We start from the raw sequence: 144,179 nt of genomic DNA, 5'->3' as shown, positions 1-144,179 counted from the left end.
GAGACCTTGTCCTTCGTTGACCTGTAGAGCAAGGATTACCTGTGCCAACGATACTGATCCGCGAGCATACATTAAGTACAATGCTGTATAAATACTGAATGTGAACACTTGTTGGACTACATTGTATAAAACATGTACTAAGGCTTAATGTTAAATATAAACATACACTGTTGCCATTGTAACCTATTTGTGAATATACTAGGAATAATCCGGTTAGGAAACGAAAAGCTTTACTAGAAATACCATCAGCACTCGAAATACTTACTTTGTCTCCGTGTGCCTGATTGGTTTAAGTGCCTTACAGCTTTACCTAGACTAATTTACTTTTTGTTACTTTGCTCATTTAAATTGTGTTCTTTCACATTGCGCATTGAAACTGCATTTACTGTGTTTTTGATACGTTGAGCAACGAGCAAGCACTCGTATTTTGATTGTTGTGTGCGAGTTGTGTGCAAGTCACCTAACGGGAACTACAGTTCCCAGAAGCATTTTCTGCATACTTCTTGTAACGTCAGGCGCTTCAGCGCCAGCGCTTCTGGGGCAAGCCGGTCTGCGCCGGTCCCGCCGAGCATCACATATCTACCTCTTCTCTTCCACCACTCGTGTTAGAGGTTAGTTACCCTGAAGTCCAGGTTAGGAAAGGAAAAGCTTTACTAGAAATACCATCAGCACTCGAAATACTTACTTTGTCTCTGTGTGCCTGATTGGTTTAAGTGCCTTACAGCTTTACCTAGACTAATTTACTTTTTGTTACTTTGCTCATTTAAATTGTGTTCTTTCACATTGCGCATTGAAACTGCATTTACTGTGTTTTTGGTACGTTGAGCAACGAGCAAGCACTCGTATTTTGATTGTTGTGTGCGAGTTGTGTGCAAGTCACCTACGGGAACTACAGTTCCCAGAAGCATTTTCTGCATACTTCTTGTAACGTCAGGCGCTTAAGCGCCGGCGCTTCTGGGGCAAGCCGGTCTGCGCTGGTCCCGCCGAGCATCACATATCTACCTCTTCTCTTCCACAACTCCTGTTAGAGGTTAGTTACCCTGAAGTCCGGGTTAGGAAAGGAAAAGCTTTACTAGAAATACCATCAGCACTCAAAATACTTACTTTGTCTCCGTGTGCTTGATTGGTTTAAGTGCCTTACAGCTTTACCTAGACTAATTTACTTTTTGTTACTTTGCTCATTTAAATTGTGTTCTTTCACATTGCGCATTGAAACTGCATTTACTGTGTTTTTGATACGTTGAGCAACGAGCAAGCACTCGTATTTTGATTGTTGTGTGCGAGTTGTGTGCAAGTCACCTAACGGGAACTACAGTTCCCAGAAGCATTTTCTGCATACTTCTTGTAACGTCAGGCGCTTCAGCGCCGGCGCTTCTGGGGCAAGCCGGTCTGCGCCGGTCCTCGCCGAGCCCGCCGCCCTCGGCCAGAAACCCTGCATCTCCTCGGCATCACGCCCTAATTTCCTGGTAAGAATGGGCTTTTCTAAAATAAATGCTCTCCTCGCTAAGCTACAAGAGCTACAAAAAACGGAAGCTATACATGCGCACATATTAGAGATCCTTGACAAACCTGAAATTAAATTGCAATGCACTAAGAAGGACCTTTCTAAAGACACCTACTCAACGTCCATTAGCGCACAGACCTCTCCTACCAAAGCACACACTACACACTCCGCCACAAAACAAAACAAGACGCACAACACACACAAACTAAATGAAGCAATTCTACCCACCTCCATTTTGAACGACCTAAAAGTATGTCTACTGAATACAGGATCTGTTAATAACCATGCTCAATGCATCCACGACTTGATACTGGCAGATAATATAGACATCATGTGCATTACTGAGACATGGCTACAGGACCCAATAGGTCCCACATGCTCTATAGCTGAACCTACAGGTTACAAAATCCACTACACCAACAGAGACAGTGGGAAAGGGGGTGGGGTCGCTATAATATCACGTGACTCCATACCTGTGTTCCCCACAACTACAACATGCTCAGGTTGTGAAACATTACACCTTAAATATTGTCCTACAAATAACAACTGTACTAACTTCCTACTTGTCTATAGACCACCATCACTCGACTCTGAGTTCAATGATGAACTCATACACCACGCTAACTCACTAACAGGACAGAACAAATCTACAATTATCCTTGGTGATTTGAACCGATGGCGCTGTGACCCCAAAGATAAAGAAGCAACTCATCTTGAAAAATATCTTTAAAAAATCCAGTTCAATGTATCTAACCACGTCCATACCATGGCCAATGGGCACCAATTAGACTGGGCTATTTCCAATAACATCGAAATAAACAATGTTATCACTACTCCATGTATATGGTCTGACCACTACAAAGTAGTTTTCAATTTACTGATCCCTCAATTAGCAAAAAAACCTGCAAACGACGCTAAGAAAGTCCACTCAAGAAACTTTAAAAATATTGAAAGCACTGATTTACAATCCTGCGTTAACAGAATCCTGGCCGATATTAAGGAAACAGACTCCTGTGACATTATCATTAGCAAATATGACCATCATATGCTAAGTTTGATAAACCAAAAAGCTCCCAACCGGGAAAAGACAGTCAGGCCCAACTCTAACCACCAAAAATGGTATACACCAGAACTGACCAATCTAAAAAAGGAAAAAACCTTAAAGAGGCACAATGGCAAAAAAAAAACACTGACGACAATAAGATCAGTTGGAAGTCACTAGAAAAATCATATAGGAACTGTATTATTGAAGCTAAAAGGAATTATTTCAACAGTCAAATCGAAACATCAGCGAATTCAACAAGTAAACTCTTCGATATACTGAAATCTATTGACAAACCCCAGGCCCTGATTCCAAATTTTAATCCCTCACAATCAGAATGTGATAACACTCAGACAGCTTTTGCTAACAAAATCACTAAAGCAAGAGAACGAATTACATCTGCCCTTCATACTATGCCACAACCTAACCCTTTAGTCGAATCTTCGATGGACACGGGGATTGAGAAATTTCAATTTCAACAAGTCTCTATTGACACCATGAAGAAAACACTGGTATCTATGAAACCGTCTTCCTGCGCGGAAAACAAGCTTCCACCCAAAATTATCCTTGAACACCCTGACATATTCGCCCCTTTATTTACAAACATTGTGAATTCATTCTTCCGAGACAAAACAGTGCCAGTCAATATTAAAAAAGTCACCATTACTCCACTGGTAAAGAAACCCAACTTAGACCTACACGATCCCAACAATTTGAGGCCCATTACCAACTGCAACTTCACCCTTAAGGTCATGGACAAATTCGCTACAGCTCAACTACAGGAATATGTAGATAAAAATGAGCTACTACATCCACAACAATCCGGTTTTAGAGCTGTGCTTAGCACAGAGACAGCAATGTTAGATCTACAAACAAAAATGCTGCAAATTATGGATAAGGGCAAAACAGGATTACTAGTACTTTTAGACCTAAGTGCGGCGTTTGATCTGTTAGACCACCAGCTCTTACAACAAGCACTAGCCAAAACTGCAAACTGTTCTAAAGAAGCAATAAGCTGGCTACCTCCTTCCTGGAGAATAGAATTTCACGAGTCCATTGGGGAGATAAATTCTCAATCGAACATAACATCTTGCGTGGAGTTCCCCAGGGAGCCAGCTTGTCACCTTTGCTCTTTAATATATACATACGCCTCCTGTGTGAATTACTAGAACAACTTCAAGTATTTTTCACTAACTATGCTGACGATACTCAGCTAGTCATGGAATTGAAAGGTGACTATGCTAAAGACAGTATTACATTGTACACCCTCTACAAGAATATCGAAGAGTGGATGAATAATAACTGGATGTGCCTCAATAGCAACAAGACCGAGTTAATGGTATTTGGATCTACTCAGGCTCGTGCTAAACTGACATCTGACTACAAGGCATTTCAAATCAAGGAATATTGCATTGAAGTAGTTGGTAAAGTGAAAACACTTGGCATGACGCTGGAAGCTACTCTCAATGCAGATGCACAAGCCATGTATGTTAGCAAAAACTGTAACTACTACATTCGTCTCCTCAAAGCAATGAGACCCCTTCTCAATGAAAAATATTGCGCCACCATTGCCAGAGCCACCATTCTATCACGATTGGACTATGGCAACGTTCTCCTTGCTGGTGCCAGCAAGCAAAGCTTACACAAGTACCAACTGATTCAAAATCAGGCGATAAGAGTCATCAAACTAAAATCGAGGAGAGATCACATCAGCGTAGCCAGACACGACCTACATTGGTTAAAAATGGAAGACCGTGTACAATTCAAGTCCTTGTGCCTAACCCATAAATGCCTTTATGGAAAAGCACCTGCCTATCTTAAGACCAACCTTACACCCTACAACCCTACCAGAACATTAAGATCTGAAGCCAAGGGACAGATAACAACTCCAAAATTAAAAAAAGAACTAGGTCTAGGAAGAGCTTTCCCAACTCGTGCGGCAGCATTCTGGAACAAACTTCCAACTAGCCTTAGACTGGAATCAAATCTATACTCCTTCCGTAAAAAACTTAAAACCTTGCTTTTTAAGTAATTCGACATAAGGCTTTACGACCTCTGATGGACAACCCCTATATGTAATGAATCGTCCTGTATACTGTTCGTCTTCACTATTTGTCTACGTCTTCATGTAAGCGCCCCGATGCTTGCGAGCAGTTCGGCGCTCTACAAATAAACAAATAAATAAAAAATAAAATAAATAAAATCCATATACCTATAGATGAATAAATTAGAAGTGAACTCGGCATAAACCCCTAGCCCGAGAAATAGTTAACCTGTAAATGGGCTGGACATCATGTTGCAGAATTGTATAAAAAGAGTGAACGTTCTGATGTACAGTCCCACTCACTTCTCACACTGAAAGGGCTGGTATTCGCTGTGATGTACTGAGGGCCTGATAGCTATCTGATACTTTGTTCCTTTGAAAACTGTTCAGTTATAAAATAAAGATCTGTGCATCTTTGTAAACCCGCATTTGGTGTATTTCCTTTTGGGGTACTCAGCCTCGATATTCTCTTTTTGCTTTTACAAGAAAACATGATGTGTGGGTTGACAAAAACCATGTAAATTATGTTTTACCTACCAAACCCTAGTAAATTTGAAGAGCCACTTTGTCTGCAGGATAACCTGTATCTGGCTTTGGTCAAAACTTCACAAAGGAAATCTCCCACTTCCAGCCTGGATGTCACATCTCCCATCTAATGACCGCGGTAATAAAATGTGCTGCTGGGGGTGTTGAAAGCCCAGTGTTCTCCAAACCTGCTGGCTCTGGAAGCAGGAATTTCAATGAAATTCACGCTTGGCTGAAGCACGACTAATATGTGTGAAAATGTGGGCAACCACTTCAAAGAGCAAACTACCAACTTCAAAGAGACTTATAAAAATCCTCTGGTCACAGGCTCACCCAAGGAGAAAGATGACTGTGCTGGATGAAGCAAACTTCCCATTTGCTGGACATTCACAAGTAATTTAAAATGACTATTTTCATTTAGGTCTTTTTTGCAGCAACCATACTGTGGATTGATTTCATTTTGGTACCATTTTTAATGTAATTTCCAAGCGACTTTGGGGATATTAAATTACCCTGTGACTCTGGGAATTATAATGGCCCGTTAGACTAGGTTTCTGGTTGATCTGAACATGTTCCAAATGTGAGAGTTGGTGAAAAGGTGGAAAATGAAATTAGGGATATGCTTAATAACTTCCGTCTTCATAACTGTTGTGCTTTTTATGGAAATGGCAGAAATGTGCCACATGGCTGGGCTACATCGTACGAACTTGGCGGTTGGCTTATCTAGTTCTCCATGATCAGCTAAAACAGATAATATGTTTAGTATGGCAGTTGCTAGTAAAATTATGAAGTTGCAACACATAACTAGTTATTTCCAAGACGTTGAAAGGAGAGCAAAGGCTGATGACAAATGGGAATAGACATATGTTGCTCCAACCCCCTAAACCAATCCTGACTTGGAAGGGGGTTGGGAGGACAGAGAGGAGTAATGGTCCAATCCTAGTGGCAGGGAGCATTTCAGAGTACTTCTCCAAGATTGTAAATTGGTGATGTCATTTCTGCTATATAAGGGGGATTACATTAGAACAGGGCACAGACACACAAAAACCGGGTGGCAGAAAAAGGAGAAAGACAGGAAGGCTACTGATACTTATCATCTGACAGCTGTAAGGAGACACTAGAGGAGATTGCCGAGAGTGCATCTGGGTGGAGCTGTCCATTTCTAGGAATAATTTAATTGGGTAATCCTTGTTGTCCAGCTGACCCTGACTTCTATAAGGTAGAGGGGTGTCTTTGTTCTTAAATCAGTCCAACCTACTTATCCAGCTTCCCCAATACAGGCCTTTCATTAAGAGGGGTCTGAAATACAAAGCATTCACATTTTTCTGTCTGACTTCCCAACGTAGACCAAAGCATTTGGGGGTCGGGGGTTGAAAAACCAAGTGATAAATCATGCTGTTTATTTTAAACCAAATGTTTGGGATTAAATTATATTATTGATCAGTGTAATTATTTTGTGAAGTGAGATTTACAGAAAGAGATGAATTGTGTCTGTATTCATTTTAACAAACTTCTGTGATTTATTTATGCTGAGCGACGTTGATGATGTTGTGACATGGATAAAATTGTGTTTTCAATATTTTCGTGCTAATTTCTATTACTGTTAATTTAAATAAAAACCAATATTTTTTCGTACACCGGCTTGGTTCTTGGCTCTTTGTTAGCTCATCGGAGAGGGACCCAAGGGGCATGATATGTGTCTGAGATAGGGCTAAAAAAAGAATCTGTTAAACATATGTTGAATAACCACTTGAGTGGGGACGGAAGGGACTCCCTATGTTGAGGGGGGGGGTTCTCAATAAACCGTTACATGTCCAACCAGCCAAGGCTGAGAAATCTTTCACTGACCAATCACTGTCCACCATACACCTTAACAGTGTTGCAGCCACCACTTACAACTCACCCTTATGTTCTCCATGCATCTCTTTGAAGGAGGTTGTATGCAGAGTTATCTGATATTACCGGACCAATTTGAATACAAACCCCATATAGTATCCATACTTTACCATGCTACTCACCAAATCATATCTCCCTAGGTTTGCACAATGAATCATTTGTTTTTGATGTCATATTGAAGTAAAACCTTGTGGCAAGCTAGCCCCAAGGCCAGAGAGAACTGGAAATCACCTGATGTCCATCACTGTCCCTGTTTTATTTGGATATTGTTAATAATACAGTACTTTTGTCATATTATTAGACTCTTCAATTTTTTGGGCGTGGGATGCTCCCTGCCTGTCCACTGCATACCTGAGAGGGGGTGTCTCCCCCACCTCGCCAGGAGACAGCGTATGCAAAAATGTTACAAACAGAAATTCCTTTTCCTTTTCCCATGTTTATGTTCATTGTCTAAATGAAGGGCATTCTCCTAGATGTTGCTGCCACAAAAGCGTCACTTGCTGCTGCGTGATCTATTTTTTCAAAAGTTTCGCTTTCAATTAAAAGTGTAGGTCGTATGTTAACATATCCTGGCTAAAACATTCAAATGATGGCAACTTGGAGACGCGATTGTAACACTAACTAAATTGTGAGTGTGCATGGGCATGTGGTCTCAATGCCTACAGAAGCAATCAAGAAAACATATTCACTATGCAGAAGCCAACGCTCTTGGCTTTCTCATGGCTTGTTTATTACCTTTGCACATACACGTTTCCCCAGCAAATAACACACACACGAGTGAAATGACTCCTGGACACATGCCACACCAAACAAAGGAAGTAATAACCTTATGCGTATTCCTTGCAACCTTCAGTTTCTCCAATTGCTGGCCTTTGCCGCTTCACTTCAATTTAGTCAGACTTTTTGTTTTTGCCTATCAGTAAACAGCACAGTTAGGCCAGGTGACGCCGTGTTCTCGGGACTGGGATTTCATGTAACAGATCAATGGATTCTGGCAGTTGTAATCTTTTTTGTTTCAGCTGATTAACATACCAGTAAGCAAAGATTTTCAAAAGAAACCCCACTGGTGTACAGATGCCACAGAGTCACTTATTTCAACACCCTAAAATATCCCACAAACAAACGTAGCCTAGTCACCTTCTACAAGACCATTCATGAATGCCAATTCCTCCTTTCTTCATATCTAAAGTGTTGAAAGGCCATGTTCTACAGTCCTCCACCCGGTATCCAGTGATAAAGTCGCCTGGGACGAGGTCTCCAGGGGGCGATATTTCACCAAATTTGCACTCCCAAGAAATTCAAGCACTTTCCCCAAACATTTTAGGAAGGGAGTATATAATATTAAATACTACCCGTCCTAGAATATGTGGGGCAAGGCTTGTAGGGGTGCAAGGAAATAAGTCACCTACCTGGCAACTTTTTCTCAGGCGACATTATCACATGAAACCCTCCACCCTTGCCCACACAACTTCCTACTCTTCCAGACAGTCTCTGGCAATTTTGATTGTTTGATTAAGCCAGCACAAATAGCCATTTTAGTCCACCATAAGCCCTCACCCTGCATTCTGGCATGCCAGTGCTATGGAACAATTATCACACTTTCAAGGTTGTGGGGCAGTTTAGGGATGCACATTTTCAGAAGGGGATGCTAATGTAGGTGGAGGGAATAAACAAAAAAATGGTGAACAACATATTAAGCCATTGGCTACATCATGGGAGTAGAGAAACATGGGCAGGACAGGCTAATGTCCTCTGTGTCTGTCCAGGCAGTGTTGCTGCCTGTAAATAAAATGCTCACTTCTCTCCTAGGTGGGAGATTTAACTGGCTGATCCTGATGCACCCCCCCCCCCATCACGGGCCATTGTCCACCCCTAGAAACGGCTTTGGCACCCTGGTTCACACATGAACCTTTAACTCGGCTAACTCAGTCTTTTTCCCTGGGTTTCTTTAATTGGTCTTGTTATTGCTTTTTTAGTTTGAGCTATTAGGTGGTGCTTGTGCTGCCCATAAGCTGAAACTATTGCAGTAGAATACAGATAGGGCGTAATGGCATATAGGGAGGGATGCATAGCTGGTAGATGTTTTTGGTTATTTGCCCACCCATTGGCTGCCCATGGCCATGTTAATCCCTATGGCCGTTCCCACTCAAAACACAAAACACCTCTTTATGGGATCTCTTTGAGCAAGCTTTAATCAAGACTTACCTTCAAACGTTGCCCACAAAGTGCCTGCAATTGTGTTTTCAAACCAGGTATCTGAGAGTGAATGACTTAACTGGAGCTGTAAACACGCTACTGGTGTAATATAAATGTCTGAAAAATGTCTGCCTTCGGCCACTCGATTTATATGCATTATGCGGGCCCTTCATTGAGGTCCTGTTAAAAACAAGCATTGGCAAAGCCAACAGTTTTGGCTTGTGTATTAGTATTAGGCATTTGCCAAGCACTTGTAAAGAGGGACTACTTACATACATAATCTGAAAAAAGGTCCAAAAAGTACTCTGCAGGAGAGTAACAAAGTGCAGGAAAGAAAAACACATTTACTAACTCCCCAACAGCTGGGAGAAATATTCAAACAGCCCTGCAAGCTGAACTGGTAGAAAAGTTATCAGCCCTGCACACTGCTAACATACATTTTAGACAACAAAACATTAATTACATTTTGGGGCAGGTCAAACAAGCTGATTGGTAGAGCATCCTCAGGCTCCTATAGTATTCTATAGATTGTGACACCTCTATTGGACAGACATTTCTTGATACAAAACCCTTTAACAACCATTTCCTGATGTCATGATGCTCAAATAGCCCTTCCCATGATTACATCACTTTTTGCCGACCAGTAGAAACCCCTTTGCTTATATTGGCTGTCCCAGTCCAACATACAAATAGATACTCAGCTACAAATTAATTGGACGGTGGGTTTTGTTTGAAGATAACGCAAGCTTGAGCATAATCGTGACAAAGTCAAAAACATTTGTCCAAGCTCTCTTATAGGTTCTCATCCTCTTTTCTGCTCCTACACTCACCTCCCTCTGCACGCCTGTGCCAGCTTGCTCATGCACCACAGTTGCTGGAAAGTAGTTCCTGCTATTTTATTCTCAATTGCTACTGTATTCACTGCCAGAGCTCCTGAAACTTATCGTGTGGAACTGCAGCTGGTGTGTCTGGCTGGGTCTAGTGCCACGAGAAACCTTTCCCTTGGCAATAAATAATTAGCTAGTATGTGTGCCTTGACCCTGGTGAGCTGATCTCCACTGTTCCATCGTATCAGCAGAAACCTCAATTTTACTGTGTGCTGTGGCCTCTTAACTGAAATATAATAATGATTTCTATCAAGTATGCCTCAGGCCTGCTCTAAAATGGCCACACTTTTATTTGTTTATGTATTTATTTTATTCATTTATATTGCGCCGAAGCCCGCAGGCATCAGGGCACATACATTTAACAAGGGCGATAAAATAATAGACGGGACAACTGGGTGCAGTTTGATTATCCTAAAGATCTGCTGCTAAAGCTATCTAAAGATAGCTGTCTCCATTGCTTTCCTAAAGATTAGATAGTTGCTCTTTAGTATGATTGCCTTTGGTAACCTGTTCCATATTTGCGCAGCTCTTACTGGAAATGATCTGCCTAGCCCGTTTGAGCGCTTGAAAGATGGCCAAACGATTTGGCTCAGAGATTCAGATCTCAACAAGCGGGCTGGTGTATCTGTTCCCTCAAGTAGACAGGGGATCGGCCATGGAGGCATTGGTGGACTATGGTCATGGCCTTGAATGTGAACCGTTCCTTGAGTGCCAGCGAGTGCAGAGCTTTTCCGTCTGAGGTAATATGGTCCCTTCTGGATTCCTTTTTGACAATTCTTACTGCACTGTTCTGAATAGTCTGGCATCTAGCAATACACCCCTTATAGGCTCCCAACATTAGGGCGTTTCTGTAATCCAACCTAGACAGGATCGTGGCTCTAGCTATAATGGCACTGTTCTTTTCATTCAAAAAAGGTCTAATGTGGTTTAACAGTCATAAGTAATATTGGCAGCTAACAATACACATAACACTGATCATGACTATTCTTCTATTTAGCTGCTACCACTACCTCTAACTAAAAGCCCTAATCATGCTCCACCTATACTTATAAAAATAAACAATATGCAAAACCCTATGTGCACATGTGCTTAAAATCCCTGCACACAAATGCTCTAAAAATGATAGCAAAACCCAATTCTTGCTACACAGGTGATTATTCTTTGGAATCACCGTGCTCTCACACCCCTATTTATCTATACCTTGGAACTGCATCTTCATTGTGTGTTTTTGTGTGTATATTTCTCTTCACAGCATGCTACCCCTGTCATGTGGCACACTAGGTGTAATGTGTGTGCGTCATGACACCACCCTACATGTGACTCTTATGTCACTTTGTAATTTTCATAGCTTGTATGTGCACCCCCCTCTTGTGGGCACTACATTTACCTCTCTTCACACTGATATTAGACGCCTGTGTAGTCAAACCATTTTGCATTTGCGACCATCCATGGCCAGTTAATACCGCTACGGCAGCGCATAGCAAATGCCTTTCCCATGTCTACACAAGAGAGCAAACTGTTGGCATTGCCAATGCTTGTCTTACCTTGTATCATGCTGATAGTGTGCTTCTTGTTCATCCTCTGTCACCGGGAATGAAGGTGACGGGATAAACAATAACATTAACTCAACTTTGATATAAGGCCAGCACTCAAAAGCGTCAATTTCCACAGCATTTGCCCTCTTGGATAGCGCAGCCCAGAAACTACAGAATGATGAGGAGAATGCGGTGTAGGCTGCCCTCCAGCAGTTACACTCATCACAGAAGAAGACTCTTCCAGAAAATAACAATCAACTAAATTAATAAGGGAACGGGAGGACTCTATTTCCTGCCCGCACTCAGCAGTTATAAGCTTCCAGATCTGATACGAGACGTTTTATAAATACGATGCAAACGACAGAACAGACCGCCTCACTCTCCTTTGAGAAAAACAACTACATTGGTTTACTCTTGAACATTTTCATAACTATGAGCAGCCAATGGCAGCCTATTATGAACATTCTGAGTTCTACAGTACGGCAAGTCCAATAAAATAAAACAGAAAGCATCTATTTACTGCCATCCATTGTAAACGTTCGGGTTAAGCACAGGCAATGGAAGAAGGCCCAGAGCCAGTGCTTCAAAGTATGGGGACACAGAAAACCTTAACTCACCACTGAATAGCTTTAGGATAATAGCTTTCATACAGCAGCCGGTTTCTTCACTGCTGAATTCATATCTTTTCAAAATGGAATACTGATGAGCCTACCTGCTGCTATTCCCCTTAAATATTCTCGTTCAAGAAAACAAGTCCCTATGCTTCCAAGCAGTCAAAAGCTGTCCCTCCTTTCTTTTATCGGCTCCTGTGCCCACGGTCTCCTGTATCACACCCAGAGGAAGGCGAGAGACCATTTCTTCCAGGTTTTGAGTGAGCTGGCCTGAAACACAGGCCTGGCACAACCTGAACGCCCAATTCTAGATTGGCACTGTTGGCACCGCTGAGGGACCTCACAGCAGAGGAGAAGCTGTGTGCTGGGACCTACTCTGCGACGCGTTTTCAAACTCGCTTTTTTATGCCTGTACATCGTGCATGCCAATAGTGCAGTTTCAAAAATCAGCCACAAATCAGCACGTGTGAAACCCTTTCATCATTTGCAACCAATTACAACCCCCAGTTTGTTTTTTTCTGGTATTGTCTAAAAATGAGCAACAGAAAAGGTTCCTAATCTTTGGTGCCTGACTAAAAACAAATGGAGGCTTGTCAGCTGGATACAAAAGGTGCCAATCTCTTTGCACACTTCTGTATAAGATACGTGCATCTCTGGAATATTGGGTCACAAGATTCACTTTCTGACTGAAATCTGAGTCTTGTTTCAAAGTGGATTGTAACATGTCTGTCCTGTTTAGATTAAGGATTTTTTTTACAAGAATCCTTGACACTGGTGTGTGACTACCCTCTTCCCGAAATCTCTCTGTTATTAGATCACATTCTTTAATAAACTGCGCTTCTTCACTGCAGTTTCTGTGGGCTCTGTGGAATTCACCCCAGGGTATATTCTTAATAGTGGTTCTCCAGTGACAACCATTAGCATGTAGTATCAAGTTACCTTCTGTAGGTTTGCGATATGTAGTGGTCTCTATTTTGTCATTTTTAATATAAATGTGCAAGTCAAGAAAAACTGGTTGGATCACAGTGCCAAGTAAGAGTGATACTTAAATCTTTGCTATTAAGATAGCTGGTATATTCTTCAAAGAGATCAGCTGATCCCTTCCATATGATTAGAATGCCATCAATGCATCCTCTCCACACAATTACATTCTGTTCAAAATCACTGTTAGATAAAGCATGAGTATCTTCATATTGGGTCATGAACAGATTAGCCAGTGATGGAGTGTATTTAGCCCCCATTCCAACCCCACTCGTCTGTAGGTAGTATGCAGCATTGAAAAGGAAGGCGTTATTGTGTAGCTTAAATCTGAGAAAAGTTTACAGCATATCAACATGTAAAGAATATGATGCCAAAAAACCTCGGTAGGTGTAGTCAATTGCCCTTATCTTCGGCAAAAGGTATAAGGTTGGCATGGTCGGTTTTGCGATAAACAAGAAAGACTTTTCCTCATCTAACTATAGTCCTAATAAATGCCATTTCATTATTAGTTTCTCTAATTCTTGTACTGTTGTTCTAGAGGGATTAGAGGCTATTTTCTTATAGCATCCTGGTGTCTCCAGGTGCATCAGACACATGTGAATGTCATCTTTTTTATTTATGATAATCAAATACCTCCCTTGCCCGCTTCCTTAATTACTATGTTAATGTCCCTGGCTAATGCATCAAGAGCCTTGTGTTAATTTCTGGTGAGATTAGATTGCACCAGATTATATTTTTTAGATTTGGAAGCAAGGTGGTGATGAATATCGGTTATGACTGCTTGAAGAAAAGTATCAATGGCATTTTCTGTGGACATCTGAGGGATAAACTTTGATTTGGGTTTGAGTTCTTTCAATTTTAGTTTTCTGGCTTGTAAACTAAGTCTGTATGGATTTCATCTCGACTTGCCAACGTTTCTGGTATTAGAGACATCAAAAGATGGGTATTCTCAATGTCCTCAATAGACAGATGACTCAAAGGTCTCTCTGTTTGTGCTGATTTAAATATCTTAGATTTATTAGTAAAGAACTTCTTTAGTTTACATTTTCTGACAAATTTAAAAATGTCAGTCTGAAAATTAGTGAAGCCAGTTCCTTGTGCTGGGGCAAAGGAAAGTCCCTTACTTAAAACAGACTCCTCTGTCTCAGTGAGTTGTCAGTTAGACAAATTGATAACTAATTTCTGATCGATCACTTCCCTACCTGTCTCCTTAAGCCCGATCTTGTCAGTCTGCCTGTTACCCCTGACTCTTTGTCTGAACTTCCTCCTGTCCCTGATATTGTACTTGTTGTTAATATATGTGTTTTGAGTGGATCCTGAAATCGTACCTGCTTGGAAAAGCCCCTTTGTGTGCCTTTTGTGTACCTTCGTATACCGTCAAAAAACCCTTTTTTTCTGAGCATTGGTGTTTGTAATTATACCCATGGGTTCCGTTAAAGTGGTATTAGAAGGTTCTCCTTTTGATTCAACATCTGAGCTGCCCTGAGAAGAATTGGGTGTGCTTGCTTTTGACCTGGTTCAGACAGTATCATCAAATTTAGGTTGGAACGTATAAACTCGATCTTCGTGATAATCGCGGTCATCCCTGAAATACTTTCTGAATTTACTTCTTTTGATTTCATCTTGATAAGATTTAAGAATATCATACATTTTATCGTAATTGTTTTGTTTAGTAATTTCTAGACTGTTCATCTCAGTAATCTCTTGCTTCAATTTGTCTATTATTTGTTGAATTCTTGCATGCTCCCTAGTAGCATGCTCAACCAATAACTCGATCATTACTTTAGAACTGGTGTTGAGGTTATGTTCCCACTTGTCTGTCAAGTCTTTATCCTGTGTATTATCAAAATTAGGAAAAATTAGCATCCTCAAACCTCTAGGAATTTTACCATTCTCCAAATAATTGGAAATAGAGGCCTGCTCCCAATATTTGTTTATTTCGTTGTTGGACAACCTTTCTAGTTAACCTTTTTTCGTAATGTTTCCATGATATTCTGTCTGTTACGAAAAGCATTGTCTGTGCTGCCTCTTGGGGCAAAAATGGCAGCCCTGTCATCATCCCTGGATAGTAAATACTGTGCCATGTCGTGAATATGAAAAGATATAGCAAGCACTGGATCAGTATAACCACAGACCTAACAAGTATTTGGGTAAACCGGATCCCCACCCTGCCAACGGTATGTATACATATATATTTTTTCTTGGTGATCGTATGTTTATTTGTAAGTGTTATGTTATCAAACTAACGGTTATACATTTTATGTTACCAATTTGATTCACTGTCAGCCTTGAAAAAGATGCTGTGTCAAAACACATGTTGCCGGAAAGTACTGCAATGTCAGGCTGAATGTTCTTCAACATCAGACCATACAATACATTTAAATTAATATTGAATTTGTATCTTTAATAACTACAATAGGAAATTGTGTCATAAAATATTTTGTTTGGCAAAGCGCATGTTGCAAGTACAATGCTGGAACCCTGGGTTCCCTGAGCATTCCAGGAATGTCAGTTGGACATTCAGGATTGGAGTCACAGCCTAGAAGGATGAGATTACCAGCCCTTCCTCCTTCCTTCTAACTTTATACACTGTAACTCCAATTGAGGTACTTACCGGCTCCCGCGTCCCTACTGCATCCTACCTGTTTATCCTGTGACCCCACACACTGTACGTGGAGATGGAGGGTCTCCACTCGATAGATTGGCAAACCTCTAGTAGAAGCCGGAGCAGCTTACCTTCCACCAATCTCAGTGTCCCAGTGGCACCCCGATCCTGGACCGACATCATACAACATGTGTGGCAAAACCTTGACTCCAAGTCCCTGAAATAATGGGGCTCATGTAGAACCACTGTAATGGCCACAGAATTATTTCAGTACTGCTCTGGGTCAGCTGTGCCCTGTAACAGGGAGCCACCAATAATCATTACCATGGAAACCTTTAGGACTGGTGTAATGCTTCATTATCTTGGATCCAATAATTGTGAAGTAATTGGAACGAGAATAACTATAGATAGTTTCCAAAGCGTGTCATAGTGATCAGGATTAGGATGCCTGTACCCCGCAGAAAGCGTGAGCAATAATATAGACATCTCTCAGTTTCGGCGGCCGGACATCAACCTTTGTCAGGGCCAAGGGTCTATCAGAAATAAACACATGAAAAGCAGGGGCTGGGGAATGTACACCTCTGCCTTACACCATTACCTTTCGGTGCAGCCTGTGCTGCCAGAGCAGATCTTACCCCAGCTTTCAGTGTATGCACGTTTGATCATTGGGAAGAGACACCCATCAACGCGCAATTTGGTCAATCAGCCCCATAAAAATAGACCAATCCACTGAAGTCAACAGTTTTTTAAAGTTCATAATATAGTAGCAATATTTCAAGTTGCCAGCCTGGAGTGCCAAACGCTCCAAAACCCTCGAATGCGTTGTAGTGCAACTATCCTACAGAATACGGTTTGTGTAAATGGAATTACCTGATTTCCCACAACCAAACACTCAAGGTGTTTTAAGATACATTTTGCAAAATCCTTTGCTGTTGCACAGAGAAGCAGCAAGCCCATACTTCAAAGGAAGAGGAGAATCGCTACCTTTAAAGGTTGGATACTACCCTTCCAATGTGCATTCAAATATGTCTGAGTAAAGGGTACACATTTGTGCTTAGGGTACATGATCTATTTAAAGAGCAACATTAGCCAGACCATCTGTCCTTGGAGACTTGGGTTTAATAGATCGAATCATACCAGCGATCGCTGACGGAGACCTGATGGGGTGGCGCAGGCCAGTCTTTCCTCACAAATAACAATATATATTGGCCAAACTCATTCTGTGGATCTTTTTCAAAGAAAACCTAGCAGGTCTCGCCAGGAATCAGATTTGATGGAACAGTATAAAACACACTACACCCAAACTTCTATCAGTTGCCCAAAGGATCAAATGTACCTTTTAGCTATCGTTTCCAGGTTTATTTCACAATTGCGCCTTTGCCCAAATTTTACACATATTTCAAAAGGTTGTTGGATAGTGGTTGAGCTTTATGAATAGCAAACGCCTTGGCAAATTAAATAGATATGGTTTATAGTAATCCTAGAGACTTTCAGTTCACTTGCTTTTGATTGTCCAATTTCTTGTCTTGACAAACAATGGTTTTCTGAGAACCTTTATAACTGAATAAAGGGCCTAAAATCACTGGTCATTAATTATTCTGATTATCAAAGTGACCTGAGCTCCGCATAGTACGGTGTATTTGATGGCCCACTAAAGAGTGATACACTGCGGGACATTCCCTACTCCACAGAGAGTGAACTACCAAAGAATAGGGGTGGGGGGAGTTGCTTCCTGACCACCAGACACGACTCCAGTGACCAGAATCTCTGGCAACAATGTAAGTGTTGCTAAATACATATGAACTGCCTTACTGATGATTACATGTGGCAACAAAACGTTTGGAGGAGAACATTACGGGGATATGAGGCGAATGGAGCTGGGAATCAGAGTGCATCCCTCACCCACCAAGACAAGAATACCCCAAGAGGATCCCCATGTGGGTCAGACCACAGATGAAATCTACTTGGCACTGCTATTTAATGGCTGTTGAGCTTTCTCAGCATTTTCCGATATGCATAGAATGGAAATCTAAAGGTCAGAATTCAGCTACCTCTGGCCAAAGAACAACATCATTAGAGGGAATCATTCCATTTTGTATTGTGAAGTGATCCAAAAAAGATGCACAGTGGTGAAAATCCTCAGCCCGTATAAAAGAATAATCCTTGGCCAATTTGGAATTTGTAGTCATGGTGGTGAAAGTCGCTGGCCGGCTGGCCGGTGATTTAGTATATGATCATTTAGGGAGGAGAGATGAACGTTTATAAAAGATTTTAATGACGTTTCAGCACAGGAATGAGCTTTTTGGTCTTGAAACACAGGTTGGGAATCCCTCCATGCCCACCACGTTAGGCTCACTTCCATGTCTCTCTTTAAGTTGTGGTGATGGAACCAGAATGTCAATGAAATCACCACTACTCAGAACCAAGGCTGAGGGTCTAGAAGAAATCCAATCCCCCTAACATCTTCAGTTTGGGAAAAGGCCCTGTTAGAAGGAAAATGGTTATCCTATAACATAACACACGGCCACCTCTGGGCTATAGCTATCCAAATTGCACTGATCAAATATTCATGAGCGCTAGATAGAAGCTCTTCTCTAGATACTGAACCAACTCCTCTCACAAAGCTTTCCAGGCCACCTTTCCAATGCCCTTTGGGGGACCGGTATTCCGGAAAACAATCATTTCAATTCATTCTACACTTTTACGTAATATAGGTTATCATTGCAGGCATGATGCCGACGTTCTTTACAGAGATTGTCACTTTAAGATGGCGTCAGGCACAGTGGTCAATCCATCACGCAATAGACGTCATATTCCTGAGGTCATCCATACACCCGACTTCTATGATTGAGGTCGCCATTTTAAGATGGCTCCTTGACACATCTGGAATGTGACCACTATTCACGGTAGTAAGCTGCGTGTCTGGTCCAAAGGTGAACACCTTTTATATATAATCCAATCTATGAGCAGATGTGGTTTCGATGGACACTGTACATTAATTTTTTGTATTATACATTTTCCCTTTCTTAACATAAAATAATTAATAAGAAAACATTTTCTAAATGGGTACTTTCATGTAACCAAACTTGGCCATGATGGTGGCGGGATGGCCCTGATCCTCGGTTATGAGATAAGCCAATAACCTGTGAAAATCAAGACGAGTGGGCACATTTAGATTTTATTTTTCACACCGAATGGACCACATGATGCTGTGCATGTGACCCTAGGTATGTGCTATGGTGACCTGACAGAATCACACGTACTCACAGGAATTATTTGCCTGACAAAGTGATGGACATCGAGAAGTTAGACACTTTATAAAAGTATTTGTTTTCTCTTAAGTAAATTGACAGTCCCCAAAATATGTATAACTATATGTTCCCTGTGATATTTACGTTTTCACAGTTAGGTGGACATAACATGGACATTACTGACTGAAGAGTTGATGAGGAAGCACAATCCTAAGAAGTTACTGATAACCTTTATTTACTGTTAACTAAAGTTAGATGACAAAGATTGCTAGTATCTAATCAGACAGTCATACATTATCATCTTAATTACAGATGTCCAAGGTATTACCTTAAACCAGAGGAACACACATCACCAATTGCCACGAGTCTCAAGAAATAGCTCCTGATGGAGGGTCCACATGCCTAAGAAAGCAACACAACATTCAATATTGTAAAATTATGCAAGTTGATGTATTAAATTGGGTGCACTATCGTTTTAGGACGCAGGGTTGGAATGAGACGAATTTGAAAAATCGTAAGTTTGTCTTTCCTGATGGGGATGATAAAAAACTAGAAAAGAATGTATCATAAAGGTTGTTGATGTTTCTTTGTTGGATGTGAAATAAATATGTAGTGTTTTTTTATCAAGACTTTCTTTTAATCGTATAAACACTATTAAATGTTTTCTATGATAAAACAAAGTGGTCTTAAGAAGGCATTATACCTTTGGATTCGGGCCATGCAATTAACAGAATCAAGACAGACATTTTGGGCCTGGATCACTAGGGCCCTCTCCTGTGCCATCGGAAATCGTTCACTATTTACGCGTATGGTTCGACTCAGCTCTACTAATGAACACCCATATTAGCAAGCTGACCAGTAGCTATTTTTTCCAACGAAGAACGCATAAACGTTATTTGGACTATTTTGCTTTATCAGCTGGGACCCAGTTGATGAACGCTTTTATAGCTTGTCTTCTGACTGTTGTAATGCCATCTACGCGGGTCTTTCTGAGAAGGATTTAACTAAGATACAGTGTAATCAAAATGCCTCTGTAAGGCTGCTGTTCAGTCTGAGGCACCAAGACCATATTTCTTCAGCCTTCCAAGGACTCCACCGTTTGCCTGTTTCAAAGCCTTGTTTCGGGTACACAAAGCTTCCAATAACAAAGGGTCATTATTTATTTGCAGCTGCTTCTCACAGTATATTCCAGGCAGGCAGCTCAGATAAGCATCAGATGTGTTATTAGCTATGCCCAGATTGAAATACCAAAGATGGGACAGTTGTTCCTTTGCTGTTCAGGTTTAGAAAGTGTGGATCTCACTCCCATCACATTTCTGTTCCCTAGATATTGCGATTTTAGTTCTTTCTTGGTGTTGTAAGGCAATAAGGTCTTAGACCATGTTGTCTCTTCTGAGGTCGGAAATTTGGGGCTTTCGAAATACTTGCCTACCTTCCTACATATCTATAAGTCATCCTCCCCATATTGATGTTCCTTTGCAATACATTCCAAACTCCCCCCGCTGCCTACACAGAATCACGACTTATTCTCTCTCTGCTCCCATCCTCACAAATGATCCATGACCTCCCGGACCATGCTTTCCCCCCTTAGAACCACTCTACTGCCTCCTTTCCATTGGCCGATAACTTTGTCTCCTACCTCTCCTCTAACATTACCAAAATATTGCACGCTTTGTCTACCCTTCTATCTCTGACATACCATCTTTGATTCTTCTTTCCTCCCATCTCCCCACACTCTCCTCTCTATCCCCTGCTTCCCACAGTGAAATTCTACTCATCCTTTGCACTGTCAACCCATGCTGCACTCCAATTGAACCATTTGCAACTCAAAGTGTTAAGGAACTTGCACCCAGGATCTCCGCTCACTTCTCCACCTTATTCAACCTATCTCCCTCAGCTGGTTTCTTCCCAGCCTGTTACAATACAGCCACATTAATATATCTCCTAAGAAAATAAGTGCTGACCAAAACAACTACTCATTATATTGACCTGTCACTCTCCTTCAATAATGCTCTAAAATCCTTCAGAGGGTTGTCTTGAACCACAGAGTCAACTATCTCAAGGTATACTTACTTGTTGCCACCATCCAATCTGAATTGTGGCCCAAACACTCCACCAAGATTGCATTCATCCGCATCACCAATGCTTTTACCACTGTCCACCGCACTCACCTCTCCTCCATTGCCATGATTTATATCTTTCTGTTGCTTTTCACAATGTGGGCCATCTCTCCCTACTTCAAACTTCTTCGCTCCTTGGCATCTAGGGCACCATATTCAAATGTGTGTTCTCCTATCACTCTGATTGCTCCTCCTCCATCTCATGGGATTCCAGTATCCCCTCTTGGACAACCCATCCCATGAGTGTTCCTCAAAAATCAGTCCTAGGTCTCTTCACCCTACACACATCCTGCCTTGGCAAACACATTTCCTTAATTGGCTTTAACAATCACCTCTTCTCTGATAATACTTAAGACACTCTTCTCCTTTCCCCACTTCACCCCAACAATCATCAAATGCACAGGGAACTGCCTAACCCCCACCCTCCACTGGATATCTCTACACTGCCTCATGCTAAAGTCTTCACAGATGGAAGTCATCTTTCTCCATGCATCTAACCAACCGTCTCCCTCCTCTTCTATCTCTTTCCCCCAGACCACCACGCACTCTCACCCATGGCCAGTGACCTGGGGGGTTCTCTATGACAGTGTCCTGAAACTTTACTAGCTCATCACAGCTCCTGCCAGCCAGACTCAATCTCCCAAAAATTTAAAAATATGTAAGCAACTCATGCGCTACTTAACTAAAACCCTTATCTCTACTCTTGCGCCCAGCATACTGGACTATGCCATGAGCCTACTTCTTGGTCTACCCCTCTACTATTATGCCCCCCCCAACAATGTCATCATCTTTGAGACATGGACCCTTTTCAACCTACCCACATACTTACCCAACTCTTCCTACGGTCAATACGCTTGATGGCTCTCCATGGAAAATCACTCTCTCTTTAAATTCCTGCAACTCTTCTATAAATTCATCCATGGTTGTGCCCTTACTATCTTACTGAATGCGCCTCACGGTGTTCTCCCTCTCAAACGCTCCACTCCTTATCTCTTCAAAACCTGCCAGTCCACTGTCCTGCTGTGACTCATCCTGCATTCACCCTATTGTTCTACTTCCTCTCTCTCCCACTGGCCATCAAAGCAATCTGTTTAGTGGAACTCTTCAAAGTGAGGCTCAAACGCCACCTACAATCAACAATCAACAATCAAACTCCCCCCTTCATCCCCTATCCTAACTAATCACCCAATCCTCCTCTCCTGTATTCTGTCCTCAAGAATACTTTTTCTAATTTGTAAATATGAAAATAACAGGGTTAGAATATGTATATTAAAATATTGTTAGGTCCTCTAGTCCCTGGTATATGTTCCTACTTGCACAACTTCCTCACTAGTTAAGTTGCCGTTCCATCCACCAATTCTCATATGCAAAGGCACCTCCCCCTAGCACTGCCACTGCTATTGCCCACTTTGTAAATAAGCCCTGTTCAAAATGACTCCTTGTCCTTAAATAAATACCAAAATACAAATAAAATAATTACTGCACCTTAACGCTACACGAAAATGTATCTCTCTCAGAAGTAGAACATTCAACAATTGCATCATTAGGGCTTTCGCCCACAAAATCTCATCCTAACCTGAGATGGTGTATATCTCTCGATTACCATCTCCTGTGGGACGAATATCAGAAACCCTTTGCGACAGACACAAAGAAGATTCTCAGCCTACTGCCAAATCTATACTTTCATCCGGGGTGGCCATTTAGGGGATCAAATGATTAATCATACAGGCTGCAGAGGAAAGAGGCTGCTCTTTGGGACCGAAACTAGGTCTGTGATGCCCCATTACAAGAAACACTTCTTATGGGGTCAGTGGACTCTCAGCCTCAGGAGGTGGAACTGAATGAACCATCAACAGCTGCCACTTGAGGTACCACAAGTCCAATGACTGCTCAATCCATCAAGGCCTCTACCTTGCTCTGGGATGGCAGCCAAGACATTTCAGAGGTCTTCACTTTCTAAAAGCTCCACCTAATACGTGAAGAGTAGAAGTAAAAGAAACATATTTCCCTTCTTCCCCCCACCTATCACATTACTGGCTTTTCTCCCCTTTCCCCCCTTTTTCCTAGGCCTTGCAGAGCATTAGCAAAGGGATTTTCTAGTACCTGCTGATATAAGAGAGTAGCTACATGAGATACAACCGCCACATGTCAACACCTTTGATCGAACATTTTATTTGGCTAACCTAATCAAGATAGAGGATTCCAGGGAAATTCAAGACACTATTTAAGCAACATAACCCGAGGGGGGCATTACCAGTCAGGTAATGCCCCAAGGCAGCCGTTAGAAGCCAGAGCGAAGCTGAGAAACGGCGTGTTTGCCATTTCTCAGCTCGAGATAAAACGACCAAAAAAGATGGCCACCATGGTTCAGGGAGAAAGGAACTACGCATAGTTTCTTCTCCTTTTCCATGGCAGCTATTTGGGAGTCGGACATGCGCCGGAAACACTACTGTTCCCGGCCCATGCGAGGGACAATGCGGCACACAGTAAGTGGGCAGGCGGTGCTTATATATGTGGAAAAGGCTTGTGGGGCTGGGGGTTTGGGGGTGCAGGGGAACAAGGGGTGTAGGGAGCGCACTTGCCTAATTCCCCGCAAAGGAAAATAGCGGCCTCCCGCTCTGAGGAGACTCAGAGCGGGTCTTTACTGGTGTGGTAAAGACCCTGTTCTGAGCCTCCTTACTGGCTGGGAGGCTGCCACACCCCTCTCACCGGGTAATAATGCCCAGCATTTGCTTGGAATGCCTCCATCCTGATGACTGAGTCAAGCCCAATGTTGTGTAAATGGTTGATGGTGCCACTATTCCCTCATTGTAGCGCTCAGTGAGCCTGCGAGGCACCACATTTCTCTCCGCTGCCTGCCCAGACTCATTTAGGTCCTGTGGCACCCCGTGGACTAAGAGGGGTTCCACATTCACCAATGATGTTGCCCAAAACAATCTCTACATTTCTCCCCTTCACACTCCTTCTCACGCTGCGTACTACTGCAAAGACTATGCCATTGCATGCAGCTTCCTTCCTCTGTGGCATCCCTCTGTGCTGCCAGAATGCCTTGGACGACTCAGCAGAGCAGGGATTCCACATGGATGAAACAAGCCTTATCTATCTTTCCTTTTGTGGCCGGCCACCCCAACACATGATAAAAGCCTTACCGCCCATGGGTGGAAGGGTGTCAGCGTTCCCAGCCATAGGGAGCCTCCAAATGTCCAGAAAAGCTGTAACCATGGGTTCTAAGGCTCAATTAGAGCATTTTATCATTTCGTTAGACAATCTCTGTCCACCAATAGAAGCTTGTGTTCCATGGTTGTTGTATATTCATCTCACTGCTTCCAGCTCTCTAGCCAATCAGCAAATTCGAAATACAGTCATTAACGACCTGTAAAGGACTGCATTCCTAGCTTTCATTTGTGATGTGTACACACCTGAGCCATAGCCAAACTCTGTCACAGGAAGCCCCCAGTGAGGCTTGGCTTTTTCCACTGCACAGGCTCTAACAGCATTTGAGCCCTTACCAACGAGCTCTTTTGAGTGGTAGGCGACCTTTGCCCTCAGAGGCCCTCGCCTTTGGCTGGAAACCACTAACTTGGGCGGCCGCCACTTGCCAAACAATAGATACCTTTGGTGTAGGCGCTAACACTGCATAAAATGGGGCCCATTAGACCGTGGGACAAGACTAATCACAGAAAGGAATTCATTTCCCTCAAATCCCCAAGTATGTGATGAATATTACTTCAGTGTCCTCTCCAAGAGGCGCGTCCTAGCTGGATGTAAAACTAGCACTTGCACATTATGATTTATTAACAATATATTAGTCATAGGCCTTTGCTATGGTTTTTGAAAAATCTTTATAATACACTTCGGAAATGATCAGTGGGATATTATTTAAATTCAGATCTATGAAATTATTTTTCCCAATTATTTATAAAAGTTTCATTAAAATACGTCCAAGCCTGAGTATTTTACAGGGACAATTCTAGATTGTTCAATTACCTGGAAACACAATTATGGAAAGAGAACAAATGATAACCTCAAAGTACCAATCAAGATTCTAATCCCAGAAGACAAGAAGGGGAAGGGGTGGTAGACAATATGATTAACCCTGCAAAGCAACATAACCTGTACAACAAGTTAATCATCTAAATAATAAAATCATCACTATAGACCGCAATTTTTTTCTACAAGATTCTGACTGATTAATATTAAGGTATGTTTTCCTGTGTTCAAATGGCTCCAAGCAGTAGAGTACCAAGTGGGAGAGGCGGGTGGGGGGGCAAGCTGCCCCCTGTGGCTCTTTTAAGAGCCAGACCGGGACATTTTAATTGGGACAACTTTCCCATTTGGCACATCAAAGAGGGTGCCCAACGGCAAAGGTGTCCCACTGGCAGGACAATGTGTGCTGACCAATTCCTGCTCAGCACACTCATTGTCCTGGCAGCAGGACACCTTACCCTTTCCGAATGGTAGAGGTGTCCCACTGCCAGGACAATGTCCCAAGGAGCTCCGTGCAGCAGAGAGTCCTCACGTTGCTCTGTATCAACAGAGCATTACAATGTGAGCCATTAGGCACTGATGGGAGGGAGGGGGGTACTATTAGCAGGGACGTTTGTCCCATTAGATATGTGAATGGGAGGGAATGATCAGACGTTAGAAGGGTGCATAATGCTGCATGCTTTATGAAATAATGACTATGGCTTTAAAACCCAAGGGGAATTTTAGGCTCACATTAATCTACATGATGCTATTGTGACTTTGCATGTAAAATGGGGAGAATAAAACTAAAGCCATTCTCCCATTGCTCAACATATTTCTATGACAATGTACATATTGTAAAGTTAGTTTACTATGAAAGGCTAGTTTATTATGTAATGTGGTTTCCTTCCAAGGATTTTCTATGAATAATTATTTAAGCACATGAAATGTAAAGCAATACCTTAATAAATATCTATATCAACTAAACCTGGAAAGATGTGCACAGGAGCTTATATTGTCCACATCTCAGTTTCACCATTTAACCACGTGTGTGATCCTGAGCAAATCATGTAATCACATTGTGCCTTATCTGCAGCTCTGCAAGTGACTCTGATTCACTTCAAAGCTTATGCTAATGTATCATGGTATTATAATGGAACAGCCTAATGACTATAGAGTTGCTCCACATATAACAAAAGTGGAATTTAGGTATTTTGCACCACAACGTTATTTGTAACTGCTTATTTATGGAACTTATTCTAAAGACACTTCCATGGTGCCTCCAAGTATCAAAGACTGATGATGTGCCTTGCAATGCCCTTTTCTGTGAAGCCACTTCTGTTGGTGCAATCCATATAATAATTAGGAATTTGCATGTATTTTGCCTAAGAGGGCTTGGACAGAGCTCTAATAGATGAGTTTCCTGCATCTGGAATAATCCTGTAGTTTTATTTTTGTTGTTGTGTGTTAAAATGCCATCTTCCACTAATGTTACCAAAAAAGTAGATTGGGGAAGGGGTGGGTGGTTTGGGAGCGCCAATGAGACCATGTGGAATTCTACACACCACATTTCGTTTGCCCACCCCTCCCTCACACTCTTACAATGCTGGATACTCCCCTGCTTAGTTTGGTAAGTGAAGCAGTTTTGGTGGCCTGTAACCTGAACCATGACACCCATTTACTAATTTGCACCAAACCATCCTGAAAAAGTGTCTGCAAAACTAGAAATACTTTTTGCCAGTTTGCTGAAGATTATTTTTGGCTGATGGGGGAAAAGTTATACAGGGCTCCTAAAAATGTGCTTTTAACACAAAATCCCATACTGTTCCTTCTGGGCACCTAGAGCAAAAACTGCTTAACAAAAGTTCACCATGTTCGGAAGGCGTATAGCACTAAAATTAGTTTCACAGAATTTGCAGAGTACGACAGTTTTGAGTCACATGTTTTCTCAGCTTGACTTTTTCCACTGTACTTAAGGAGGGCGCACCTTCCGCCAACTTCATTTTGAAATTAGGATGGTGGTGCTTTAGTAGCACCTGAAAAGTGGCAAGACTAATTTTAGAGGCGTTGCAGAGCTGTGGCTTGCCACAGAGAATGCACCATTTCTTATTGTTAGTGTGCATTCATACCTGGGGCCTTAATGTGTACTGTGAGCTCTGGTCACATTGTCCAAATGTGACACGCGCCCTTACTAGGCTCAGCCCGCAGTCCAGCCCCCCAACAAACATACACAAACACAATTAAACATTATTTAAAAAAATGTTTACCTCTGCTCTGCTCTGAAATGCCTGCCCGGGCCACGTCTCATGTTACACCGACATAATCTCTTTGCACTCACGCACCTCAAGACAGAAACCAGCAAGCTGAATGAGCTTCCTAGTTCCTGTCTGTGCGTCGCACAAACACAAAGCCAGAAAGCGATTTTCAGCGCTGCGGCCCCTGGAAGTTCTGCTGCTAGTGTGGCAGCACAGGCGCCAGGCCCTGCTACACCCAGTTCAGCACCCTGGCTGCTGACTTTGAGTCAGGCCAGCCAGGGTGATGGACTGAGCCATGCAGGGCATCCCGGCCCTGAATGTGTTGTAGCTTGGCTCGCACTGTCCAATTACATAATTGATGATTGCAGCCCCCTTGCCCTCCCTCCAAACGATGGGAGGGACAAAAAGGCATGTCACAGATGTTAGGGGGGACAAAATCCCCTGTCCCCCCCTTAATTATGCCCTTGGATGCTTTCAAATAAGCACTCTGAGCATTGTTGCGTGTGAGTGGAGTGTTCGAAAGATTTTAGATAAGACATTTCCATTCACCACAGAACCTTTTTTTGCCATCATGATCCCTTTTATAATCCAAGCTCGATAAGGTCAGGCAAGATCTCTCAGCGCAGACATATCATTGAACACAGAGGGCCTCATTCCGAGGTGGGCGCAAAGGGATACCGGGCACCTTTAAGGACATTGGTGCCAGTAATCCCTTTGCGCCCTATTCCGAGGTCCCTTAGCGGGTCCCTTCCTTAACGCCTGGTTTTTACCAGGCGTTATGGATGGGGCCCGTTAAGGGACTTCATAGCTAATAACGGTACCGCAATTTGCGATACCGTTATTAGTGCCTTCCCATTGAGCCCTATGAGGGCTGAAATGGGAATGCGGAATGGCTTTTTCAATGGGGACTTACCGGTCCCACAAAGGTCGGACTACACCGGTAAGTCCCCATTGAACGAGGGAGGACACGTTACCGGTATTGGAGGTAGTCATGGCGCTAATAGCGCCATGACTACCTCCAACCTCGGAATGAGGCCCAGAATGTATATCAAATGTGTGTCCAAAATGCAGCTTTGCTTTACAGCCACACCATTCCACCATGATTTAACCTTTCGATATTTCTAGAATATTTGAGATAAATATGCAAAGGTGCACCCAGAGCCCCAACACATATTGGGCCTCATTACGACCCAAGCGGTAAGGGGTTAACGGCGCCGTTAAAGGTGTCGGCGCCGTTAAACCCTTACCGCCTAATTACGAGGTCCTTTTGCGGGTCCCGACCTTAACAGCTGGTTTTACCAGCCGTTAAGGAAGGAACCCGCAAAGGGACTTTTGAGGTAATTACGGTACCGCAATTACCGCCTTCCCCATTCCCATTGAGCCCTATGGGGGCAAAAATGGGAATGGGAAAGGGCCAATGGTGAATGGGGAATTACCGCCCCGCCAACCTTGGAATGGGGTGGTAATTCCGCCATTCACCATGGCGGAGTTGGTAAAATAGCGGCGTCAACCATGGCGCTAATAGCGCCATGGTTAACACCAGGGTCGTAATGAGGCCCATTGTCTTCATTTAAATGATGTTGATTTTGTTTCTAAAGACCAGTACCGTTTGTTGTTTGTTTGTTTGTTTGTTTGTTTTATTATATATAATGCACAGCATACCCTAAGGTAACAGGGTGCAGCAATTACATGTATATGCAAAGCTTAGTTACAGCAACAAAGTGAACATTTACATACAAGTTTTAATTACATATGTTATATACAAATGGTACCTATTTACAGGTGGATGGTACAAGAGCAAATATACAAATGAAACAGACAACTTACATCAGTAATGTATGCAAGGTATAGGTGTTTGTGGAGTACAACTATACAGTCGGTGGGAAGGGTAGTTGTAACTACCAACAGCAGTGAATCCTAGCTACTTGCTAAGCAGGAGTTATCATTTAATGGTCATTCGATTTCAGCCACAAGATACTTTTGGTCCTGAAGTTTTGGTAGGATTGGTCAGTTCTCAGTGTGGGAGGTAGGGAGTTCCACAATTTGGCTGCTTTCACAGGGAAACTGTTGCTTTCAATCGTGGATCGATTGAAGCTAGGAATGGAGAGGCAATCTCTGTAAGCTGTTCTAGGTGGTCTCAGGGATCTGTTTATGGAATCTGTCGACCAGGTAAATGGGGGCAGCATTGCTAAGAGATTTGTGGGTGAGTGACAACGTTTTTAGAAGGATTTTGTCGTTGGTTGGGAGCCAATTATTCTGTCGGCTACTCTCAGAGATGTGGTATCTTCTAGAGATGCCTAATGCCGCTCTAAGGGCATTGTTTTGTAATGTTTGGATTTTTCTGATAGTGGCTTTAGTTGATCCTAGATAGAGGGCGTTGCAATAGTCCAGGCGAGACAGGATGAGGGCTCTGGCCAGGATGGCGCAACTAGTGTCAGAGAGAAAAGGCTTACCTGTGCGGATGAGTTTGCACGTGTAAGCCGTGGTGGACGCTAAAGAGTTGACTTGTTTGGCAAATGACAGGTTTGAGTCAAGGTAAAAGCCTAGTGTTTTTACCTCGTGTTCTACTTTGATATTATTGCCATCAATTATGAATGAGGAATAGTCAGATGCTAGTTATTTTAGGCTAGGGGGGGTGCCCAGGATGATGAGTTCAGTTTTATCATCATTCAGGCATAGTCCATGCGTGGCCATCCATGCCTGGATGATGATGTACACTCTATTCACCAAGGCCAAATCCTTTTCATAATCCCCTGAAAGTGGGAGGAGGATTTTGGTATCATCTGCATAGTTAGTGTAGGTGATACCGAGATGATCCAGATCATCGAAAAGGGGATTAGTAAAAATGTTGTACAATGTGGGCGAGACGCAAGATCCCTGAGGCACACTACAGGTGATTGGTATAGGGTCGGCAGCTGCTATGGGCGAGAAGACCCTCATGGTTCTTCCATTTAAGAAGGATCTAATCCAGGTGACCACGTTGTCAGAGAAGTGTGCTGCTGTGTTAAGGTGGTTGCATAAAAATAGTGTGATCGACCAAGTCGAACGCAGCTGAGAGATCTAGGAGGAGGAGTAGGGCTGATTTGCCGTTATCTCTAAGCTCATCAACTTGGGTCTTAAGGTCGATGAGGGCTGTCTCCGTTCCGTGTTGAGGGCGGAAGCCTGATTGTCTGGCTCCTAGTAGGTGGTGTACTTGCAGGTGTTTCTGGATTTGTACATAAGCAACCTTGTCCAGAATTTTTAGGAGGAAAGGTACTGTCGTGATTGGCCTGTAGTTGGTCAGCATAGATGGGTCGAGAGTAGGTTATTTTAGGAGTGGAAGTACCCAGGATTGTTTGAGGTTGGTAGGGATGGTACCAGTAGAGAAGGACGTGTTGATGAGCATCGTTATGAAAGGGGATAGGTCTCGGACTGCATCCTTAATGAGCTGCGCAGGGCAGAGATCACCCTGACAGTTAGAATGTTTAGGGGATAAGATAATTCTTTCTACTTTAGGAATAGAAACTTTGGTGAAGTTGAATCGGGTGGATTCATTAACAATGGTATTGCCAGTTATTTTGGATGGGGGAGGGTTATTTAGGGAAACTCTTTTACTGGAGATTTTGTTTTGTAAGGTGGATATTTTATTGGCTAGAGCGTTTTGGATCTCTGAGCAACATATTTTATCTTTAGTGCATGTGTCAGGTAGTGCTATGGGGGTCTCTATTTCTTTGAGAATGGTGAATAGTTCCTTAATTTTAGATTTGGCTTGGGATAGGCGCATGTCGAAGGATATTCGTTTAGCTAGACATATTTCTTTTTTATAGAGGAGAGGATAGTTTAGTGAGTTTAAGTTTGTTTTTTCCAGGCGGCCTCACCTTTTTTCTTTTTGTTGCCTTAGGTTTTTTAGGAAAGGAGTAAACCATTTATTCAAGTGCGTTTTAGGCTTGCTTGGCCTAAGTTTGAGGGGGGCGATCAGGTCCAAGGAGGTGGTCATAATTTTGTTGTATTCCTCGACCAGGATCTCAGGATCCGTATTGTCTGGGAGCAGGTTGAGGGTGGGAAGTAAGGCCGGTATAAGCCTATCCCCAGTAATACTCTTTTTGTTTCTGGTTAGTGTGGGTGGAGTCCTGATGACGGGTGGGGGTCTATTAGTAGAGAGCATGAATGACACAAGGTGGTGGTCAGTCCAAGCTAGTGGTGAGATGGAGAGAATATTGGCTTGACAGTTATGGTCTGCCACCCAGTCAAGTATTCTACCTTTATTGTGAGTAGGTGTATTACTTCTTTGGGTGAAGCCAAGTTCTGAGAGGATGTTAGCTGTAGTTAGGGCAAGCTGGTCTGATGGGTCATTAAAGCCCATATTAAGGTCCCCAAGTACAAGTACTTGTGTAGAACTTTTGAGATTACTGGACAGGATGGTGTTAATATCATCCTCGAATGTTCCGAGAGGGCCCGGGGGGCGGTAAATCAAGTGGATATTAAGGGTTTGGGCATTGGTGAGTGGTACTTTAACAGATAGAAGTTCACATGAGTGGACGTCGATAGGGGTGGCTAATCTCATAGAGAGGCTGCATTTGTAGATGATAGCGATACCACCTCATCTAGATTTTAGTCTGTCTTGCTTCAATATAGAATAGCCTTCCGGGACTGCTAACAAGAGCATAGGGCCTGCTGCAGGGTGTAGCCATGTCTCGGTGATCGCGAGGAAATCTAAGTCCTCTCTTTGGATGAGTGAGCATCAGGTGTAGGTGGGGGGGGGCCCTTATGTGCTTCTCTCAGGAACTCCCGCCACTCAGGCTGCGCCATTGGTGTACCTAGTTCCAGCTCCCAATCAAGTCTGCACTTCTCCAGGTGGTGATTTGGCCAATTAGTAGTTTGTACAGAGCCGGAAACACAGGCTCTCGTACAGATTCAACAGGCAAAGCTTCAAGACTGTATGCGGCAGGCGAGACAGCAATCTGCCAGTCACAGACACAGATAGTTCCAGAGCTCCCTCTTAGGCAAGTTGTATTTTCGTTGCAATTTACTGAATGAAATAAACCTTCTGTATCTGTCCCTTTATATACTTCTGCCCAGGCAGGTCCCTTATTCAGAGGAAAGATATGAACGAACTGCTGTGCATTCTGAGCACAGAACATTGAGGTTTGGAGATTTTACAGGAATCGTGTTGCCATTGTTAGGCTTTGTATTAATAGATCTTTAGACTATTACAGACTAAGTTGCATAAAGGTGGTCATTTTCCATGCAGGGGACTGCCAACAGCCAACATTAGCAATTGGTGCTGTGGTGTCCCTTACAATGCCCATCATTTTCTAGGCAGAGGAGTAAAGAGTAAAACAAGGTAAAGTTGCCTATATGCTTCACTTTCACGCTAAGTTTGGCAAAAAGGTAAATGATGCCTGCAAATGACATTTTGAGGCGGCGTTTGTTAATGGATTCCTATGAAATCTGTCTGCTATTTTTTAGGGGCAAATGTGAGGTGAATTCTCTAGAAATCGAATGGTTTTATGCCTGCTTGCAAATGTCATGCGGGGGTAACACCTGATGCTTTTCCAAGACAGAGGAGTAAAGCTGAGTGGAGATGCGAAGTCTGCATTGTGCCCCTCCTACAACTTGGAAGAGTCAAAAAATAAGGCTGGGCTTACAAAATGGAGGTGTAAAAGGATTATACATCCATTTAATGCACCCCACCTGTAGAAAATGACGCTCATAGGTGCTAATTTTCTTGAAATTAGTAATTTGATGGTGGGGAGTCGTTAGATGTACACTGTACACCTGAACATAAGCTGGTCTGCACCGCCACACCAGGCCCGTCATGCTCGCAATGCCAGTGGAATAGCTGGAGCATTTGTTTGGCAGAGAAGAAGGGAGGCGGCAGAACTGCAACTTTGCGTCCTCTCCATCATGAAAATGATGGGATATGAGCTGTGGCGTGAATTGGAGGCATTAAAGCCATACTTAAGGATTCTACATCTTCCATTTATGTTACAGGCCATTAGAGAATGAGCTCCAAAGTGTTTTGTGTAAATGAACGCGTTCAGACGCATTTTACGTGGCCATTGCATCAAATAAAGGCGTTAACGCAAGGCGTACTGCTTTTACTCCTCTGTTTCCGGCTCTGCCCCCATTTTGAATCAGTGACAAGATGGAGGAGGAGCACTGAGCGAAGATAAGATGTCCGCCTTGCATTCCTTCTCAGTCTTATCCGTGCATTTCATTTCATCCCTGCATGACATTTTCATGCAGGCATAAAAGTAATAGTTTACAATGGAAAATGCCTTGTGTTTCACCAGCTGAAAACCAGGTGGATTCCATAGCAATGTATTCATACATGTTGCCTGCAAAGAATAATGAATGAGTAAATGTGAGTGTGCTTCACTGCAGTCTTTCCTTCTCTCTTCTGCCTTGTGAATATTAAAATTACATGCATGGGACCCAAAAACATGTAAGTGCTAACGTTGGTGGTCCCCAGCATGCAATTACAATTGCATATAAAATAAGGATATGAATTTGTAATATTTGGCTAATGTGCTTAAAGTTTAAATGTAACCAATGCACAATAAATAAAATAAATAAAAAATATATAAACTAAGGCTGCTCGACATATTTTGTTTGCTGCCAGGTTATTGCATGCTGCACGGATCACACAAGTAAGGATCAGGGTCTGCTGCACTCAGGAGTTATACCTAGAGGGAACTCAAAGGGGGTCATCTTACACTGAGTGAAGTGCAAAGTAAACGTGCAAAAGTGCCTTGACGCTTTACTTGTGCGCTCCATCTCGTTTGTGTGCCTTTCCAAGGAGTTGGAGGGCAGCAAAGCAAAGTTTGCATCTCCGCTCATCTGTTGTGGAGGAGCATGCAGTTTTACTCCTGCGTGAGATTTTCATGCAGACCTAAGGCAAAGGATTCCTATGGAATGCACCTTACATTTACATCTGATGTAAAGAAGAAGAAGGCTGCCTTTTATTTCTCACAGAAAAGAGTGTAAAAGTGAAGAGTAAAGGCAATGTTGCCTTCATTTACTCTTCACGATTGCATGAAGTGGTCCAGCAACACCAGCAGTGGTCTTGTGCGAGCGTTGATGGTCTCCTGCATGCAATCATTATACAGTATAAAATGTTCGCTAATGCACCTTCCCTATTTTTTCACACAGGTTTGTGCTCCCTATTACACCTCAGCGAAAAAGGCTCTGCACAGGCAGTCAAGGTTTACTCTAAAAATGGCAGTGATGATTCGCTTTGGCTATTAGGTGGCGTTTTCTGATGCGCACAGCCATGACTTGCTGTAGTGAACTGCTCCAGCATGCTGTTGGTAAACTGGAATCTGAATTATAGTATGTCGTGTGTTTCCTGTAGAAAAGTTTTTTAATCCAATGGTTTTTTAATTCAATTTATCCTAAAATATGTGCTGTAAAAAGTACCATTTCCACCTATTATTTTTCAAAAAATTATTTGGGACGGAATGCATTCTGAACCCCCCTGAGTGGTTCCAGGCTGGCCCGCCTCACTTGCACAATTGCTCTAATTCCTGGCTCTAACGGCTTTATAAAGTTACCAGCAATGGATTGGTAAAGCTTTAATAGTTGCGGAAAATCGGATTCTAAAAGTTTGGAAGACTACGAAAAAGCTGCAGGTGGAAGATTGATTGGTGGAGTTGCAGGTTTTATCTCGTTATGAACGTGTGATGATGGTGAATTAAGGCCCGGGAGGATCTCTTCCTTGAATTTTGGGCATCATTTAATGATCTATATGTCAGATTTTCTGTGCACAGATGTATTATGGATTGGGATTTGGGGTGGGGTTGTGTTGCATTGAGGGGTATAGTGGTTGAGTGTTTGTTATGTGTTTTGTTCTTGTTTTTTTAAGTGTTGGTTGCTTTATTGTGTGATGATTGTTTTTCAATATTCCATATTTTGTGTTATAGGGATTGCTTTGGATATGGTTTGGTGATGTTTGGTACTATGGGTGAAATTACTTCATTATTGTTCCTACGGTTATTGTGTTTTATCCCCGTCATTTGACTTTGTTTGAAAATGGATAAAGTTTATAAAATTAAACATTACCAGCCACCTCTGTGTAATAGTTTCGATTTCGGACAGATTTACCATACGGTCATTTGGAAACGACCAATTTGGGTAATACCTACTATTATGCCTTTCATTCTCATAAAACTAGTGGTGTGGTCCATGATAGGTGCTTTGGAATCTGTACTGGCTCCCCGTCCGATTGCGCCCCTGAACGAGATTGAGGAGTTTTTGAGGATGGGAAGGCACAAGCCATGCCTCCTCCAAGACAATACAGACAGAAAACACCACTAGCTCCTTATCTTCTCTCTCACCATCCTCCATCCAACAAGCACCTACATCTTTTCAAGCCCCCAAGAGACTACTCCACACTACTTCCTCTGACCCCATACCCTCTAACTGAGCCCTCTGTAGAGTGAAAGGGTTGTGCAGCTGTGCCAGTGCAATGAACAGTATTGTGATAAATGATAATTAATGCAATTCTGCTTTTTCTGTCACTTTTAGGTAGTAGCCACTCTGATTTTCCTTGCTATACATGAGGGCCAGACCTGTGAAATGTCAAAATGGACCTGTCATGTGATGTTACATGTGATTGTCATAATCGCTAGGTACACGGTACAGTAGAGCTGACGGTGCATGTATGCAGTTTCCTCCTTCCTCTGTGCATCCCCTGCACTGTCATCCTGCCCTCTCCAGGTTGGCAGTTCATGCAAACCATCCCCCAAAATGATTGCCCTCCGCAGCATGGGCAATACCTCGACTGGAAAAACCACAACATGCATTGATTATGCTCAATACATTTTATGTAGAGCTAGCATTTAATGGGAAAAGCCTGGCTTGTAAATCACACATTTAGAGTAGATTAGATATGTTTGCTCTACAGCCCAGGTGAGGGAAGCAGGAACGTCATTAGGGTCCAGGCGAAAGGGTTGACTTGGGGCTGCACTGACAGTGCGAGAGAGAAGGGTTCTATGTGATTACATCGAAAAGAATCCACAAATTTGATTTTGTCAAATTTTATTTCCCTCAAATATATGCAGGGGAGACATCCTACAGCTGCCCCCTAACTCGCCCTCTCCTTTATTATTACCTTTGCCCACCCCCACATATATTTTCAGCCAAATGTGTTCAAACAAATTAGACTAAATCGTATTCAACAAATTCTTCTTCGATGGTACAGTCCGATCTCAAGAGAAGGGAGTCATGAGGGTCCAGGTGAAAGGATCGACTTGGGTCTCCACTCACTGTGAGGAACATGCCAAAGCAGGAAAGTCATGAGTAACCAAGTCACAAGCTCATCACAATCACATTCCTCTCCATGACCCCTGGAAGAACCTCTTGCGCATGACCATATATCGTGCAACACAGATCTGCAGGAAGGGCCTCACTTTTTGAAGACATTCAAAAGCTTTGCCTTGTTCTTCCACCTTAACCATAGATCCTATATAATTGCCACGAGAAATCGTTTGGTTGGGCTACAAACGCTTGACAATGGTTGGCTAGTTTCCTTTGCCCCTTAAATGGAATGCACCTATATATATATATATATATATATATATATATATATATATATATATATACTACAAAAAAAACTTTGTTGAGGGGACGATGGCAGCTTTGGGGGCTTGGGTTCCATGACTGTCAAATTTCAGGGGGTTTTCGGTTTTAATTGGAACCATAAAGGGGAGGTTGAAATTATTTTTTTAGTGAACTGCACAGGTTTTTGGTAGGGCAACTTAACCATAACGTCCCCTCAACAAAGTTTTTTTTGTAGTCAATTGTACAGGTTTTTGAAAGGGGAACTTAATCATGACAGTGTGTCAATGAAGGTGCTGTGTGGAATATATACTGTGATGTTGTGATTTTGGGAGATATGTAGTATAATGTACGTACTTGATATACATTTAACATAGAACATACAGACCCCCTACCTATTGATAATGGAAAGGGATGGATGAGCACCTGTTTGCGGACGGGGGCGGACAGGATCAACATTACCCAAAAAGGGGGGGGTATCCCAAAATGTACTGTTGTCTTACACAAAAAGTGTACAACGTAGAAGAAGGACATAAAGATATTATAAGTAGTAATAAGTAAATATGGAAACCTGAGATGTGAAAAGAAAAGGACACATTTAATAACAATGTAGAATGAAAGGGATGGTACCATAAAAAAAAAGGATGCCTCCATCGTATTCACTTCACAGAAACTCGGCAGCCTGGAACGACAGTGGACGGACGCAATAGGACGAAGGGAGATTACATCAAAAGAGTGAGTGGAGGTCATTTTTTTGTATGTGTGTGTGTTTTTTTTGGTATGTTGTGCAGAAATAATAATTTCTTTCTGTTGTTTTGACTCAGAAATGGATAGTACTTTGGAGTGGCTGGAGGAGTATTTTCCGCATGGGGAAATGTCTGAAGACAGCGACAATAATGGTACACATTGCTCTGCATATGCAACATAATGACCAGTATTTTATAGGCATTTAACATGTGTATATTTTTTTTTAATAGACCAGGAAAGAGAAGAAGAAAGTGCAACAAACGAGACAGAAGAAGATAGGATAAAAAGGATTGAGCAGAAAATGGACATATTGAACAAGAATTTTAAAAGTTTACTGAAGTTTGTGGAGGACTGTGTGAGAGGAAAAGTTTGTTACCATTGCCCCACCTGTACCTGCCCTGCTTCTCCATTCCGTACTGAACCTTCCCCAAACCTTCAAGAGGAAAATAGACGTTGTGACGAAATATCCATCCCTTCTTCCCCTCACAAATCTTCTCCTCATAACCAGCCCATGTTGAAACCTAATTCCCCCATATTTGTGTCAGTGTCTGCTTCCCCCGCTATTTCTTTGGAGTGAAGTGTGTGTGAGTCTGTTTGGAATGTTTTTGTACAGTACTTGTAGTGAAAGAGTATGAGTAAAACATTTTTTTTAAAAAAAGACGTACAATGTTCGCGTACAGCGTGCCTGTTCGACCTATCCGTAAGGAATGGAATGTGGGTGCTGTAAAGGCAGTACACCTACCTTACTAATGTCAAGTAAGATGGACTTGATGTTTGACCGCACCATCTGTTAAAGTTGTGTTTACATAAACAGAAAGGGGCGTCCTAAGGACATTATACCCACCGTACCACTTGTAAACGAGATGAAACATGTTAGTAGAACACACCAGATGTCCGGGATGGCTGTAAATGAGCAAAATGGGAGTGTGTGAAGGACAGTATACCTGTCCGTATCGGACACAGCCAAAATGGTTCTGTCCATAGAACAGGCGCGGTGGCCGGCAAGTTCGTAGGCAAACAAAATGGAGGTGTCCCAAGGACACTGGAACTGTCTGTACAGTGAACATAGCATGTATGCACATGCGCAGTACAAGCGTAAATACAGCGAACATCACGCCTGTCCCTAACTGTCCATCTCACTTGTGTTGCACTTTGAATTAGTTTGAGAACCCGAACACTGTCCGGAGGACACTTGCGCACATGCGCATGTTTGGTACTCTGCATTTGCTGTCCAGGTTACTACCATTTCTGGCACGGATGTGTTCGGGATGTCATCATGTGACCGCACCCACGCTGAGCGTGTGGACTAATTTGCGCAATTTGTGTTCTTCCGCAACAGTCCAAAAGAACTTGTAGACACAAGGCAAAGTATTCTAGAGGGTAAAAATATAATTTCACATATCCCAGACAATACCTGACCTGAGGACTTGGTGTGTAAAATGTTTGTAACGCTTTGCAGTGATGAAGATGGTCATGAGGCACACCCCTCCATCCCTACAAATGGCCACACCCCCGAGCGCCCCTTCATTGTCCTTCTAATAATAGCAGATTGAGGTGTACTGCCTTTACTGCTGTAGTGACCAAAAGGAAACTAATCGGTATGGCTTCCATGGCTACTGCTGGTTCATTAGCCTCTATACCACCCCCAAACCCGTCACCACCACCACCTCCCCAAGGGCCTGCAGAGAGATATATGGGTGAGGATGTAGAGAGCGAGGAAGAAGAGGAGGAAGAGAATGAAGTGGAGGAACTCGGCACTAGGAGCACTCGTCGGGAGTCGTAGGTGTGGCGGTTGTTTTCTGTTTATGGGAACGTACCAAAAGCATGTGCGAACCTGGTGAAGTGTAACCAGTGCGAGGTGGTGCTGAGTCGTGGAAGACTTGGTCCATACAGCATTGGTACGACAACCATGAAGCGACACCTCACTTTGTTCCACACTGTGGACATTCGCAAGGTGGTGCCATGTGAAGAGCGTAGTCGATTGAGTTCCTCCACAGCATCCTCCGTGTCCGATCCTCCCACCACAAGAGACACTCCTGTGGGGGAGCGGCTCCTTCCAGCTGCCTCACAAGCCATTCACAATGCTGTTGACCCTTACCTCTCAAAGGTGACAATAGTGTGTACATATTGTGATGCAGTACTCTGCAAGGGGGAGAGTTTTTTAAGTGCTTTTGAGGCTATGGTCACAGAGCACCAGAAGATCTGCTCCTTACCTAAATAAAGCTCACCCTATATCTTTCTCTGTTCACTTGCCCTTTCTTATCCCCGTGGCTGGTGTCCCTTCCTTTCCCTCCTTTGGCCTCTTCTCCTAGTGTGTCGTGTGCTGTGAAGCAATAAACGTGAAAACAACAAAAATTACAGAAAAGGCTCTTTTCAGAGCCGCCTTTCTCAGTTTAAAGATACAACTATGAAGTGACGGTCGTAGACCCCCGCGGAGTGGTGGAAAAGTTTGCGGACAGTCGTAGGGGAAAAAAGGGAGGGTGCAAGCGGAGCAAACACAATGAAGTGTATGCTGGGAGTAAGGGGTGGCTCTGAAAAGAGCCTTTGGGTGGTGTGTTGTGTGGGTCAAAAACTCTGTATTGGAGAAAACGGATTGTCAGATAGGTTAGTGTGAATTCAAAAGATGTCGCAATGCATTTTGTACATTGCGAAGAAAATTCTGATTGCCAGCATATGTGAGGTGGGCTCCTTCTCTTTCGGAAAATGAAAGAGTTGCGAAACAAAATGTTTCATTGTAGAAGGAGGACATTCCAACATCTCTTAAAAAGGCACAAACAGCCTTATTCAAATTGCCTCTCGCTTTCTCCATTTGTGGACCAAAAGCAGAAGAATGCAGCCATATTTGTCTTTGTGCAATATGGGAAAAAAGTATTTGACAATTTGGAAACATGTCCATGAGCTTCACAAGTCCTTCCTTCATTATAAATTGCAAAGAAATTCCAGAGACATGGCCTAAACTGTTTCCTGCGCAATGAATGATAAGTATATCTGGAGGACGCTCTGTCACTAAAGTAACACAGAGAGGTACCAAGTCCAGCCACCTCATGCCACGCACGCCATGCCAGTGCACTTCCCCATGAGGCAATCCGAGATCTGCAGATAAACTGCAGCTTTCTGCATGCACCTTCAACCAATGTATCCATGAGTCTCCCAAAATCCAGATAATCTGTTTTCGAGCATGGAAAGCCACGGCTGTGTGGTCTCCTGTCAGGGAGAAGACGGTCTTACTAAAGTGCGCCATTCAGAACACACCTACTGAACTTTATGGACCAATCCCTAGCTCCGCTCATTCTCATTTGCATGCGTCTCCACCCCTGAATCCCCGTTGGTGATATGCGCTGGCTGCATAGTACTGCCATGTTCGCGGACATGTATAGGATACAGAGCGTGACGACGGTACAGTAAAGTGTTATTCCCCTTTTTCCCCTTTAAGGTGGGCTCCGAAAAGAGCCGTTTTGTTTAATTTTTGGCCAGATACCGTACAGACATCTGTTATTTTATTTATTTTTTTGTATTTTTTGTCCTTGCTTACAACCATTACAGAACCTTCTCTAAAGCAAGCCCTATGTTTCAAAAGAACATTGCATTTCCCAAAGAAGATAGCGCAACACCATCTGCTTCAAAATAATCCGCATTGCTTGAAGCAATGTTATCATGGCTGCAGAAAAACATACCAGCTCGTAACATGAATGCACGCATGCCGCGATTGATGATACACCTCCCAATACTTTGATCTGGACAGAAAACAGAATTGTTGTCCCATTTTACTCTAGGGAGTAAAGCAGAAAAAAATACTTTCGTTGTTGGGAAGACGGTCATGAGTGCTTCAACCAACTGTGCCAAATCTGCCAACAAAGTACGTGAACTCACGTATCCCAAATGGGAAGCACCGTAGTTCAAAATGACCACATGAGGGGAGTGGTCATGGTACGCATGTCTCTGCAAACTTGCAGAATTGCTGCAGCATTGGCATCAGTGTCAGGGCTCCACACCACCTCCATTCCTCTCACATCGAAATGGTGTGCCATATGCCTACTCTCGGCATAGTGTTGTAAGCCATGCACAAAAATGTCTCCAAGCACCAAAACCCTGACCCTCTCCACCTCTGCCATCTTCAGTGTACGCACTGTCTTTCGACACAAAAGAGTAATGTGAACATCTGATTGGCTGATGCCTACAGTCCCCTTTCCATGCAGGATTTGCTGTAGAAACCCGTATGTGACACGCCCTACCTGCGGACAAGCGTTGCCTATGTGCGGCACCACCCTTTCCACAGCGATAGCAAGTCGAGTCCCTCATTGGACAAAGCTAAGCAGTCACACAACCATCCACCAATCACATTGAACATCGCGAATTCTAACTCCGTCATCAACATTGCGCACTTCAAAATTACTGTCGATGATTCTGAATGGAAGTTGCATATCATTGCAAAGCACCTACTTCACAAGCTACTGTGCAAGTATTGCGAATTTCTACGTACAGCTCAATGCATGCGCACATGCATAAGTATAGAATACAGGTATGTATATTGTAATCAGAGAACATGTGCAACCCATATGATTTAATTTAGACAAATGAATGCCGCTAAATGTGCATAGGCAATACATACCAACACTCCCCCTTTTAAGTGCAAGATGTCCGATTTATCATTGACAAATCGCATGACTGCTTACTGTCTTCCGTATAACCTATACACACGTTGCAAGCATGCCTATTTAGGGCGGAACTCATTTTGTATGTGAAAATGTCGGAGTTGTGTACTGTGTACGGCCTACAGTAATGCTACTTGCAATGTAATCGTATGAGAAAAGTAAGCGCTCCCGATTGCTGTGGTGACAACTCCCTCTGAGGGTCTCCCGATTTCTCAGCATCGTGCTTTTAATTTACAAGTAGAACATTTTTCCCCATCTACTACTACGCCCTATCACTTACAAACCTCTCTCCTATACATAGAACACTGTGTAAAAAACAAGGCATTTCCATAAACTTAAAATTGTTAGCAATTTTGAAGGACTTTCAAGTACCATATTGCAAATACCATGCAAAGACTGCACAGAGTGAAGTGAAATGCACACATGCAGTGGGTTGAAATATGAAAGTAGAATGCTGTGACGAAAAAAGCACAATTAATGTGTGCAGTATCATCACTGCTATCATCACTGCTGTAAACACACAAAGTAATTGATTTTGTTTTTTTGCACCACAGTGAAGACTACTCTCCTGAGAATCAACAGCATCTACACTGCAGACGACATATCCGAAGAAACCTGGTTATTTTGCAAAAAAATTAAGTACAGTACTACCTTTATATTGTAACTACTGAAAGAGGCTGTGTGGGTTATTTGTTTAATTTGGGCGCCAAAGCAAACATTGATTTCTAAACCATTCTACCTACAAATATCCGTTTATTGAACAAAGAATAACAGGCAGAATGGCTCACAAATCCCTGTGTGTTTGGAACTCAAATAACATATGTTATCCTTAGAAGGTTAGATTTAGAAAATAAGTTGCTGTTGCAAGTTTATGGCATTTCGTTTATTAATAATGGTTCTTGAGCCCACTTTGTACTCTCATCTGAAGCACATTGTAGTAGTATACAAATAGTAAAGTAGCCTTACCAAATCATTGCAAGAATCCAATGCACATTGACACACCATGACAAAGAGATTCCCCATCAGACTCATGCACACATGAACACAGCAAACATACATTGGACAACAGACCGAAGTATAACTTTTTTTTTCAACAGACACCAAAGAATGCCTACCAAAAAGCAACTCCGTAGAAAGGAACGCAAAAGTAGAGCAAATAAAAATATAAGTGCCCAATGTAAGCATCCACCTGTTGTAGAGTTTGTAGAGAATGTTGGAACAAACCAGCTAATGCAGTTGTTTAGCAAAATAAAGGAAGTCTCAACTACCAAAACTTTACCTCCTCCATCAAAATGTCTCACAAAACACAAAAATGTTTAAAAAAAATGACTACCAGCACAGCTAACAATGCTCCTAATAATCCTGATCGTGTAACAAGAACGCATAGTAAAAAAAGTCTTTTATCAAAAATGTTTCACCACAGAGTCCTTCAGAATCTACTAAGAAGAGGACCAAAATCATCTTTACCCCTTAAAACCTACCATAGAAAGTTAATCCCACAAGCTCTCGTGGACAGTGCAATCCTTCTCAAAAGGAAGTTGTTTATATTAGTGTTAAATAGAATGAAAGCACTAACAAAACTAAGTACTAAACTACAAAAGAAACTCAGCAATAAACAGATGTGAACAAAAATAATTTCTTACATGTTTGTGGTGGTGAATGGAGTCACACAACAACCACAGAACCATATTTTAATGAAGAAGTATACAAACAAAATCAAACAAACACAATTGCCATCCATAGCAGTGGACGAGGGTATGAGAAAATCAATACTACCATCATGGAACAAGAAACACAGCTTACAAATGTATTCCCTGAAAACTCAGAATTACCTCTCGATTTAGCAGAACCACACCGTCCAGTATACAAATGGCCGTGCACATCAATGTGTACCATTCCAAACAAAGCGTTCAAATCTTTACGTCAGTTCCTCAATTAATATGTAAAAGGTAAAGACAAAAGTAAAATGAAAGTGCTGCAAAATATGGATATTTGTCCAGTGCGGAAATACATAGGACTAAAAGGACTTTCATTAGCCTGCATTTCTGAGCCTATTTGCAAAAGCACCAACCAAGGATATCAATACACCATTCCAATGTAAGAAATCTAGTGTATAAAATATACTATGCAAAAAGTCCAGCTTCAGAATTAGGCAACTTAAATACCACTCTTCTGCGTGGTACACCCAAATACTTACAAGAAGAAATTGACCGTATTCAGAGAAAGTATTTTGGAAGTGAGAGCCACTTACACAATGCAACAGTTTTAGAACATAGTAGCAACAATTCAGCACATAGCAACCTTCTATTACACACATACAGAAAAGAAATAGTAAAATTTAAAAGGTCATCGGCTGAATTACCAAACCATGTGTGTGTGTGTGTGTGTGTGTGTGGCCGCAGAACGTTTTACATAAGGAACACAAAAAATGTGGACATAGCATACAAAATAGAAGACAATGAAGATTCTAAATGGTTTGAATTAGCTCTCTACCTTTTAGCAGAAAACAAATATGAACAAACTGAACGCCTAATATGTTACAGTTACTGTACTACAAAAATTAGACAACAACCACACTCCTTCACGTGCTATTGCAAATAATTTGGACTTGTTTCCATTACCAAAAATCCTGCAACAGCTCAATTTGTATGAGAGCATAATAATTCAAACGGTTCACCCATTTCAAGCAATTATACGCCTTCATCCAAAAACAGCAAAATTACCTTCCTCTGAATTGGTGAAAGGCATTCGTGGCAAAGTAGTTTATTTGCCATTAGATCTAATGGAAAATGTACACTGTCTAGGAGTGGAATGTTCAATAGAGCATTCTTTAATAGTCTCTGTAAATGGAGTACCAACAAAGGACAAAAGGATTTGGCAACAATTAGTGGACTTACTCAAAGTTAGACAAGCATTGCAATATCTAAAAGACAATAATGAGTACTAAGAGGAAATAAATATTGATGAAAGCTTAAGGGAAACCACTGAAATAATTCAAGAGCCATCAGAAACTGGACAATTTCAACTTCTGTATCCTGCTACAGTATCCACTCTTTTGGACCACCACACAATTCATCCATTGCATTCCAATGAAAGCATAGATGATGCACTGGAAACTTACCAAATGCGACAAACCAAAGGGTCACCAATGAGTATATAGGAAAAAAGTATAGAAGCACATTTTTTTCCACTGCTATTTCCTACTGGCAAAGGTGGAAGATACAATGATAGACCCACTCAGATTGGGGCATCAGAATACCGTTCATTACGAATGTATTCGCAAGATCCCAGATTTAGACAAAATGTGGAATACATATTCCACCTACTCTATGAAAGTGAATTAGCAACACTATGCTATGGAGTTGCACACATTCTTAAATCTGGTACCCACTTTCAAAATATGTCAGCTAGGCAGTTAATACAAAAAGTACAGGAAAAAGATGAGGTTTTACACTCAAGTATAACAAATTTGTTTGCAAACATGCGTGGTACAAAGGAATACTGGTTCCAAAGGCACGGAGATGTGCGTTGTATGATCAGAAACCTTGGACCACCAACTTGGTTTGTTACGCTAAATTGTGCCGAATATGCATGGGAAGATTTACATGAGTTCCTACGCATAACAAACAGCAACAAAAACAACATAGATATATTAACACCTGGAGAACTTTGCTCTCTAGATCCAGTTAATGTGTCAAGATATTTCCATCATCGTTTCATTGCCATGCTACACTTTATTTGCAATAAAACTGTTCCTCCCCTTGGAGAAGTGCAACACTTCTTTTGGAGAAAAGAATATCAAGCGAGAGGAGCACCACATATTCACATGCTCTTATGGATCAAAGGTGCACCGAAATTTGGTCACGACAGTGACAGTACTGTTTTGCAGTTTATACAAAAATATGTCACTTGTGAAATCCCTTCTCAACAGACACATAGTGAGCTGCATGGGCAGATTTTACAATTTCAAAGACACAAATGTGGCAAATATAGTCGTCGCAAATACAAAAACAAAGGTAAATACTGGACCAAATGTCGCTTTGGTTTCCCTAGACCAGTTACAGAAACAGATGAAGTAAACAACTTCATGTCTTCAGTTTGACATAGTGTTAAAGGTAAATCACCTAAGAACATGTATTACATAAATATCATTGCCCTCTTATGGAATGCAAACATAGATGTGCAGTACATTGCAGAGAATTCAACTGCTGTTGCACGATAGGTTACAGCCTACTTAACAAAAGCAGAAAAAACAGAGCTTCAAGACCTCTCGGATGACCTAGCATCAGACAAAACATTATCACAGAAATTGTACAAACTAGGCATAAAAATGCTCTCTCATAGAGAATGTGGCACCTATGAAGCAGCAGATCGTGTAACCGGTACTGCTTTGTATGGAAAATCAGACAACATAATATGGCTCAGTCTTGGTCCTGCAAAATCTAATCTAGAAAAAGAGTGCTAAAATCATATGAGGACATAGAAACAATTGCCAGAAATGATCCTAACAGCCAAGACATTCTAAAAAATAATTTACTGGACACATACTATCCGAAAAGGAGTAGCACTCTGGAAAGCATGTGTCTATACCACATTGCTCAAAACTTTTCATACAAAAATAATGTAAAACCCGATGAAAGCAAACGTAGATATAGAGTGACCGATTGTGAAGGGAGCTTAGTAAAACTTACCAAGTGAAGGTTTATTAATCATGTAAAATTGTCATTAAAAACTCCTCAACAGAAATAACTATATTACATGTCTCTGTTACAACTTTTCAAACCATGGAGAAAAGAGGAAGACATACTAGATAACTATGTCTGCTATGAAGATGCTTTCAAAGCAAATGAAAGCGCTATCACCGATATGAACTTTACGCAGTACAAAACAATGTTACACAATGAGCAGGAACAGGAAGAAGAACTTCAGGCCCAATTAGATAAGGACTCTTCCGACAGTAGTCAACCTTCTGTAACAGGAAGTCAAGAACTACTAGGACAACCACTGATAGCAAATGAGGCTGAAGTAGCTATGGCAGAAGTAGAAAACACCATGTATCAGTATCAAGAAGATACAGAAGACTTAACTGTACAACAAGAAAAACTTAACAACGATCATCGCACCATTTTTGAAGATGTAACAAAACAAATTGTACATGGTGTACAACACGAAAATAAAGAATGTACCTGCCAAAATTACAAACCTATTCTGTTGTACATCACTGGTGAAGCTGGATCAGGGAAAACATTCTTAATCAAAATCATCAGCAAGTTCCTCCAACAATTGACAAACAACAAACTTTCAGCTGTTGTAACGGCCCCACAGGTTTAGCTGCCTACAACGTAGGCGGAGTCACTTTACACCGATTACTACTGCTTCCAGTAGTCAAAATAAATTATTTTACTACAAACTTTCTGCAGAAGCTGCAATGGAATTACACAGAGTATTGAAACAAATGAAAATTCTACTAATAGATGAAGTGAGCATGGTCTCCAACCTAATGTTGGCTTTGATTCATCTCAGATTGCAAGAAGTACTTAAAAGTAAGAACGAAGAACTCTTTGCAGGGAAACACATTATCATTTTCAGAGATCTTCTACAATTGACACCAGTGAAAGGTGAACCGATTTTTAAAACCTTAGGCCACAAACTCTGCCGGAAAACTGTTGGTAGCATAGGTAATGTTAACCTTTGGCAACATTTACAATATAGAGAATTAACTGAGAACATGCGGCAATCTGCAGATCTCACTTATGCCAACATATTAAAAAGTATTAGAGTTGGTGTATTATCGCAAGAAGCACAAGTTGTATTGAAGAACTGGCACATGCATGCACTTTATAGCAACAATGCATGTGCAACTGATGTTATGGAATAAATAGCGCACAAAAATGTCAATTGTATGGCCTTAATGCCAACTCTTGCAAGCTGTTTCAAATTCAATGAAACAATGTTAAATAAAGAAATGCAACCAATACTGGAAATTAGCACCACAGACAAACTAGACGTACATGGCATGACAGTACCCATGTGTGAGCAAGCCACAACAAGACTAAATAGTTTAGAATATTCAATCTCCAACACAGCTGGGTTGGAAAAAATATTGAAATTATCCTTAAATTTTAGAGTAATGCTTAAACGTAACCTTGACATAGAGCAAGGGCTAGTTAATGGAGCACTAGGCACAGTTGTTGGCTTTCAATCATACCCACGTGATAGCAACATTCAGTTTGTCAATATTCGCTTTGATAAAGTTTCAGAAGTGAAAAGGATAGGGCGCTCAATTGTTCGATTCCTTCTCTTCAAAGACGTGTGTATGCAGAGAGCAATTTTCTCTAACTCTTGCATATGCAGTTACCATTCATAAATCCCAAGGTCTTACCCTAGACAAAGCATTGATAGATATATGAAACACAGCCTTTAAGCAAGGCATGAGGTACGTAGCATTATCACGCTTTTGTACACTTGACTGTCTATTGCTAATGAACTTTGATGCAAGTTAAGTCAAAGCTGATATTCCTTGCATTCTGGAATACAATAGATTGCGTTCACTGTACACCCCTCATCTGAAACAATACCCTGTTCCAGATAAAGTAAAACGTGGTAAAAGAAAACTAAATGAAACAGAAATGCAACAGAATCCAACAGCAAATTCTGGAAAGAAAAGAAAAGAAGCTAAAGTTTCATCAATTACCGCAAACATAGAAGAACCTATTAGGGAATGTAAACCAGGGACGTCGGCAAAGAAGCAACAGAAATTCCAAAAAATTCACTCAGATACAGAACTTGCTAGACCATTCAAATTTGCAAATGAAAGTGGGGTAAATTGCTATGCAAATGTAGCAATGAATATTCTATTTCAATTGCCACCAATTGTTAACAATATTTACCTGCACGGTACAGACCAATTGTGTTTGCAAATGTTAGTGCTGCATAGAAATGCAACAAGCAATCCTGACAACACATACAGTGTCCATGGAATAAGGCAACAATTGGACGACTGTGCTGGAATGGTGAGATTCACTATGAACTCACAAGAAGATCCATAAGAATTTCTAATGTACATACTATTAGTATTGGAAAACAAAAGCATACCTGTAAATGAAATCTTCCAGATTTCATACATGTGGAAACATACATGCACTCTCTGTAGCAAAGTGATACAGGAAGATATCCCAAATGAGCGATCTGTGTATGTTTCCATACCAAATTGTGAGAGCATTCCATTTCAGCAACTTGTACAAAATGCAAACCATGGCAGATTATGTACTATTTGCAATTCAGACAATCACCCCACCTTACTGATACAATCACATAGTGCCTACATAATACTTATTCTTCTACGCTATAATGCAGATGGCACCAAAAACAACTGCAAACTGACTGGATTCACACACGGTCAAGTGTCACTTGGAAAGAAAACCTTTACAACAGTAGGTATAATCTACCATGCAGGAGCTAAAACCAATGCAGGTCACTACACTGCATAAATTAAAAAGAATTGTGGATGGTTCAAATGTAATGATAGCACCATTGCTCTAAAGCAGAGATTGCCAGCTAATCTTACAAATGCGTATTTAATGTTCTTAAAGCCAAAATGTACGAAATAATGTGTACTTCAAGAAAATGTATGTGAAAAACTACAAACTGTTAGAATACGCCAACAGGTATCTAACTACCCAAGAGGATGTAAGAATGACACAAATAAATGAATATCACAGATCATTGGGAACAAATGCACAGGTAGAATACGCATAAGGGTATCTAACTGTTGTTAAAAATCGGCAGCAAGGCAACAAACATAACATTAATGTGAAAGATGAAGGAAACAGAATATAACAACTACACAAATGAATGAATGTGACAAAGCTGTAGGAGCAAATGCACAGTTAGAATACGCCTACAGGTATCTAACTGTTGGTAAAAATCAGCAGGAAGGCAACAAACATAACATTAATCAGAAAGATGAAGGAAACACTCAAAGGAAACAAGGAAGTAGTTAATACCATAGTAAATGAAGGTTTTTTTTAATCCGACAAAGTTTTTTTTTCCCCAGACCCAAGGATTAGAAAAGCAAACACAGAAACCGAGCGCAATGCAAGGTACACTGGTTTGTAAACTAAATATGAGGGTAAAATAAAAAAGGTAAACTCTCTATTAAGCAATGTAGTACATTTTCAAAAAATGCAAAGACTAACATACCTGTTTCTTTTATCACAGAAATGGAAAAAAGGATACTTCCGCCAAGTACGATAAGCAATTAAAAATTGTATGTGGATTCTGAACAAAGTAAGGAGTAAGTATATTGGCAGTCATTTTCTACACATGCACATCTACACATCTAATCTATGGTACTAATATGCTGCAGTGCCTGTTGGGTGGATCTTGCATCTTTGGTGTGTAACCTACACCCTACTCCTTACGACCAAGGTACAAGGAGTATAGTTCCTAGCCACAACCATCGCTGCATATCAAAAACATGGTCCTTGTAAATTAGCTACTTATAAATTTACTTTTCGGACCATCGTCTGCAGCCATGCAGGCAAGGCACTAGGGCGTCCACACAACTAGCGCATTACACCACACCCATATTCACTTGTAACTCCACTGCTCATGACTTCAGTCTTGGGTGCATGGCCTTTGGGCATGCAGTCAAGAGTCTGGGTCCTGGCCAGAAACACCACAGCATATCAGAACCATTGTGCCTTGTCATTTTACTATGTACAAACTTGGTTTTGGGATCATGGCCTTTGGCCATGCTCCGAAAATGCTACACCCTCCCCACAATCATCTTAATGATGTTGCATAGTACAAGTGTACCAATAGCTGTGATATGGTACAGTAGTTTGTAGCCACAGGCTACAGAGGTGAGTTTGACGCCATAGCATTATGAATGTATGGGTATACAGTATTTAAAATGCATAGTTAGTTACAACTGCAGTGCTTATTACTTTGTTCAAATACTCTGCATCCTGGCCACTACTACCACACCATATGACATCCATTGTGGCATATAAGTACACTAAGAACAAATGTATTTTTGGGGGCATGGCCTTCGTCATGCACCCATGATTGCAGCCCCTCCCCACAGCCGCCAGAGTGATGCACTACCACACCATATCGTACCCATTGTGCCTTGTAAGTACACTACATATAACTGTGCTGTTGGGTGCATGGCCTGCGGCCATGCACTCATGACTGCAGACTCTCCCCACAGCCACCTGGCTGATGTTCAATACTAGGGGTGTCTCTGTAGCTCTGAAATGCTGCACTGTTTGTGCGTAGGGCCCAACATTTTAGGTGTATGGCCATACATTTCAATATATGGTTGTGAAGTCTCTTATAACTCCAATCCTTACACGTTTCCTGTTGGGTGCATGCTTGGGTGTATGGCATACCGCGTGCAACCATGCACCCAAAAGTACACATATTGTCCACAACCACTGCACTACATGAAACCCATGTGGGCTGGTAAGTGAAGAGGTTATAGCTCTGTTGTTGGGGGCATGGCCTTCAGCCTTGCACCCAAGACTACACACACTCCCCACAACCAGACAATCGATACGCATTAGTAAGGGGGTATCCATGGGTGTGACATGCTGAAGTGTTGGTGGTCAGGCCTAGAGTTTTGGAAGTAAGGCCTTCGGCCTTTGGCCGACGGCCATGCATGACACCACACGTGTCCTTACAACTTTTACAAGTTCCCCGTGCACTGCACGGACTGAAATACTGCCCTTATTGGACCCCTCATTTTCTGTGCGTACAAGGAGGCCATAGAAAAAACATCATGAAGAAGGTATAAGTGTGTTATTGGGTGATGGCCTTCGGCCATGCACTGTACGGACTGAAATACTGCCCTACTGCCCTTATTGGACCCCTCATTTTCTGTGCGTACAAGGAGGCCTTAGAAAATACATCAAGAAGAAGGTATAAGTGTGTTATTGGGTACATGGCCTTCGGCCATGCACCCAAGACTGCAGAGTCTCCCCACAACCACCTCAGTGATGTGTGGTAGTGGGGGGTTTTCTATAGGTGTGGTATCTGTCAGTGGTTCTGGCCAGAGACTTCACTTCTAACTGTATGTCCATAGATATTACATGGGATGGGTGTGCAGTGGCTTCCACGTCTAGTACTTATAACTTTGTTCTTGGTTGCATGGCCTTTGGCCATGCACCCAAGACTGCACACACTCCCCACAACTTGCCAATCGAAACGCAATTCTACGGGTGTATCCATGGGTGTGACATGCTGCGGTGGTTGTGGCCGGGGCATACAGTCTTGGAAGTAAAGCCTTCGCCCTTCGGCCGACGGCCATGCATTCAAGACTCTAGGCCGTGGCCACAACCACTGTAGCATGTGACACCCATGGCGGCGTACTAATGAAAATAATAATAGCCATAGGAAATAGTAATGCAATCACGGCATGTTGTCAATTTTTATGTTCGCTGCCTCTACGCGTGTCCTTACAACAGTTACAAGTTCCCTGTGCACTGGACGGACTGAAATACTGCCCTTATTGGACCCCTCATTTTCTGTGCGTACAAGGTGGGCATAGTAAATACATCGTGAAGAGATTATAACTGTGTTATTGGGTGCATAGCCTTTGGCCATGCACCCAAGAGTGCAGGGTCTCTCCACAACCACCTCAGTGATGTGTGGTACTGGGGTTTTTTCTATATGTGTGGTATCCTTCAGTGCTTCTGGCCAGAGGCTTCACTCCTAGCTGTATGTCCATAGATCTTACATGGGATGGGTGTGCAGTGGCTTCCACGTCTAGTACTTATAACTTTGTTTTTGGGTGCACGCACTCCCTACAACTTGCCAATCGCTTCACTCCTAGCTGTATGTCCATAGATCTTACATGGGATGGGTGTGCAGTGGCTTCCACATATAGTACTTATAACTTTGTTTTTGGGTGCATGGCCTTTGGCACGCAACACTACAGGTGTATCCATGGGTGTGACATGCTGCAGTGGTTGTGGCCAGGGCCTACAGTCTTGGAAGTACGGCCATGCATCCAAGACTCTAGGCCCTGGCCACAACCACTGTAGCATGTGACACCCATGGTGGCGTACTAATGAATATAATAATAGCCATAGGAAATAGTAATGCAATCACGGCATGTTGTCAATTTTAATGTTTGCTGCCACTACGCGTGTCCTTACAACAGTTACAAGTTCCCTGTGCACTGGACGGACTTAAATACTGCCCTTATTGGACCCCTCATTTTCTGTGCGTACAAGGTGGGCATAGGAAATACATCATGAAGAGATTATAACTGTGTTATTGAGTGCAGGGTCTCTGCACAACCACCTCAGTGATGTGTGGTAGTGGGGTATTTTCTATAGGTGTGGTATCCTTCAGTGCTTCTAGCCAGAGGCTTCACTCCTAGCTGTAAATCCATAGATCTTACATGGGATGGGTGTGCAGTGGCTTCCACATCTAGTACTTATAACTTTTTTCTTGGGTGCATGGAAGACTGCACGCACTCCCCACAACTTGCCAATCGAAACGCAATACTACGGGTGTATCCATGGGTGTGACATGCTGCGGTGGTTGTGGCCAGGGGTGGTTCAGCCGACGGCCATGCATCCAAGACTCTAGGCCCTGGCCACAACCACTGTAGCATGTGACACCCATGGCGGCGTACTTCTGAATATAATAATAGCCATCAGGAAAAGTAATTCAATCACAGCATGTTGTCAATTTCAATGTTGGCTACCACTACGCGTGTGCTTTCAACAGTTAGAAGTTTCCTATCCACGGCATGGACTAAAGTGCTATCGTTATTACACCCCTCATTTTCTGTGCGTACAAGCTATCCATGGAAAGTACATCATGAAGACCAAGCCCCAGAACAAATGCATTGCTCACCCATGTCTTACTGTCTGAACCTTTCCCAACAGTCTGTGACACAGCAAAAGAGTTTTATAAATAGAGCATGTGTACGCTAGTTGTTGCTCCGCTTTCGGCGGATCCAAGATGTCGGGCGCATCCAAACAATCTGACGCAGAACACGTCTCACAGCAGCCAATGGGCAGAGACGTCGCGTGTCTGCGGTCATGACGCCAGCCCCTTAGCCAATCGGTATCTTGTCCATGGACCGAACAGGGAAGTGTGACCGTGAAGCGGACATAGATATCACTAATGTTTTCAGACCTACTTTTTCATAATTTTAAAGAAAAGTACTGCATGGAAGGTCACCAAATTTACAAAAGCACGCTTTCTGGACCAAGCCCCTGTACCTGCCGCAGATTTCGTGAAAATCCGTCCAGCTGTTTCAACTGTAGCCGTGCGCAAAGTTTTTCCCCCATTCAGTCTACGGGAAAAAAAGACGTTTTGGGACCCCCCTATAACTTTTGAGTTATAGAGTGGCGCATATACTTGTTTTGCAAAGTTTGGTGAGGATTCGTCCAGGGGGAGCAAAGTTATAAGCCGCCCAAAAAGTGCTCTTCCTATTGAAACAGCAACTTAACCATAACTACACGGCCACTACCGTGGCCGTGTAATTTAATAAAAATTTGAGGTCAATTTTTAAAGATACATTACTTGAAATTGGACCGCAGTAAAACAATTGGGTGGTGAGCCATACGTTAGACGATTTTATTCCAGAGGATATTGAAAATGAATGTACAGTAGTCAGGTGTTTTAATCTCAGGTGTCATGGAGGCCTCTACAAAGGGAGCTAAATCACTTGTTCCTTAGGGACACTACATAATCCTACTCCACTGATGACCACACTTACAAGTCACACTGAGGTATACTGAAAACCTGTACATTCTAACAGCATCGAGGGAAAAGGCTGCATGGTCAAGCCACACTGAAGCGCCCTGGAAGGTTCCTAAATGCCTACTAAATTAGGTTGAAATAGGCTTATATTGACAAATCGCACTTTGGTGTTGCGGGAGTTATAATCCAGAGCCCCAGTTAGGGAACTGGGTTCTGAGGGAGAGCCACATGGGGCTGATCGTCTTCTGTCTCACAAGACACCCTACTGAGACATGCAATGCAAATGGCAAACATTGCACTTTACAAATACCATGTAATTTAATATAACTCACAAATCAGAATGAAGGGACAATTTACTCTGCCGCCATCTTTTTCTTTGGGCGTGTGTTTTAATCCCCAGTTACTTGAACCATCAAAACCTTTGCACGATCATGTGCCGTCCCAAGTTTGTGGGAGAAATTAGACTGATGATATAAATGATCATTATTGGAAGAAGGTATGGCAGAGTCTTGAAAACAAAATGCAAATAAAAAAATCACAGTGCCGTCTAGTGACTCGTTAATGTCTCATACCTCTAGTATGGTCGCCATAATTATGGGCAAAGGCAGATTTTGGGTGCGAACCCTACTTGGATTTTTTGCAACCTCGCCATGCACGTGCACATTTCCTCGAGTTTCGCATCAATACTTTGAAAGTGGGCTCTTTCATTCAGAAATGGAAAGGGCCAGATAGCTTGCCATGTCAGGTTTGCGCTGAGTTGGAGGGGTCTAGCGCCCACTTTATGATCTTTAGCAAAGGTTATAGCGATTATAGAGTGAAATATTGAATCCCCTTGTTTAAACAGGCAGGTATCCAACAAGTGGAGGTAGCAATGGCTTTTTGTGAAGGCTCGAATAACTTGGGTGCGCTTTTCTTTGTTGCCAAGTATGTGTATAGGACCTGGCTGAGAAGGATCAAAGTAAGGAATGATCTTGCACTTGTTGACTTGAACTGATGCTTATGAGTTTGCAATGAATTTGGTGATTTCTTTTATAAATTGTTCACTTTTTATCCAACTTATGTAACAGCATCATTCCATGTTTATGGGCGTGTTTTTAATACTTGTATGTATCAGGTACTGTACGCCATATTTGCGGCCTATTGATGTTATTAATTGTGTGAAAATGTGTTTTATACTTATCAAACATAATTGTTATATATATATATAACTTTTATGGCTCATGCTGCAAAAAAGTAATTGATGATGATGACAATTATGGTGCAGCCTTACATGGGCAGGTGTTGCCCTCATATTCCTCATATGGGTTCTTGATAGGACAGGGGTACCATAGGCCAGGGGCACTTCCTTCATATGCCAATACAGCCGCATGGGCCTACTTAGTGCTATTCTATAGAAGATAAAGTCTCACACAAAAGGTATAGGGTCTCATTATGACCCTGGCGGTCCGGGAACGACGGTACCGGTAAGCATGCCGGTACTGTAGTTCCCGGACCGCCACGCTATGAGCTGTGCTCGCGGGCACCTTTCAGCCCGCCAGGTTTTGCCAGCACGGCTACCGCCGGAGTTGTAATGAGGCCCATAGTCATTATATGCTTAATGGAACCCCACATTCCCAGGTGCTGCCCCAATATTCCAGATCTACTATATGCAGATACTACCCTTGCATACCTATTGTGGCCCCACATACCAGGTTTATCACATGTAACACAGAGCCTGGCATGTCCAGGTTCTGCTATGATATACCAAGTGTAATCTCCAAAGTCTCAGCAATGCCATCTGTAATGTCTCATACTGCTAGTATGGTCGCCATATGTACGGTGCAGCCTCGCATGGCCAGGTGCTTCCCTCATATTCCAAATGCATGTTCCAGAGCTCCAAGAATACCAAGGCCAGTAAAAGTCCACATATGCATGGTGCAGTCACCACATGCACGGTATAATCTCACATGCCTAGGTGCTGACATTGCATGCCAAATTCAGCCTCAAATGCTCCAGAACTGCCATGCAATGATAGTGAATGCTTTATATGGTTGATAAACTCACCTTGCGCAAGATACAGACTCATTTGAGCAGGTGCTGCCATCATGCACCAAGCACAGTTTAAGATGCCCCAGAAAGGTCATCTAATAAGGTTACATGTCTGGTATAGGCATCATATGTAAAGGCCAGCTGCAATCATATGCTGAATTCAGCTTCAATGGACCCACAATGCAATGCCATGTCATATAATGCCTTATAATATGATCAGGATTGTATACAGTTATGACATTCTGCTTTGCAGCACTGTACTAATATTGTTTATTCACAAATGTAATGGTACTTTAATGTATGAACTTCATGAAGATGAAGGGCTGAGTCTACCTTAATGAGGTTTTAACTTGTGAAGGGCAGACAGAACCCATGTCAGAGGCGATCGAGTACCTCGTTGAGCTGTCCACGGCAATATTCATTTTACAGTCACCAGATCTAAGGTGCAACTTAACCTATCCAGTTGCTGGAATCACCAGCCAACTGTAGCCGCAAATCCCCCCTGCTAATATATTATCAGAACAGCAGTATATTTTGTAAATAACTTTATTAGAAATAAAATGGAGTGGCTAAACAGTATGCTTTAGCTGGTCTCTGTCAAAATGAAATCAAGAAGAATAAATAAACACATACATTTTCCTCACATAGAAAAAAGCAGCATCCACAAATATGATTGCAAGAGCACAGCACTGTACATCACTAAGAGGATGCCTCACGAAGCAAACATACATGAAGTGTGTGAGATTTATGACTTGAACTTCGAATTTTGCATGCCTTCCAGGGATGTTTAACTTTTGATAATTTAGAGGCAGGGGTGAAAAGACATTGGGCCTTATTACAAGGTTGGAGGTAGCCTTGCCAGTAAAACCGACAAGACTACCTCCAAACTTGCAAGAAAGTCTGGCACCCACGAATGGGCAATTACTGGAGTAATCCAGCCCCGCCGGACGCTGCAATTGCCCTTTCGCGGGTGCCGGAATTGGGTAATCCCCATTCCCATTTGACCCCCATAGGGCTCAAAGGGAATGGGGATGCCTGTAGCACCGGCACGGTTCATAACGGTACCTGTGCCACAGGCATGCTGTGCTCGCGGGTGCCTTTCATTTCGCCAGGTCAGACCTGGCGGAATGACAGGCACCCGCGAGCACAACTCAGAGTTTTCTGGTCCGAATACAATGGTACTGGCAACATTACCGGTACCATTGTATCTGGACCGGCAACCTCGTAATGAGGCCCATTCTCATGACACACAAGAGCTTTGTGTGTCTTTCTCTCACACAGCCAGGAGGAGCAGGGGCAATACCAGGGGTACCAAAAGGGCACTCAGCAGTAGAAAATGGTGACCTGGTGACTCCTACACGATGTCTGTGGATTCAACCCTATTGTGTTTGTGTGATTTGCAAAGCACCTAATGATGAAGAGGTGTCTGTTTACTGGAGACTGAAGATGTAAATCAAAACTAAAGTGGCAAATGGTGAATTTTTTAATTGGTGGGGCGTAAATATTGGCCAAAAAGTTGCAAGAGCGACAGAGCACAGCAAGGGAGCCTGGACTGACCAAGGATGGTTCAGGGGGTTCATCCGCAAGAAATAATAATAGGCTTAAATGGTGGGTTATACAGCACACTGTGAAAAATTGGTTAAAAAGCCAGACAGTTTGCAATTGTTTTTTAGGGTAATTCATGAAAAATTCCAATAGATGTAAGTTACCAACATTGCACAGGAGCATTTCCCAATGCATTTTTGTCATGCCTTTCCCCACAATATATGCCAGTATAAAAGAGATTTTCACACTGCCTGTGCCCATACATTTGCATGCTCATTACACCTATATATGACAGTATTCCCATATAAGAACATACTCATGTTGCACATAATGCTAGCAATGATATCATAAGAAAGCATGTCTAGACTGCTCTGCCAATATATGCCGGTACATGCACCTAAGAACATACTCCTGTTGGTTTAGCCATTAAAAATGCCATGCCACAATAATACGAAAACATGTTTCAACTGGCTGCTCCAATGCAGGCCAGTACAGACACATAGTAACACTTATCATGTTCGCTTCATCATAGATGATCATGTGGAGGAGCAGGTAGACACATATAACCTAACTCCCACCCCCTCACCACCATCAGACTGGAACAGCAGGGGAAGAGCTGCATGAGGGACCCCCTTTGTTGTCCCTATACCTCATTGAGAGTATGAGAGATGTTATGCACGCAGACAACCATATCGAATATACCCTCACATTGACAGAGTCGATGGATGTCTGCATGGACCATTAGACATTATGGAGCACTGAGTGACATCGGACAAGAGCTGGGTGATGTCATGAAGGAGCTATATAAGAATATGCTGAAACTGTATGAAAATACTTAAGGATGACGATGTAACTGGAGCAACAAGAGAAACATGTATGAAATGATAAAGTAATCATGTATGTAAAAAGAAGATGAAGTAACTTGTGGATCAATAAGTGTAAATACACAGTAACGCAAGGTAAAAATGATGCATAGAAGCTTGCTATAGAGGCATATATAGAACGTGGCAAGGATGGCAATTATTGGAAAATGGGCGCTGACTTGTGTGAATATCCATTCTAACTACCTCAGAAACTGATCAGGGCTGAAGAGTCAGGAGATGCTGGAAAATGACTTTGTGCGCAAATGAAGAGGAGTCTATGTTGGCCTAGGATCAAGGATGCTATTTCAAGAAATAACTGTAGAGCACAAAGGGAGGCAGGTGGATGAGTCATATTTCTCTAAGATTAAAAAAGAAGAACACAAATGCAAGAGCCAAGTATTTGACAATTAACAGTGAATGAAGTCTATATAAGATAGAGTTTGCAAGTCTCTAGAGGCCAAGGGAGCAATAACACCAAGCTAAATTGAATACAACAGCAGTAAATAGGAGGTAGAAATTGACACATTTGGGGTCTCTTCACAGGTGATTCAGAAGTCCAAAACAAGGGCTATTCATTAATCCTCGAATGAAGATAAGTGATGTGCTTTTACTTCTTCGAATGTCCTAGAACAGAGAGCAACAGCAAGGCCAACTACAGACGGGAAACAATGGCTCATGGATGGTCTGATGAGAGATGATGGCCTAATTGGGAAAGTGGGGAGTAATCTGATGTGACTCAAGCACGTGGGTTTCGATTTCCTTACGTGCTGCTAGCGAGCCGAAAGTCCAAGGCTGGGTGGGATTCCAACCAATCAGTGGATCTATGGGGAAACCTGCTATACAATGTTGCATAGAACAATCCACTGCCATTTTGTCCACTATAATCAGTATTATACACATTTAGAGGTAGTTTGAGGTGTGTCTTATCCATAAGAGACTGACAATGAAATACTAACTTGTATACTTCTATATGTAGACATGCTCCTCTAACCAATCCCTCCTGCCAGTAGGTTTTATAGTTTGCCATGTAGGATGACATCATAGATGATGCATACACGGATATAAGACTTCTCTGTAATCAAGTTCGTGTGTGAGTGTGGAAGCTTTTGTCTGATGTTTGTCAGTTGTCCCTGCTTTATTGAAATAAGAATAAAGTAGCATTTGCCATATTCCTTGATTCTCTCAGATTATTTGGTCTGAGATCTTTTATTGGTAATTCCATCCAACACAAGAGACGCGTCAAAAGTGCTAGAGCACAATTTGGTAACAGTGCAGATGGTTCAAGGTCTAATCAACCTAGGTCCAGAACCAGGCTCTCGGATGATTGGTTGCTGCCGGCACTAGCCAGAAGACTGCAGAGTTTCCTGTAGAGATTGGCACGCAAACATCACGTGAAAGTCGATATGGTTGACAGACGCCGCTTTGACAAAATTCCTGTCTGGTCCACGCAGGTGCCACGTGGACGGAAGGGGAACTGGTCGATTGGGGGAGAATCGATGCAGAGGGACTCAAGCTGAGATACGGATGTAAGTAGAACATCGAAGGTGGCAAAAAAAGGGAGAGGGACTATGGTGTAAAGATATATATATATATATATATTATGTAACAGGATTTTTGGGGATTATAAAGAAGAGAAGTAGATACCTCGGTTCCAAGCAGACAGAAGGGTACACACTAAAAAGACCCCATATAGGGGTGTTAAGGATAACTGAGGCAAGGCAAACAAGAAGAGTGTTTATCAAGCTCCAAAATGGGGCAAGAAAATGAGATGAGTTGCATTTCCTAAAGATAGTAAAGGAAGGTGTACCCAGGGGAAATTATTAAAGTGCACAGGTGTGGGGATAAAAATATGTCAGTGTGAAGCTTTTAGTGTGTTTAAACTAATAGATATAAAACAATAGTAAAAAAGTTAAGGTGATTTTTTAGATTTTTGTTCAAAAGATTGACGTCAATCAGAAGGATAAAAATGAAAGCAAACAAATAAATAAACAGGAGCTTCTTAAAATATCAATTATAGAACAATGATATACCAAAAAGTGATAGAAAGTGTAAGTGAAGGAACAAAAAGAACATTGTTGCACAGAATTTTAAAAAGCAGATGCTAAAATTGACCAGAGTGGTATATTTGACAAAATGAAGGAACGAATACAAAATCGGGTAAGTATAGACAGTCAAAATCGACTTCTGACCATGGGAGACACTCCACTTTTTCACCTATGTAGGACATTGCCGAGGTACACAGCAAAGATAGGGTAGTACATTTCCAAATAGGTTAAAGGCATGACTAATAAAAATCTTATGCCATGCCCTCAGGAGGGTTCATTGTCAAAAGCAGTATTGTGACATATGACGACATATTTGCATGCCACATATAAGGGAAAGAAGCTGCAGAAAAGGTTGGCTATTTTAGACTTATGGAAAATGTGTCAGAGTGAGAAATAAGATCCAGCGGGGAGTAGATGCTTAACCAGCATAATGGGGAGGATAAATCGCTTTTGACTCCCATTTCCCCTCCTGAAAACAAGAGTGTAGACGCAGAGGAGAAGGGATTTTATCCTTTGAAGGAATTGAAAGCAGAAGTGGGGTAGGTTAATCTGACATATGAGCCCTCAGCCTACAACAGTGAGGACAATGGGGAAGAGGACAAAGACAGAGACCACAAGTATATACTGACACGCGATGAAAATAAACAGCATGAGGAGAGGAAGGACAGACAAGATAGATAGATGGAGATAGAGGGAGAAGCGAGGAAACAGAAGGCAATACATGACAAAGCTAAGGGAATAGCGATAGTACAGAATGAGTGGATGGGAGGGCAAATATTAATCACACTGGATGACAAGGGTATTGATAGGGTTCGAGAAAGAGAAGAGAACGAAGAGCGGGAAAAGAAAGAAAAGGAGGAAGAGAGAGCATATAAAGAAGAGAAAGAAAGAATGCAAGCACAACGAATTAAAGAATGAAGGTGGCAAAGAAGGCCAGAGGATGATGAATTAAGGGAGATGAGGAGAAGAGAAGAAGCGATGAATAGAAGTGGGGGGTTAAAAGATGACGAGATAAAATATTTATGTCATAGAAGTCTAATGTCAATTGAAGCATAGTTACAACTTGAGGAAGAGAGAGGGTCACACCAGCACGGCAGGGAGCTGCAAGGAGTGCCAGGAGTACCAACATGGACTGATGTGCGGGACACAGAAGGTGTAGAGAAACAACTTGGGCATTTATATAGGCAGATGAGGGATACGAAAGGGTATAAATCACAAGAGAACGTAGAAGGGTCTATTTCAAGGGAAAGGGGAGGAAGATCAGATGATGCCATAACAGCGAGCATAGGACACTGTCTTTTAGTAGACTTGGTGCCTCATTACAAGGTTGGAGGTAACCATGGTGCTATTAGCGCCATGGCTGCCTCCAAAACGTACCGACTCTGCCCTGGTGAATGGAGCTATTACCGCCCCAGTCCAAGGTTGGCGGGGCCGGTAATTCCCCATTCACCAGGGCCGTTCCCCATTCCCATTTGAGCCCCCATAGGGCTCAATGGGAATGGGGAAGGTGCTAATAACGGTACCGCAAATTGCGGTACCGTTCTTAGCTCTAAAGTCTCTTTGCGGGTCCTGTCCTTAATGCCTGGTAAAACCAGGCATTAAGGGAGGACCTGCAAAGGGAACTCGTAGTAAGGCGGTAAGGGATTACTGGCACCGGTGCCCTTACTGGTGGCGGTAATCCCTTACCGCCCACCTCGTAATGAGGCCCTTTATCTTGATGATGTGGATAAAGATAACAGTCAGAAAGCTGGGGCTTAATGATGTCAGACGAAGAAAGGAAAGAAAAGGAGAGAGCGCAAGGGGAGGGCGCATGCAGATTGTCAAAGGAATCAAGTGTAGAGAAAGGGGTAAAATGGTCAGATTTAGAGGACCCTAAAGAGGGAACACCAGAACCAATACCATATACTGAGCGACCACAAGGACGAGGGCGCAGTGCAGGGGATGTATCCCCACTTTATGAAAGCAAATTAAGGGTATTGCCAGGAGGAAGACAAACGGGCGAAATGTGCCCCACCTGGAAGACTAGAAGTGCAGGCAGGTATGATTATGTACCAGGATTTTCACAATTCCCATTATTAGAGAAAGGGGGGATGACCACAATATATACTATAGCTACTGATGAATAAATATAATTTAAGCTGTAAATTACAGAGTGTAAATTCTGGTGCAGGAACATGGATTTATGAATTAGAGAGAATGACATCAGGAATGTTGTTAGCTATAAGGGACATAAAAGGCCTGCTGGCAGCCATTATAGGAGAGAGAGCTGACAACATTTGGCAGCATGCAGGATATGCAGGTGTGACTGCACAAAATAGGACACACAATGGAGTACCATTTAATAATTGCAGAGCAGACGTATGGCGGGTACTCAGAGTACAATACCCCAATACATCAGATATGGGTCGGATTATGACTAGGAAAATGGGGGAGTATGAAGACCCTGTTGTCTATATTCAAGATATTCAAGATTTAACCGTGGGATAAAACAGTAGCATTATTTTACCATATTTTGTGTCAGGGACTGCCCGAGCCAGTGCAAAGGCAACTGAAGAAACAGGTGGGACTGGAAGCGAAACATGGCCAGAAATACAATTGACGATCGTGCATCACTGCCGATTATTGCAGGAGAAGAATAAGAAGAAAGCTGAGAGTAGAAAGCAGGAGGAAGCGAAGTTGGTTCAGAAGATGTTGTCAAATATAGCCATAGAGGGAGCAGTATTGAAGAGTAATGAAGGTGTAGTGACACAGGAGATGCTACCAGTATAGCAACGTAGCATAATGTATCCCCCAGATCAGAGTGGGTATAATTATTGGCCAAGAGGAAGAGGGAATGGGCCTAGAGGAGGAGGGAGAGGTGGATTTCAAAACCCTCATGGAAGGGGAAGGTTTTAATGGTGGATAGTGAATACTCGCATAGTTCTATTATTGAGGAATGATTGAACCCATGCTACTGCATCCTTAGAAAAGTGAGCTGCTGAGGCAAGGTGATTGCAGAGGACTTCGTGGTCCACCAAGTCAAAAGCAGCTGACAAGTCAAGAGGGGGCAGCATAGCAGTTTCCCCTTTGACTTAAAAACACAAATTGAGGCACTCACAGACAATCAGTGCAGTTTCAGTGCCGTGTTGCGGCCTGAAACCTGATTGGTGAGTGCCGAGGAGGTGATTCGTTTCCAGGTATTGTTGTATCTGAATGACAGTAGCGTACAAGTATCTTTAAAAGGAAGGGAATGGTCGTGATGGGCCTGTAGTTAGTTGGAATGGCTGGATCTAAGGTTTGTTTTTTCAGCAGAAGTAGGACCCAGGATACTTTCAGGTTACTTGGGACCCGTACCGCCGCATTACGAGTTCCCCTCGCGGGACAGGGTAAGCACACCTGGGAAAACCAGGCGTGCTTACCGGGTCCCGTGAGGGGAAGAGGGAGCAAACAATGGGCCATCTCGTAATGGCCTGTTGTTTGCTCCCTCTCCCATTCCCATTCAGCCCTAAGAGGGCTGAATGGGAATGGGGAAGGACCGTGTCCGGGTCCTTGGATGGAGGAATTACCGGGCCTTCCGAACTCGGAATGGCCCGGTAAATCCTCATTCCGAGGACCCGGACCCCGATGTGATTTCGGTGGCAGCCATGCCGGCAATAGCGGCATGGTTACCGCCGAACTCGTAATGAGGGCCCAAGCATTTTTACTTCACTAGAGACTTTTATGGTGTTTCCATCAATGATGAAGGTAGAATAGCGTTTATCTAGTTAGGTAAGGCGGGCTTGGGAGCCGATGATGAGGAGTTCAGTCTTGTCATTGTTTAAACAAAGACTGTGGGTGGCCATCCATGCTTGGATTTCTAAGTAGATGTTGTTCATCATTTTTGTGTCATTTATATAGCAACCAGTGAGCGTGATGAGGATCTGGGTGTTGTCCGCGTAATTAGTGTAGGTGACACTCAGATTGTCAAGATGATCAAAGAGATGCTTGGTGAATATATTATAGAGTGTGGGGGAGACACAAGATCCTTGTGAAACTTTACAGTTGATGGGCTCTGGCGGAGCAGGTGCTAAATGTGAGAAAACCCTTATGGTTCGGTTTGAAAGGAAGGATTGTATCCAGCTGGCGGCATTCGGTGAGAAGGCTGCTGCTGTGGTTAGGTGCTTGGTCAGGAATTTATGGTCGACGAGGTCGACGGCTGTTGAGAGATCCAAGAGTAGGAGAATGGCTAGTTTCCCCTTGTCCTTAGATTCATCCATCTGTATTTTTAGATCTAAGAGTGCTGTCTCGTGCTGTGTCTGAAACCAGACTGACGTAGATCTATTAAATCATTATCTTCCAAGTGTTTCTGGATTCTGAGATAGTGTGCGCGGTCAAGAATTTTTAGAAGGAAGGGGACCGTTGTTATAGGCCTATAATTGGTGGGGATGCTGGGATCTAGATTAGGTTTTTTAGAAGTGGTCTGACCTATGCTTCTTTGAGATTATCAAGTACTGAGCAGTTTTTGAAGGATGAGTTTATCAGCGCTGTAATGAATGGTGCTAGTTCTCTAGCGCCATCCTTGATGATCGAGGCTTGGCAATGATCACTTTGGCAGTTGGATGGTTTTATCCCAAGAATTATGTGTTCTACTTCCTTGATGGAGACTGGTGTAAACTGGAAGTGAGTCCATAGTAAGCTTTGGTGAGCATGGGCTCCGGTGACAATGTTTGCATTAGTGGATAAGATATTTTTTTTTGTTTCAATTTTAGTTTGTAATAGTGCTATTTTATTTGACAGGGCCTTCTGTATATTTGCACACCAAGCGGTTTCTTTCAAGCATGTGTCAGAAGGGGGAGCAGATGACTCTAGTTCGCTAAGTATAGTAAAAAGTTCCTTAGTATTTGATTTAGCTTTCTAGATTCTTTCATTGTAGATTTCCCTTTTGGTGTTATGAATGGCAGCCTTCTAGTTTGAGGCCGCAGCGACAAAGTTCTCTTTGTTGGTGGTGGAGGGAGATTTTCTCCAGATGGTTTCAGCTGCTCTTTTAACATTACGGAGTGATTTTAGTTCTGCTGTAAACCAATTATTTAGGTGGGTTGTAGGTTTGGCTTTACGAGGCTTTAGTGGAGTGATCTTATTTATTGCTTGTTCCAGGGTGGTGTTGTATCTTTCAACTAGAAGGGCAGGGTCCTTGTCAACGTTAGGTGAGTTAGTGATGGGCTATAGCAGTGGCAGTAAGTGTTCTATAGTTAAGTTACGCTTGTTCCGGGACGGGGTGGGAGGGGCAAGGGTTACCTCTGAATTGATGGGTGGTTTTTCCTGTATAGAGATAGTGATGCTGTGTTGGTCTGACCAGACAAGTGGTTCATTTTTTAGGATAGTGGTGGGGCAGTTCTAGTCTGCCAACCAGACTAAGGATCTACCTTTATTGTGGGTTGGTTCGTTAATGTTAAGCTTGAATCCAAGTTGAGAGATGGTATTCTCAATGGTAGATGCGTTTGTATCTTTCGTGTCGTGAAGGCCAAGGTTTAGGTCAACTAGTAAGATGATATGAGAGCTCGGTTTGGTGTTTTTTGTTAGGTGTTAGGAGAGTGGAGATGTCATCCTCGAAGGAGGATATGGGTCCGGGCGGCCAGTAGATGAGATGTAGAAGTAAGTCTGGTTTTGTGTGAGGGGAAGTTTAACTGAGAGTAGCTCGGCAGACGGTAGTGGTGTGCTGGAAAACTCTCTTAGGCCGAGGTGAGTTTTAGCAATAAAGGCAATGCTGCCCCCTTTACCTGTGGCTCTATTGGCTCTGAAGATGGTGTAGTTACTTGTCAGGGAGCGCTAATGTTACAGCGGGTCCAGAGGCTGGGTTAAGCCATGTCTCTGATATGGCTACAAAATCCAGTTGATTAGAAGTGATGTAGTCAGCAATGTCAAGGGCATGGGCTGGCAATGATTGAGCATTGATAAGAGCTCCTTTGATACCTGGAAAGACGGGTGAGTGTTGTCGAAGTGGTGCGGGAGGAGTGCTGTCTGGTACTGTGTTGATGGGTGAGTGGGCAATGGAAAGCTAAATGACTACCTTGGGAGTGGATAGCCTGTTTTTTGGTACCTTGGGGAGGAGGCGAGAGCTTAGTCTGGCATTCCTGGTAGTAAGTGGACATGGGATCAATGGCATAGGTGGGGTGGCAAAGCGATGGGTCTATTCCATATGTGCCGGAACCACAGCAAATGCAGCAAGGGCCATTACAAATGCAATCGCCACAAGGGCAATTACAGCAAGTGCCTATGCAAACACAACAGCTACAATCTCAGCAAGTGCTGACACAACCTGCCATGGTACCACAATGGAATATGAACAGAGCAGTTCAGCAAGCACCTGCGCCCAAATTGGGGAGTGCGACTATGGTAGGAGGAAAACCTTTCACATGTACAGGGATGAATTTATATCCACAATAGAGCATCCTACAGAGGGACCTGATGTGTTCAGTACTATCTGTGATGCCAGACCCCCAAGAGGAACCAAAGGTCAAGGTGACGATAGGAAGCAAAACATTTTCATTTCTGGTAGACACTGCAGTAACTTGTTCCTTTGTCCGTGAGGGAAAATATCCAATGTCAGGTATTGTCATGAATGCGCAAAGATTTTCTGGGGTGACGAATTTAGTTCCTTTTACAGACAAATTAACAATCACTACAGGAAAACATGATGTGTTGATGCCAGTTTTGTATTCTAGGCAGACGCCAGTTATATACTAAGGCGTAATTTGATGACGAAACTTAACATGACAATCAAGGTCATTACGAGAATGGAGGTAGCCATGCCTCTATTTGCGGCATGGCTACCCCCGTTCCGGGTCCAGGTTCCCTGAATGGGGAATTACCGGGCCATTCCGACTTGGAGGGCCCAGTATTTCCCCATTCAGGGAAGCCGACCCGAGTACATCCCCATTACCATGAGATCCCCCATAAGGCTCAATGCAAATGGGGATGATGCTAACAATGGGCCCGTTAATGACGGTAAAACCAGGTGTCCTTAGATGGACCCCCGAGTGGAACTCGTAATGAGGCAGTAGGGGGTTAACAGGGCCGGCAGCTCTACCGCCCTGTTAACCCCCTACCGCCAGGGTCAGAATGACCCCCAATATCTTTTACTGATGAAGGAATAGTGTGTTCCACCACAGGGATACACTATCCGATTGTGAAAGAACTTATTTTAACCTTTACATGCCAGAAGGCATTACAAGGAGTTCCCTTAGATGCAGAAGTATTTTTATATGGAGTGACTGTTTTATTATCGTGGATGCCCAGATTGATAGGTACACTATTAAGAATACCTGATGAGTTTTTGATCAGACCAAAAATCCCTATTGATGATGAAGAAGGGCAGATTATTCCCTTAGAGTTAGAAGCAGCAGTGGCCAGAGAGGAAACAGTGGGTCTTCCAGGGACAGATGATGAGGGAAAAGGATGGAGAACATTGATAGCTCTCAGTGAAGGATACAGGCTGACAGATTTGACAAATAAAGAGCTGTTTAAGTATGAATATTCAGGCGATGAGTTTTTATAAGAATTACTTTTTGGATTAAAGTAGAGACTAGCGAAAAACCACAGACAACGGTGTTGCTAAAAAAGGTACCAACATTTCTTCAAAAAAATGTAGAGAAGGTACCAAATATTTTATGGACCTAAAGTCCATATGATGTGGGTCTATTAAAAGGAGTAGGAGCATCTAAAATCAAACTTAAACCAGGAGCACGTTTGCCACGTGCAATGCAATACCCCATGTCTAGACAGGCGGATGAAGGTATATTTGGGACCATTTGCGCTTTGATTAAGCAAGTAATATTGGTGCCATCGGACACTCCATGTAATACGGCTGTGTACCCAGTGAGAAAATCAAAGGAGGGGGGTCATGGAGATTTATAGAGGACCTTTGCCCTCTAAACAATATAGTCGAAGCTGAGTTTCCTTTAGTGACAAATCCTGCGACAATATTTTGCAATATCCCATCCAAGGCCAAGTATTTGACAGTCATAAATTTAAAAAATTTGTTCTTTTCAATCCCCCTTCATGAAGACTCACAAGGTTTGACTTCCTTTTCGTATAGAATGATCTGTCTGAAACATACTTGATTGCCCAAGGGGTACTGTGAGTCCCTTTTGATCTCTAACAGAGTCCTTCAGATGGACTTGCGAAATGTCCATCTCGGAAGCACAATAGTGCAATACGTGAATGACATTTTGGTGTGCAGTGAGAAAGAAGAAAGATGTGGAGAAAATTCAGTGAATCTCATGACTATACTCTCAGAGAAAGGATATGAATTGGACAAAGAGAAGCTACAATATTGCCAGAAAGAGGTCTTGTACATAGAGCAATGAATCTCTCATGAGAGGAGGAAAGTGACCCCTTAGAGAGCAGAAGCAATAATGAAGACTGTAGAGCCTAAAAAAGTGAGGGAAATGCCTACATAATTATTGTGGGGCCTGGGTTTTTGATTACAGTACTTATATTTGACCACGTTTAAAAGGACTAAAAGAAGAACAGGCATTGGGAATTCCAGATTATCAAGAGGAGTTTTATCTATTTTCTCGGTCAAATGAAGAAGCCATGACAGCAGTTCTTCCACAGTAAATCACATTAGGAAACAGGCATAAACCATTGGCCTATTATAGTGGCATTCTATATCCAGTTATGAAAGGACATTATCCTTGTGAGTAGTCTTTAGCTGCTGCTGCATTCAGGATCGAACAAACATCAAGTATAACAATGGGGTGTTCAGTAACACTATTTGTAGAGCATGCATTATTTGCATTTTTAAAGATGGCCAAAAGTACATTGATGTCATGATGCCTACCTCCAAGGAGCCAGACCAGGCCCAGCTACCCCAGAGGCAGACATCATGTCCCTGAGGGAAGTCTCAGCAGCCCCAAGTAGGGGCCCTTTGGACTCAGTCCTGGCGCCTTTGGAGCCAGGCTCATATTGGACAACAGTCCTGGCGCCATAGGCGCCAGGCTCATAAAAGATGACTTTGTGTTTAAAGGTGCTTGGTGTAAACTTACCTGATGCAGACCATGCTGCAACATCCGGGCCATCTAGAGGCCTGAACGGGACTACTTTCTCTTTGGGGACTACTTAACCACACGGGTGTGGCCGGAGGAAGAATACATACCTGAGAGGAAGGATACATACCTGGAACTACTTTGAAGGCTATTTAAGCCACGGCCAAGCAGCAACTCACGCTTCGCGTTGTTCTGCATCTAGCAGCTGGACGCTCACCGTGTCTGCTCCTGCATCCTGACTTCTGCCACGCCCGCCAGCATCCTGGAACACCTGCAAAGGGAGAAGAGAAGAGAATAGGAGAAAGAAGAGTCCTTACCTGCTAAACTCCACATTCCGGAGACATTTCGCCGACGATCCTGAAAAAGAAGACATTCATTTTAAAAGCACATTGCATCGATCGCTGCAGCGCCGCATTCCACTCACCTTTACTAGGCGCCTCCATGTTCATCAGCGACCATCTGGATCCGCAACCACATTTCAGCGCCTAGGGAGAAAAAGACAAGAACAAAGGTGAGCTAGGGAAGAGAATAAGAAAACCTTAATTTGCCATCATAAGACTTACCTGTTGGGTCATTCCCACTTCATTTCGGGTCGGTGCCGCATCCTGGCATTTCCGGACCCCGGCCCCTAAGGGGAAAAAGAGACATCAGCGTTAGTGAGCGAATGCTAAGACATTACCTGAACGCTCATTAAAGACTTCCCTGATATCTACTGGAACTGCACCTTTTACTTCAGGTCGGTGCCATATCTCCGGCATTTCCGAACCCTGGCCCCTATGGGGAAAAAAGACACAAGCATTAGTGCATTTATGCAAGGACACTAAAGGAACCTCTCATCAAACAACTCACCTGAGTTTCCTTCGTCGGTTCCATTGCTCATCTCGGAATCTTTGTTCTGCACCTGAAATAGAGACAACGGACAATTATTATTTCGGGCTCATACTTATAAACAGAATTCTCACAGTACTTTACCGGGAAGGTCAAGAAAACTTTAACTCTCTACAATCCATGATCCAGTGAAGTAACTGGATTACAACGCGCCCCTGCATCAGAAGCAGGATGGAGAGCTCGTCCTTTCAGACCCTAAGGTGAGACTTCACGGGGAATCGCAGAAGGGTTTCGTGGAGGGTGAGAAGGGAGTGGGAGGCTTACACATTATCCTGCAGATTGTTAATACTCCCTTTTCACACACAGAAGGATATTTCTGCGAGTCAGACAAGCCAGATTTGAAGGTCCGGTCCTGTCCATCTTCCGAGTCCTGCGCTTCACCATAGAAGAGGCAACAGCACTCCAAACCAGGCCTGCGCCTCCGTGGGAGTCAGGTGAGCGTAACAGAACGCGAAGCCTACCTACAATTTCCCACCCGGGCGCTATGGAAACTTCCGAGACTGACCAGCTGGCCCAGCTTTTGGGGGAATTACGGGCAGAAGTACACTCCGCCCGCCAGGAAACTAACGCTCTCAAAAGAGAACTGATCCTATCTAAGGAAAGAACTGATGACCTGGCCAAACGGTTGTTGCAGGGTCAGGCAGGACAAACTCCTTTACCTAGTTCCGGGGGTAATCCCACTTCTATGATTTCGAATAACCCGGTACAAATCAATCTACCTGGAAACATGCCTTTGGCCCCGCCTGAACATTTTGCTGGGGACCCCAAGAAATATGCCGTTTTTATGAACCAATGTCGCTTACACTTCCTATGCAGACCTGGGGCCTTCCCTAATGACCAGACCAAGGTAGCTTTTGTATTATCTTATCTCAGCGGCAGTGCTGCCGATTGGTCAGTTCCTTTGGTAAATCACGATGACCCAATTCTCCAGGATTTTCAAGGCTTCCAGGCAAGCATGGAAAGATTATTTGCTCGACACTCTCAGGGACAGGCCCTAGACAACAAACTGCTATCCTTACGACAAGGTAACCAGGATCTCTTATCTTACATCGCCACCTTTAATAGTTTGGTTGTGGAAACTGGGTGGCCAGAGAATAAAAGGATCACATTATTTCATCGAGGTCTGCGTGGAGAATAAAAGGATCACATTATTTCATCGAGGTCTGCGCGGAGAACTTAAAGACGTGCTAGCCCAAATAGTAAATCCACCCCAAGTCTGCGCGGAGTACATAGACCTTGTGGTCCAACTTGATCACAGACTTCAGAATAGAAAAGCAGATCGATCCAAGTTTGAAACCAGAGTGTTGATCAAAACTCACGCTAACCCCAAGAGTACCGACGTTTCAGAACCTATGCAAATCGGTGGAGTTAAAGGACCGTTAACGCAGAAGGAACGGGAGAGAAGGCGGCAAAAGCAATTATGTCTCTATTGCGGAGCTTCTGGTCACTTTCTACGAGATTGTCCGGTAAAACCACCTAAGAAGGTGGTTGGAGCCACTGACAACAATTTAACAGAACCTGATTCGGGAAACGACCAAGCCCGACAAGCGTAGAGGTCCGCTTGCCGAGCTTGAAAACAAACTCTTTGACCTCGCATTTCATCATGCCAATGGTCCTCATGGATCCGAAACAGCCTCGGCGGTTGCATGCTATAAAGGCATACATCGACAGTGGAGCTATTGGAAACTATGTAGATCGTGAATTGGCCTCCAGGGTTAATCTCCCTCTCCGTCCGAAAACTAACAAGGATGTCATTACTACAGTTGATGGAACCGAAATAGCCTCAGGGCCGGTAACTCATTCCACTACAGAAGTGACACTAGTGGGTCAGGATGGACATCGGGAAGCTATTGTGTTTGACGTAATCAAGGCCCCACAGTTTCAAGTAATTCTTGGAATTCCTTGGTTAGAAACACATAATCCTCGAATAGACTGGCGAGCAAAGAGAATAACCTTTCCTGATTGTGAACAAACTTGTTATCCAAGAAATCCAAATATGGGCCTGGCCTCAGTAACTTCCGCCACTATACAACTACCGGCTGAGTACCAAGAATTCCAAGACGTTTTCCAAAAAGAACAGGCCAACACGTTACCTCCCCACCGGTCGTACGATTGTCAAATCGATCTGGTACCCAATGCTCAACCGCCTTGCAGTAGGATTTATGCTCTTACTGAACCTGAGAACCTTCATTTGCGTCAGTATTTAGATCAGTACCTTGCCAATGGTTTTATTCGCCCGTCAAAGTTTCCTGTTTCTCAGCTCTGTTCTTCGTGCCGAAAAAAGAAGGCGACCTTAGAACATGTATTGACTACCGCGCCCTAAATCAAATAACGATTAAGAATCATTATCCTCTGCCTCTGATCCCCGAACTTCTCGACCAGGTAAAAGATGCTTGTATGTACACCAAGTCAGATCTCCGGGGAGCTTATCACCTGGTGCGTATAAAAGAAGGCGACGAATGGAAGACTGCATTCCGCACCAAATATGGGCTCTTTGAAAATCAGGTGATGCCCTTCGGATTGTGCAACGCACCTGCCGCCTTTCAATACTTTATGAATGATGTTCTTCGGGAACTTATCGATGTTTGTGTCATCGTATATATCAACGACATCCTGGTGTACTCCTCTTCGGAATCCGATCACAGAAAACATGTCAGGGCAGTTCTTGAAAAATTGCGCCAGCACAAACTGTTTGCAAAACCCGAAAAATGCGTTTTTCATACCACAGAAGTCGAGTTTCTCGGATTCATCCTGACACCTAAAGGAGTCCGAATGGACTCGCGAAAGGTGGACGCCATCCTCAAATGGCCATCTCCTAGCTCTGTGAAGGGGGTTCAGAGCATGCTTGGTTTTGCCAATTTTTATCGAAGATTCATCCCGGAATTTTCTCGAGTGGTCCAACCCATCACAGCTCTCTTACGGAAGAATAAACGCTTCGAATGGACTCATGAGGCAGAACAGGCCTTTCAAGACCTAAAGACTAAATTCACCTCCGCACCTGTGTTGAAGCATCCACGCCAAGATCTCCCTTACATTGTTGAAACCGACGCATCCAGCTTAGCCATGAGAGCTGTCCTGTCTCAAAGGGATCCAATAACTAACCAACTACACCCTGTAGCCTTTTGGTGCAGAAAATTCTCAGCTCCTGAAATTAATTACGCAATCACCGACAAGGAGTTACTAGCTATTAAGTCTGCCTTCAAAGCTTGGCGTCATTACCTCCTCGGCGCAAGACACACCATCACGGTGATTACAGGTCACAGAAATTTGCAATATTTAAAGACGGCCAAAGCCCAATCATCACGTCAACTCCGATGGGCTTTATTCTTTGCGGAATTTGATTTTGTAATCACATGTCGCCCTGGTTGCAAGAATGGCAAAGCGGACGCTTTATCCCGGATTGGGATGGAAGAAACAAATTCGAGCTTAGAACCTGTACCGATTATACCTGAACAGAGAATTTTGGGTTTGACCTCTTTACAAACTAATGAGGACGTTCAAACTCGAGTTAAACAACTATTAGACTCCACAGCCTTACAAGAATGGAGCCAAAAGGGGTCACACTTTTCCGTTAATAACGATTTACCGTATTTCCAGGGGCGATTATTTCTGCCTAACAAAGAACTGCAAGAACTCGTTATTGCCCATTATCATGATACATTAATGGAAGGACATCCTGGTATCGCTAAAACTGAGGAAAAGATCAAACGACAATTCTGGTGGCCATCCTGGAGAAAAGACATAAAGGCCCTCATTACGACCCAGGCGGTAAGGGGTTTACGCCGGTGTAAACTTCGCCGACCCTTACCGCCTGAGTACGAGTTCCCTTAGCGCCATGGCGGATTTAACACCTGCTTTTAGCAGGTGTTAAAATCCATGGCGCTAAGGGACCTCGTTGTTAATTACGCCACCGTAATTTACGGTGGCGTAATTAACGCCTTCCCCACTCCCATTATGCCCTATGGGGCAAAAATGGGAATGGGGAAGGGTAAATGGGGATTGGGGACTTACCGCCCCGCCAAGGTCGGAATGGGGCGGTAAGTCCGCCAACCACCATGGCGGAGTTGGCAGCTTAGCGCCATGGACCATGGTGCTAATAGCACCATGGTTCTCCGCCAAAGTCGTAATGAGGGCCAAAATCTTTTGTGATGTCTTGCGGAGTTTGCGCCCAAAATAAAGGTCAAAATAAAAGACCAGCCGGTCTTCTACAACCTTTAGATATTCCACCGGCACCTTGGCACACCTTGTTGATGGACTTTATTACCGACCTGCCTCCTTGCTATGGATACAACACTATCTTGGTGATTGTGGATCTCTTCTCCAAAATGGCCCATTTTATCCCTTTAAAGGGTTACCCTCAGCCTCCATCTTGGCCAAGGGATTTCTGGAGAACATAGTTCGTATGCATGGTTTTCCATCCATATTAGTCTCTAATCGAGGAAGCCAGTTTATTTCCCATTTTTGGAGGAAATGTTGTCAACTGGCGCAAATTGATGTACGACTATCCACCAGTCACCATCCCCAAACCGATGGCCAAACCGAGAGAACTAACCAAAACCTTGAACAATATCTTCGGTGTATGTTGCACCAATCTGAATGCAATTGGAAAGACATTCTTTGGATCGCAGAATATGCATATAACAATTCTGTACATTCTGGAACAGGACAAACCCCTTTTTACACCTTGTATGGTCATCATCCTCGAACCTCAGACCGGGACCCTCCTCAAAACCTGGAAATGCCTGCAGTAGATCATTTGATTCCATGATAACCCGAGCTTTCAAAGAAGCTACGACTCATCTTCAGCAAGCCAAGAGAAAGTACACAGAAAATGCTGATTTACATTGAAGTGAAGCACCTCCGTACCAAATAGGGGACCAGGTGTGGCTAGCAAATAGACATTTACCTCTCAAAGGACCGCGGACTTTCAACCCCAGATACATAGGACCCTATCCCATCAAAGCTATAATCAACCCGGTGGCCTTTAAACTCGATCTACCAGCGAACATGCAAATTCATCCCGTTTTTCACGCCTCACTGTTGAAACCGGTGCAACCAGGAACCAGACTGATCAAACCACCAGAACCAATTCAGATTGATGGGGAATTAGAATTTGAAGTTAAAGACATATTGGATTCCAAGGTGTTAAAGTCAAAACTCTTCTATCTAGTTGATTGGAAGGGGTATGGACCTCAGGAGAGATCTTGGGAACCAAGCGACCATGTACACGCGCCGCGATTAATACAAAAATTCCACCGAAAATTCCCAAACAAGCCAAAACCCCTGGAGAAAACAACCTTGGGAGGGGCCTTGGGAGGGGGTACTGTCATGATGCCTACCTCCAAGGAGCCAGACCAGGCCCAGCTACCCCAGAGGCAGACATCATGTCCCCGAGGGAAGTCTCAGCAGCCCCAAGTAGGGGCCCTTTGGACTCAGTCCTGGCACCTTTGGCGCCAGGCTCATATTGGACAACAGTCCTGGCGCCATAGGCGCCAGGCTCATAAAAGATGACTTTGTGTTTAAAGGTGCTTGGTGTAAACTTACCTGATGCAGACCATGCTGCAACATCCGGGCCATCTAGAGGCCTGAATGGGACTACTTTCTCTTTGGGGACTACTTAACCACACGGGTGTGGCCGGAGGAAGAATACATACCTGAGAGGAAGGATACATACCTGGAACTACTTTGAAGGCTATTTAAGCCACGCCCAAGCAGCAACTCACGCTTCGCGTTGTTCTGCATCTAGCAGCTGGACGCTCACCGTGTCTGCTCCTGCTTCCTGACTTCTGCCACGCCCGCCAGCATCCTGAACACCTGCAAAGGGAGAAGAGAAGAGAATAGGAGAAAGAAGAGTCCTTACCTGCTAAATCCGCATTCCGGAGACATTTCGCCGACGATCCTGAAAAGGAAGACATTCATTTTAAAAGCACATTGCATCGATCGCTGCAGCGCCGCATTCCACTCACCTTTACTAGGCGCCTCCCTGTTCATCAGCGACCATCTGGATCCGCAACCACATTTCAGCGCCTAGGGAGAAAAAGACAAGAACAAAGGTGAGCTAGGGAAGAGAATAAGAAAACCTTAATTTGCCATTATAAGACTTACCTGTTGGGTCATTCCCACTTCATTTCGGGTCGGTGCCGCATCCTGGCATTTCCGGACCCCGGCCCCTAAGGGGAAAAAGAGACATCAGCGTTAGTGAGCGAATGCTAAGACATTACCTGAACGCTTATTAAAGACTTACCTGATATCTACTGGAACTGCACCTTTCACTTCGGGTCGGTGCCATATCTCGGGCATTTACGAACCCCGGCCCCTATGGGGAAAAAAGACACAAGCATTAGTGCATTAATGCAAGGACACTAAAGGAACCTCTCATCAAACAACTCACCTGAGTTTCCTTCGTCGGTTCCATTGCTCATCTCGGAATCTTTGTTCTGCACCTGAAATAGAGACAACGGACAATTATTATTTCGGGCTCATACTTATAAACAGAATTCTCACAGTACTTTACTGGGAAGGTCAAGCAAACTTGAACTCTCTACAATCCATGATCCAGTGAAGTAACTGGATTACAACGCGTCCCTGCATCAGAAGCAGGATGGAGAGCTCGTCCTTTCAGACCCTAAGGTGAGACTTCACGGGGAATCGCAGAAGGGTTTCGTGAAGGGTGAGAAGGGAGTGGGAGGCTTACACATTATCCCGCAGATTGTTAATACTCCCTTTTCACACACAGAAGGATATTTCTGCGAGTCAGACAAGCCAGATTTGAAGGTCCGGTCCTGTCCATCTTCCGAGTCCTGCGCTTCACCATAGAAGAGGCAACAGCACTCCAAACCAGGCCTGCGCCTCCGTGGGAGTCAGGTGAGCGTAACACTTGACTACACAAAGAGCATCATGATATGATGTATTTATATCAAATCCTGCAATTAAAATTGTTGAATGTAAGACATTGAACCCAAAAACGTTCATAGCAGAACTAGTAGAGGAGGATGATTATGTTCATGATTGCACAACGTACATTGAAAATCATAATGTAATTCCCCAAGTTAGAGAAAATGCTATTGGGAGGTGGGAAGTTGTCTTTATTGATGGTTCTTCGAAAATTGACCAAATAACTGGCAAAAGGCATACTGGATCAGCGGTAGTAAAGCTGAACCGAGAGGGTGAATTTGAAGTAGTTACAAGTAAGAGATTGCCTTTGCACTATTCAGCACAAGCTGCAGAATGAGTGCTGTTTATCCCTGCGCTTCAGAGATTCGAAAATGGGAAAGTGACGGTGTACTCTGACTGCGCCTAAGTGACATCAACTGTGCACGCAGGCCTGTCACACTGGAAGAGGAGGTACTTCCTCCAGGCAGACAGCACTCCAGTGCAACATGCAGCCCTATTGGATAAATGTATTGAAGTACTAGCACTCCGATTGACGCTAGCAGTTGTAAAATGCACATCCCATACTAAAAGAGAAGACGTAATTTCCTGCGGAAACCAAGCCACAGATTTAGAATCCAAAAAATCAGCCTATTTTTCAGAAATCACTAATTTTGAAATTTAAAGTATCAAATAAATAACAGGGCCATGCATGTTGGTAAAGGAGGGCTTTAACATGCTTTCTATTGTCCAGTTAATTGAAATATAAGGACGTGCACCACAAGAAGAAAAGGAATTATGGAACAAACAGGGGTGTTCTTTATCCCCCACTGAGGCAATTTGGAGACAGGATAGCCCTGGGAAGCCAGGTATGCCTTTAGCATTATTGAGGATAGCATTGGATCAACTCCACTATCCTGCATATAAGACTCGAAAGAGTCTAGCTGCAACAATTGCAGAAGAGTAGTTTTACTGCGTGACACACTTTGCGAATAGTGAGAAGAGAAATTACCAGACACAATGGCCCATTTCAGCACCTACATATTGATTATGTAAATATGCTTCAGACATGCAGTGGTTACAGATACTTGTTGGTTGTGGTATGTCCTTTTTCTAGATGGATCAAGGGAGGTCCATGCATACACCCTGATACCATGTGCACGATCAAGTTTCTTGTACGTGAGGTATTTCCAAGATGGGGTTTGTGTGTGAGGTTTTGCGATCTGACAATGGACCGCATTTTGTAAATTGGCTTCTTGAGCAAATAGTTCTCCTATAGGCATTAAACATACATTTTCCTCTGGGTACCACCCACGGGCAAATGGTATTTGCGAACGATTAAATGGACTGTTGAAGGAGAGGATAGAGAAGGTCAAAATTACTTTGAAAAAGGGATGGCTACATTGCCTACCCATTCCCTATATGCCCTAAGAAACCAGCCTGGCTCAGATCACCATCTAACTCCTCATGGGTTGGTGACTGGACACCGCATGAGAACTCCCATTGCTCCTCCAACTAGATTAAAAACGGATGCCCACAGTGCAGCAAGGGTATTAGGAGACATGATGCATAATTACCTAACAACAATGTTGCAAGGGTTTCTTTCATGTCTCAACAGGTCATAAACTGGAGATAGTGGTCAAAGATAATCAATCCATTGAAGTAGAAGATATATATTTTTTAAACAACCCAGCATCTACCCATGGGTACATTTGTATGCACATCTCGTTTTGAAAGTCCATACGAGGTGGAAAAAGTTACACAAAGAGCTTCAAAATTAAAAGAAAGGCAAGCTTGGTTATATCTGCACAACATCAATTCGTACAAAGGAGAAACTCTGACCCCTCTTAAAGGTACTGAAGGTGAAGCAAGAGAAGGTGTTCCATGCATGCAGACTCATTTGATGTGTTAGAGCAAAGACAAAAAAAAAATAAAGAGCATGACAGCATTTTGACGGCCAACATCTTTCAGAAATTGAATAGGAGTAAAAAGACTTGCAGTTATCCTGGAATTTTCTTTTTGGACAGACCCATGGAACATTACATTGAAAGATGAAAAGTTAAAAGAAGAAAAGCACACTTTACCTCTCTATGTTACCCATTGCAATAACATTACACACATTTCTGTTTGCTGTTTTTACCTACATATTACAGTCGTACCCAGCTTTAGTGAGAAGATATGTGAAAATAGTGAAATTTTTTGGGAATCCTAAAAATAATTATATTATTTTCAGAATAAATGTAGCAATCATCTTACAGTTCTTGGTCTAAAACTGTGCTTTATAAGGAACTACAGAGCTTTATATTTAGAATTAAAAACAAAATCAGGAGATTTCAAAATATAAGAAATTCCTTGCCATCAAGAAAGTCACTGGGTTTTCATGGAATATTAATTGTGATATTGTTTTGTATTATGATTGGTATTTTCCTACTCATTTTTATGGCATTCAGACATGTTATGAAAAAAACGATGCAGTCATGATGGGGAACAATGAGACCGTTACTATTGTCCCTGGTGGAATCACAAACAGTATTTTTTATATATCACTACACATTTATTTCGATTTAAAAGTGATGTTGGGGAAAACAATGAAGATATACATTTGGCTTATTTAAAAAAATAACCTATGGTACCAGCACATGAAAAAGGTGGGAAGACGAATGTCAGTTGAAAGCTGCTACGTGTGTTCTTTAATTCCTTATGTTTTGGGAACCTCTAAAATATTCATTAGTGACAGAAGTATCAGTGAAGAAAGCACATTGCATGACACATTTCACACTTTGCCTGACAAGAGGACAGTTCCAAGGCAGAACCGCATCCATAATGTGGATGAATAAAGCGACATCTCAAAGAGAAGAGAATTATGTATACGATTTAAAGACAAGAGAGGAACAAGAAACAAGAAACAAAGCATCAAATAACAAAATATGAACAGCCTGGAATAAATGGAGCAGGAATAAAGATTAATGAAAACAAGATGCTGCAATGCAAAGATAAGAATGGGAAGGAAATATGAGAATGCTGGGAAAGAGGGCAGCTACATATAAAAGGATCAGTGCTTACTCCTGAAGGATGGGCTGATGGATTGGTTGTGTGCAAGGCATCAGCAAAACACAGACAGTGGGATGTAGTTATGTCAAATGCAGAGAGAGAATGCAAAGATTAATGGACGAAGATTGTAAGATTGTTGACATGAGTCAACGATGAGGGAGGGCCATTGCAGATACTACCCCTGAAGGATGCGTCCTTATCTTTCAGAAATAATGGTACAGTGACAGTTGGAGAAAATCGCCTGATAGATCATGATTGGGCCTACATAAAATTGTCACCTAAATGGGGAGGAGTTTGTTGATTGGTGCTGATAAGCATACCAGCCTTAGTGGTACCCCAAAGTGACCTGCACATTACAGACTTTCCAAAGATGGACACACACCTGAGGAGGAAAAGATCCTTCCAGCAAAGCAAAAAGAGGAGAACGAATTACTTTTCATCAAAATCAATAGAAGCTTATTATGACATTACAGATGAGCATGAGTTATTCAGCAGAACAGCATTGATATTCACCTCAATATTTCTGCCAGGAATTCAGACTACAGTAAATGCTAAAAGGTTTCAGGTAACCAGATGGGAACTGCTGCAAACGATCAATTCTACAAAAACAAGGATTCAATGCGATCAGAGAAGAATTGAGGGCAACCAGGCTTGTGGCCCTCCAGAACAGGTATGTTCTGCACTTAATCACAGCAATGGAAGGAACCGTATGCGCAAAGGTCGGGTCTTCTTGCTAATAGACCTGACCATGATGAAGATAATGGGACTCTGACAGAAGCAACAATGATGTTGTCAACTGTCAGAACTCTCCTTCTATGGAAACAGTTGTTGGGGTCTCTTATAAGGAGTTGAACCTGTAGTGTAGAAGAAGAGTTCTTCCTACTAATGTACCCCTCTGGATGTAAGGAAAAACATACAGAGGAGTCAATTAATCGAAAGAGTGGACACAGCACGAGACACTGTTGGCTGCAAGGAAACCAAAAAGACTCTCACTTGAACAACAATAAACTAACTGAGAAATGAAATTGACCAATAAGGTAAAAGCTGACCTGTGCAAGTAAACCAGCAGAGGATGACAGAATGGTCAGCGTATCAGGGTGTATGGTGTATGGTTTCAGCAGGGTAAGGTGTTCTGTAATGGTATATCAAGAGAGTATAAGTGAGGGTTATGGGCTGGGGTAAGTAATGCTAAAGGGGTGATAAGGCTTGAAGTCCTTGACAGGTCATAAACAATAGATCCGGGTTCTACTGTGCAAGAAACATTCCGTAGATTAACTGTCCCGCTGGCACAAGGATGCCTAATTGTCCTTAGTCCGACTTGAATACCCTAGCCCAACAGCATGAGGACGCCTAACTGTATCCAAGTACACTTACAGAAGTCTCTAGTCCGTGTACTATAAATGCGCGATGATGAGGCACAGTTCACATTGTCACAAGGCACGGGAGTCCCGGGGAGGTGGAAGGCAGGCAAGTTCAAGAAAGCACCAAGAAAGATGCGGCAAACCATTAAGCGGTCCGAGTCAGCGTGGAACCAGTGGCAAGGTACAAAAGCAGTGAAGCAAGAAATCCGTGAAGCAAAACAGGGTCATTACCAAAGTATCATCAAACAAACCAGTGGAGGAGGCGAGGCAAGGTTCAGGAAACAAATGCAAAGGTAGGCAACAATAATCAGTAGTATCATAGGAACGAAAGAACAAAGCTCACTGCACAAATTCAGAAGCAGCGATGAGTGAGTAGGCGGGGCTTAAGTATACACAATCACGTGACCTCGTAGTCCGTCATTCTACACATGGAAGCATTACTTTACGCATGTAATGGACGCCAGCGTTCTCCATGGCAACTTCCAGCCACCATGGAACAGAGCTCTACGCCCACATACTAATTGCTCACGAATGCGTGGAACATGTGCCTCTGGGCTTTGGGTAAAACGAGGAGCGTCGTTTAACCTGATCATGAAGGGTAGGTTTCACTGTCACTGTGGCTGCCTTGCGCTTTACCTTGTTACGTGTAAGGGAAGCGTTCCCTGGTGGAATCCTGACATCAACACTGCACACAAAGATGGAGGATGAAGTTCATGAGCCCGAGGATGATGGCTGGTTTTCGTCCCTGTTTTCATGTATTCCAACTTGGCTGGCAGATGCCCTCATATTACTTGGGGCAGTACTAGTGTTTGTACTGCTAGGATTTTGCCTTATAAAGATCATCTTTGGACAATGTAAGAAGACAGCCAAGAAAGCTATTGGGATGAAGATTAAGATTGACATAGATGCTGGAGCTGGTGAACAGATGTAAGATGAGGAAAGTACTTGTGAGAATATAAACTAAAGTACCCTTGCACATCCAGGAATGATGTTCTATTACCCTAAGGATAATAAAAATATGCAGGACGCTGAATATTTTGTCCACCAGCAGGAGTTTGTTGCCACATGACCTGGAGTGTGGATGAACATATAAAGAATGCAGGTCACCTGAGGGGGTGACAACGATCTGGATTCCAAAGAAATTATATTATGAAGAAATGACATAGGAGAATGAAAAGGAGAATGAAGAAAGGAATATAGTTGAGGACTCGATCAGGTGCAGAAACACGCATATACCCTAACTACCACCCTTTCAACACCATTGTACTTGACCAGCAGGAGAAGAGCTGCGTGTGGGATCCCCTGTGTTGTCGTATGAGAGACGTTATGCGCTTAGACAACCATATCCAATGTAGCCTCACATTGGGAGAGTGGATGGATGTCTGCACCCAACATTAGACATTATGGAGCGCTGAGTGACATCTGACAAGATCAGAGTTATGTCATGAAGAAGATATATCAGAATATGCTGAAATGATGTGAACTTATTTAAGGATGGTGATGTAACTGGAGCGACAAGAGAAACATGTCTGAAATGATAAAGTAATCATGTTTGTAAAAAGAAGATGAATTAACTTGTTGATAAACAAGTGTAAATATGCAGTAAATCATGGTAGAAAAGATGCATAGAAACTTGCTATAGAGGAATATGTAGAACTTGGCAAGGATGGCCATTATTGGAAAATGGACGGCGGCTTGTGTGAAAATCCATTCTAACTACCTCAGAAACAGATCAGAGCTGAAGAGTCAGCAGATTCTGGAAAACGGCTTTGTGCACAAACGTAGAGGAGTCTATGTTGGCCTCGGATCAAGGATGCTATCTCAAGAAATAACTGTAGAACACAAATAGAGGCAGATCGATGAGTCATGGATGTAAGACATATTTCTCTAAGATTAAAAGACATGAAAGCATTTGCAAGAGCCAAGTATTGGACAATTAACAGTGAATAAAGTCTATGTAAGGTAGAGTGAGCAAGTCTCTACAGGCCAAGGGAGCAATAACACTCTGCTAAATTGAATCAAATAGCAGTAAGTAGGAGGTCAAAATGGACACATTTGGGGTCTCCTGACACGTGATTCAGAAGTCCAAAATAAGGGCTATTCATTAAGCCTTGAATGAAGATAAGTAATGTGCTTTCACTCCTTCGAATGTCCTAGAACAGAGAGCAATGGCAAGGTCAACTACAAATGGTAAACATTGGCTCATGGACGGTCTGATGGGAGATGATGGCCTAATTGGGAAAGTGGGGAGTAATCTGATGTGACTCAAGCACCTGGGAGTTCGATTTCCCTATGTGCTCCTAGCGAGCCAAAAGTCCAAGGTTAGGTGGAATGTCGACCAATCAGTGGGTCTATGGGTCAACCTGCTATACAATGTTGCATAGACCAATCCACTGTCATTTTGTCCGCTATAATCAGTATTATATGTATTTAGAGGTAGTTCAAGGTGTGTTTTACAGACAAGAGACCGCAAATGAAATACTAAACTAACTTTTATACTTTCCATATGTAGACATGTTCCACTAACCAATCCCTCGTGCCAGTAGGTTTTATAGTTTGCCATGAAGGATGACGTCATGGATGACGCAAATTGGGGTATAAGACTTCTATGTAATCAAGTTCATGTGTGATTGTGCAAGCATCTGTCTGATGTTTGTCAGTTGACTCTGCTTTGTTAAAATAAGAATAGAGTAGTATTCGCCATGTTCCTTGATTCTTTCCGGTTAGTTGGTCTGAGATCTTTTATTGGTAATTCCATCCAACACAAGAGATGGTTGAAGGTGCTAGAGCACCTTCAGTGAAAAATGCCAATCTATAGTAAGATATTATAGCTAGACTGGCTGCACCAAAATGCGAGTCTAACCATATAATACTGCTTATTATGTCTGCTTTATCATAAATGCCCAGTAGAAAATGTCATGCTACAATCAGAAATTACAAGATTAATTGCATCAAAATGCCAGTATAGCCATAATGTAAAACTCATCATGCTTGTTTTATCATGCTTTTAAAGCAAGTATGATAAGTGTTATTACGCGTCTAGACTGCCATTATGGTTTAGTAAGTCTAGCCATTTCTTACTGTGGCATGACATTTTTTACTGCCCATCTATGCCCAGTAAAAAATGTCAAGCAACAGTAAGAAATGGCTAGACCGATTGCATCAAAATGCATACTAGCCTCGTAATAACACCATGCTTGCTTTATCATATCTTTAAAGCAAGCATGATAAGTGCTCTTACATTCCTAGACTGGCATTTTGGTGTAGTAATTCTAGCAATTTCTTACGGTGCCATAACATGTTTTACTGCCCATCTAGGATACTCTATCGTAGATGGACAGTAAAAAACATCATGCCAAAGTAAGAAATGGCTGGACGGATTGCATCAAAATACCATTCTAGCCACGTAATAACACGTAATAACTTAGAGCAAGCATGATGAGTGTTGTTACGTGGCTAGAATGCATTTTCATGCAATCAGTCTATCCATTTCTTACTGTGGAATGACATTTTTACTGGGCATCACTGATACAGTATCATAGATACCCAGTAAAAATAACTCTACTGTCCCATCCCCCAGCCCCTTCACATTGCCCAAATCAGCCCCCCAGGCTGGCACAAACCCAACTCAAGCTCACCGACATTCATTCACTCTTTCAAACACAGATTCATGAGGCATTCACACATTCAAACAGCATAAACACATCACATAATCGCTCATTCAAACATATTCACGCATTTAAACAGAATTTACACAGCACATACTCTCTCATTCAAACACATATTCACTCATTCAAACAGCATTTATACAGCACATACTAACTCCTTAAAACACATTCACACATTCAAACTGCATTTATTTGCTCATTCAAACACACATTCAGACATTCAAACGGCATTTACACAGCACATAGTCGCTCATTCAAACATATTCACGCATGGAAACAGAATTTACACAGCACATACTCATTCAAACACATATTCACACATTCAAACAGCATTTATACAGCACATACTAACTCCTTAAAACACATTCACACATGTATTCACTTAATCAAACACATATTCACGAATTCAAACAGAATTTACACCGCACATACTGGCTTCTACAGGCACATATTCACGCATCAAACAGTTTTTACACACAACATACTCACTCATTCAGGCACACAGCACATTCACACATTCAAACAGCAGTTATTTGCTCATTCAAACACACACTTCCTTTCACTTACCCCAGAGTCCTCCCGTGTCTGGATGCTGTTTCTGAGCACAAGAACAGAAAAAAGGAAGCACAGAGTGATCCCTGGTTTGTGCATCTGTGCGCAGGAGCCCTGCCTCTGCACTCCTTCAACAGGGGTTGCGAAGGCAGTGGCAGAGGCAGGGGTCACAGGGGAGTCACCCCCCCCAAATGACAACCATGCTCTTTATGTTTTTTTGTACTGGATGTATAAAGAGCCAAACTAACTGGGAAGCAATGGAGCACGCTGTGTAGGGGCCGCACCTAGGGGTTGCAGGTACGGTGCAAGGGGGCGGGGTGTCTGCTGAAATGGGTAGAGTGAGTAGAGGAGCGGGAGCTCATGAGGGGGAGAAATTTGGTTCTGAGGAGCGACTGTTATCACTGTTTGTAATTTGCGTCAAAAGAATGCGTGCAAGACACTTTTAATGACCGCTGTTTGTAAAAAAAGAATCTAAGGGCTATCAACACAGACGGTGGCAGCTCCTCTACAATGGGAGATGGGGTGCCAACTGGCCACCCATTATGAAGTAGGAAAAGAGCAAGCCAGCCCAGTGAAAAATAAGAGTGTTCTTAGCTGCAGTGAGCAGCTGATGCAGTGCGCCTGTTTGGTTCTGAAGGAAAACCCAATTTCCTTTTATAGTGCAGTACCCCAGTCATCCATGCCCTATGGGCCAATCAAGGACAAGCAAATTTTGCTTCCCCAGCCTTGCATGGCCCATTGGGAATGCAAGCTGTTTACTGCAAGACCACATACATCTAGGGGTCACTCCATGCTCTGAGTGGACTGGAGCAGCGATTTGATGGTGTAACGGCTCCCCTGAACATGCCTGAAACCAGGAGGGTTTCCCCGCTTCCTGGTTCCTGTTTGCATGGTGCACAGGAGCTGGCAGGCTACCTTGTCAGTGTGTGTGGAAGTGTCTGGCGGGCAGAGCTAGAGCCGGTAAGAAAATACCTTTGTATGTTGTATGTGTATGTGCATGCTTGTTTGTATGCCTGTATGTGTGAGAGCGGTTGTATCCGTGTAACCTTTTAATGTGTGTGCATGCGAATAGTGCAGTCAGTGTGTGCTGTATGGGTGCATGCATGTGTGAATGAGAAGCAGTGTGAGTTGTACGGGTGCCCTCTGAGTGCAAATGAATAAGAGCCTGCATGAATTTGTATGAATATGTATGAGTGAGGGAGGGGAACGATCATCTGATTGTGGCAGCTATAAAAGGGTAGTCAGCATAGACATGTTTTGTTGCAGTGGGCATAGCATTTTAATGGCCTTATGGGCAAAGCAAACATGATGAGTAGTCTTTGTGAGGGTGGGGGTATCTACATAGGGGCAGCCAGCATGGATGTGTTATCTTACTGTATTGTAGCATTTTCTACTGGCATTATGGGCATACTAGTCTACATTAGTGCACCCAGTATGGACATATTTTATTACATTGGCATGATATCTTCTACTGTCATTTGACCAAAGCAACCAGGGTATACTTATGTGAGCATCTGGGCTACATTGGTGCAGATAGGATGGACACATTTTCTTACAGTAGAATGTCATTTCTTTTTTTTCCAAATCTTTTTTTATTAGGGGTTCAGAAGAAATAACACAAAGCAAGGTAGAGTCACATCACTCAGATTCACGGAGTGCAGTAGTTAATGTCATTTTACCAAAACTCACATTTCAGCTTAACTGGTTATCTTTGAACTTACAACAACGCCTATCCTCCTGCCCCTCCCGAACCTTCCTCGAACCCCCCTGTTACTCCTCCACCACCACCCCCTTGTCCATAGCACAATTTACTCGTTGTTCATGGGCAGTCAATCTCCTGCCGCACCACGTCATTGGATGGTTCCTCTTATGACAAATTCTAGAATGTAATTTCTACAGTAATTTCTACTGGCACATTGGCACAGCCAGTATAGACATGTTGTCTGACAGTGGCATTGCATTTTATATTGGCATTGTGAGCAAAGTCAACATGATGAGTGTTCTTATATGGGCATACTGGAATACATTAGCACAGCCAATATGGACATTTTTTTCTTACAGTGCCATATCATGTTTTAGTGGCATTATTAGAAAAGACAAGATGATGCATGTTTTTACATTTGCATGCTGGCCTACATTGGACCAGCCAGACTGTACATGTTTTTCTTTTACAGCGGCATGACATTTTTTACCGGCATATGGACAAAGACAACATCAGTATATACTTAGCTGGGGATTACTGGTATATACTAGTATGGCCAGCATAGACAGGTTTTTAGCACAGGTAGCACAAGCATTTACACTGGTAGAATATATGTTGTGAGAAAGGGCATCTTGAAACTACATTGAAAAATGCTCGTGTGCACTGTTGATAACTTGGCCTCTACTGGATCTTTTAATCTGCTACCCTACAAAACTGATTGTAAACTTTTTAGATTTTTACCCTATTGTCCACAGAAAGTGTGCAGAAAAATGCACCATTTTAACCTGTTATTTAAAAAGAATTCCCAGGGGTCGAACTCCCTCCCAAATGATACGTGGTTGGTTGATCCCTCGCTATGTCTTGCACATTCGTTGGAAATGTTTATGCCCCTCCAATTTAACAATTCACCAGCTATCCCTGAACACAGGCAACACATGTTATGGTGTACAATATTTAAATGTGTGGTCTTGTAAAGAATTAACAGTGCATCCCCACTGTATAGGAATTTGTCGCATATAGTCTGCAGTGAATATGGTACCTCGCCACATGAATTATCAGACCCGAGAGCAATGCTTGGTCTTAATTTACCAAGAACGTTGTAAACGCAGCACATCCCTCTCCCTTCATTCTGATGGACGTAGTCTGTGCGTTGGCACTCGTTTGATTGCAGCATTTAAGTAAACACCCATTAAAAGGAAGGCATTTCACTTCATTTGCAGGCACATTAAGTTCCCGGCAACGATGGGGTTCTCAGCAGTCACACTTCCCTTTTAAAGCTGCATCAAAGAGCCACCTCATCAATTTATTAAGTCCTGTCTTTCATGTGAAAGCTTTCATTTCAAGACACAGCACAACACAACAGTGGCAGAGAGTGGAAGTGGTCCATGAGATTGCGTTCCGGAATAAGACAGCCGTTTTCTTTCACAGGGTTTGTAGAGGAAATCATTTTGAACTTATAGGGACCAGTGATACATACCTCAGGACAGTGGTGCTTGCATTAATTAACTTAAACGCCCCATTACATTACATGACAGTATTCAGGGATTTAGAGTACTGAATGATTCCAAATGTAATTTTATGGGGGAAATGTGATTGGCATATTAAAAATCATATGTACCAAAATGTTAGTGCCACCCTGAATCCATGATTACAGTCCCTGGTCAGAGAGGAGTTGCAGTGGTAGTCCACGTGCAGATTGCTTATAACTATGGTTGTCACAAATTTAAATCCTGCGAGTTTCTAATTACCTTGATTGTAAAATACTCTTCAAATTAACTTTGGCTAGAAACATTCGGAAAACAAGCTAACTTGATTGTTCGAATTATTGCATGTGTTTGGACTCAGTCTGGACAAACGTCATAGAAAATGACCAAGAGGTTCCTTTTTGTCATGTTCATCATGTACCACTAGTAAAGGAGGGTTTTTGGTATGATCACTTCCTGGGTCAAACACCGGCAGGCTTCTATCTCTTTCATGATGATTTGTCATCCAATCAGGAGTCTCGAAACTGAATCTTGCATTTATTTGTTGGTTTCATCTAGCCAATCAGAGCTCTCTTAGGCAGATTGCTGCCCTGAGGGATACCCAGATCCTCCTACACCTCCTCCCATGTATTGTCCAAAGGCATTTGGTCTTGTCCTCTCACTTCAAGAGACAGACTCTGACTGGTGTCACCCCACCCGCCTGAATCTCTGTGTTTCCTGTCACCAAAATCAGGCCAGCTGCCATAAGGGATTCCTGGCTCCCCCTGCTCCTCTTGTCATGTGGTCAGGTGTTACATGATGGCAAATGTCTCGTCCTCTAACTTTAAAAGATGGACACTGACTGGTATGCCACTTAACTCCCCAAAATGCAGGTGCTCATTTCCAGTCAATTCAGAAAATCGTGACTCTCCCACAAGCTGCCATCAGGGATTCCTAACTTCTACTGCTTCTGCTTCTATGTGTGACACGATGACAAAGGGCTCATCCAGTCCTTTCAAGATACTGACACTGATTGATGGGTCACCCTTCTCCCTGAATTTTTTGTGCTCCCTGCCACCAAAATCATGTGAATGTGATGTGTCATCAGTGGTTCCCAGCTCCTCCTGCTACTCCTCCTACGTGTTACCTGATAGCATATGTCTCACCTGCTCACTTAAAGAGAAGGACACTGACTAGTGGGTCAACCACCTTCCTGAATCTCTGGTGCTCCCTAACTTCAAAATCATCCTATCATGACTCTCCGTCAAGCAGCCCTCAGGGATTCCAAGCTCCTCCTGTTTCTCCTCGGAGTTATCACCAAAGACATGTATCAACTAGATGGACACTTACCTGTTTATCACCCACCTCTTCTAATATCTGGTTCCCCTACCACAAACATTAGGTATGTGTGACTCTCCCACAAGCTGCCCTCGTGTATTTCTGGTTCCTACTACTCCTCTTCTTGCGTGTCACCTGACAGCATGTCTCTCTTCCGCTAACTTCAAGAGATGGACACTGACTAGTTTGTCGGACTCCTCGAATATTTGGTGCTCCCTCCCACCAAAATCCAGCAAGTGTGACTCTCCCACAAGCTGACAGGGATTCCTGGTTCCTCCTGCTCCTTGTTATAGGTGTCGCCAGATGGCACGTGTCTCATCCACTCACTTCAAGAGATGGCCACTGACTGATGTGTCACCTGACTCCCTGAATCTCTGATGATCAGTGCCAACAAAATCAGGCAAACATGACTCTCCCTCAAGCTTCCGTCAGGGATTCCCAGCTCCTCCTGTGCTTCCTTTCAGGTGTCACCCAATGTCACATGTCTCAAATACTCGCTTTCAGAGGTGGACACTAACTGGACTGTCACCCACCTCCCCAAATCCCTGGTGCTCCATCCCACCATAATTAGGCATGCGCCACTCTTCCAAATGCTCCCATGAGGGAAATCAAGAGTCATGTGCCCCTGGCAGTAACCCATTCAGCTCTTCCTTTCATTGATTCTCTACCTAAATGTTCTACAGATGGTGTTGTTCACGCACTTCGTTCACTGAATGCATCAGAAATTACCTGCTGCCCCTTTGCAAACTACCTGTGACTGAAAAGGATCTTCAACCACATGTGATCCTCTAAGCCATGTGATTGAACTTCAGATCAACTTTTTTGAAAGTTTGTCAAACACTTCGACCTAGTCAAATCACTTACAATTCGTCCAGGTGAAGTTCATCCAGGTCTACTTTGGACAAACGGTTCTCTGACAAGAATGGCTGTTTGTTCATCTGTTGAATCTATTAAAGTTGCTTCCATTGATGGAATAATTTATGTGGGTGTCTATCATTGTTATGCTCAAGATTTTTGTTTTGTACTGCATTGAATCCTGCTAGCCTTAAGTCGTAATTAGTGGGCAGGTGTGGCACTGTGTATTTAGCAGTGTCTTTTTTCTAGCTTGTGGCAGTTCTGTTTCAGAGTGGTTTAGGCATATGAAGTCACACATGATCTAGGTCTAAATGAAAATACAACATGTTTCACTAGGACAACTGACAACAGGACACCCAAAGGCAGGTTGCAGTCCCTCACACCTGTTCCCTTATAACCACTACATTTCGGATGAAGCACAGGTATCTCCCAGAAGTAGATCTCCTAATTTGGTTACACCCAGGAAGGGAGTTAGAGGCCTGTTGGACTTGTGGATTTCATGGGACACCAGTATGTCGGCCATCACAAGTTGGGTGGTATCCCGGCAGATAATGTGCCGGGATACCCCAATGCAAATAGCATTACTAAAACTCGGTCCAGCGCTATTAGCTATTGTACCCAATGGGGCTTTCTAGGTGCTATTAGCATTGACACAATTAGCACTGCGCTAAACGCGCTGAAAATGGGCAGAAAGGGGAGGTTTTTACCTTCAGCAAAAGCTAGGGGTAAATCTTCCACTTTCCGCCCAACCTCAGGATTGGGCAGAGCGGTAATGTGGCGGTAATAGCGTTACTGACACATTTTTACTAATACGCCCTATATTGACATGAGACATAATTTACTGAAATGCTTTCATACACGACTGAATAGTCTTAATGAACAACTTCACTTTCTTAAGGTCAATACAGTGATGAAAATGACCTGAATACTATGTAAATCACCTGGGCACTAAGAAAATCACTTGGGTACTAAGTAAACTATAGATTAGAAATCTGGGATTTGATCCAATGGACTGATTAGACTAGAGGGTTTGCCCTGTGTAGTTGTAGCAACAGAAAGTTGTTCAAATTAGCCCTTTTCATGAGACATTTTCTTGACTTTAATCTTGAGACCCTGGGATGATGACTGCCCTGATAAAGGAGAGAGAGAAAGACAAGGTTTTTGAATGCCCCCTTGCCCTGGCCTATTATGCCACAATGTCTGTAATCGAAGACTGGAACATTTAGTTGAAACTCTGCAGTTCAATGCACAGATACATCTGAGCGGTGGGTGGATTCAACATAGTCAAGGACACTGACGGAAGTGGACAAGGTGTGGCTGGGACACATGATACATGGAAGTTTTACTTCTGGGGTGACCTTCCTCTAAATATTGGATGATTCTTGACTGCAAATTCAGAAAAAGATGGCAGGGGGTTGAGCAGGAGCAGGGCTATTTGGTTTGCAACAAGGATCATCACCTCCATTTTTCAACAAAATGTACTCCAAATAGGTTACAACCCAGAAACAGTACTCTTAAGAGGGCATTTATTATTAATTGGCACTCTCAAGTAGATATGTCTTCAGCCCACAACAGATTCCACTGCATGTAATGCAGATCCTCGTATAGAACCATCGAGAATATCAGCGAGTATTTCTTTCAGATCATTCATCACATTTAACAGTCATAATTCTGCAGTATATAAACGGTATCTACTTACTAAGCGGGCAAGGCCGCATCCTGCCCAACGTCTTTTCAGCGCAGAAGGGTAGAATCAGTCCTTTGATCTATAGAATCCCCGGTTGAGGCATCTTCTACCACTGGTCTCTTTCGGCATGCCCACTACCTTAGAAAGTTTGAATCATCCTGCAAAGTCTTGTTAAGGACACACTCTAAAACCTCTGAAGCCTATGCCCAGTAGCGGACTTTGGAATGGAAATATTGTTCAAATATTTCACTTTTCCATGGTGCCATCACAAATCACATCATGGATAGGCCATTTCAAGGCTTGGAGATGCAGACTGCAGATCCAAGGTACTGGTACTACAGATGCTGAGGAGCAAATAGCTCTGCATTCCAAATTTAACTCCAGATGATCATGAATCTCTTTGCATATGTCTTTCCCATAGATTTCCGACCCAGCAGGTCCACTTCCGGGACCTTTTAGGATTCGTTGTTATCTTCCTAAAAAATATAAGATATACTTTCCAGACAAGACTATATTTGCCTGATGGAGTGGCCAGGTTGGTGCTCTTTATAAATGTCTCTATTATTATTATTATTATTATTATTATTATTATTATTATTATTATTATTATTATTATTATTATTGTGATGCATGGTCCTAGCTTTGTTCCAAGCAATGGAACACTTTACAAGTCATAGGGAAAGTACACAGTGAGGGAAGCAGAGATGCACAGGATCTAACAATGGGAGACAACACGTGGGCAATTTGGCAGCAAGGACCATCAAGCAACTAAGGAAGAAAGCAGGAGAGAACTGATTGCCCAGACTCAGTTTGGGTGGGAAATGTGTGTGTGGAAATAGATATTAGGGAGGAGCCTTTCCATGAAGAGGAATGTCTTGGGTTTGTTGCTGAAATGTATAAGCGAAGGGGGAGTCTCATGTTGACTAGGATGATGTTCCAGATTCTGGGGACAAAGGCAGAGAAGGCCTGCCTCTGGTTCTCTTTTTTTCTCCACCACTGGAGTTCAAGACTGCACATGTCCTTACTTCTGGTGGATCATAGGCTTCTTGAAATGCAGAGCTGCTCAGCGAGGTAGCTTGAGGACCTGAGGGCAACAGTCCATTGTAGATGATACAGCAGGAGTTTAAGGTGATACATGCTTTAATTGGAAGCCAGTGTAGTTTGATGAGTGTCCGGGTGAGGTGGTTCAATTTGTGGAGTCCTTTGATGATTCATGTACATAGAGTGGTCGCCAGGAGGTCTTCCAGAAGGGCACTGCTCCCATCCAGGTGGAAGAGGTCCAAAGCTTGAACAGCAGATCTGAAGTTGTTTGCTCGGATGAAAGGCAGAGGCATAGAAAGGGTAGGGCCTGAGCATGCCAGGCCCACCCAAAATCTGTAAATGCCTACTCAGCAGTGCTGTGTGTACATTCACAGATGTTAATGTCACTGTGATGGACCCACCTACATTAGTTTCAGGCCCCACTTGTCAGCCAATCCTGGCTATGCCTCTGATGAAGGGCTTGACTTTACACATGAGGAAAAGGTGGTAACAAGCTGTTTGTGTATTCCTTGCTATGTGCTCCTTGAAGGCGAGGTACTTTATGATGTAGAATCCAAGGGACATTGTGCATGTGGTTAGCTAGGGTGTGAAGCCCTCGAAGTTCATAGCAAAGAGACAAATATGGATGTCAGGGTGTTCAGTTTTGCTCGGCAGCAATAGGAATTTGGTCTTGGAGGATATAGTAAGCACTGGACATCCAGGACTGTATAAACGTGAGGTAGGCCTTGGGACTGTGAATGTCTTTGATGGAGGATATCTTGGGGTAGAGTTGCGTGTCATCTGCGTATTGGTGAATGTGGATGTTTGTGGAGCCAGGAGGGTTTCAAGCTTTTCCATGAAAAGGTTGATGGGTAGAGTGGGTGCGCTGGTGGAGTTCATTTGGATAAATTGATGGTGGTTAGCAAGGTAGGATTTGAACCAGGGTAGAAGGGTTTTGCTGACCTCCATGCCGCGATGTGGAATGTCAGTTAGAGTCTGATGGTCTACTGTATCAATGCTGCTGAGAGGTCGAGGACTAGCAGGAAGCAAGGATGGCTACCTTTGAGTACCTTAAGGGCATATTCGATCACCTTCATAGTAGCCATTTGCGTGCTGCATCTATATCTGAATCCAAGTTGTCTGAAGGCAGTTGTTGGCTTTGATGTGTTGGAGGAGTTGTGTGGCTACTGCTTTCTCAAGGACCTCAGCTATGAAGGGAAGATGTGTGATGGGGTGGAAGTTGCTAAGGTCTCAGTGTCCAGTTTTGGTTTCTGGGAAAGTGGGAAGGTTTGTCTGGTCTTTAGGGTTTCTGGGAAGCTGCCTTGAGTTAGAGAGTTGTTGTTGCATGTGATGTGCCAACCGTGTCATTTACTGAATGTGCCATTTGCTCATGATACTTTGCGAGAAATATTTGTTTATTTTGATGTTTGTGAATACATCTATTTTCGATACATTTCTATGAAGCAATCTGATTTTCGGTTTATTATGTACTCAGACACATTTTATTTTAATTACCTTATATTCTATGTGCCTTGACCATGTGTCCGTTTTTTACTTTCTCTCCTTGTCAGTTGCTAACAGAACAGATTTTGTTCAGTTGTAGACCATGTTATAGATATGTAAATAAATATTGGGTCACTAAAAATGCTGGGGGTATGATATGATATGGCATTTATAACGCACCTATACACAAGTGTTTCAAGGCGCGAGGAGGCAAGGGAGGGGGAACACAGGGAGGACAAAGACAGCGATCTTACTAAGCCAGGTGTCATTCAGATCGTATAAGCACATTATGGACCTCTTAACGAGTTTGGTGATATTACCCAGGATAATGTAGCCAAACTCGATTACCTCCATGGCTCTCGGGTATTGAAGTAAAGTTTTTGTTATTCCCGATTATGGAGTCCCATGGCAATCCAATCGGTTTTGGAGGAATTACCGTTAGAAGTATTTCCGCTAGTGGCAATTCTTTCATTTTTCTGGAAAAAATACTTCCAGCAGGATGCTGGAGGTGTTTCCACCAACTTTCCTACAAATGTAAAACTAAATCTCTTTTTTTTTTTTTTAAAACGTATTTTATTGGTTTTGATAGAAAAAAGAAAAAGAAAACGTGCAATACAACAAGAAATCAACATTGGTTTGAACTGGGGAGGAGAAGGTGAGGGGGAAACAAGGGGGGGGGAACAAACAAATCAACAACAGTCTTCATGTTGTAGCAAACTTACAGTGGACGGGTGGGTTAGGGGCAATGACCCAAAGTTTCAGGAAGCAAGAGGGGTCAAACACAGGGGTGGTTCCACCAATGCCGGCATCCGAGCAGTGTCAATGCAGTGGTGTGGGACTTCAGGGGGGTTTGTAGTCAGCGCTGAAGCGTATGTCTCTGAGGAGGGCCTTCCATGATTCCAAAGTGCCACCTTCGGTTTCGCCACTGTTCGTGATTCCTTCCTGCCAGGCCCTGGTTTCAGCTGTTGTCCATCTCTCGAGTTCTTTGAGCCATCTCTCTTGCCTGGGGCCCGACGGCGTCTTCCAGGCCATCGCTATTGTTCTTTTAGCCAGGATACATGAGATGTCCATTAATTTAACAGCGTGCTTGGATTTGCTAGGTCTGGGGTAGGTCCCCAGGAGGCACTCGCCAGGAGTCCATTCGTATCTTGTCATTCCGGCGTCCATGCAGGTCTGTTTGGCCTTGGACCACAGTGCCATCGCCTTGGTGCAGGTCCAGAACATGTGAATCACATCTGCTTTATCATTCCCGCACCAGGGGCATGCAGGGGAGGATGTCTTATTGAAGGAGGCAACCCTATGTGGGGTCATGTATGTCCTGTAAAGAACGTTCAATTGGATCTGGCCAAACCTGGTGTTCCTGGATACTTTTTTGGGAAATATCAGCGCTCTTTCCCATTCTTTATCTGAAATCGGGGTCTCAAGGTCCGCCTCCCATTTTGTCCTCAGATCTTCGCATTTAGGGTTGGTTTTATCACATAGTCTGCTGTAAAGCCTGGAGACAGGTCTCCAGCCGTCCGAGAGGTCATGCATCTCTTGTAGCAGAGGGTCAGGGGAGGGCTCCTCCGGCCATCCGGTCCATTGTTTCTTAGCAGTTTGTTTGAGGCGATGGTACCAGAGGAACTGGCCCGGGGGAATTCCATCGGCAGCCTTAAGAGATTCGAAATCCCTGAATTCTCCCTCCTCATACATGTCGCTCCATGTGTAAATGCCGGCCTCTTCCCACCTCCTTGCCGTAGAGATGTCTGCAGCCGTTCGACAGGTGTCTGCTAGGATGGGATTGTCCGGAGAGTATGGGTGTCGTATTCGCCTGATGCAGCAGGACCTGGCCCATATCTTTCTTCCCAGGTCAATCACCATGGAGGGGACCGGGGGTTGCCATGTAGGGTGCCATAGGATCTCCTTGGGGATCACATTGTCCAAGGGTTGCCTCAGCAGTTCGGTCTCTGCTGAAGGCTCATCCGAGAGCCATCTCGTTATGTGACTCAGCTGGGCAGCCAGGTAGTACAACTGGAGATCCGGTAACTTTATTCCGCCTTCTTTGTGTGGGAGAGAGAGGACGGACAGCGACAGTTTATGCCTGTGTGGGCCCCAAAGGAAGTCCCTGATGATGGCCTCCAGCTTCTTGAAGAAGGACGGTCTAATGTAATGGCAAATGTTTACGAAGAAATACAGGAATCGGGGGAGTACGATCATCTTGACAATCGCTGCCCTGCCCACCATGGCCAATGGGAGCTTGGACCAAAACTTTATAGAACTTCGGAGACTCGTGATGGCGGCCTCGGTGTTGTGTTCATGCATGAGTAGCGGGGTGTGGCTTATGTTGATCCCCAAATAACGGAACTGGACCAGTTGCCAGCTTATTCCTATCTCTGGGAGATTGTTTTCCGGAATGTTGCGTAAGCCCGCCAAGGGGAAGGCAGAGGACTTATTCCTACTAAAGCGGATCCCTGAGTACTTCGCATAGTTGTCCAGTATCTCCAACGCGGTTGGCGCGTTAACTTCGGGGGAGCTTAGGTAAAGAAGGACGTCGTCTGCATACAAGGATATTATGTGGTGTGCATTGCCCACCTTAATGCCAGCATCGAAAAGCTGCTGCCTGAAGTATAATGCAATCGGTTCCAGGCCCAGTATGTACAGCATGGGTGATAACGGGCAGCCCTGCCTTGTTCCCCTTTGTATATCCCAAGCCGCTGAAACCACTCTTCCCGTTCTTACTCTCGCCGTCGGGGAATTGTAGAGGACCTCAACCCACCTGATGAAGCCCCCTCCAAAGCCAAATCTTCTCAGAACCTCCCTGATCCACTCCCAGTATATGGAGTCGAAGGCCTTGATGGCGTCGAGCGACAACACCGCCAGGTCCTCGTCCCTGTCATATGTTTCGGCCATTACATGCTGCAACCTCCGGAGGTTAGCAGTGGTGTTGCGCCCAGGAACGAATCCGTTCTGATCTTCGTGAACGATGGAACCCACCACCCTGGCTAGCTTGCGGGCCAATATGGATGTGAGGATCTTGGCATCGTAGTTTAGCATAGCCAGAGGGCGATAGGACTCACAGTCGGTGGGCGATTTGTGTGGCTTGAGCATGGGGACTATTATGGTTTCCTTCATGGTGTTGGGGAGAATCCCATCCGTGTGTGCCTCCTGGTAGACCTCGTGGAGAACTGGGGCAAGGATGGACTCATACGCTTTATAGAACTCAGGTGGGAGGCCGTCACTGCCAGGGGCTTTGTTGTTGGAGAGGGACCTGATTGCCCCTTGAACGTCCTCAAGAGTGATCTCGGTTTCCAGCTCCTCTCTCTGCTCGAGCGAAATGTGGGGAAGTTCTATCTCCTCGAGTGTGTCTATGATGTCTGCAGCAGGAATCTGGGTCTTGTGGGTATACAGTTCTGTGTAGAATTTAGCAAAGGCTTCATTGATCCCTAGCTGAGTCGAGTGGGATGACCCATTAGCGTCCCGTATCTCCACTGGGAGATGTTTGGGGTGTTCCCGTTTGCAGAGCCATGCTAGTAGTCTTCCCGGTTTGTCCGATTCTTTATGAGATCTGGCGGTGTGCGTGGCGAAGTCAAATTTTTCCAGTCTTTCCCATGCCTGCTGACATTCTGTGCGGGCTTCCTTCAGCTTGGTCTCTGTCTCCATAGAGTTGTCGCATGTGGACTCCAGTCGGGAGATCTCAGCTTCCTGTGCTTCCAGGGTTCTCCGCAACTGCCTGCGAGTTCCGCCGGCTCTCGATATGATTTCGCCTCTAGTCACCACCTTCATTGCTTCCCATAATGTGCCCCAGGAGGGGACCGAACCGATGTTGTTCTCCAAGTATTCTTCCAATTTTTCGGCAAGGGTTTCCCTGAACTCGAGGTCCGCAAGTGCCGCGGTCGGCATCCTCCACATGGGGATCGGGGGTCTGGGGCCTCTCATTTGCCATAACATGGTCAGTGGGGAGTGGTCGGAGATCGTCCGCCCCAGGTATTCTGTGGTTGCTATGTGTGGGGTAAGTTCCTTATTGATGAACAGATAGTCAATTCTTGTGTGAACTCCGTGTGGAGCTGAGTAGTGGGAGTAGGACCTGTCGGTCGGATGGTGTTCCCTCCAGATGTCCACTAAGTTGAGTTGCTCCAGAGTTTCCCTCAAGGCACCGGATGTGAGGCTGCTCGGGCGTGGGGGGGGCAGCGATCTGTCTGCACTCGTGTCAGCAACACAGTTGAAGTCCCCTCCCCATATGAAGGTGCGGTCCCGGTACCGAGTCAGCTTCGTTATCAATGTGGCGAGGTACGCCGATATCCCGTGATGAGGGAAGTAAGAGTTGATGAAGCAGACTGGGGTTTGTTCCAATGTGCCCCAAATCGCTGTGAATCTCCCTTCTTTATCTTGTTCACTTCCCTCCATCTGGAAGGGGACGTCCGGGCTTATCCATATTAGCACCCCTCTGGCGTATTTAGAGTAGGGGGACCCTCTAACAGTCCCAGCCCATCGGTCTGCAATTTTAGACATGGCCTCCGTCGTGAGGTGAGTCTCTTGAAGGAGTGCAATGGAGATTTTCTTCCTCCTGAGGTAGGACTGTATACGATTGCGCCTGAGGTATGAGCCCATGCCCCGCACATTCCAGGTCATTACAGTAAGCTGTGCCGCCATCCGGTTCGAGTTTCAGATTTGGTGTGGGACTCTGGGGTCCGACTCCACTTTAGTCTTGTTCGGGTGGGCTGCAGGGGGGATACCACTGCATTTCGTTCATCGGTGTCATGTCCCAGACCCATCTCGGTCTGCGTTGGCAAAAGAGGCATGAAGACTGTACAACTAATAAAACTAACAACAAAACTTAAACTGGTGCGCCCAGCAACTACAACATTGTCGCGGTGCTCAGGCGCTCTCGAGCCGTCGGAGCCCATCCGGGAGTCGGGCGCGAGCTGGGTCAGGCGGGTGCCCAGACCGGGTAAATACTACGCTGGGGGTGGGGCAAGGGCCTGGCGGCAGAGCCGAACGAGGCCGTTTCCAAGTGAAAAAACTGTAGTTGGATTATCTTCTGTATTCCGGTCTCACGTGCGATGTTTCTTACATGGGGGTCGCTGGGGGGTTAGGTCTCAGTCTGTGAGTTGTCCTTGCCATCCGCCAGGTTATTATCCTCAAGCCACATGTTGGCCGCATCTGGGTTCTCGAGAAATACCACTCTCTCCTTGTAGACAACCCTTAGGCGCGATGGATAAAGTAGTCTATATTTTAGGTTCAGTTGTCGGAGCCGGGCTTTTATCGGGACAAATGAGTTCCGCTCTCTTTGTACCTTCTGCGTGTAGTCCGGATAAATGGAGATTTTGGAGTCTCCTCGCTCGATGGGGCCCCCCTCCCTGGATCGCCGTAAGATAGTTTCTCTGTCCTGAAAGTTCAGTATCTTAGCGATTATGGGTCTGGGGTGCGATCCGGGGGGAGGGCGCCTCTGAAGGGATCTGTGGGCCCTTTCGACAGAGAATCCCTGGGTCAATTTGCCGGCCCCTATTTCTTGTAGCAGAAGGGTTTCGACGAAGGATGTGGTATTTACTCCCTCGTTCCCCTCCGGGACCCCCAGGATCCTGATGTTGCTCCGTCTGGCCCGACCTTCGGCCTCCTCCGCCTTTTCCTCCAAAAAGGTGACTTTCCTCTTCAGGAGGACAACTTCGGACTTTATGGCTGTGATGGCCGTGGAGGCTTCCTCTGCCGACTGTTCAACGGTCGCGACCCTCTCCGTTAAGTTGCGAGCGTCTTGGCGGATCAGTTGAATATCGACTTTGAATTCGTCGATCTTGGAGTCTATATGCGTCTTTAGCGAGGCTATAGCATCAAGTATCTGAGAGTGGTTATCGGCCGCCACCTCTTCGCTCGACTGGGCAACTTCAGAGGAGCTGGCCTTGGATTGAGTGGGGGTCTTCGCCCTGGTGGAAACAAAGGAGTCCATGGTGGCGGCTCTGGTCTTGTTCTTGGCGGCCATCTTGGGGCGATGGTTGCGGGTGTTTTAGGCCTCAAAAGTTAGTTCACTTGTGAGATCACTGGTGGGGCCCTTCACCTGGCCAAATATCGGGCCGTGAGCTGTGGTCTGCCCCCGTGTGTGATGGTGTGGTCCGTAGAGGTGGTCTCTAGAAGAGCGGAGCCTCTCTTTTGCTGCTGCCTCTCCCCGCCGGGCCCTGGAATCCGTTGGGGGAGGGGGTACCCCTCGCAGGCACCGCTATGCTGTGCGGGGCGCCATCTTGGATCCAGTAAGAACGGGAGGGGGGGAGAACCGATTCAGGGCCACCGGAGTCTCAGGGGGGTCCAATTTGGTGGGCCCAACAACTATTCAGGTGCAGGGCTGCTTCGCCCAACCGCTCGTTCCTTTTCAGAAGTCGGGGTCGCACGCGAGCCGGAGAAAAAGGATCAGGAAACGGCGTCTCGGCCGGAGCTCGGCGGATCAGCTACCGCTCGCCATCGGCGCCAAGCCACGCCCCCCAAAACTAAATCTCTTAACCCCATTTATTTCCACTACTGGCATACTCGGAATGAAAACCCAGGGGTCTAGACAGCGGGAGGGGTTCTCTTTGCCCTGTTTAGCGCTGATAGGTTTTAGCTGCAGGTTCATTATACTGCACAGAAGGAGACTTACGAACGTAAAATTAGTACATAAGAAAAATGTGTAACAGCACAATAATAAGCGATATTGTAATTTGTAGATGTTATTTATTGCTAATTAGACAGCACAACTATGTGTTGTGTAATAAGAGTGCAAATAAATGTTAGCGAGCTCATTACAAGTATGGCAGTGTGGGAAAAATTGGCTGTAATGGAATTATCGCCACTTTTCCCGCACCGCCATTCTACGAGTAATTCTGTCGGTGGTAATCCGGCAAAAATGCCCCATGGATTCCAAAGGACTCTCAAGAAATGGGGATTATCACCGCGCAACTTGTAATGAAGCCTATCTTAATCCTTTATATTTGAAAGACATTAGCTGGGGTCTACATGTCACAGTACTGTCAGCATACAGACATCCTATGACAGATGCTCTAGGCCCTCTGCTGTACTTTTATTATAGATCTGTTAATGTCAGAATAGTGACATATAATGGTTGGCTGTATATTTTTTGCACATCTGTTAGTGACAGTGTGGTTCCACATGATGCGAATTGATGTGGAGGTTTGCTTGGCTCTCTGTAGCCTATGCCAACAATATAGAAAGAGAATGCATCAGAGTATGTTTGTGTAGTTTTACATTTGTCCAGACCACACACACACACACATGTTTTTTATGTGAACCAAGTCTACTGCATGTTCGGCTATTAAAAAAGACTGCTTTAGTGAGAGGTAAGCGCAATCCCACTCTGCTCCAGATACATCAGTTTCTATCTATCAATTTATTCAAGGGAAAATAACTCAACAGCTTGTAGCCTTTAGAGTTCAAGATGGACGGAATAATATGTGCTATCTTGGTAAAGCTGATCTGTTGTTATAGCAACTGAAGTTTTAATAATGTAAACAAAAGCGACAAGTCCATTTATAAACACAGGTTCATGAGGTACACGGTGCCAGTGACAAATTCATTTTTCTACAAATTACAATTGCAGTGTTTTCTATTTATATCTTAAAAAACAGGAAATAAATACCAGAAAACAAAAAAATGTATGCCGTTACCACAAAAGTCACCTAAAACTCAGAGCCGTGGAAATTGAACGGTGTGGCTAAGGTAGGTGACGCAGAAGCCATAACCTCCACCTGTGCACGACTTGGCACCTTCGCGCCTATTACTGAAGAAACACCGTCCCCCGAGCCCGATGACAATTTAGTCCACTAGGTGCAAAAAGCCTGAGAAGGCGAGAATTCAGGAAAAATTCATTCTGTTTATCTAAAATAGGGCAGTTTATTCCATTTGCACAGCAGTTTGTCCCCACACAAGGCTTTCCTAGCGGTGAGTTTGGGAGACATGAGGGTCTTCCCCCAGAAAAGACAATTTTGCAGCCAGTTTTAAAGGGGCAATAAGGATCCCTTGTGCACGCCCGATAAAAAAGTCTCCTAGAAAACCTACCCACTTTTAGATCAGCCCAATGATGATGTAGAACTGGTCAGTATTCACCTGACACCTCTGGCTTTCTGACACAGATTCCTCATGCAAAGCGAGTGATGACGGCGGGACAACCTTAGCATGGAAGATGTGCCCACACTTATGTAACCCATCCCCTCGCCATCCAACAGGCAGAGACTTGCACTGTGAGTAATTGCCATCTGGCAAGGGTGCAAAGCCCTGGCTTTTTTGATTTTTATTAATATATAAAATGATGCAGGCAATTCCATCTCGACAAGGGGAATCTGCTCAACAGATTCCTCTTCGGTAGGCTCCATGCCAAAAGCATAGTGTACTTGTGCCCTGCTGCATTAGTAGTCTAATCTGCAGCGCCTGTTCTACCCGTGGCACAGAGCAGGTTCAAAGGTCACAGTTGCCCTCTCAACAACAGCAGACAGATCTCTGCAGCACAGGGGCAGTATTTCAGATATGCCCCCTGGTATGCCCCCTGCACCAAAACTATGATGATCATAAGTAATCCATGATGGTGGCAGGATAAACTCTAAAATAACGCTATGCCTGAGTTTAGACATAATGAATGGTGCTACCTATGATGATGGCTGTCACATCCCAATTGATATCGCACATGTGTCAGCTCCTGTGTGTCAGCTCTGCTGTGGAAGGTGACGTATATTCTGGGCAGACGGGTTGAGACTGCCAAATGGCAAGACAGGAATCTGAATGGCCATGCCTCTTCTTTCATATGTTTGTGAGGGCAGGTAAGACCCTCTGCCAGAGACAGCCGCACAACAGGCAGCTGTACTGGGCCCAAGCATCAAAGGACCCATTCAAAAGGATTAGCTTCACAACAGGGTGCCGCATCTTTGCTCTTAGTGGGAAAGGAGGGGGCGGGGAAATAGTAGACAGGAGGGCTCTGTTCAGTGGGAGACATCATTTTGTGTCTCTCTCTCCTTCCTGCCTCCTCCAACTCCTCTGGAGCAAAGCACTTTGGGTGTGATGTCAGAAGGGCAAAGTCCACATCCTTCAAGAGCAGGGATTAGACCACTAAAGCAGGCTAGATTTAATCCAAACACCTGTGGACATTAACCTTTAAAACAAGTGGTCTCCCACCCCTTCTTCAATTCACCCTGGAACAACAACTCAGAAGGATTCACTGGACCTCTTTTTGGGAGAGTTGTACTTTCCAAAGCCCTAAACCTGAGGTGAAGAAGGAGCTGTTAAAGGCAGAGCAAAGTTATGCCCCTACCCACTCTTAGGGCACATTAGGGTTGACTTTTGCTGTGGACCAGGACCTGCCAATCTGCACCCTGAACAGATGTATACTGTCCTGGAATCTCACTGAGTGGGCCTCACAGCATTTAGGGTACCAGACCAGCAAAAGCTCCCAGTTCTGCCACACAAAACCAGTTGCACAGTGGTCACCAACCATAGAACCAGAGGGACGCCCTTTGACTTCTTAACCCATTCGAACTGTATTGTTTGCATCTCGAAGCAGCTCGACGATGTGTCATGCACTTGCTAAGCCCATCACTTGCTAGACTCAAATCAAATGATCGATGCCAGAACCACTGGAATCCTACCCAGAGGTTACAACCTTGACTCAACCCGAATAGCCCTTGAATGACCACTTCAGCGACTCACACGTCGGAGCATCCAGATCAACAATTCAATGACCGTCAACCACTTTCTTGAACCACTGGAGGGTCACTCATCAACCCTTCCCAGTGGCTACAGCCGACTCAGCCTGGCCTAACCTTGAAGAGATTCTGGTGAGTGCCCTGACCTCCATCGCTTTAAGTACCCCTCTGAACCGCATAGAACAATCAAATTCACCCCTGCTTGTCTGCTGCTTGCTGCTTGGGCCCACACAATACCAAAGTACCGGAACTGATCTCGATCCGCTTGCCTCAACATTCGACACCAGGTTCGACACTGTCAACCCACCAAAGAACCCGAAATAAGGTACTGTTGATCACAAACTGCCGCCTTGGTCCACTTGGGCCATTTAGGTTGGTTAGGTCAATAATGCAACTTCTTTCACACAAAGACATATCCTTAACTGCCACCTTGGTCCACTTTGGCCCTATAGGCTGGTTAGGTCAATATTGCAACTTCTTTCACACAAAGACATATCCTTAACTGCCACCTTGGTCCACTTTGGGCCTATAGGCTGGTCAGGTCAATATTGCAACTTCTTTCACCCAAAGACATATCCTTTTTGTAGTTGGTAACTTGCCTATCACCCCCGTATTCATGCTCAGACTGCTACATTGTTCAGTCTGTTTCATCTTCTCTGTTCTTCCAAAGGGGTGGATTTCTGTACAGTGTTCTCTAAATAGTTCTATTGCAGATGGTGTGTTTAATGAAAGTATATGTATTTGTATAGAACCTTCATTGGACATTCCCTTTATTTTAGACTGTTTTACTGTATTGTTTGGACCACTACTGGATCACATTCACACTCCTCTTAAGATCATAGCCTTCCCGTGGCCCACATTACCACAAAAGGCAAAGGAGCCGTACCTCTTAACCATGGCTGTTTTACCTTAATGATTGTGCTGGCTCTTGGTTTGTAGAAGTGTGAGGGCTGAGTGGGCATTTTCACCCCTGCTCATCCTTGTACTCCTGCAGAGCAGAATCCAATTCATTGCATGGACAAGCTCCTTTTTCCTCACAATTTCAATATGCATACTAATTTCTATTTATACCTAAAGGAAGGCAACTTTGTGTAGGGTGTCTCTGTGACTTAAGTGCATTTACCAATTTTGCTTGAACATTGTTCTAAAAGACATTCAGCACTGGTTAACAGAGAAAAAAGATTATTCTACTAACTTTAGGCTTCACCTGTGGTGTGCTCTTTCTTTTTGAACAGGACTGGCCGTGATGGCAAACAGAAGAGAACTTACTTGGCATCGAGCCCTCTGCCTGAATATCAAGGTGCTATGTGCCATGGTCCCAGCATTAGGGCCGGTCTGATGATGGTTTGTGCCAGGTTTGCAGATGCTGCTGTCAGGCCTGGCAGCTGTGGTCTTTTTCTCAGTGAGCAGTGTTGTGGTGTGCAGGCATGGGGTATCTTGTAGGAGCTGATATCTACAGGCGTGGCTGGGATGGTGTCGCGTTCTTTCAATGAAGTACATTATACTGTGGTAATTTACTTTGCCAAAAGTACTTCGATGGCGGGGGGAATATACATGTGTAATAAGGGCAAAGGGTATAGGTAGAATGCAGGGATACGGGGTGGGGTTGGTAGTGGTGGATAAGAGGGTATGTGGGTGGAACCCCCATTAATAAAAAAAATATAAAAATCATGATTTTGTTGAAGTAAATTTCCACATTGTAATTTACCTTGGCAAAAGAACATGGAACCGGCCGGGATATGACACTTTATTGATCAATGCACATGACGGCCCTCCGCCAAAAGGAATCCAAACCTATCAACCACTTCCTTTTGTGGCAGCTCTACCACACTGTCATTTCCAATTAACCACACCTGCACCCTCCAGCGGCCACCACCACAAAAGGTAAAGTTGAGAAAAGAGGGCAAAGAGGAGCAGGGGTACAGGAGAAACAAAAAGAGGCCAATGAAGGTAAACACTCCCTTTAAACCAGTGGTCTTCACATGGTGGGGCTGGGCCTGCAAAGGGGGTCCGAAGGATATCCGGGACGGTGGCACACAGCTCTTTTAAAGGGGATTACATTGACTGTTTTTAATAGAAAATGCAATAATGTATAGCTTCTGCAGGGGCAGAAAACATAATTTTTTACTCCGGGCAGGGGAGATCTGTATAAAAGTATTTGAATACCGCTGCTTCAAATACGACCCATAACATCTCTAGGTCAACCCCTCATACAAAGGACCAGCCTTCACAGGCCTCAGGGAGTTGTCTTCCCTGCCATTGAAGAGAACGTTCCATGCATCATCTTTCTTTCTGGAAATTCCTTCTTTTGCTTTTTTTCCAGGAGTCATTGAAGTCTGATCTGAGGGATATCTTTCATCTGGTGGTCTTTTCTGCCTGGTGCTTTTTGCTACACGAAGGGAAGTAGATCGTGGGCTCCTCCGCATATCTCTGTGTGCCATGTAGAGGCAGTGATCTGGCATCAGTGAATGGCTACCAATACCTTCACCCCAAGCAGCAGAGTGGTGCCACCCCAAACAAATCTCAGCCTGAATGTGAATCAGTTACAGCGCAACCCCCCTGGTTCCTAATTATCCCAAAGATGATCAGTGTATGCAAAACAAGAGCACTTAATTCAAAGTTGATATTGCAGTATGCACAGGGGGAAAGTGCTGAGACTCGGGGAATACATGTTTAGCCAGTAGGGTTGATGGTGATTGTCACGGTCAAGAAGTTTCTTGATTGCAAAGAGGAGCAGAACATTTGCAAACCTCATTCGTTTGACTTTTATCAGAGGAAGGTTAGACTTTGGAGGCAGTACATGTCCAGGTGTTCAGGCATTGGATCAGGAATGATCTGTTGAGGAAGTGCTACGTTACGTACTGCAAGGCACCCTGGCCATTCCCTCCTATGCGAGCACGTTTAAGCAGCTTCATTTTAGAGAACATTGTAGGTTAATTTGTAGGAGAGGCCTAGAATTTCCTGTCCACCCTTCTTCCAAGGATTGTTTGAGGTTGTCCTGCAGATGAACTTTGGCCTATGTGAGGGAAGGACAGAGAGATCACATGGAAAGGTTTAAGGAACCTCATGTTCACCTCTATGTAGAGACACTAGACAAAACAGGTGGTCGTGTCATTGATGGCATATGCATATTCCACTGCTAGACGTCCTTCAACTCTGGAAAAGAAGGGTCATTGTGGCAAGTGGGATTGAGACTTTTCTTGTGGGGAAAAGAGGCTTCTGATTATTGGCTGATTTTCCTGGCTCGATTCGATGTCACGGTATGGGACAACCCCCCTCACTTAAGGGAGAAGCTGTTGGTTGAATCTGTTATGCTTCTTTAGGTATCTAGTTCCTCTCAGGTATTTAGGAATGGCTGATTTAGCTTTCTGTTTCCATCAACCATTATGTTATGATTTGCAGTGAATGCTTGCACCCAATACTCTGTGTTCAAGCTATGTTTTCATAAAATTGGAACAATGGATAATGCACATTTACAGAAAAGTGTGAGCATTGTGCTTACTATATTAAATCATGTAATGTATTTATACTAGCAGTGGTCTGGGAGCTGTATGCATTCATAGCCCCTCAAACCTATTGCTTTGATGAAATAATGTAGCCCACGGGTTCGGACCTGTGCCAATTCATCCATTCTAGTGAATGCGATGAAGATAGCAGCAAAGATTAACTATTTTGACCATAATTTGGAAGCATTGATATTCAACATCTACGCAGCTCATTTCCCAGATCAACTGAACATGACAGCACAAATGAAGCTTTTGTGGTAAATGTGAACTCTACTTAAATAGAGACATATTTGTAACTGTTTGTAACATCAGTAAATAAACAATGTGGATTTTAAAAAACACGTGGTTTGGCTAAAAGACCTTTGAGTCACCATCATGATCAGATGTCGTTGATTTAAGAATGATCCTGGATCAGTCCTCGGTGAAGAAGAATTTCATTCCAGTGATTCCTAAGATTGCCAGCTACATGTGCAGCAGATGGGACTGCTTTGGCCTCGCTGTCATTGTATACGCAGGCTAAGATATTATGGTCACCTGGGGATCCATAAGCAGGTGCTTCCTTTGCATTGTTAAGCCTTCATTTTTGCTATGCCACAGCTATAGCCCAATCCATATAAAAACTGGAGCATGTCCTTATCTGATTATGGTTTCTGTGATTTGTGATGATAATTGATATATGATTATGGGTAATGAGATTTGTGATGGCAATTGTTTAAGTGAAGCGGGAAACTGGAATACTGGCTACTACACCTCAGTACCCGTTTCAGTTCTATTTTTTTAAATATTTTATTGGCATTCAACTTATGCATTATAACAGTTATGAATTCTTTCATTTCATCAAATTATGCCATTATGTTTTAAAGTTACCATAACATTGATTACAAGAAGAAAGCCACAATGCATAAAAACACACTTAGAGCAAAAATCATTAATTCTTGTTATTTTTCAGTTCCTGTAGTAATTCAAGAAGCATCATATATTCCCGATAGCATTAGCATATTGAGCTACCGTTGGCTTCTCAAATACGTTTTATAAGCATACAATATATTTTAGAGTACCTCACCATTCAAATTGTGATTGGGGTTGCAGGGATCTCCGTTTTGATGTGATTAAAACAGGGATCCTTAAAAAAAGTACCTCGTTCCTGTTCATCAAGTTTCCATAGATTTCAGTGCCCAAAAAGTGACTCCATCTGCAAAGTGCCTGACCAGAACCTACACCAGAATACTTAAAGCTTATGCCTATGTATTCTCACGCCTAGAAGCACTTGTGTACAGTTGCGTTATAAATGACATATCATATAAGATGCTTATACCTACTCCAGAAAACATGTGTCCAATACTTTCTTCAAACCTAGCATTGTCAAGGGGTTATTCAGGTCTGAGGTAAATGTTAGCTATTTTGTCTGGTGTAAGATTGAATTGCTAGTGATGGTAATACTGTAGTCTCCTAGGGTGTGTCACACTGGGAATCAGTGAGTGACACTGCACAGTTATTTCCATTCCTCCTCTGTTACAATAATGCCAGCCTCCCTCTTTAGTTTTTCGGTTCTGCATTTCTATGTGCAAGTTCAATATCATCCCCCTTTGTTCCAGTGTGATCAGAATGTTAGACTGTTTAATGCCTACCACAAGTGGATTTTCCCATAGAAACTCTTTCTTTGCAAATAGCGAAAAACACATTGCAACTTGACATTGCATCTTAACAATGCTATAACACTCTTGTAGATCCCAAAATCATTTAAAATCCTCTTAATTTAGCAACTCTCCAATTTTAAGGAAACCCAAATCAAAGCACTTATGATCTGTTTTAGGAAGTTCTTCCCACAAAACAGAGCTTTGTAGAGGAACAGGTGGGCACATCATCTCTAGCTCCCGCCCCTCACCTCCATCATATTGGAACAACAGGAGAAGAGCTCTATGTGGGACACCAGGATTTGTCCCAATGCTCTATCGGGTGTATGAGAGATGATATGCACATATCGAATGTACCATCGCACTGAAAGGGTGGAAGGATGTCTGCACACACCATTGGACATCGAAGAGGTACACGTGAAATCGGACAAGGGCAGAGTGACATCATGAAGGAAAGACACGAAGACGCACTGAAACGATATCCAAATACTTAAGAAGGAAGATGTACCTGGAGTAATAAGAGAAACATGTAATTTAATATGAAGAAATCATATGCACCAAAGAAATTAGTGAGTAGAGACAAAGTGAATGTACATATGCAGAAACACAAGACAAATGAGACATATAGAGGCCTGCTGCAGAAGGAAACATAATGTGACTAAGGCGGCCATGATGGAACCATGGATGTCAGACTCGTGTTGAACCCTCTCAAGCTACCTCCAAGACAGACCAGGGCTGCAGAGTCAGAAGACGCTGGAAAAACAGCTTTGTGTGCGGAATAAAGAGGAGTCTATTGGCCTGGGATCAAGGATGCCACATCAAGGAATAATTGCAAGGCACAAAGGGATTTAAGAGGATAAGCCATGTACATAAGACATATTTCTCTTAGATTAAGCAAAGAAGAAAACATCTACACGTGCCAAGTACTGGACAATCAAGGATGCAAAACGCTTACGCCTGATGGGGTGATGAAGTCTCCAGAGGCCAAGAGGAGTAATGACACCCAGCACAATTAAATCAAATAGCAGTAAATAGAAGGTTGAAATGGACAAACTCGTGGTCTCCTCACACGTGATTCAGAAGTCGAAAACAAGAGAGATTCATTAAGCTTTAGACAAAGATAATGGTGTACATACACTTCCCTGAAAGTCCCAGAACAGAGAACAGGCTGCAAGGTAAACTACAAAGGAAAAGCCTTGTTTGGGGCCGGACCGATGAGAGATGATGGACTAATTGGGCAAGTGGGTAGTAGTCTGAATTTACTCTCAGCAACTGTGTTTCATTCTGCTTACGTGCTGCTAACGAGCCGAAAGTCCAAGGTTGGGGGAGAATTCGAACCAGAGGGTCTATGTAGCAACATGCTATACAATGTTGCACAGGCCAACCCATTGCTGTTATTCTACTATAATCTGTATTATACATATTTAGAGGTGGTTCAAGGCGTGCCCACCAGAAAAGGGGCATCCAGTGATATTACTAATATTTATATAATACATAGGTGCACATGTTCCCTTAACCAAGCCCTCCCTTCAATAGGTTTTACAGTTTGACACGTATGATGATGTCATAGCTGACGTACATTGAAATATAAAACATTTGTATAATCGGAACTTAAGTGTGAGTGTGTGGACTACAGTTTGTTCTTTACAGATTGCCCTACTTCATTTCAACTGATAATAAAGTAGTACTATGCCGTATTCTTTGAGTCTGTCCAGTTACTTGGGTCTGAGATCATTATTGGAAATTCCATCAAGCGCATACAATCTTTCAAGGTGCTAGAGCACCGTTTCCTCATATCAAGGTCAACTAAGTTTCAATAGGCATGGTTTAGATTAAATATCATTTGTTTGAAGAATGTGGGAGTAGGAGAATTTGATTGAGAATCCAGAGTCTTCATGTGGCTTATCGTCCTTTTTAGCAATACGCTCCCAAAACTATGTGGGGGAAAAAGCCATCTAACATATGTTGCAGCAGAAATATAATAGTACATTTTGCAAATCAGTAGATACTACTCTTCCTTCTTTTTGGTTGTGGACACTTTTTGTATCTAGTCTGACTTTTCTGTTATTTCAAATGAACCTTATTCTGTAGAAAAAAAGCATATTCCAATAGCAGGGCACTGCCTGAAGAAGGAATAGGCTTTTCAGAAATACAATCATTTTGATTCCCTTTATGTGCCACAAAAGAGTCAAAAAGCATTTTGTTCCAACCTTCAAATTATTTTGCCACTAAACTCAGCATAGTTTTGAAATTCAGCTTACGAAGAGTGCCAGGATTTAGTTTAGTTTGGCCGCATATCTCTTCTTAAGTTCTCATGGTAGACATTCTTTATCTGAATCAAAAATGACTGCAGTCTTCACAGTGCAGTTCTTAGACTCTTCTATTTGTATGCATTCTAAGATGATATTGAATGCTCTGAGTATTTTATCATTAGTATAATTTAAATAAAGAGCAATGTCGTTCATATGAAGCTTGATTTTAGTGGTTTCCACTGCTCCCCCTTATTGCTATTGCCATAGATTAAAACAAGATGGCAATTATAGTAGGGCAATAGGGCATCCCTGCCCTTTCCCCCCATTTGATTCCTAGTCTCCCTACCCATTCTCAATTATTCATTAATTTCATGGTGGCCTGATCATATACATTTTGAATTATATGGTAAATGGATTAGGAACACCATTATTTGCTTTACCACTTATTAAAGGCCCCAGTTGAGTCGGTGAAAAGCTGTTTCAAAAAAACAAAAATACCACATGACAGCATTGACTCTAGTGCATGCAAGAGTTTCAGGCACGTAATATTAGCTTCGAAGTGTCTCCACAGAACAAAACATTGTTTGATCCTTACCAATAAGTCTCAGTATTACCACCAGCATCCTATTTGATAAGGCTTTCCTAAAGACCTTCATTCAAAGTTTAGTGGGGAAGGTAATACGGTGACAGAAACCACCTTGTCTCTTATCCTGCCCCAGCCTAAAGAATATTGTAAATGTGATTTGCTTAAAGAATTCTGGGAGCGTTTTGCCAGGATTAAATTTGATATTGTCACAATATCTAATAGATAAATAAGCTGAAAGTCTCGTTGTTTATATTCACAGAGGAACCTTTTTCTGAAAATGCAAAATAAAAGGAATGGCAAGTAGATTCATAGACATTCTCTTACAGCAGTTCTTGCAATGGAATCCATAATCCATACACCCAATTTGAGTGTCTGATTGATATCCCTGATCTTTTTTTCTTTTGTTTGGGTTTGCTGGCCGGTCGGAACACTCATGGATTCAGTATGATGGGTGTCCCTCCACAGCCGGTATGCTTGCCAGGTCAAGATCATAGGTGAGCTTTGTCAGAACTCTCTGGGCTGTGCCAGATTTTGGGCATGGGCCCTGGAGCTCCCTTGGTTGCTCAACTACCTCCGTGATCTTGGTTCTTGGTCACTGAAAAACCTTCACACTGACCCTTCCTAGCATAAGCTATCTCAAGCATTTGCAAATCACAGTGACACCATTTGTGACAGCGTCTGTGTGGGACACACAAAGAGGCTGGTACACTTGTAGTTTTAAGTAACAGAAGAGCGTTTAAATGAAAAAGAAAAGGAATGGAAAATAATGTTTTGTAAAAGATCAAAAAGGAAGTCTCTTACAATGATTCTTACCATGGGGTCCATCCTGGCTTGAGTGTCAATTTGATGAGCCCTGATTTTGCTCTTTGGATTGCAGGTTTGATTAGTTCATGAACCCGCATTGATTGAGTACGATAGGGAGTCCTCAGTGGCGAGTATACTCTGGGCTTGGATCAGTTGGCAGGTCTTCTCCAGCAAGTCAAGAAAATGGGTGCACTTTGCCTGGACTGACCCCTTCCGCCAGGCTCTGTAGTTAGGGCATGGGGGCATCCATGGTCAGATCACCTCCCTGCTATAGGGTCTTGGTTCTTGAAGTCTGTCTCGCTGAACCCTCCTAGCATATTCTCCCTGTCACCTGGTGAGATTATTGTAACCACTGACTCAATTGAGCCTCATATCCTGGATGTAACAAGAAAATATATGCCCTTACATGTGCAGCATGTTAGGATCCCAAAAGTCTTCATTATATTCAGACCTACAGATATGTAATATAAGTGTATGCTATTTTTGGTGTCAGGTAAATACCCTTCACTATGGATAGGGAGGAATCATTTCTTTGTCCTGAGGTGGTGGGTGGAAAGTGTTATTAGTTGAACAATTAACAGTGCATAGACAACCACCTTAGTGGTATGGACTATGGAGCCTGCCAGAAGGACAGTTGGGCATTCACCTTTTAGGGACCAGAGAGGGCGAGAGTAGTGGAGTGGTACTGACTCCTGGTGAGAGGCTGGATTGGGCGGTCTCCAGAGAGTGGGCGGCCCAGATGCAGCAAAGGAGAAGCACAGTGCTGTGGCAGCAATAGCTGGGCATGCGGGCACCAGACCTGGGCCACAGTGGTATCAATGCAGCCTGGGAAAAGGTGGAGGGCCAGACCTTGAGAGAGTTGGTTGGATCCATAAGGCTGGCTCCTGAACGAGTGACAAGTGGTGACAAAGCGTGGAGGGGTAAGAGGAGTTTCACTGGGACAATTGGCAAGGGCAGCCCTGGTGACAGTGGACAGGTCTTGTGGTGGCGCAGCATGAGCAAGTGCAGCATGACTGTGGTGCTGTCTGTACCTGTGTGGTCATCAGTGGCCTATCTGGGCCAGTTAGAGCAAGGGCATGGAGAGGAGGAAGAGCAGGTCTGGCAGCGTGACGGAGCAAGCACAAAGGGTAGAGGTCCTTCACTAAGAGCCAAAGTGCACCACAAGGGTCTGGGCTGCTGGAGGATGACTGGTGGCCCTGGAGATAAGAACCAACCTGTGGAAACATGCGCTGATGCCAGTCGAAAGGCATGAAAGGTGCTCAGGGTTGAAGGACTGGGCAGCTGGGGTCAGCCAGTGCTGCTGGATTGCATGGGAGGCATGAGTGTTGCCCAAAGTAAAGTTGCACATGCCTGAACTAAGGAGTGTCTGATCGGCTCCGAGTTGCTAGACAGTGCCGCTACCTGTTCCATCCACCTCTGGTAGAGTAGGGACTGTGGAGTTACATTTGGACTACCTCTACATAGGTAACGGCTTAGAATATGCATTTGTATTTGTTTATTTATAACGCACAGACCATCAGGCCCAAGGGCATCATGGTGCAATTTAGGCACAGGTTACATACAGAGAATAATGGGAATACATCCAGTTTATGGTTGCGCCCATATTAAATGCTGTCATAGCTGTTATAAAGTAGTTGCAGGCTGCAGCGTCCTACTACAAGGAAATGCTACACTGCTAATGGTTTAGGAATAAAGATTCAGCACTACATTTCCACTTTAGCCATGTTCCAAGTGCTCCCCTTGAGCCATAAGTATGGAGTGAAGACTATGGTAGGCACAATGATGTCAAACAGCTATGAAGACATGGCCAAAGCAATTTTATAAATGGGAACTAGGTCAGTGCTGTCTGAAGGCAGGCCCATTTTTGGGTAATACTACAGTTTACTGTGCAATCCATGCTTCCATGTTTTTAGCTCAGGAAAGATTATTCCCCTGAATGGGAACATGGATTGTTGCATGCATTACATGGCACAGTCATGAAGCTCCTTACCTAAGACATGGGTTTGAGTAATGACAGCAGGCTGTGGGGCTCACTGAAGATACTCTTTCCATGGTGCTGTAGTTATCTCTGGGTTACAGTTTTGTGCTCATGTTGCAGCTGAAAGAGAGATCTTTTTGAAGGGAGCAAAAGCCTTCAGGGGTGTTGGGTTTTTTGTTACATCTATAATATTGGATGACCCAGGACCAAACGAGTTGTTACAGGAACTCAGCCGTGTCAGTGGACAGAGGGTAACAACCCCTAATCAATCATTCTTTTAAAGGATGCCTTTATAGCTTTACTTAGGCCAGATTGGGTGGGGGTTGGCCTATAGTGTTCCCCACTCTGGCCTGACGGTAAGGCTAATGAGCCGCTCAGAGTAAAAGACCTGGGCTACACTATACAACCTGAACCTCCTCTCACTTTCTCTAATTTCTGTTCTGCAGTGACTTGGTCCACTGGAGCTTCCCTGTTCTCTCTTGCTTGAAGGAGTACCAGGTTTCCTCACAACTACTCAGTTACAATGATGGTATCTCCCCCTCTAGCTTGTTCCATTCTGCCCCATTGTTTAATGGCTCACACCACTTCCCACTCCTGGGTGGGTTGGTTCCTAATGGTACCTCTTTTCAACCTCTGCACACATATCTCTGTCTTTCTGATGGTACACCTTATCCTCGTCCAACCACAACTCTCCCTCTGATGATAGCTCTTTCTTGCTCAAGACTCTCTCTCTCTCTGATGGTCTGCCTCCTCCACTCACCAAACATTGTCCCTCAATGGTATTTCTCTCTTACTCTGACGTCTCCTGTCCCGTCAACTGCCAGCTCTATATTTCTACTTTATACCAAACTCTTTCCTCCAGCTTTTAATCAATCAACCCACACTGTTAGACTGATTTCGCTGCTTTTTGTAGGATGTTCCACTCTCCCCTTGTATGGTGCTTGGTGATATTTAGGTTCAGCTGTGTACTGAGGGACATACTGCTTTGTGACTTGATCATGTGATGGGGTGATCATTTGACTTGCAAGGGGGTTGGCCTGAGATAAAATGGAGTCCTACAGCCTTATTAGATTCTACTAAGGGTATGGTCAGATATGGGTCCTCTCTCCCTTCCCTGGAATCCCTGTTGTTATTGCCCGTTTGACTCTCGGTCTCCCTGTTCTCTTGTCATATTTGGATTGAGAATCTGCATGTAATCTGGTAAGTATGTGAACATATGTGAAGATTTGTCATCTGGCAACAGAGTAGAAGCCCTGGCATTTTTTTAAATTAATAATAAAATGATGGGGGTAATTCTGTCTCAGAAAGGGTGGCCTGTTAAACAGACCACCCTTTCATCAAACTACAAGCCAGAAGAAACATGTACACCTGTTAATTGCTGCATCAGTATCCTGTTCTGCAGCACCTACTCATATTCTCCAGTGGCACAGAGTAGGTTCAAAGGTCACAAGTGTCCTCTTGATTGCTGGGGTGACAGCAGAGTCTCTTTGGAACAGATGCTGCATTTAAACCTGCGCCTCTGCTCCAGTACCACATGACTATAAGAGGTTCTATCCTAGTGCAGTAGTAAATATTAAATGAAAGCCATCCATGAGTTAGGATATGGTGGCTGCTATTGCTCATAATTATAAAATACACATTGTTTTCATACATATGTCATCCCTGTTAGGCCAGGCCAGACATCTATATGCTGTGTGTATTCTCCCTAGACTGCCCATCCCTGCCACAGACAGCAGGACAGGAGCAGTGGGAACTGCTGCTCTTTTAATCCTTTATGAGGTGGGGTAACACCTCTCTCCATCAAGACAGCCTCTCATCAAGAGCTGTCCTCAGAAATAAGAATCAAAGAGCACTCCCTATACAAAAGATCTAGACACACACCAAGGTGCTGCATACCAAAGGTCATTTGATGCGTTGGGTCTGAGAAGAGGTCAGGTTAGTGTGGTCAGAGGGAGCCCAGCACAGTTCGGGAAGGGTTCCACCATCTTGCTTCTCTCTGTAGCTTTTCTTCCTTCCTGTCCTCTACACTCCCTTTAGCACAAAGCACTTTGGGAATGATTTAAGAAGGGATAGACCACTTGTCAAAAGAACAGGGATTGGATCCCTTAATGCTGGCTCAATTTTGTCCAATCAGCTGTGGACATTAGCCTATAAAAGAGGGTGTCTCTCACTTCTACTTTGATCTCTTTTGGACCACCCAGCACCTAAGGAAAAATTAATTTGTACTTCTTTTGGTACAGTTGATCTTTCCAAAGCCCTCAGCCATTAAGGTGAAGAAAGAGGATTCCAAGGCAGAAGCAAGCCGTTTGCCCTATCAACTCACAGGTCATATTGGGAGTGAATCCTGCTGAAGACCGGGACCTGGCACTCTGCACCAAACCACCCTAGGCTGAGAGATCAGAACCTGAAAGGACTTGCCCTCTCCATGTGCCCATGCAGTGTGTCTCACAGCATCTTTAGAGCCAAATCAGCCAGCGTCCAATTTCTACTACATCGAACTAGTCAACCTGCCATTGTGAACTCTGTTCACCGCACTAGAACCAGAGGGACACACCGATGCTGCTTTGGCACTTCATTGAACCTATGAGTGACTGCTGCTTTGTATCAATCGAACGAGCTCCCCACTGCATTGTGCAAGCGGAGCACATCACCTGTGTGACTCGAACAATCTGCTTGCCACTGTGGACCTACTCAAAGCATCACCTTTTCGAATCCTGCATTGGATCACCAAAGTCACTACATCAAACCGAGGGACCGCAACTCAAACTGCTTGATCATTGTGCCATTTGCCGACTTGAATCACTGGTTACCAACATCTCAAACTGACTCAACCCTCAAGCCACCCTAGTGAGCACTCAGAACCGCAGGATCCAAAAGCTGCACTCAAGATCCCGATTCAAACTGACTAGATGCCAGTTCTCGGCTTGACCTGAGTCGCTGCACCTGAACCGGGTTCGACCCGCACAACAGTAAAGCTTGAAGTCTGGTTTGATGCTGTTGAACCACCGAACATTGAATTAAGATACTTTGTACTGACCGTGTCCCCCTTTGGTCTACCTTTTGGGGCCCTAGAGACTGACTAAGTCCCTTTTGTGCCTTTCCCACCAAGAACATATCCTTTTATAATTCCTTATTGCATTTCTTACTTGTTTTTCCTCCCTGTTGAAAAGCCAGTTTAGCAATTACTCATCCTTGTACTCTTGCAGAGTAGAACTCATATAGTCACAACGTATCTATAGCATTTGTTCTCTCTTCGATGTGGGGATGTGTAAATCTGAATTTCCATGTGATGCTGGGGACAGGGTATTGTTGGTTCAGCATTTCTGCATTCCGCACAGATCATTTCTCCATTGATAAAGGATGATTCTCTAAATGGGTGACTTCTGCAGGTTATCCGTGTGCAAACCCCAAAGGCAGAGGGCTTCTCCAGCGATAGTGTCAAGTGAACAATGTATGTTCAGAAGTTTTGGGTGATGCAACACTTTTTTTCCCCTTGATGGTTTTGTATATGGGTAGGAGGGCTGGTGTTGAGCACATCCCTCTGCCTGTCGTCTTGGGATCATAGTCTCTACAGGGCATTGATATGGTGTCGAGTATTCCTGTAACTACCCACTCCCTTAGTGAGTGAACTCAGTTGGGGTGGTGTGGGGTCCTACAAATACCTCTTCCGGGTCCAACATCCACTAGCCTCAGTGGGTGCCCAGTCCCATTGACCACCTCACTGTGGGTCCCCATGATTAGGCAGGAAACTTTGGACCTCAGTTAATAAACATGCAGTAATTACTGCATGTGGTCATTTCAGATCCCCACAGAGTCCCAAGGAACTACAAAATGAAGAATAACTGAAGGGTCAACATGACTCTAAATCGAGCAGACCCTTCCCATTGCCGGACACAGCATGCAGTAACAGTTTTTAGTTTGGCTGTATTTCCAAATGCAATAATGCCAAACTCTAAATGAGGCCATTTGTCAAAATATTTTCACAGAGAAGAGAAAATGGCTGTGTAACATTTTGCTTATCACACGATACAAAAACCTAGCGGACCAGGTGATTACCCTGAGGGCATTTGCTTAATTGCCTGATTTTTTATCAATTTATCCAGATTTTCCTTATTCATTCAAGGGATCAGGAAATTGATGTAGAAAGCATTCTCTACTTTGCTTGAGTGCAGATTTTCTTGATTCAATCGTCCACAATATTTCATAATGTTTTACCAACATTCCCTTAACTGATGCCCTACTTGATTGAGTTGGGATTTACTATTTTGTCTATATTATTCTCGACCAGCCTCTTTCTCACTTTAATGGCTAGGAACAGTCCTTCCTTCTTCCCTCCGATAAGACTTTTTGAGCTTCAGTCTTTTGAGAGAAGATCCACATTTCTTCAAGAGTATGGCCCTCATTACGACCCTGGCGGAAAGTGACTGACCGGACCGCAACAGCGTAAATAGCGTTTCCGCCATTGCACGAAGGAGCAAAGAGCGGTCCATTCCGACCCATCGGGCACGAGCACCACGCCATGGCGGAAGTGCAAAGTCCGCGATGGCGGAAATGACCCCAAAACGGCCCACACCGCCGCCGTACGTCGCCCTAGGTGCCATACCGCCACCCAACACAGCGGACACCGCAGAGTGCGCCTACCGGAAAGTACGGTGACCGGAAATATACGGAAACGGAAGTAAAAACATGGGCCCGGAACGGGAAACATCCCGCCGTACACCTATAAAACCACTAAAACCACACAACCACTAAAAACACTACCCCGAGACACACCCCAACCCGTCATCCACCCTAGCGAAACCAAGACAAATGGGAAAAGTAGCGAAGAAAGCGTGCGACCGCAAACGGCAGGTCCACTTCTCCCGTGAGGAACTCACCGTGCTAACAGAGACCCTCCAGGAGAATGCTGCCGTCGTCTTCTCCACGCAATTGACCAGGACGGCACTTGCGAACAAGAAGGCCATATGGGCTCTGGTGGCACAGCGGGTAAGCGCGGTGGGGACCGCACCCCGCAACCCACAGCAATGCAGAAAGCGGTGGGACGACCTGCGGATACGCGTCCGCAGCATACTCTCTGCCAACCGCAACATTGCCACAGCCACCGGGGGAGGTCCTGAATCACCCATCAAGTTGACCCCCTGGGAAGAAATCTGTGCCTCCACCATCGGAATGGAGAGCATTGAGGGAGTCGGAGGGATGGAGAAAGGAGTGCAGACATCAGAAGAATCAGGTAGGTGGGCCAGATAAAACAATGCTAAATCCACAATGTCCAATCATGTGAAGTACCATGTGTCCACATAGTGCAACAGAAACACATGTCCAGGAGAACGTACACACACATCGCCCTTATAGCGCACTTTAAAACCACAATAAATACATAAATAATTAAAAACCCCTAAAACACCCACCACACGTCCAGCAGGCACACCCTAACTGCAGGCTGCCAAACAACTGCACCCTCACCCCACACACAAATGAAAGCACCTCCAAGGGCCCGACCCAAATCACCCTCATGTACCACCCCAATGCATGTGATACAATGCCATTCCAATACCCACAGACCCATTATTAACCCTCGCCCTCCTTTACTCCACCACAGGGTCCGATCCAAACGACGAGCATCAGGACACCCCTACCAGCACACCTGCAAAGAGGGCCAAGACCAACGGCCAAAGACCCTCCACCTCAGCTGCACACATCAAGACACGGCAGCAGCACAAATCAGGTGGCAGCACAGAGGAGGGAACATCAACAGGCACCCCAGCAGCCAGCATGCCCACAACACCACCACCACAGGTCCCCCCAACGGATGCCACAGAAGGCACTGCCTCTGGTGGCAGCAGCACCATAGGTGACACCCCATTGATGGCAGCATGCTCCGACACAGAAGACGGGGATGTCGAAGTCAGATCCATCCATGACCTGTCCCAATCCCCCTGTCTGTCCCATCCCGTACAACATGAGAATACCACGCAGGGGCACCCACAAGACGACGACTGGCCATCCCCCCCAAGCCCTGTGGCAAGGCAACATGAGGTCAACAGCCCCTCTGTGACACCCCCGCAAATGGCCATGGCCCAGCAGAGGCAACAGTCCCTCGACCAGTTAATCGTGCAACAGCAGCAACTGGCCACGCTCCTCAAGGACCATGCCGATGAATGTGGGGGCACTAAGGCAGACATAGAAACATCAACTGAGACACTTAGGGCAGAAATGGAGAGAGGTACAGAGACACTAAGGGCACAAATGGAGAGTAGCACCGAGAGCCTGAGAGTCCAAATGGAGAGTAGCACCGAGAGCCTGAGAGTCCAAATGGAGAGTAGCACCGAGAGCCTGAGAGTCCAAATAGAGAGTAGCACCGAGAGCCTGAGAGTCCAAATGGAGAGAAGCACCGAGAGCCTGAGGGGGGAACTGCATGCGACGTCCAAAGACGTATGTGCCGAACTTGCCGCAGTGCGCCGTGTGCTCACTGAGCTCTCACAAACCCTTAGGGACATGCATGGACGTGAGCAGGCAGAGACATCATCCGTTGCAAGTTCCGTCCAGGGCAGCCCCCAACGTAGATCTGGGAGGAACCTGCGCTCCACAGGCAGGGGTGCCCCTGATACCCGCAGAGGGGGCTTGCAATAGCGACAGCCCACTGACAATGAGCATCTTTGGACACTGGTGTTCGGGGGGGAGGTAGGAGGGTGGAGGGGGTGTGTTGGGCTCACTTGGGTGGCGGGTCGATAGGGTGTTCAACATGATATCACATATGCCATAAACAAGTGCACGATCAACCAATGAGATGTGTCGACAATGATCATTATGTACTAGGCCATCATAGGCGTACAGTCCATATTGTGCAGGTACCAGACACACACAGTGCCACGAGTCCCGTGTCCATGTATCAGCCACCAGGCGTGAGTGCTAGAAGCATGCATCAATGAGATGCTGACGAATGTCACGGTCCTCCGGTGCCTCGCAGACTCCTTGAGGTGCTGCCACATCCCCACCCTCATCATGACCATCATCAGGTGCTTGCAGTTCTGCGTCAGGGGGCATGGGCACATTTCTACGTACGCACATGTTGTGGAGCATGACACATGCCATCACCATCTTTGCAACCTTCTCATGGCGGTACAGGAGTGCCCCGCCAGACCTGCTGAGGCAGCGGAAACGAGTCTTCAGTAGGCCGAATGCCTGTTCAATGACCACACGGGTACGTGAGTGGGCATGGTTGTAGTCCTCCTCTTGCTGGTCCCGTGGGTTCCGGACTGGTGTGAGGAGCCATCTCTTCAGTGGATACCCAGCATCACCTGTATGTGGACGATAAACGTATGATGTGGAATGCCATTGCTACGTACGCACACCCCCCCCCTTCCTGCCAGGTCATTGCCGCATCACATACCCCACATCATCATGCATGAAAAGAGACTCACCGAGTAGCCAGGATCTGTTCCCTGCGTGTCGCTCCATGTAGCGTGGTATAGTAGAGTTCCTCAAGACCATAGAATCATGGGTTGATCCAGGGAATCTGGCACAACAATGTGTAATGATCCTGTTGGAGTCACACACCATCTGTACATTCAGGGAATGAAATTGTTTTCGGTTGCGGTACTGGGCCTCCATGGCATGTGGGACGACCAATTCCACATGGGTGCAGTCGATGGCACCAATGCAACCCGGTATGCCGGCAAGTGCATGGAATCCCACTTTGGTGTTGGTAATTTCCTGCTCCGAGCGTGGTAGAGAGATGTAGTCGTCTGCGTGCTTCAGGAGGGCATCGAGCACTTGCATTAGTGTCCGTGAGAACAGTGGCTGAGAAATGCCATGCAACTGTCCGACTGTGTGCTGGTAGGTGCCTGTGGCCAGGAAGTGGAGTACAGACACCACCTTCAGTAGGGGTGGGATGGCGGTTGGGCTATCTATCATGCTGACAAGGTCAGCCTGTGTCATGTCCACTATTGCGGCTATGGTGTCCCGTTCCAAACGGTAGAGGGTGTGGATCTGCTCATCAGTGAGGTTGAACGGATGTGCTCGGAGGCGTGGGATTGCGGGCTGCCTGCGTGGTGGTAGTGGCTGTGCTGGCGGCCCTTGCGGGCCCTGCCTTGGCCTCCTCCTCCTCCTGCGTCTCCTCCGTGCGGCCGGTTGTAGTTGGTGTTCGTCTTCTTCTTGGAGTTGGAGTACTTGCAGTGCTATCAGGTCCCCCAGGGCCAACATCGCGAGTCCTGCCGGTAGCATTTCGGAGTGGGTGTGGTTGTGGGAGGAGACTGGGTGTGCACTTTATGTGTTTTCAGGCTGTATGGCCTCCACCTGTGGTGATTCATTCCACCTGTGCAAGCTGCTCTCCCCTTTGGCCGAGCACGTCCCGCACACAACGCTGCTATTCGAGGAATGGCATCTTGCTATTGCAATCATGTATTTGTACCCGATGGCCGTGTAACATTTGTTGATATGTACATTCGGCTATGGTCCCATTGTTTCACATACAATCTTTGCAGTCGCGAACAGACTTGTGATGGGTCAGTGGAACGTAGTACTCGAGTAACGGTGGGCCCTCATGCATCACTGTACCGAGTTGCAACGACGGGCGGGGCGTCCCATTAGTGGGTGATGGCAGTTGCCATTTTCACACACAGCCGCACTAGATGGATTAATTTGTGAGTTCAAACGGCCACAGATGCCTTTTCGACGTGATGTTGCAAATGAGGAATTCGAAGGCCGGCGCTTTCGGTTTTCGGCTAGCGGAGAGGAGATGCCCACAGGTCTGACTGCAAATATAACGTTCTATTGTTCGATGTCCTTGAGACAGAGGCCATGGCGAGGAAGCAATGATTGATATGAATAGTTTGGGATGCGCAATAGTGACGTGGCCGATGAGGCCGGACGTTCCCAAATACATGTAACTTCACAACACTGGAATTACGGGCTGGGGCACTGTGGATTTTGCAGGCTGCATAACGCACAGACTCAATAAAAAATCGAATGTTTTGTGAGTAAATTTTCAGGCGTTTTTATAACAGGATGAGGGAATGATGAATGGATGCATGGGCAGGTGATTTGATACAGGGTTTGCCATGTACAGTGCTTCTTGGAATCTATCCGCCTCCCCTGCGCTATGTGATGCAGGGCTGCCATAGTGGGACCATCGTCTATCTGGCCTTGTTGAGCCCTCCCTGTCTCGACGCGCCTTCAGACACTTGTGTCCATGCACGTTAACATTCCCATCTGATGGAATCTGTTTTGACAGTCGCATGCACAGGTACACTCGTTTGTGATGGTGTTTACACCTCGATATAGATGGTTATGAGTCGCAAGTGGTTTTGGGGTGGTGATGATCCTTTGGAGTGGGCTAGCATGCATATGGCTGTGGATTTAGTGTGATCATTGGAGTGAGTTGTTCGAATGTAGTTCTGATGGCCATTCTGTTCTTTTTCTTTTCTTTTGGTTGACAGGTATCTCCTCCCCTTTTGCCACTGCCATCTGTATGCCACTCCTGCAGATGGCGTTTACTCACGACACCTGCTGCTTCGTGTTAATCAGTGGAGCAGCATTACGATCTTATGGGACGATCGCCAATGGGCCACATGCCCTTACGCAGTACTAGTGGCTCGGAGCAACATTTCGGCCTTTCAGTTGGACTAGTGCCTCCCCATTGGGACGGGCCTGCGGTTCTGTGCGCTTCCATGTTGCCTTTTCGTACGTGAATGTGGCTCTGTGTACCATGATGGAACAGGGCGTCACACAAGTAGTAGCTGGTCATTCCTTGCGGATGCAGCCCACAATGGTGATATGTGTTTTGGAGTTCATGGACTAATGGCTGTATGAGCTTGGTGATTTAGTTGTGCATTAAATTTCTATTCTGATATGGGCCGTGTAGCGTTCTTCTTTGCGAGTGATGTGGCATATTCCTATTTGGGGTGCGATGTATTGTGAGGAGATCTGCATTGGGTTCAGGTTTCGGAGTATAGTCGCGTGGTACTGTGCTGGGCGCGTTTGCCTACGGAGCCCAGTGAGGTCAGGGATGGGGGCTGCCAATATGACTGTTTGAATGTTGTCATGCTCAGGGGCGGGGGATTGGGTTTTGTGTAACAGACGCCGGTCAGCCAGGTGGACTGGTGGAATGTTGTGATTTTCGGAATATTGCTGGTCACAGGTGCCTGTGTTTGCGTGCGTTTCGGGGGGGGGACTGTGGTCATGTCAATTGGAATGGCTTCTGTATTCGTGCCATCTGTGCCCTGCAGCTCCCATTGGCCCCTCTTGTGAGTCTTTTGTTCGTTGGCATGCATGGGTGACTTGTACATTTCAATGGTTGCATTGTGACTTCATTGCACCTACGGGGAGTTGTACTTTGTGGGCAGGGAGCGGTGTACAGGCACTCAGTGGGGCCGTTTACGGTTGATTCGCGATGCCGTACTTCTCACCATGGCGGAATGGTGCTTTCCGCCATGCTTGATGGCGTTAGGTACATGTCCGCTAGGGTCGGAATTCGCGTACCCTTGCGCCATGGTGGTATTTACGGTTTGGCATGGCGCGCGCGCGCGTACTTGGTGCAGTTAGCGTTGCCGTTCACTGCGGTGTCGCTAATGGCTTCGTACTTTGCGGTGGCGGGTCATAGTCGCACCGGGCGCTATTTGATGGCGGTATTGCATCTCCGCCATCGTTTTCCGATTTCCGCCAGGGTCGTAATGAGGGCCTATGTCTTATCTCGTTCTTTGATGTTTCCTTTCTTGAATTTCTTCTTCTTTTGGGGTTTGCCACTTTTTCCACTGCTATCACTAGAGCTGATTTCAATTATTTTATTTTTCTCTCTATCTTTCTTTTTCCTCACTATTCTCCCTATTCATTATTCTGGAAGCGTATTTTAAGACATATTCCACCCCACATACAAGGCACTGCACTCATTCCTCTCTACGGATTCTGTAACAGGGTTTTTTTTAATTTTTATTTATTTTACATTTATAAAGCGCTCACACAGCCCACAGGCATCGAGGCGCTGTTACAGGAATTGTTTGTTTTTCTTAGTTGCGTAATTTTATTTTTTTTGTCTTAGTTACGTATTTATAACGCGCTTAAACACCCAGAGGTTTCTAAGCGCGGACCCGGGGATGGAACCTGTTGTTGCTTCGTGTCGTCTTGCTTCCAAGACACGCACGCTGCCCCTGCCGCTGAGCTATCCTCCCGGGACAAGTCACCTTGCCCTTTTTGTTCTTCAAAGAAAAGCTTCCTTCCTCCATCTACCTCTACCTTGACACCAGCCAATGAGAGAAGGGTAAAGGGTGCCAGGTATATTTTAGTTTCCAGAAAGCCTAAATTATGGTCATACAAATATAATCCATCCTATGTCTACATTGGTGGCAGCCATTCAAAAAGGTGTATCCCATTCCCTCTACATTGACTCGTGCCATACAGCTACCAATTTGAAGTCCCTCACTACCTATTTCATATGTTTGCTCATCTCATATCTATTTTGACCCAACCCTTCAACAGACCTACCCTTGACTGATAATGACAAATTAAAATCTCCTTCTTTTATGCACTTCGTAGGACGGGAAAAAGAAGCAACGACTTCTTCACAATCATGGCTGAACAGTCATCCACTATTGGGCCAGGTTGGGTGTTTCTAAGTATTGAAGCTAGGCACCTATGACCCCTATAATCTATTTTTGTTCTAGCTACACTCATCTGCGATTGGCCTCTGCACCAAATTACATTTCCTAAATGTAACATTTTCCCCTTAGGCTACATCTACAACCTGTAAAATAAGCTTTTTCATCCTCAATCTACTTCATAATCACTTTGCATCCCTTTACATTATTAAACTCACTAACATTTGGAATATCACTTCCTAATGGGCTATTGTATTCCTTTTTTTTAGTTTCTCGTGTTTACATTTTCCTTCCATGGAATTCCCCTTTCTCTGCTTTCACTCGTCCCTTCCGCATCTTATGTTTCAGCATTCTCCCCACTGCTTTATTTTTCCTCTCCGGTTACTGGGTGTAAACAAGAACCCCAGCTTCTGCATCAATGCAAATCCAGACATGCTGTAAGAATCAGATCAGATACAACTCTGTTCCCACAGTTTCACCTCATTTTCTAGCTCCTGAAAGCAATGTCTGCCCATTCTGTACTGGCAGCCATCCAAACTGTGGAAGGAACCATTTCGCCTCCTCTGTCTGTCTGAACGCCTTACATATGCCTTCTGCCATAACCCACAAATAACCTAAACAACATCTCTTATCTGAGCACCAGCTGGTCCGGGTGCTGGGATTACATGTTTAATGTATCATTGTTGATTTACAGACTCACAACACATATTGCAGTGTGAATGAATGCCACTTGAGGGGGTGTGCCTTCATGAGCTTTTTTGATTTGTACAATACAAAGTAAATGTGATTTCTCTGTGGGAAAGTGTGCTCTGCTAAACTGACACACTTTCCACACTTTCCACCCATGCCAAGTTGTTAAAAGATGTAATCACTGCTATTTATAAAGTGGATACATGTATACATCTGATTTGCTAAGACCAAAGACAAACCAGAAGCTGAAATTTGAATAGGCAATATTTCATATATAAAAGTATCATGTTGCTTCAAATGCGCACATGTAAAAACTGTATAGCAGTTTATTGTGTAACCTTCCTTTTAGTTGCTCATTTGACACAAGGGAAACAGACTAACATCATAAACATGCTTTCTGGCACCTATTGCTCTATCTTTACTGAAAAGCCAGAATTGGGGAACAATTTATTAATTTATTTAAATTTCTGTTAAGCACTGGCCCAACCCAGAGGGTCTCAGAGCGCCTTACATGGTTAAAACATTGAAAAGGTGGGAGTTAAAAAAGGAAGTTACAAAATGTTTTCAGGAAAGGATAGGACGATTCGGATAGACAACTGATAGCAGTGGAGGACGGCAGGGTTGTGTGTGGGGGGGAATAGATATGTTTTGCGGCTCTTTCTGAAAGTGCTGATGGAGGATGAAGTGTGTATGTGGAGAGGTAGGGTGTTCCATGCCATGGGTGCTCAGTGGGTAAATGCTTGTTTTTGTGTGTATGTGAGTTTGCAGAATGGAATGTGTAGACAGTGTTGACTGGCATGTCAGATGCTTGTGTGGGCGATGGGTTTGCCATAAAGGTAAGATGGAGTTTTGAGGCAGATGTCTTTGAATACAATGCAGAGTGCTTTGAAGGCAATTCTTGTTGTATGGGGAGCCAGTGGAGCTGAGCAAGAGCGGGTGTGATGTGTGAATGTTTGGGTAGGTGGAGGATGAGTTTAGCTGCTGTGTTTTGTACAGCTTGCAGTAGGGCAAGGGTGTTTTTGGTGAGTACATTGAGCAATTGAGCAGAGCATTTTCATATTCCAGCTTGGAGAGAACCAGTGCTTGGACTGTAGTGCAAAAGTCATCAGGAGGAACGATATGTCTTACTTGGCATACGAGGTGTCATTGTAGATTGCATGTCTTGGTGACAGCGGCTATGTGGTATGTGAAGGAAAGGTGGGGGTTAATGGTGAAGCCAAGGGATTTGACAGGTGTGTAGAGGGATATGTGTGGGTTGTCCGTGGTGAATTCTCGGATCCAGGAAGTGATGTTGGGCTTGTGCCTTGGGGACAGAGAGGAGGTATTCTGTTTTGAAAGGCTTGAGTTTGAGGAAGTGGGTGGCCATCCAGTTGGTGATGGTGGAGAGACATAATTTAAGGCTCTGGAGTTGTGAAGGGGAGGACGTTTGGAAGTATATTTGTGTGTCATCTGCATATTGGTGAAATGTACATTGTGTTTGCTAAAGGTCTGTCCAAGGGATTCAACATGGGTTGAAGAGTGGCGATTGGCAGGAGCCGTGCGGGACACCATACTTGACAGGGGTGGGGTCTGATTGATAATGGGGCATGGAGAAAAAGTGTGTCCTGTCAGTGAGAAAAGAGGTGTACCAGTCGAGTATGGCGACAGAAAGGTTCATCCTGTGGGCTAGGATGTCTAGTAGAATTGTGTAATCGATGGTGTTGATGGCTGCAGAGTGGTCAAAGAGTACGAGTAGTTATGTGTGTCCTTTGTCTGTGATGCTGTGGAGGTCATCGAGGATGTGTAGAGTAGCGGTCTCAGTGCTGTGTCCAGGCCAAAAGTCAGATTGGAAGGTGTTGATTCGGGTGTTTGTGGGGTTACATGTCTTTTCACTGAAAAATGTTTTTTTTTTTTGATGATATAGTTTATTTGTAAACTTTTTCATCAATTCCCAGATTTTGTTCGTATGTAAGCTTAGTGCTTTAAAATGCAATTATTGTTGTTTATTTATTTGTTTATTTTTTTTTTTGTTTAGTTCGAGTATAGAGCTTAAAAATTGTATAGATGTATTTGTTATTATTACCGCTGAGGAGTGTGGCCCACCTTTCTTGAGTGGTCATTTGTTTGGCTGACAGTTGAAAGAACGTTCCAAATTGTTTACGTTGAGGGGAGAGTTCTTTGCATTCCATGACCAAGTGGAAAATAGTTTCAGCTATTTCTTTGTCTTTGCAGAACCGGCAGTAGTTGTTTACAGCATCAATCTGTCTTGTTATAGATAATTATGAATTTGTGGGAAGAATGTTGAGGCGTATTTTTAGAAACATTGTACGAATGGTTTGGTCTGGGAAGATTTGCAAGTAGGCTGGTGGTTCATGAATTTTTCTATTGTCTTTTGTGCATTGAAGATTCTGTTTGTAGGTATTCTTTTTTTGAATGGTCTTTATCCAGTCGTTACGCAAGAGTTTTATTTTTGCATGTTGTGGGCGAAGCGTGAGGAGTTCTTCTGATATATCTTCGTTTTCCATTTCAATTCTCATTGAGGCTTTCCATTTTTGTAGTATTGTAGTGTTAAAGGTGTTTTCTTTTGCTCGTAGAATTTGGATAGCTGGTGTTTTTTCATCTGTAAGTATTTTGCGGTAAATGTCTAATCTTTTCCATTGTACAAAGGAGTCAATTGACTGGGTTGCCAGTTCGTAGCGTATTCTTGGCATTGGGTATGTTTGTGGAAGCCGAAGGATTTTTCGCCAAAATATTGATTCGTATTTCGTCCAGTTAATTGTGTAGGCATTCAGCATTGCCTCTGTTCCGTATGTTAACATCGGTATGTACTTCTGTCTGTAATAGGCGATGATGGGATTGAAAGAAAACTTGCCATATTTTCTATGAAGTATACATCCCTGTCTTGATAGGGTTTGGGCTGTTTGATCAATTTTGTCTATCCGTTGGTCTTCTGATTTTGATTGATTTATTGGAATGCCAAGGTATTTGAAGGATGTCACGTTTTCAATTTTGGAGTCGGTGATGGTAAAAGTCGGTTGGTATGATTTTTTTGTGGGTGGTTTCGTGAGAATCATTGTCTTGGTTTTCCCAGTGTTGATTGTTAATTCGTTAGTTCCCATGTATTGACTCAAAGCTGTCAGAGAGGCTTGTAGTCCAGTTGGTGTTTTGTCTAGCAGAACAATATCGTCTGCATATGCCATTGCTGGGACTGGTATCGAGTTGATTTTTGGAGGGTTGGTTTTGTTGGATGTTAGATGTTCTTCAATGTCAGCAGTGTAGAGGTTGTAGAGTGTTGCTGCCAGAGGGCATCCTTGTTTTAGTCCATTTGCTGTTGGTATAGCAGAAGTTGTGGCTCCTTGTTTCGATAATCTTACTTTTATGGTTGTTTCTGAGTACAGTAGGATGATCGGTTCAAGGATATTCGGCGGGCAATTCCATGTTCTAAGTTTTGCCCATAGTTTTTCACGAGAGATTGCATCAAAGGCCATCTTTAGGTCCATGAATGCTGCGTATATTTTGGTGTTAGAATTGATGGCTTAATGGTTGATTAGTTGTAATAATATCAAATTGAGATTTGTTCCAACGTTGGCCGTGAATCCTGTTTGCCTAGTTGAGAATTTGTTGTTTTTTGTAGCCCATGTGGCTAGTTGTTTTAAGAGTACTGCTGCAAATAGTTTCCCTAACGGATCGAGGAGGGCAATCAGAAGGAAATTTTGCGGATCTTCCCTTGGTCCTTGCTTGTGAATTGGTACAATTATTGCCGACCTCCAAGAGTTGGGTATTCGGTGAAGTGTGTTGATCAAAATTGTAATGTGGCAGAAGAAGTTCACCCAGGCAGTTGGATCTTGTTTAATGACAGCATTGGATAGGCCGTCAGGGCCCGGTGCTCTGGAGGTGTTCAAATTTTTGATCATTTGCATGAAGTCTTTGAATTCTACATGTACTTTCCATGTTGGTTCTATTACAGACAGTGTTTTCTGAGGGGCTGTTCTTCGTGATGCATAGATGTTCGCAAAGTGGGTTATCCAAGTTTCTTGTGGTACGTTAGCTGTAAGTTTGTGTTGTTTTTGGTGGTTGTCATTGAGCAAGTTCCAGAGCTCTCTGGTATTGTGAGTCTTATGGAGTTTGAGTATGTTTTCTGCGTCTGCTTGTTGGATGACGATTTTTTGGGATTTGATCCAATTGGAATGGTTCTGTTTCAAGGATTTGATCTGGTTCCCACTCTGTGCAGATGAGGTTTTCTTTAGCCGTCGTATTGTTCGGTTTAGACATTTTTTTCTTTCAGCAATTTCTTGATTGTATGTGTGACGGTGGTCTTTGTGAAGACGGTTTTTGATGGTTTGTCAGAAGGGAAGTAAAATCCATTCATAGTTGAGTTTTTCTTGGTCTGTCAAGTTGGCATCTTGAAATTTGTTTGGCAGAGTGGCTAGAGTTGGTTGTGGAATCCTTAGTCTTGATATTGTACCATTTAGCTCGAGCACCGGTGATATTGCTGGTTCACTTATTTGGGTGAAAGGTTGAGAGTGAACAGTGAGTTGATTGTGGTCGCTTTTGTCGGTGGGTACCGTTTGTACTTTTGTGACTGATTGCTGTAGGCTCTCCGATAGAAATATATAATCAATAATTGCATGAGATGATCCTCTGGTCCATGTTGGGGTGTAGGGTGTAGAGGTAGTTGCATGGTTCAAGAGAGTCAGATTTCGTGTCGTGATTTCATTAATCTATCTCCTTGCTTTTGGGGAGAGTTCTGAGAGGGTTAGCAGGCAACCATTCTTGTTGTGCAGCTTGATGTTCAAGTCGCCGCAGATTATTATTTCCAGTGTTTGATGTTTTGTTGTAGCTTTGTCTATTGTCAGGAACAATCCATCTAGGAAAGCATCCGTTGTTATTGCTGCTGGGTTCCAATAGAGGTTTAGGATTAAAAGTATTGAGTTATTTTTACTTTCTCCGTTTTGATCAATCTTTGTACAGGTCAGTATAGTGAGTTGGGTCCAAAGATTTATGTTTTCAGAGGTTATTATTGTGCTGTAGGGGTTTATCTTGATTAAGGTGAGGAGTCCAGATGCAGGTCTTCATTGTTTTTGCACAATAGCCGGATTGAGAAATGTGATAAAACCGTTGCATGCTGGTGGGTCACTGAGCCAGGTTTCCTGAACGCATATGATTTGGTATTGATCAAGTTCAGTAGATGGGTTCGTAAAAAGGTGTAGGTTCCCTCTAGTGTTCCACAAACAGAGGGACCATGTGAACCCGAGCTTAATTAATTGTTATGAATTGGACATTGTAGAGTCGTTTGTGAATGCAGTATCTGTGAATGAAGTTTCAGAGTCATAGGTTCTTCTGATCGCTTGTTCGGCTCTGAGAGGTTGAGGTGTTCGTATTGAGTCTTCCATAGATACAGTGTCTGTGAAAGAGGTGTCGGAGTCGTAGTTTCTTCTACTCGGTAGATCATTTCTGTGTGATTGACGTGTTTGTGGCGGGTTACTTAGGCATCTGTCAAGTCTGTTATGTTCGGGTAACTGATTTACCGTATCTGATTTTGTTTGGTAGTAGTTCTGTTTCTCGCTCCTTGTGGTTTCTTTGTTCTTCGGTTTATTGGGTAGTCTTGTATATGTTGAAGCCCAACATGTGAAACCAAGTTTTTGTAATTGGGCTTGCATTGATAGAATGAGGTCTTGATTGTCACGATCAGGTATCTCTATAGCAATTTTATCTAAATTTGAGTCGTCTTTGAAGGTTATGAGATCGATGTCTTTTGTTGTTAGTTTATTCAGGTGAGGTATTGCGCCAAAGAGACAAAGTAAATTGGTTCTATTTAAGATTATTGGTTCCAGTCTTTTGATTTCATTTTCAATGTGGATTTCACATATTTCATTCTGTCGTAGTGGATTGACAAATATTGGGAGGATTTGGTTATGCTCGGTAGAATCTTGCAGTGTTCTCATAAGCGAGCCCGATGAGATTTGATCATAGGTTTCGTCTCTCGTTTTTTCTAGTGTCTCATTTTCCATCGAAATGTCTGAGATTTCTTCTAATGAGAGATCTGTAATTTTGTCTTGATTTTTGTTTGACTGTTGTTCATAAGCTGAAGAGTATTCATCAATTATTACAAAACCCGCCTGGTTTATTAGTTGAAAGGAGTGTGGGTTGTTTTCTAATGCTTGTTCTTCATGAGTGGATAGATTGAGCAGTTCTTCGTCAATGGATGATTGCGGTGGGATCAATTGCGATACTTGAGAGTGTATCTGAATTGTGGGCTCTTGATCTCTCTGTGTACTGGTAGGTGGTAGTATTATACGGGTTGTGATTTTTTGCTTTGGTGGTTGTGGAGGTTGAGTATTCTGGTTGACGGTTCTTAGAAATGCTCGCGATCCTGTTTGTCGTTTTTTGGTATTTTTTTGCTGTGTGGGTTTTGCCTCATTTATTGTTTTTTCCTTTGCAAAGATGTGGTAGGCTTCTGTTGGTTTCTTAGTTGTTTTATTTAAGTTGTGGTGGTAGTTTTGTCTGGTTCATTTGGGGCCTGTTGTCTGACAGACGCACTTGTTTCCGGTGGATATTGTGCTGGGTTTGAATGAGGGAGGCTCGTGGTTCCTTGGTCGTTTGGTATGTTCAATTGTTGCTGGTGATGTACTTTGAGCATCTGTAGTAATTCTGCTGTGAGCTTTGTTTTTTCTTGCCAGTCATCTCTCGCTATTTCAGCCAGTCTTTGTTGCCATTGATGTGTTTCGTCTGATTCGACTGACAGGCGGGTTTCAACTGTTGAAACAAAGTGTTCCATGTGAATCTGTTTTGAATGAATTAAAGCTAGGAGAGTTGCTTGATCCTTCATAGTGTCTTTCATATCTTCATGTAATTTCAAGAAAGGGATCATCGCTTGGGAGAGTGTTGCGATGAGCATATTTTGCAGATCTAGCATTGTTGTAGGAATCCTCAGGTTTATGTTTTCTTCAGAAGGATCATGGTTTTGCGTGGCGCTGACATTCTTTTGTTGGGGATTGCTTGATTTTGAGTTCTTAGTTATGGGATCTGGGGTGTAATAAGAGTCATCTGAGTCATAATTGAAGCGTGTGTGAGTTGTTTTTCCTTCAGCGAGATCAGATTGCGGTTCTTTTTTCACTGGTTTGTTTTGAGTGCCGTGCAAGATGCACAGTGTCGATGTTAATTGAATTTGATTTGGTTCTGTTATGTTTCCAAATATTTCTTTTCTTTTTTCTATGGTTGTCATTATTGACTCGATTTCTGTGATGTCCATTGATAATCTTGCCACTTTGGTTCTTGGTTTAGGGATTGTAGAGTACACTGAAAGTGTGGATTTGATAGAGTTGTGGGTATGAAGCCACGCGAGTCTTGCAAGTCTTGCTTTTTCTTTCTTCGCCTGTTGGGATGTTATCGGTACTGAGTATTGGGTATTTGTGTCTTCTCGGAGTTCAGTTGACTGGTGTTGTGCGGTGTCTTTACCAACAGGTTGATTGGGGATATCTTTTGCTTTTTGTTTAGTGCTCATTTCGTATGATGTGACACTAGTTTCAGAAGATTGGCCGTTTGTTGCACTTGCTTGGATTTGTTCAGATGCCGTTTTTGTATGCTCTTCAAGGTTGGTTGGAAGATTTGGTGTATGTTCATGCGTCTTGTTACCAAGGGAATTGTGATTTGTAGGTCGCTCTTTTCTACTAAGGCTGATAGATGGTTCATTTTCTGGTCTTTCAGATCGGGGTTGCGAAGTGCGCGAGGGTGCAGCGGGTGAAGTGTCTTGTTGAAATTCAGAGCACAGATTGTGAACTAGTGCTTTGATTTCCAAAGGTAGCAGCTCTGTTGAGTTGAGTTGTTGGCTGTCTACAGTAATTTGTGTCTCAGACGGAAGTTGGGGAATTTCCTGGATAAAGTTGTCCTTTTCTGCATCGATTTCTGTGATGAACTGAGATTCTTGTGTGGGTTGAGGGTTTAATGACAGAGGTTTTTGGTTTCCTTTAAGGGTTGCTGCTTTGTTAAAAGATTGTTCCATTGTTAGCTGTAATAGATCTTGCTCCGTAGTGCTAGCTGTTGCTAGTTTGGTTGTTTGTCTTGTTTTGGACGTTGGATAGGATGTTGCTTGGTGGGTCGAGTTGTCGTCATCATCGTTGGGTCACTATGTTTTCAATTGGGATCCAAGGAAATTGTCCTTTCGGTCTCAAAAAAGTTTTTGCAGATAGGGTTTTATTGATGTAGAATTCAGGTTCAGGGGGGGTGAGCCCTTTCAGTCCTCTGAGCAATGATAGGATCAGAGTGTGTTGGGATCCAAGGATGTTATTCCTTTCGGTCTCCCGGGAGTAGTTGAGGGTAGAATTTAGATGATGTCGCGTTCAGGATCCAAGGGACGAACCCTTTCGGTCTCCTGGACAGCGACAGGAGCCAAGGATGTGTTCCTTTCGGTCTCGTAGTAGTAATTGAAGGTATGGTATAGATGTTGTGGTTTTCAGGATCCAAGGGACGAACCCTTTCGGTCTCCTGGCCGGTGTTGGCGTGAAGATGTCGATTTTCGTTGTTTCAGCTCGGTAAGATGCAGATTTAGGATCTTCTACTGGTTTCGCTTTTATATAGGGAATGGTCAGTGGTGCAGGATCCAAGGGGTAAACTCTTTCAGTCTCCTGTTTGTATTTCACGCTGACCGCCGCTTTCTTCAATTTGAAAGTATGATGTTAGAGATGGCTTTTATTTCGGTGTAGAAGTCAGCAAGGAGGCAGATGTTGGAAGTTCAGTGTTTTGTGGGGACAATGGGAGACTGGCCGAGTGAGTTCTTTAGGGGCGGACGTCTTTCGTTGATTCTTTCCTTCTATTCCAAAATTTTTATTTATTTTTTTTTTGTTCTTTTTCTTAAAACGTTTTTAAAAAGGTGCTGATTGCCAATCTAGGTGAAAAGGCGAATCCTGATCCGTGGAGGTGAGGTGGCCGCGTGAGCTCGCTGTCCGCTAGGCGTTTGCTCAGCAGGAAGGCAGACGCGGGAATACAGCAAGGCTGTGAGCGTCGGAGATCGACAGGCAGAGGTGGTGATGCAGGGCAGCACAGCGGCGAACAAGCGTTGCAAGGCGGCGAGGCCGTAGTCGCCGAGGATCAGCAGTCAAGAGCGGTGAGCCGAAGCAGTGCAAACGCAGGCCCGCCGACCGCTCTGTAGTCGAGCAGGAGGCATTCGGATGCTGGAGAACAGCGAGGCTGTGGGTGTAGGAGATAAGCAGGTGGAGTTTGCTGAGGTGGAGTGGTGCGAGCGCGGGCCTGCCGTCCGCTCTGCAGTCAATCAGGAGGCAGTCGGACGTTGGAGAACAGCGAGGCTGTGGGCGTAGGAGATAAGCAGGTGGAGTTTGCTAAGGTGTAACGGTACGAGCGCGGGCCCGCCGTCCGCTCTGCAGTTGATCAGGAGGCAGTCGGACGTTGGAGACCAGCGAGGCTGTGGGCATCGGAGATAAGCAGGTAAGATTTCTGGGGTGGAGCAGTGCGGAGAGGGGGAGAGTGGAATCCAAGGGGCCCGCAGGGAGCACAAACAATGGGGAGGGTAAAGGGGGCGGTCTCTGCTGATGTCGGAGCAGAAAGTAACCTCCGGAGGGTTGGAAGCCGAAAGAGAAGAGCAAAAGGAGAGGGTCCAGGTCCGGGTGGAGTAGCGTAGAGGAAGGGTGGAAAGAACGAAGGGGGAACGAAGAGTAGAACTAAGCAGATGGGAAAGTGGGAGTGCGCGGGAGCGCGAGAGAGGAGTGAGGAAAGGGAGGAAGGGAGAGAATGGTAGAAAGGAGAATAGGAATGAGAGGGAGGAGTGAAGAGGGGGATATTGCCCCCGAGGGGGGGGGAGTGTGTCTCACCGGGAAGGCAGTCAAGGCGTTGCATCCAGCAGTAAAAGGCAGTCAATCTGCACGGGTTTCCAGCGAGCCCGGAGGCAGGGTTCGGCGGTCGCCACAGAGCCTGCAGAGCCTAAAGACCAAAAGACTCTGCAGCAGACTCCGCGGCCGTTCCGCGGCTTTCTGGGTGTTTTGAAGGAAGCACCAATTGAAACAAAAAGAGGACTAGAAGCAGGTCACAGTTCCTCACAGGTACAGGAGCAAACGCTGTAGAGTCTTCTCACAACCGCAACCAAAAGACTCTGCAGCAGACTCCGCAGCATATATTGGATACTGAACATTAAACAAATTCAAGTACCAAATAACAATCAACTACAGGAAATGTTCTTTACATGGAAGAATCGCTCCCGCTCGTCCCGCTATGCGACCACGTCTTATTGACAGAGTCACAGTCTACTAGCGCTAGCAGGGGAAGTAAAATGAGGAAGTAACCCGTGTTGGGTATCTGCCCGTTGTTTGCGGTAGACTGTTACAAGTCAATAAGATGTGGTCACATAGTGGAAGCCCCTTTTTCTCAAGGAAGATACTTATTTAAAGGAGGCAACTAAGGAAACAAAGTGGATTTTTTGCTCTTGCACATAACATCCAAGTAGACCTTGAAATCTAATTGTGGGAGCACATTGGTGTCCCCGGTATGCAACACGTTTTCAACATGACTACGTGAGAAAGAAACAGTGTCCTGAAGACAGAATCTATGAAGAATTACCAAGAAGATTAATTTGATTGTGTTCTTGATATAAAAAAAGTATAGATTCCAGAAACACATTTTCAGTGTTGACACATTTATTTCTCCCAATGCAGAGGAGATTTTTTTGATAAGAACATATAATTATAGTGTGTCTATAGAGTGTGTTTTGATTGCACAATATCTAACAGTTGATGTTCAGATGCATACTCAAACAATCGGGAAAACAGATGTTTTTTGTGTGAACCATTAGGGTTCGTTTTATATGCATCCCTTGTGTTTTATAGTTTTTTATGACTGTGATAGACATTAAAATATGTGTTATTTTTTAAAAAGTCTTGTGTGTCTGCCTATACATTGGATAGGTAGCATGTATGTGTAGTGGACAGTTGTTATATACAAACTCATAGCCTAATAGGAAGGAAGCCGTTTTTTGTGGGATTGTGTTTATTGTATTTGCAGTGGAGCAACACCTTCGTTGTGAAGGTGGCTAATGCGGTAAGTATCCGTCTCGTACAGCATATGGTAAATTCCCCTTCCCAATCCCAGCTCATCCCTCCCCCTCCCCAGCCCAGCCACTGCGTACCTTTTGGAATTTCCGTGGGCGACCCCTAGCCTTATATATACATGTCGTTCGAGAGACATGCATCTGTCCATTTCGGCAGTCTATTGGCTGATTTGCGGGCATTCCGCCGATCCCCACATCATAGCTATTATTTTCTTTGACAGGCCCAATGCCATGGGTAGGAAACATTTTTTATATCTTGTAAACCCAGTCTCCCCCCAGATTTAAGTACAGCCGTTTTGGGCTCACATGGGACCACTGTCCCAATTATTGCTGACAGTTTCTGCATGCTTTTCTCGCAGAACCGCTGTATTTATGCGCATTCCCATAGGGTATGGAAGAAGGTACCCCAGTTCCTCCGTAATGTAAACAGTTGCCTCGGTCTGCCGCCCCCCAATGCGCCAGTGACATTCGTGAGTAATATACCCTGTGGAATATTTTGCACTGAATCCGGCACAGCCTAGCCGCCATACCAATTTCTTTTGTGAACATGAGTGCTTCAACCCACTTCTCCGGGTCCAGTTTCCCCACATCCTTCTCCCATTTGCCCCTGAGTCGGGATAATTCATGAGAACCAAAGGCCGTCAGTGCCTGATAGAGCGTTGAAGTGAATTTCTTGTTTATGCGCTCCGGATAGACATTCACTTCTAGTGGAGAGCATGCAGGTATCTCTTCCAGGGAAGGGAATTGGGATCTTATCGCATGGGATAGTTGTATGTATTTATAATAGTCCCTCCCCGGAATCCCAAATGAGTCCTACAATTTTGCAAAGGTGAGGGAGGGCCCCCTCTTGTACCACGTCGGTGAGGTCCCTTACATCCAGGCCTTCCCATTGTTTGAAATGCCCCATTTTCTTGAGTTACCGGAGAAGTCTGTTATTCCACAGAGGCTGGTGTAGGGTAGGCCTCTCCCCACACCCCATGTCTTGGTGTGCCTCCCTCCACTCCTGTCTGGTATGTTTGGTCATCCGGGGAGGGCTGCATCTGCAGCCCCATCCCTTATAGTATATGTTTGGGTGGTTTCCCTCCCATCCATCCCCTCTCTATCACCACAAGCAGATGTTTCGGGTCCCCATGCAGCCAGTCATTAACCATGCCCGTTTGTGCGGCCCAGTAATACCACCGGAGGCAAGGGATCCCTAGACCACACTCCCATACTGAGCGCTGGAGTGTCTTAAGCACTATGCATGATTGCCCCCCGCCCTCCATAATAACCCCTCAGAGAGGTCTCAATTGTGTAAAAGGTAGTCCTTGGAATTGCCACCGGGGCATTTTGTAGTACATACAAAAATCTAGGGAGAGCCAGCATCTTGAAGAGCGCTGGCTTGCTCATCAGTGACAGCGGGAGCGTGTGCCAGTGGGTCACATCGATGAGAATCGGTCAATTAGCAGGGTGAGATTGAGTCGAATATAGTCCTTCAGGGAGGGTCTCAGATTTATGCCTAAGTATTTGAATCCTGAGACCGAGACTGGGAAGGGGCAGTCGGGGGGGATAGCCCCTGCTCCACCAATCAGTGGGAAGAGCACCAATTTCTGCTGGTTTACTTTGAGCCCACTATAGGTCTGGTATTCCTCCAGTGTGTTAATTACCGCTCGACAGAATGTTGCCAGTTTGCCCATATAAACCAAGAGATCATCTGCATATAAAGAGACCCGGTCTCCCCCCGCAGGCCAGCGGATTCCTACCCGGCTTGTCATTTAAGAGTCTGATCGCCAATGGCTCCATGGCCAGGATGAATTACAGGGGGGATAGGGGGCATCCCTGCCTCGTTCCACGTTCAAGGGTGAACCCCTCCGGTGGAACCCCGTTAACCTTGACCAAAGCTTCGGGGGCTGCGTACAACAGGCGAACCCACTTGAGGAAGCCCTCACCGAACCCCATGAATCCCATAATTTCCCAAAGCTCCTTCCATCTTACTGAATCGAAATCTTTTTCGAAGTCAATTGCCGGGAGTGCTGTCAGTGTTTGTAGCTGTGCTTTCTGGTCTATCGTCATCTGTGCTCTGCGGATGTTCATTCGTGTGGACTTGGTGGGCATGAACCCAGACTGGTCTGGGTCTACTAAAGAATCCAAGAGTCCTAAAAGTCAGTTGCCAAGACCTGTGCTAGCACTTTGGCCTTGCCGTTGATCAGAAAGATCGGCCGATATGAGGTACACTTTTCGTGGGGCTTTCCTGCCTTCACCAGGACCACTATACATGCCTTCCTCAGGTCCGGGGGAGGATCCCATCGACCTTACACTGCCTGAAAAGACTGTGCATGGGTCCTGTGACTTTATCTCCGAGCTGCTCCCAGATCTCGGCTGGGAAGCCGTCAGGCCCTGGCATTTTGCCTGACTGTAGCTGCAGGAGCGCAGCCGCCACCTCTGGAGTCCTGTGAAATTGATGTACCTTTAGGCCGTCGGTCCAGTCTGATCCTTCGGGATGCTGTATAGCTCCTTGTAGAAGGATGTAAATGCCCCTGCGATCTCCCCATGCTCCATCAGTGCTGTACTGTTCGGGTGCTGTATTGCCACACCTGTCCTTTCGCCCCTTCCCTCCGCTCCTTCCATGCCAGCGTTTTCCCTGCCTTATCCCCTGATTTGTGGACTTGGCTCCACATTACCCAGTGTGCCTACCTTGGATTATCCTAGTTACATTCCCTAGAGCCTCCTGCGCTGTGACGCGGGCCTCCTGTGAGGCCCGGGTGCCGGAGGCGATGAATTCTTCCACCAGTTGCAGCGCTCATGTTTCTGCCTCCTCAACTTCCTGGGTATGTTTCTTTTGTGTAGCTGCTGTCAGTGACATTGCCTCCCCGTAACACTGCTTTGTAACCCTCCCAGAGCATGACTGGGCTGTCAACGGACCCCTCATTTTCAGTGAAGTACTCCAAGTTCTTCCGAGCCAGCCCCTCTATTACTTCTGGGTCCCCTAAGTGGTACGTGTTCAGCCTCCACATTGCCATTGGTTTGGTTCGGCCGTTTTTTTTTACTTCTATGAGGTGGGGAGAGTGGTCTGAGATCCCCCTGGCCAGGTCAGAGACAAGCCTATATGAGGTCATGTGTGGGAGAAAGAAGTAGTTAATTCCTGACATGGAGCCATCAGCATTTGTGAAAAAGGAGTAGCTCGCCTCTGATTCGTGTAGTTGCCGCCAGGCATCTACCAGGCCTAGCGATGAAAAGAAGGATAGTAATTTGGTGATGAGGGTTGGGTTCCTATGTCCCAGGTGTGCACGGTCTTCCCTCAGGTCCATGACCTCATTAAAGGCACTCCCCCCAATCACCCAAAGTTCTAGTGTGAGTGGGGATGGGGCGCAGACTGCCACCACGCCCATATGGCTCCCCGCAGCTCCCCTTTGATTAGTACATATCTACGGCTGGGGTCATATCTAACTTCTGTAAGATGAAAGGGGATTCTCTTGTGGATCAGAATCATCACCCCTGTCGCTCCCCTTGAGAAGCCAGCGTGGTATGCCTTATTGTAGTTTGTGCTTCTGAACAATATACATTCCCTCCCATTGGTGTGTTTCAGTCAGGAGCACTATGTCCGGGAAGTGTCTGTTCAAAAACTGGAGCACCAGGCGGAGCTTGATGCTAGAGCCCAGCCCGTCAACATGGAGATTTTCTCTTCAGCCATTATCTCGTCAAGAACCTTGTGGAGCGCAGCTGGACAGAGGGCCCTCCACCACCTCGTTCCCTAACAGCCTCCCCATTGTATTGCCTTCCTGCATTTCCAAACTTCCCTGTGTTTATTTCTGTCCAGCCAAACCTTATATACTGTCCCTATACCTCAACGTAGTGATAACCTGCCCAACTCTCCCCAAGAATGCCCCTGGCCTCCACCCGGTACCTACCCACAATTTGAAGCACCTGTCACCCAAAATCCCACCAAC

Source organism: Ambystoma mexicanum, chromosome 6p (genome assembly GCF_040938575.1).
Source record: "Ambystoma mexicanum isolate Mex_15411 chromosome 6p, UKY_AmexF1_1, whole genome shotgun sequence".
NCBI classification, from domain to species: Eukaryota; Metazoa; Chordata; class Amphibia; order Caudata; family Ambystomatidae; genus Ambystoma; species Ambystoma mexicanum.
The sequence above is the reverse complement of the archived record's forward strand: the minus strand, read 5'-3'. Positions refer to the sequence as shown.